The following is a 141411-nucleotide window of genomic DNA, read 5'->3' on the forward strand; positions in this document are numbered from 1 at the left end:
GAACCAGATCAAGAACAAGTTGGGAGCCTAGAGAGTCTATGACACTGGGAGGCAGGAGGGTTCCTGGCCAGGTGGTGCTGTTCACAGAGTGACTTTGCAGCTCTGGCAGGGTTGGGAAAATACCTGAGCCTGGGGGTCTCTCACCTGGGCTCTGGTCAGGGATAATCTGTTGCCGCATGCCTGAAAGCTGAGTCCCTGCAGTTGGAAAGGTAAGTCGGTGCAGCTGAGTTGTCACCACCCGTATCTAAAATACACATTTTAATTTTAATTACTAGGGTAAAAAGAACTTGCTTCTAAAGTCTTCCTGTCCTTTCTGTCCATCCCTTTCTCCCCTTGAAGAGAGCCCGTTAAGGGACAACACCCCTTTCCTTCCAGATAACTGGACAAAGAGTTTCCCTTTCTTTACTTCTGACTATCTGATGAGCTAGTTTTAAGAGACCCCCTCCGGCAAAATCAGTACCTAGTCAGATATAAAATGCTCTGTTATGCCTAAAATCTTTGGAAACATATTTTTTAAAGTTGATGAAATTTCATAAACATGTCTATTGTTATGGACACCACACAAAGTAAATTAGTGTTCCCTTTTCCCAAAAGCAATGAACATTATTATGAACACCCTAAATCTCTGTGACTGATTAATTTAAAATAATGTCTTTGTTTCAGTGAGTTAACTATGTAATAATCTGGAATCATTACTTTATGAAGGCTTAAGAGTACATTTAAAATAGTAAATCAGCTTAGAAATACTGATTAAGAAAATGTAAAACAGAGAAGAGCTGCAGCATGTATCCCATAATATTGAATGTTGGATTCAGCAAGACAGATGACTTGCCCTTACTACAAAGTTTTTGCAAATAAATCTCTGACAAACTTCAGGGCATATCAAAAAACCTGTGACTGACATTTTTTAGTCCCAAGTTTAGTGCTTTTCATTAGGTACCTTCTGCATGTCCAGTCTTCACCCATCTAGTATGCAGTGGAAAACATGCTCCATTTTCTTTAGAAAGAAATTGCTAAAGAGTGTTTTTTTTCAAATGTCATTTGCTTCACTCAGGGTTCAGGGATTTGGCTAGAAGGGGGTGAGCAGGGTGGGGGAGGGAAGAGAGGAGAGAGATGGGGAGAGGGCGGGGCCTGGGCAGAGTGGGGCGGGGCCTGGAGTAGAGCAGGGGTGGAGTACGGGCAGGGCACAGGCAGAAGAGGTGGGTGGGGAGCTAGCTTCCCCATGTGGCAGCTTCATCCACCACCCATGACAGCAGGTAAGAGCGGGTCAGCTCCTGCAGACCCAGCGCACAATGTAGTGTCCTTAGGCAGGGGCCGTATTCACAGAACCGAATGCGCCGGCGCCGCACATCCTACATGAGGGAGAGGGTACAGGGGTCTCCACCACTGTGAGGTGGGCCGAGTGGCTCGGTATCCTTTGCTGCCTCATCCCTCCCCCCCGGGCTCTGAGTCTGGGCTGCTGTCTGGAATAGAGGCACTGGGGGATAGGGGCACTGCTTAGGGCTCCATAAAGCCAAAGGACGGCCCTGGACAGGACAAATGGCGACCTGAGGGACTCAGTCCAGGAGCAGGAGTCAACATGGGTGTGAGGCTCCCCCTCCAGGTCCTCTGCACACTGCAAACACAGGAGGGGAGGCAGGGACCCACCCCCTCATCCTGCCCAGCAGCGAGGGGTTGCGAGGACCAGGGGCAATGGCTGGGGAGCACGGGGTAATGCAGGGCTGGGGGTATTGAGGGGTCACAGGGATACTGGGAGCCAGTGGCACCGTCTAGGCCCTCGCTGACGCAGAGCAGAATCCAGAAGCTCAACAGGAGCTGAAGAGCGTTTTGCTGATCAGAAATTCATATCTTATGTCTGAGGCCTGGGCCGGGAGAAGGCCGGGGCTGGGCTGGGGGGACTCTTAGCCAGCACTGCCCCTTGGAAGCTGGGTAGCACGTCATGCTCTTCCTGGAAGCGTGAGCTAGGATTGTCAACTTTCTAATTGCAGAAAACTGAATACCCTTGCCCTTCCCCCAGCCCCACCCTTTCCCCAAGGACCTACCCCTTCTCCGAGACCCCTCTCCCCACCCCTCCATCCCCACCCTGTCGCTTGCTCTCCCCCACCCTTGCTCACTTGTGTAACTCTTCTGCCCATCTGAGTTGGCAGCAACAAGGGCCGGGTTCAGTATCTAGGGGTTCCGTTTCATTAACGCAATGCAAAACCGGCTTGAGCCCCTACCCAGTGACCTGGGACAATTACATACCACCCCCCGGGCACCTCTAAGAGGCAATACTTCCCCTCTCGCAAGCACGGAGTCTGAGTGTAGCAGAAAATGTTTAATAACATGAGGTAAACGACATCAGCATTACATTGGGAAAACACCACAAACAGGATTCATAGCACAAACCATGAGCAAAAGACCCACCCCCCAAAGTCCCAAAAGTCCAACACCCCAAAAGTCTCTTGAGTCCAGCAACCCCAAAATCACCCAAAAGTCCAACAACCCAAAAGTCTCTGTCCCTGGTCAGTGCAGCCCCAGAGTTCAAAAGTTTATCTGTAGAGTCTTACCTCCCCCGCCAGCCTGGGTGAAAATGGGGGGAAGAAAGGGGCACACGGGGTATTAAGGGGCACCTTACATAGTCCAAGGCCAACTGCCCCGCCTCTCCATGGGGTTCTGCTGCAGTCTTCACCACAAGCCACTCCACTCCACCCCTCCAGCAGTCCTGTGAGCTGCTCCAGCCATCCCGCAAACTGCTCCACTCTGCTCCCCATCACATAGACTGCACCAACTGTCCCACAAACTGCTTAGCAATAAATCTTCAGGCTCCCCCACTAGTTAACACAGCACTCAGTGATCTCAGCTCATAGTGATTTCAGCTTGTAGTAGGGGAGTCCCAGTGCTAGTGTACTATTGACCCAAAATGAATTCAGTATAGCCACCTGTAATTAGACTCATAACAGAATTAAAATTAGCTCTGCTATTTAACAGTGGAGAGAGACAATAGTGCAATTGGTGTTCCAGGCCCTCAAAGGGTGCCCATGCTATCAGGTACAAATACCTATCCCCAGCCTTTCTCCATTCACTAGGCAGTGTAACCCATGCCCCTTGTCTAGCAAGTGCTACTTAGTTACTGGTGAGTCCCTCTGTCATACAACAGTTCCACTGGCCTTGATTCACAGAATCAGGGTAACAACACTTTATTCTTCCTGCCCCAGTAACAGAGAAACTGGGGATCCCACACCAGCCAAAGTAACCACTTTCAGTTGCTGTTGTCCCAGGCTAGGTGGGTGGGTGTGCCTATGCAAACAAGATCAGCCCCTGAAGTTCTTTTCCACCCTCACCATAATTCACCACCAGATGTCAGGGTAGAGCTCATCCTGACTCTGCTTACATTCACTCATTTTCACCTGGCTGGGGCAGGGGGGTTGCAGTGTGGGAGGGGGTGAGGGCTCCAGCTGGAGGTGCGGGCTCTAGGGTAGGTCCGAGGGGGTTGGGGTGCAGGAGCCATGCCGAGCAAGGCACAGAGCCTGCGTGCCCCGCTGGCACTGCAGATAAGTGGACTTTTAGCGGCCTAGTCAACGGTGCTGACCGGAGCCACCAGGGTCCGTTTTTGACCAGGCATTCTGGTTGAAAACCGGACACCTGGCAACCCTAGCAGGAACTCCAGCTGTAGCCTGCTCTGTGGCTTTGCTGCAGTGGTGGACCCAGGAGTCCTAGTACCCACGCCTGTGCTTATAACAAGAAGCCCACACTCCTGTACACGCAGCCAGTGCAGCTGAAATAGTGCTTAGTTGGACAGTTCACCCTTTGAGCAGCAGGGGCCAGCACTGCTCTTCCTGTGCCCAGGGAGCCGGTTCTCCCTGTTACTGTGGGAGCAGCACATGGCCTTGAAGGGGAGGGAGGAGTTAGTGCCACACATGCTCTGCACTACCCTGATTCTAGGCACAGCCTGGTTATTCATTGAGCCTTCCTTACAGTCCCCCTTTGTTCTCAAACACACTAGATATCAGGGGGCTTCTGGATTTTGGTAATTAACAACCTGCCCATGGGCAGTGGGTATCATAGCTCAGGGGAGGCTAAGCCTCCCCAAACAGCCAATCTGCCGCCTTTGAGCACCAACGCCTGCGCTGTGGCCCCACCTGCATTCCGCCAAGGCCCCGCTCTTCCCCCAAGGCCCCCTTTGCTCAACCCCTTCCCATCCTTGCTCCACCCCTTCCCCTATGGCCCCTCCCCCCACCTGCCACTCACTGAGTCACTTCTCTCCTCCGTGGCGGACACGAGGAGCGAGCGGTGACAACGGGCGGGTGGTCCGAACAGGGAGGGAGCCAAGCAGCTCCATACCAGATGAGAGGAGCGAACAGTGAGCGGACAGTGGGGGGGCCAAGTGGGGAAGGGGCCGAGCGAGAGTGGGGTCTGGGGCGGAGCAGCGGTGGGGCCAGGGGAGGAGCGGGGATGCAGTGTGGGTGAGCCTGCAGGCAGAAGGGGCAGGGCCATGCGTGAGAGAGGCAGGACAGGGGGCTAGCCTCCCCAAGGGGAAGCTTCACTCACCACTTATGAATCTGCCCTGGAGTTACAGTCCTAAAATGGAGGCAAGTTAGGGGCAGATCTCGGTTCCCCGTGAAGGGAGGTTCTGTGCATTCCCATCTCACACATGTAGGGGCAGCGGTGGGGGTGGGGACCTAGGAAATTCAGGTGCCCTACAAGAGAGTCACTGCATTAGGCGATGCAGCTCCCGTGTTTACTGGTCAAAGCAATAGGAGAGAGGTGTGGTCTGGTGCTGGGAACACAGGCCTAGGAGCCAGAGCTTCTCCCAGTGACTCCGTCCTTGGACAAATCACTGAACTGTTCTGCCTCAGGTTCCCCCTCTGTCTAGTTAGCAGCAGGGGATTGACTAGTGACCCCTTTGCAGGGCTCAGCTGGGAGGGGTGCTCGCACTCTGAGCATTGTGAGCATTGGGTGGGGGAAGCAGAGAGGGTAGTTGGGAGGGAAGAGGGGTCCCAGATCTGCCCAAGTGCAGCACACTCCAATGAGTATTTCTCCTCTTGCCAGGCACCCATTCAAAGGAATTCTGATTAGTCCTTTATTTCGCTCTGCATGTGAACGGGGACTGCTGCACCAAGGAGAGATCAGACCTGACACAAAGACCTTTGTGTCAAGGCAGGTGGGATGACAGAGAGCACAGGACAAAACAGAAGAGGGTGCGACAGCCAGAGCTTACATCGTTTGACCGAAAGGCCTAGTAATGATTCCTGGCACTTTCCATCTTGAAGCTGGGACTGGATGACAGGGGCTGGATCACTGGATAATTGCCCTGTTCTTGTTGGGATATGTAAGGGTTAAGTAAAGACCTGGGTAACCGCTAGCGTGGTATTAGGGAGTAAGGCACAGGCAGGCACTGTCTCTTCACTTAAGAGATAAAGTGCTAGCCCTCTCCCTTCCTTTCTGCTTGTTAAGGATTGATAAGCGTTGCAGCTGCATAAGGAATGTGGATGTCTAAAGGATACCCTTTGTGTAAAGAAGTGTTATCTCCCCCTCCCTTTCTTTCCCAGCTATATAAACGAGCTTGGGGTCATGACCCTTCCTCCCTCCCCTGTGAAGTGCTGATTAAGGGAACATGTGGCTACAATTACTGCAAGGAAATGTATCTTAAAAGTAAAAATGTCTATATAATATGCTTAATGCTGTAAACAGTAAACAGGGGTGGGTATCATTATATTCAGTATATAGCTATAAATATTCATTATATGAGCGCTCATATTGTCAAATAAGGGTTTTGGGGGTGTTATAGTAAATGTGGGTATTTACATATTAACCTAGATGTAATTAATTAGGGGCTTACTCAACAATTGGGTCGAGGGGAACAAGTACCACAATAAAGAAGCCCATTTATTCAATCCACCTCTGGGTCAGCCTGCTCATTCTCTAACAGTTCTGTTCATTCCCTCTGAAGCATCTGGCACAGGTCATGGTTTGATGGGATAATGTGATTTTAGTCAATTAGTCAATAACGTGCCATCGCTGGTAAATAGTATCAATGGCCAATGAGGGTCTGGCTGGAGAATCTTGCCTACATGCTCGGGGTTCTACTGATCGCCATATTTGAGGTCGGGAAGGAATTTTCCTCCAGGGTAGATTGGCAGAGGCCCTGGAGGTTTTTTCGCCTTCCTCCGCAGCATGGGGCAGGGGTCACTAGCTGGAGGATTCTCTGCAACTTGAAGTCTTTAAATCACAATCTGGGGACTTCAACAGCTGAGTTAAGGGACAGTGGGTGGGTCAGCTTTTGTGGCCTGCAAAATGTGGGAGGTCAGACTAGATGATCATAATGGTCCCTTCTGACCTTAGAATCTATGAGTCTATGAGTCATTGTTGGGAGACAAGATACTGGGCTAGATGGACCATTGGTCTGGCCCACTATGGCCATTCTTATGTTCTTATGACAAGGAACCCTTATGATCACAATCCCAGCAGCCAGTTTTCATGTTATTAGATCATCTATTGGAGAAGCTGAGGTTTTAGGACCCTGCTCGCTCTTCCACAGCATCTTTCATAATATGATCTCAAACCTTTTCATAAATATCAATGCAAACATCACAAGCCCTGGTGAGAGACAGTTTTCATCCAACACTGAACTGGAGCAGCTTTAAGAAGAAATTCGAGTTTAGGACTGGAGATGCAACTGAATGTTGTAGACAAATGAAACTGCAACATGACTTAAGGGTTATTATTGAGGCTTATTACTAGCGTGGAATTTGGCCAGGACATTGAAGTCAACACTGCCTATGGTATGTAATCTCAGTGGGAACACTGAAGAATTATCCTTGAAACTAGATGGGCAGAGAATACTAAAAATATAGTGTCAAATCTCTGGGTTCCAGAATCTGGGAAAATGGAGGATGAAATGAGAGCTAGGAAAATAAGTGCTTGGCTCAAATGGTGGAATGCGATAGGAAGATACCTGTAAGATTAAAAAGGGAAAGTCCATAAACTGGGGATTTGGCCAGTTTTAGTGCACGGCTCTGAGTGTGGAGCAACAAAGAAGAAACATGAGCAAACGTTCCGTTCCACAGCAATGTGAGTGTTGAGACGGAGGAGGGGTGCAGCCGAGAAAGGCCACGGGAGGAATATGTATGATTGAGACATGCTCAAAGTAACACCCATAAATGGAAAGTGCAGGCTCTGATGGTTTGATCAGTCCTGATAACTATGTGGGTAAGAGTCCAAGAGGTCAGAATTGAAGGTAGATATCACTGAGACACAACTCAGCATTCAAAGAGAGACTGGAGATGTAAATAGATAATTAGATAGGATAAGCCTCCAGAAGTCATTCTTTTGACTATGAAAGAGCTAGCAGAAGACTCTATGAACACATACGACAACCTCGCAAAGAAGAAACTAATGAGAACCACTAGCCCCATCAGAAAGAAATTTTCCTTGCCTAAGACATGAAGAATTTTTCAAGGCTGATTAAATTCCCCAGTCCAAAGGAAGTAACAGTGTTGTTTAAGATAGGAAAGCCCTCGGGCCAGCTGCATGAAGCGATGGGTTTCACAGTACAAAGAGAGCCATAGCTAAAAAGAATTTGAATTGCTCTAGTGCACTGTGTGATCTGTGAGATCAGCTCTGGAAAGGGGGAACTATTTTCCTTTGTTATTTTTTAAAAACTCTCTGCCCTATGCTATGGAGAAGGTCAGAGTAGATGTTCATAATGGTCCCTTCTGGCCTTAAAATGTATCGAGGGGTGGGGGAATCAGAATTCTCCCATCTGTCCCCCCCTACACACACATTTTTGTTTTGTTTGGGCATTGTGGGGAAATGCTCATTTCTCTTTATTTTTTACTTTTTCATCCCTTATTCTGCTGGAAATGTGGGGTGGGGAGCTTCAAAAAAGTTTAAGTGAGCAAATTTCACTTTTAAAAATAACAATTTATTTCACTTTCATTTCTCTAAGTGAGAGAAAAAATAAGAAAAAGAGCAGTTTTAACAAGCTCTGTTAATCGAGGAGGAAGCCCAAGGAGGGCAGAAATTGGTTTGAATTTGTACTTTTGGTTTGGGATTGTTGGGGGATTCCAGGGAGGAGCCCTGTGAGTCCCAGCCCTGAAAGTTGGGTGAACCTAGGGAGGCTGTGGGGAGAAGGACTGGAAAAAGGCTGTGGTAGGAAGAAGTCCATGAAGGCAGCGGCAAGGAGTCTGACGGGGCAGACCTTGGCTGCTGGTTATAGGGTCTGTGGGCTGGAACCCAGTTTAATAGGAGGCCCTGGTTTCCTCTACCAGGCACTGGGGAAGTGGCATGGGGCCCAGAGAAGGGAATAAGGCCAACTGAGCACCCTGAGGGAAATGTGCGAAGATCATGGGGCCCAGAATCAAGGCCAAAGAGGTTTTGTGAGGACATTCGACTTTTATTAGTTGGACTTTCTGTTACACTGGAAGGGGTAGGACTAAAAATGGAACCTGGCTGGAGGGCCTAGTCATGAGAATTGAAACCACTGTGGGACCAGAGAGACCGTGACAGGAGGTGCTAGACAGGAAAAAGCTGCTACACCATGCCCTGCCATAAGGGAGTGCTCCAGTAGCAAATCAACTCTTGTACAACCGTAAACAATTGCTTGTTGGAACAGCTAGTGCTAGAACCGAGGAGAGGAGAAGCGGCTCTCGACTTGGTCCTAAGTAACGCACCCAAGTTGGTTCAAGGTGTAACTTTAGCAGAACACTAAGTGGTAGTCAGCAGAGTAGAATTAAGTTGAAGGATGGATTGGTACCAAAAATGCACATGGTGACAAGAACTGTGAAAAGGGCGTGTCAGTAAATGAGGAAGCTAGTCAAAAAAGCCCTGTAATCAAGAGTAAGGAAACTAAAATCTTTAGACTCAGCATTGAAGTTACTTCAGCACAAGTTTTTCTAAATGATATGACCCAGGAATTATTTTGGGAAAGTTCTCTGGCCTGTACTATACAGAGGTCAGACTGGTCCCTTTGGCCTTAGAATCTATGAATCTCTAACATATGAGCCACCAAAGTGATGTTGTGAAAAGGGCTGATATCATTCTGGGGTGTATTAAAAGAAGTGTCCTATGTAACACATGGGACTTGGCACTGGTGAGGCCTCAGCTGGAGAACTGTGTCCAGTTCTGGGCTCCACACTTTAAGAAAGATGTGGACAAATTGGAGAGAGTCCAGAGAAGAGCAACAAAAATAATCAGAGACTTGGGGCATATTTAGCCTTGAGAAAAGAAGACTGAGGGTGGACCCAAAAATAATCTTCAAATATGTGAAGGGCTGTTAGAAAGAGGATGGTGATCAATTGTTCTCCATGTCCCCTGAAGGTAGGACAAGTAGAAATGGGCTTAATCTGCAGCAAGGGAGATTTAGGTGAAATATTAGGACAAACTTTCTAACTATAAGAGCAGTTACGCTCTGCACTAGGGATCAAAGGGGCCTGTGGAATCTACATTCACAATCCAGAGAGTTGGACCAGATGATCTCTTGAGGTCCCTTTCAGCTCAACATTTCCAGGATTCTACGACAATAGGGCTGCATGCATAGCCTTGAGCAGAAAATACAGAGTGCTTCACTGGCAAGGCTCAAGTGTTTTCCAGCAAGATTTGAAGATGGAAGAATTTTAAGAGGATCAGGAGAGGCTTCATCGTGGTTCCAACTTCCCCTGTGTAGCTGTAGGAGAATCCATCAGGAACATTAGTTGAGATTTTGGGGAAAAGAACACAACAAAACCAAACATCTTCCCGATTGTTTCACTTTGATCCATTGTTCCCATTTCAGTAACTGGGATTTCCCAGGCAGGAATTGCTCTCTCACGGATTGCAGCCCGACCATAACAGAGGCAAGTTTGATGCTGGAATACAGTTTTCTGCTGGAGGGGGTGCAGAGTACTTGTGTGGGAATCCTGCTTTCACTTGATGGTGATTATATTTACCTGAAAGACTTTGGGGGGTAGAAATATGATCCATAATGCTGCCGTGTTTACTCATAATTGCTGTTAAACTGCACAAAACCAGCGGCCGGGCAGGTCTGTCGATCGTATCCTAGGGAATGGGGCTAAAATACCGACATAGCTCAATATTTCAGTGCCTCACCCAAGTGCCTGGTCAAGTGTTCGCTTGGCAACTAACAACTGTATACACTGGGCCTCACTGCCTAGTTCTGCCCTATGGCTAACAGGTAGGGTTGTCAACTTCGTAATATTTAAAAACTGGACACTCCAGCAGGAGTGCTGGAACCTCCCCTGCCCCGCCTCTTCCCTCGGAGGCCCTGCCCCTGCCCTGCCTCTTCTCTCAGAGGCCCTACCCCTGCCCTGCCTCTTCCCTCAGAGGCCCTGCCCCTGCCCTGCCCCTCCCACTGAGGCCCTGACCCAGCTCTGCCTCTTCCCCCCAAGACTCCATGCCTATTTGTTCCTCTTCCCTCCTCCCCCTATTGCTCACTGCTATTCTCCTCTCTCCCCAGCTTGGGTTGGGAGGGACTCGCCTGCAGAGCCGGGGCTAGAAGCTGCAGCCACCAGATGCAGGTTCCGGAGGTGGCCCCAGCTGAGTAGGGGCTGGCGCAGGTGATGACCCGGCACCTCCCCGCCTCCTCTGCCAGCAGTAACCAGACTTCATGTGTTCAGTCAGTAGATCTGATCGGACACTGTCAGGTCCCCTTTTTAACCAGACTTTCCAGTTAAAAACTGGGCACCTGGCCACCCTCCTAACGGGGTGATTAATGACTCAGACGTCAAACACCAGGGCTGAACCTAGGCACAAGGGTCACAGCCACACGGCCCTCTCAGAGACACAAACACACAGACCTCTGTCACCTGGCCTGGTCAGGGACTCAAACCCCAGCCACACGACTCACACGGAGACAAACAGCAAACAGACCAACACACAACTCACCAATTCCCTTTACCTCCATGCAGTGGATACACAGCTACGCCCTGCAAAACTCCCCTGCTTGCCTCCCCTGTTCGCCTGCTGAGCTGATCCCTTGTTTAGAGGATATGGTGGGGAGTTGGGTCTTTGGGGGCAGATTTTTCTGGTAATGGAAAGGGAGCCAGGCTTTGGAATTTGGAGACTGGATCCTGGGGGAGAGCCAGTGTCATGAGGACTAGGGTGTGGCAGTGTCTTGTTCAGGGAAAGCAGAGAGAGTCAGGAGCAGGGAGCAACAGGCGTGGGGTATTTACTGGAGAGGGTGGGACTTTCCCTCGTGTAGGTGACTGCTGAGCTGTACCTGGGGCGATGGGATGGATGTGTGCACAGAGTGAATGGGTACGAAACATAGGGGTGTGATGTGTGTACTGAACAGGAGGGTGGAAAATTAATCTAAACACATTTCATATTTCTTTTAACAGCAATGGGGGTTGGACTAGATGGGCTCTTGAGGTCCCTTCCAACCCTGATATTCTATGATTCTATGATTCTACCGCCACCTTGCTCTGTCATGGGCAGTTGCTTCCCAGTGAACTTGACATGCTTTCAGGTCTGAATTCAGTGTGTCTTTATATCCTTTGTACTAGCCACCATGAAGAGTGTGCCTTGCTATAGATGACCATAAAATATGGCCTCGGATATGCTCAATTCGGCCATATGAACAAGGTGCCCAGAGCATAACAGCTGAACATTAACAAGTGTGATTTGAATGCCAGACATCCGACAAATAATAATTTATTTTATAGATAATAAAGGAGCACACAGACCAAGGAAAGATACTTCAGCTGCAAACATGTTTCATCTATAATTGTCCCACATGAATCCCAGACTGGAGTCTCCTCCCACTAAGGGTAAATTGACTCAGGTTAGCCCCCTGGCATAAATAGGGTACCATGTAGATGTTGGGAAGGAGACATGCGTCCGGCTTTAAGGATATTCGAGAGTATGAAAGGATTTCCAGTTATTTCGTATGCTTTTCTCTTATTAACAGCTGATGGAAGAGGCATCCTATTCTCCAATGCGATGAGCCCTTCTGTGTTTGGTGAATTTGTTCTCCTGATCAACACTGCTGCTGCTCTCAAATGTTCTACCAGCAAGTTTCCTTTTTGCACAGTTGATTTTGCCCTCTAAAATAAAAGCACCGGAGCAGGATGTCACAGTTTTTACTGAGCTCCCCCTTCTGCGCACTCACCAGGCTGCTATGCGGGAATCCAAACACTGACTGTTACCGGAAGATTTATATTCAATTATACTATAATGATATTGCCTCAGACACTGCCTTTATGTTAACACCTTTATTCTATAATTATCTAAACCGGTAACCAAGGTTGTGGCCCGCCCTAAAGGAATGGCCAGGGAAAGCCGCAGCTAGCTAGTTTTCCCTTGAAAGGACCCGGATACGGCCCTCGGATCAAGAATAGACAATCAAGCAGTAGAACTTTGAAACCAAAATTAATATTTATTTAGAAGTGAGCAGTTACAGTAAAAGGGTAGAGATAGAAATAATAGGGTTACAGTTGAAAAGGGAATGAAGCGGCGTGGCAAATAAAGATGCAACCCTACAGTAATAGTTTCAATTAACTCTATAACAGAGAACAATATAACCATTCACTCAATACTCTATACCTCATAACAACATAACAATTAAACATTCAATATTAACCACTTAAAGCTAAACATCCAGTAAGCACTGGCCGGGCGGTTACTAAACGGGTAGTGAAAGATCTCACTCAGACTTCAGGCACTCAGCTTTATTTACAATTGCAACCCATACGCTCTAGGATGTTAAGTACAAGGAAATGACATCCACCAAAAGCGTCTTTAAATTCCCTCTGAGACTGTCTCAAAGGTCCTTCTGCTCTGTCATGCTCGTGAGCGTTGTGCAGCGATGGTTGGCTAGCTGCTGTGCTGCGTTGCTGATTGTGGTGTGGTTCTGTTGCCTTCTCCTGAGGTAAAATGGTTCCTCAGGCAGGAGAGACGGAAGATGGCTTGGTAGCTGCTGCGGTGGTTTCCTGCTGGCTGGGTAATGGAAATGGCCATTACCCGGGGCAGCCTCAGACCCTGGGTGGACTGCTACTGCTACTGAGATACCTACTGCGGTAGCTGCTGGGGCAAAAGTGCCCTGGGCTACTCGTAAGAGCCGTAGCTGTGGTGACCGTAGACTTGTATGGTGCTGCTGCTTAGAGGGCTTCTTCTCAGGTGCTAGCGAGCACTGTCTGATGCTACTGTCTGATGCTAGCGATCGTGGGCTACTAGCTGTTCTGCTGCGGTAAGGTCACAGCTGGGTTTGGTTAGTTCTCTTACCCAGCCGGGTTTCGTTGATGCTGTTGCCGTTGCTCCGTAGGTGTCTTCTTTTCCGGGGTCCTGCGGTGTCTGTTTGAAGGTGGCAATTTTGCACCAAAAAAATTTAAAAAACAGACTCCAAAGAGAGACTGCTGAACTTGAATTAATATGCAAATTAGATATAATTAACTTAGGTTTGAACAGAGACTGGGAATGGTTGGGTCATTACACTAATTGAATCCATTTCCCCATGTTAAGTCTCCTCACACCTTCTATGGGTCATCTCGATTATCGCTTCAAAAGTTTTTATTTTTGTTTGTTTGTTTGTTTTCCTCCTGCTGATGATAGATCATCTCAATTGATTGGCCTCTTACAGTTGGTATGCGTACTTCCACCTTTTCATGTTCTCTGTATGTATATATATCTTCTTGCTGTGTGTTCCAGTCTATGCATCCGATGAAGTGGGCTGTAGCCCATGAAAGCTTATGCTCAAATAAATGTGTTAGTCTCTAAGGTGCCACAAGTACTCCTGTTCTTTTTGTGGATACAGACTAACACGGCTGCTACGCTGGAACACTGTAGACAGATTCCCCAAACCGTCAGAACAGGATTTACCTGATTTTAGTGTTTGGCTGAATGCTAAATACAGCCTTCTGCAACGCATCACTGGAAACGTGCGAAGAGTTGTCGTGATGCCTGTTCCCGATGCTGTTTGCTTTACACTGACAGAGCACGGGAGGAGCTCTGGTTACACAAAATGTGTATCCCAATCATGCTAAAGCTTTCGATGATTAGTCCAGAAAGGCACAATTCTGCCCTGTGCACACAGTCAGTGCAGGCCTATCACCGTATAAATACCACTTTAGCAATGCAAACTATGTATTATATCACTTCCGTATTGCGGTAACGTCTAGAGGCCAGGCAGGCCAGGCCCCAGAGAGCTGAGGGCTCTACAGAGTGCGTGACAGCTCTGGGCCCAAGCAGTTTACCCGTTGGAGAGGTCTCACGCTGGCCCTCTGCACAGGAGGGAATTTCACCAAGAAGCGAGTGATGTCTGCCAACGTTCGGCAGTAGCCAGATTTCAAGTGTGACTAGTAAAGAGAGTCTGGAAAACCAGGATTGTTGAGTATTTGTTTCCCCTCTGTTACTTCTACAGCCCAGAGAAGTTATGTGACGGGGGCTGCAGGAAGACAGGACCCGGCGGACATACCAGAATCACACTGGTTACATAAAGCCAAAAGCCGACGATACTGCTCCTCCCAGCTACAAGGGCCGATTTCTGCCCTGGCTCCCAGCCCCCCAAACCCGCTGAAGCTACGTGAGCCTGGAATCTGGCCCTCGGAGAGTAGCAGAGTGCTTCTGAAGCCACCTTGGGCAGGCAGAGGTGCCGTTAGACCTGTGAAAGGCGCATACGCAGTCCGGGTTCCTTGGTGCGGTAAAGAAGCCGTCCCGGCTCACTGGCCCTTCTGTTTTCATAGCAATAAACATGGAGAAGAGGGAAGGTGCAGGGACTATTTTCACTTCATCAGAGGATGCGCACACTCCAGCCTGGGATCTGCAATGTGCTGCCAGCCAGGCCTTTCCCCAACCTCTCCCTGCTCAGCTGCATCTCCTTCCCCCAGCGTCTTCAATCTCCCCTGGCCCAGCTGACAGTCTCTGCTCTCCCCACCTGCTCCTTAGATGGGCTGGGGCGGAGGAACCCTGCACGCTGCTAGCAATGGGCATGCTCCGATTGTGGTCCTCGTGGACTAGCTAGGCTACAAAGGAGGTGCATGAGCATGAATCTTGCAATTTCATACCTTGAGTGATCTGGTATGGACCCCCGACCTGGTCAGTCCCACGGACCACACTGGGCTTGCACCAGGGTGGTCCTAAGGCAGCACAGAATTAGGGTCAAACACCCAGGAGCCAGTGGTGTTTGGAGGAGTCTACCTGGGCCAGGACCCTCCTACATGGCTGGATGAGTCCATCAAAGGCAAGAGATCTGGCCTGAAATTCTGTGCCAGGGCAGGCTGGCTGGGTGGGGTACATGCTCTCAGTATAGACCACAGCTGACCTGGCTACCCCAGAGCGAGCAGGCAGGCAGCCATCTTCTTTTGTCCCTGTCCCCACCCTATTGCAATAAGAACCCCACTTTCCACCTCCATAGGCTGTCCTGCTTGAGTGCTGCAAGTTGGGGCTGGGGATCCTAGCCCCTGGGTGCAGGGCCGGGGCGCAGCTGGAACAAACACAGGAATCGCACACCTCTCTCCCTGATCATTGACCCAGGCCGGTGCTGATGTGAGCAGGGTAAGAATGAGCTGTCTCCACCACAACATCTAGTGACGAACTGGAGGAATAGACTTTAGGAGCTGGCTGTATTTGCATAGACACACCTCCTGTGCCAAAGCAATCCCTTTGGGTTACAATTCACTTGAGTACCGAGTGCTGGGGTCATGAAATAGTGTTATTCATATTGCATAGGTAAAGGGCAGAAGAACCGTGCGTAATCTGCCCTGAATGAGAGGTCACCCTACATTGAATGGCACCCACTAAGCAGAGGATACTGTGTGTCCATTGCTAAATGGAAGTCAGAGGAAGTGGGGGATGAGTTCCTATTTTGTGGGTGCTGTTTCAGAAGCTCCTAGGTAGTATTTAAACCTCTTTCTTTTCCCCAGTGCCTTGTGACGGTGCTGACTAAACTTGATTAAGAGTTCTTGTTTCTTTTCAGTGGTTACAAGGCTTCCTGCTGTCACGGATAAGCAGGTTTAGGACCTAAACCTGGTGTGGGGACAGACTTGCAGTGAAAGACAGAGGAGAGGCTGCAGCGGCTGTGAGGTTCCTCCCTGCCCAGTGAAATCATTTAGAGCTGAAATCACCAAGTAGGAGAATCTCAGAACGCAGCATCGCAGTGGCAAGTGGTGGCAGAGGTAACCATGGCAGTGCTGAGCGGCGGGAGAGGCTTGTTCCCCCGCCCCTTCAAGGTAGAAGGTGAACCCCTCCCCCCAAGGGTGGCTCTAGCTTTTTTGCCGCCCCAAGCATGGCAGCTTGCCTGTGGGAGGTCCCCGGTTCCACAGCTTCGGCGTCCCCACCGCCGAATTGCCGCCGAATCCGTGGGACCGGCGGACCTCCCGCAGGCATGCCGCCAAAGGCTGCCTGACTGCCCTCGCAGGGACCAGCAGGGCACCCCCCGCGGCTTGCCGCCCCCTGCACTCGCTTGGATCACTGGTGCCTGGAGCTGCCCCTGCCTCCCCCAGAATTCTGGGACTTCACTGACTCTGAATTGCCAGTTGTGAGTGGGGGGCAGCAGAGGGAAAGGGGAGCGGTGTCTTAAAGAGACAGTCGTCCATTGGATTTTCACACCGCAAGGTGGGAAACTGAGGCAAAGGACACTGCCCAACTTGCTCTGGGGGTGGGGGTGTACTTATGGTTTACATGCTTTTGACTCTTTGTTGCAGTGGTGTTGCAGGGAATTCCTTCTCCCTTTTAATAACAGTTCTCTCTTGTTCCGCACAGACTCGGTGCTTGTGAGTCTGTGTGTAACTCAAGGGGCAGTATTACCTCTTCAGAGGCCCCCAGGGGCAGTGGTTAGTTACTGGTTGCTGGGTGGGCCTTCAGCCAGTCCTGTTTTGTATTGTAAAGAGAAACCCCTAGATATTGGACCCGGACCCTGTCCCTGCCAGGGCCGGCTCTGGCTTTTTGGCCGCCCCAAGCAAAAAAAAAAAAAGGGGGCGGCCAGAACGGCAAAGCAAAAAACAACAACAAAAAAACCCTGCGGTGCGGCCGGAGCGCGGGTGCAGGGGGACCGGCAGGGGGAGGGGAGGGGAAAGGAGCAGGCGGGAGAAAGAGGGAAGGGGGCGGCCAGGGCTACAGCAGGGGCGCTGCCACGCGGCCCCTCCCACTGCGCCGCCTCCTGCCGCGAGGGCTCCGCTCTGGTCGGCGGGGAGGGAAGGAAGAGGACTGCTCTGCAGGGCGCTCTGGTTCTCCGCGCCGCCGCCCCCTACAGGGCGGCCGGAGCGGAACAACAACAACAACAAAAAGCGGCCGTGCCGCCCTAGGATTGGGCAGAACGCCGCCTCCAACAATCTGCCGCCCCAAGCACCAGCTTGCTCAGCTGGTGCCCGGAGCCGGCCCTGGTCCCTGCCCTCACCCCCTGCAGAAGGGTTACACTTTACAGGCTATTTCTTCTTGTTGCCCCTAGTTATTTCTGGAATGAAGAAAAACGGTGAGCCAGAGGCACTTCTTGGCCCATGTGCTGGGCAGTTTAGCTGGAGTTTTAGTTTTGTTTATCTCAGTCAGCAAAGGTCATGGCTTAGAACCAAAATCACTCCACTTTGTAAACAGATCTGTGCAGGGCGAAGGCATCTCCGGCTTGATTCTACTTACGGGAACTGAAGGCAGGTCAGCTGGTCCCTTGCTAGATGAGTGGCTACACGTGCTGTGTTTGGGCACCTGAGAGCTGTATGTAGCCTACACAGCACTGGCTGTGCTCTGCTTTCTGGGATCTCCGGTCAAATATACGGAAATAACGAAGATAAACTGGGCTCAGTGTCGTGTTGTAACTTAGTTTCAGCTGTTTCCTGCAGGGAGGGAAAGGCCTTGGAAAAATGTTTTTCCCATAGAGTTTTTTCTTTGAAGAAGCCCCAGTGGGATCAGGGAATCAGCTGGACCCTTCAACGTAAGACGTGTGGCTTGGGATTCTGCCTGCCGGGAACAGCGATCTGTTTGGGGAAATCAGGTACAATCCCCTCTCCCCATGCTTGTGTTTGTTGTGAACAGTGCCCTGAGGCTGTCTCCTACGTAACTCCTGGAAGCTGCTTCCCTCCCTGTGATTTTTGGCCTTGGTACAAATGCCATCTGTCCCTGTCCATGCGCAGGGTTTGCAGGCGTCTGGCAGTGGGTTGCTGGGACGCCGTCTGAAATCAAAACCATGTGCAGCGTCCCCGGAGTGGAACGCTTCACCTTCTGCATGATTAATGTACATTCCGGGAAACCCCACTAAAATCTGTCACTTGCTGCATGATTCTAGGCCTAGAGGCTGCCGGCTGAGAAATCCGCGGTCTCTGCTGATGTGTCTGCCCTGTGAGCCCTAGACAGTGTCTCCATGCAAACAGTAGCTCCGTTCCTTTATTTTTAGCCATGTCCTCTGGACTGTGACCGAGCCCTGTCTTGTCCAGCTGGCTCCTGTGAAAAGAAATTAGGGTCACTAAAAATATACCAGATAGTCAACAACTTGTCTTCAGGCTGGGCTTCCTCTGCTGCAGGAATTCTGTCCTCTGAAACCTTGCCGTGCGCACGGGATGTCCTCACTGCGGGAGTGGTGTCAAGACTGACGTGAGACGGTTGGTGGTTATGGGTGATGGCAGTGTAGGTTCATGGGATCATTTGCACCCACAGAAATCGTGGCACCAAGGGGGCAAAGCCAGGCAAACCTACACTTCTCCCAGCCTGGTGTGGGAGAGTAGGAGGACTAAAAAGGGGAAGAAGAGTGTGGAGAACAAGACCGCCACATTGGCTGAGCCTGGCTCCCTGCTCCATCATGATGGGGGGGTGCCGCACCAGCCCCCGGTGGCGCTATGCCCTGAGTGAGGAGCGAGGCCTAGGCCTGCAGGACAGAGCCACCGCTGCAGGGTGAGCATGGGGCAGGCTGGCTCCCCAAACATCCTTGCACCCCCACAGGCCTGTCCTCCACAGCAGGCCGGCATTAGGGTGCTGGTGCCAGGGTGGAGGGTGGTACCCTCCCAGCAGATCAGCATGGCACACCCATTGACTGGGGAGGCTACATCCCCCTGCGGGTAATGTTGAAATCTGCCTGATGTCCACTGATCTACCCATTGGATTTGCCTTCAGCCTCGCAGGTGAGCTGGGAAATGAAGACGTTGAGGTCTGTGGTTCTCTCCTTGGCTTCTCTTTGGGCTCTCGCCTTGCTGGAAACTTCTCAGGTAACTGAATTCCTCCAGCTGAATTCTCTCCGCCATCCCCTCATTCCCGTAACCTGTCTCTGTCCCGGTGGCTCAGGTACGTGGCGTCTCAGAGGGTCACAGCCGGTGGGAGGAGAGAGGAGGGCCCGTCTGTGAGAGCCACCCCGCGACTGTGGCTGTTTGTTCACTGTGTAAGTATTAGTGCCGCTGTGTACAGGTGGGGAATATCCTGTGAGCTGTGGGGGAGTCCGGATGGAGATGAAATTTTGCTTTTAATCAGCCTCCATGCTGTGGCTGCCAGTCAGTAGAACACACCCCTTGGATGGGAAGGCACTCTAAGTACTAGAATGCTTTGCTCCAGACTCCAAAGCACGAGAAAAATCATTTCCCTCGTTTCACACAGGGAAACTGAGGCAGAGAGAGGGGACGTGACTTTCTAAAGGTGGGCTGAACACCCAGCTCTCCTGAGTTCTAGTACAGTTCTCTAGCCAGTGAGCCACGGTGGTGCCTGCAGAGTTATTCGGTAATCCAGTTTGAGTCCAGTGTCACTGAAGAACCGTTCCCTCCATCGGGTAAAATTGTGCCCAGGAGCTATGGGGCGGGAGCATTGTTGGCTGCATGGCCCAGCATGAGAACTACTCTGCCACTGCACGGCAAGATGGCTGAGCTGCCAGTCAGACCCGGCTACCCCCGACCACCCCCTTAGTAACCTGTTTCGTCTCCCTCCAGGTGAGATGCCAGCAGTCTGTGCAGTTGGGAATGGCACCCGACTCTTTCGATGACCAATACACCGGCTGCACTGAGGAAATGGAAACGGATATTGCACCTCGCCTGCTAGAGGAGGAAAAAGCCAGACACCCGCTGCTGGGCTCTATGTGGGGAAACCTATCGGCTGTTTGGGCAATTAAGAAGAAAAGGCTTTCTGTGCCCGAGGGCTTTAGGGATGAACATGGCATAGCCATCCTGGTCTACACTGATTCCTCCAAGCCACTGTACTGGGAGTTGAACAAGGCAGTGAGAGAGGCTGGGGTCTCCCGCGATAACTACATGAGCAATTTCCACTTCAAAGCTCTCCATTACTATCTGACAAGAGCCCTGCAGCTCTTACGGACTGACTGTGGCCACCTGTTCAGACGCCAGCTGTTCCGGGGAGTCCGATCCATCCGCTTTGAGCCCAGCGGGGCAGGTATGTTCCGGTTCGGACAGTTCACCTCTTCCTCGCTGGACATGGCTTTAGCTCGGAGTTACGGCAACGCCACGTTCTTCACCCTGCGCTCCTGCTTCGGCGTCCTCATCGAGTCGTTCTCCGCCATCCCTTCCGAGCGAGAAGTGCTGATCCCCGGGAGCGAAGTGTTCAACGTCTCCAGCTTCTCCCGGGAGGGGAACTGCAGCGTCTTCCTCCTGCACAGCATGAACCGGACCTGCAGCCATTACAACTGCGCCTACCTTGGGGGTGAGTGCCGGCCCGCGTTGGAACGGGAGCAAGCCAGGCTCGGCCACCTCGGAACGGGGACAAGCCAATCGCAGAGGAAGCCGTTAAATGGGTGGCTCAGATGTGACCCACATCTTAGGTTAATCTAATTTATTTCCTAAGGGTGAAATTTGGTCCTGGGCGTTGGGCCGGCACCAAGCCCTCTGCACCGCTTCAGTCCCACATAAGCCCATTATTGCTATTCAGGGCTCATCCATAAAGCCATAGGGCTTACGTGGGAATTAAGTCATGTCCTCGGCCTTTTGCTGGCCCCTTTGCCCAAGGGGCTTCACCCCAGGTGGGCAAGGGTTGCAGACTTGGGCCCCCAATAAGGAAGCCGAGAAGCCTACGGAAGCTTGGAAGGGTAATTTTTTACTTCCTTTTAAATTGTTTTTAAGGGTCCCTACTACAAGCGGTAGGTGTCCTGCCCCCTAGCACCACCCCGGCAGCATTAAACAATCCTTCAGACAGGAGCCCAGCCTGGCCACCAAGACTATCTCCTTCCCTCCCCTTCGTTGTTTGCCCGTTCCGCAGACAAACCCAAGTTATCGGCCTTGATGCAGGAGTGCCTGGGTCACATCCTCTGGCCTGTGCTACATGGGTCAGACTGGTGACCACAACAGTCCCTTCTGGCCTGGGAATCTCTGGCTCATGCCAGGGGCACTGCCTGAAACCTCGCCAAATACCTACTGAACAGCTGCCCCCAGTTTGGGTTTACGATGTCCTCGGAACACAAGGATCTCAATGTTCCCAGGCATGGGCAGCTTGGAGAATCAACAGTGCAGTTTAGCGGCAGCATAATCTTCATGGGCTTAATGTATGGAAAATTTTGCTTCTTTGGTTTTAGCCTTCCCTGCCTCTCTAGCTCCTGCATGTTAATTACGGATTCTCTTTTCTTTCCCTTGCTTGGCATGCAATGAAATGTAGTTTTTAAATTTGCCCTGAGAGTGTCCTAAAACTGGTGGCTGGATTGTAACGCTGATCTCTAACCACGCCAGTCTTTGCATGGCTGGGTCGTTCTCTCGTATGGATTCTTTCGATGCCATGCATAACCATGCATTTCCGCAGGCCAAGTTGTCTTCCTACCAAACAAACTGGAGAGTTAAAGTTGATTTGGGGGGCCTCATTCTGACTTTGTTTACGCTGCTGCAACTCAAGTGAGATCAGTTCCCGAAACTGGTGGTAGTGAGATCAGAATTAGCCTCATGAGTCATAATCTTTTTTTGCTTCTCCTGGTTAGATACAGTCTCCTCGTTGGAGGAGAACTGGGGCATTCTCAGGTTCCTTGTGTTCATCTTAGTGCTAGTTTGGGGGGTTGCACTCTGAGCTTCTCTCCCTATAAATACATAATCAAAAATGAGGCCAAGGCGCTAGGAATAAGGGACCAAACCCCAACTACGGTCAAAGCACAGACACTATACAAGTCGGGATAGTTCTCTGAAGATGTCCACGCAGTGTGCAGAGGCGGTCAAAAAAGCAAATAGGATGTTAGGAATCATTAAAAAGGGGATAGAGAATAAGACTGAGAATATCTTATTGCCCTTATATAAATCGATGGTACGCCCACATCTCGAATACTGCGTATAGATGTGGTCTCCTCATCTCAAAAAAGATATACTGGCACTAGAAAAGGTTCAGAAAAGGGCAACTAAAATGATTAGGGGTTTGGAACGGGTCCCATATGAGGAGAGATTAAAGAGGCTAGGACTCTTCAGCTTGGAAAAGAGGAGACTAAGGGGGGATATGATCGAGGTATATAAAATCATGAGTGATGTGGAGAAAGTGGATAAGGAAAAGTTATTTACTTATTCCCATAATACAAGAACTAGGGGTCATCAAATGAAATTAATAGGCAGCAGGTTTAAAACAAATAAAAGGAAGTTCTTCTTCACGCAGCGCACAGTCAACTTGTGGAACTCCTTACCTGAGGAGGTTGTGAAGGCTAGGACTATAACAGCGTTTAAAAGAGAACTGGATAAATTCATGGTGGTTAAGTCCATTAATGGCTATGAGCCAGGACGGGTAAGGAATGGTGTCCCTAAACTCTGTCTGTCAGAGGATGGAGATGGATGGCAGGAGAGAGATCACTTGATCATTGCCTGTTAGGTTCACTCCCTCTGGGGCACCTGGCATTGGCCACTGTCGGTAGACAGGATACTGGGCTGGATGGACCTTTGGTCTGACCCGGTACGGCCTTTCTTATGTTCTTATGGGACGGGGGTGTGCAAAGCCCACCCAACTGCCCCTGGGCCATGTTGCAGCAGCCTGAGGGTTGCTGTCATTTACCCCAAGGGGCTGACGACACAGCAGAGGAGCAGCAAGACGCAGGTCTGTCCTGGCTGCACCCCCGTTTCCTTGCTACGCCAGCAGCGGGGAGGGGGAGTGACAGAGCAAAGCAGGAGCTCGTATGCTACCAGAGGACCCCCCCTTTTGCCCCTCTCGGGGCTGGATACGCTGGCTTTAGGGCCACCTTCTGCAGTGCACAGCGGCCGCACCGCGCTGGAGAATCTGGTCGAGTCTGAGAGAGCGTCCTCCCTCTAGCCTTTGTTCAGACACGCGTGGCCTGGTTCGGAGTGCTCGCTAGTTGTTGTTCATCTTGCCTACCTGTTAACCCCAGGCACGGCCCAGGGCCCCTGGTGCTAGGCGCTGGACAAACACGGTCCCTGCCCCCAGGAGCTTACGGATGGAAAGAGATGGGCAGGGGAGCCCAAGGAAACAATGAGACAGCGCGGTCAGTGGGATCGGGCGGGGGCGCAGCGCCCCGGCAGCCTAGCAGAGCTGTAGTTCTTTGCAGCCGTCATGGCAAGGGAGAGTTTTAAGGAGGGATTTGAAGCAGGATGATGGGAACATTTTGTGGGTGTTGAGGGGAAGCTCTGTCCAGTCGTGAAGGGAGCAGGGGAGAAAGCAGGAAGGGGCTGGTTTGAAAATGTAACGACGGAGGCTGGGTTCATGGGCTGACCAGAGAGGGGAGCTGACACCTCCATAGCGAATGAGAGATGATGGGTCGGGGGGGGGGGGGGATAGACCATGACAGGCCTTGAAAGCGAAGACAAGCAGCTGATATCTGACGGGATAGAGATTCCACTGAGGAGTCACTCCTGATTCACACAGGTGCAAATGAGAGCAAAGCACATAACCCACTTCAGTTCCCTGACACACTAACAGGACCCTTCCCTGATTCTAATCTTTAAGATCCAGATTCCGGCGACATCTACTGGCAGCCCTGAGCATTGCACCAGAACAATACAGCAAGAGTTAGAATCATAGAAGATCAGGGTTGGAAGGGACCTCAGGAGGTTATCTAGTCCAATCCCCTTCTCAAAGCAGGACCAACCCCAACTAAATCATCCCAGCCAGCCAGGCCTTAAAAACCTCTAAGGATGGAGATTCCACCACCTCCCTAGGTAACCCATTCCAGTGCTTCACCACCCTCCTAGTGAAATAGTTTTTCCGAATATCCAACCTAGACCTCCCCCACTGCAACTTGAGACCATTGCTCCTTGTTTGCCTCACTGTTACACTGTCCCAGCTGAGGCATGGTACTAGCCGGAAAGACAGACCCTTGGCCTTCTTGATTGTTGTGACCCTCTCACTGTCCCTGTGATCAGGGCTGGAAGGGCAATGTAGGGTGTAAAAGCTATTTTACAAGACAGACAAGTAATCCCTCCCTCCCCTTTTTCTGGATCTACTCTGGAGTGCAGGCAGGTTCTTGCCACCTGTCTGTGGTGTGCAGAGAAACTCCTGCTTGTATAGATTTCATGGGAGTTGCTCAGCAGGGCTGTTCTGATACCTTCTCTGAACTTGGGACATGGAATCCCCTAGAGGTCTAGCACCTATTATAGGCCGGCCTCAGGCATAAGCACCACGTTTTTAAATGCATTTGGGTGCTTAAAAATACAGCGAAGCAGCTTGCAGGATTTTCAAATGTGGCTGGCGCCTTTGAAAATCCCACAAGGTGCTTAGCTGCATTTTTAGGCATCTCAATACCTTTAAAAATCTAGACCTAAATGCAAACATATCTCAACTGGGTCTCGCTTGCTGTCATGTGAGTTTGAACCAATTCCAACGAAGATGCAAAGCTGACATTTGTCCATGCCAGCCTTGGAAAATTTCCCCCTAGAGGAGACAGCTGTTTAACGGAAGTCTCTGTTTGTGTTTTAGGAGAGAAGTCTCCAGAATGTGTTGACAACACAGGTAAGAATTCTCCTTTCCACTCTGATCTCTGGTAGTCCCAGGGACGGGCCAGATGCTTTTAGTTTGATACATTACTTGAAACATCTGACAGTGGATCACAAATTAAATATGAGTCAGCAATGTGATGCAGCTGCAAAAAAAGCTAATATCCTTCTGGCATCTATTAACAGGAGTGCCATATGTAAGACAAGGGAGGTAATTGTCCCTCTCAATTGGCAATGGTGAGGCCCCAGCTGGAGAACTGTGTCCAATTCTGGGTGTCACACTTTGGGGAAGATGTAAACAAATTGGAAAGAGTCCAGAGGAGAGCAACAAAAATGATCGAAGGTTTAGAAAACCTGAGCTGGGAGGAAAAGTTAAAAAAACTGGGCGTGTTTAGTTTTCAGAAAGAAGACTGAGGGGGAGCTGAGAACAGTCTTCAGATACATTGAGGGCTGTTATAAAGAGAACGGTGATCCATTGTTCTCCGTGTCCACTGCAGGCAGGACAAGAAGTAATGGGCTTAATCTGCAGCAAGAGAGATTCAGGTTACAGATGAGGAAAAACTTGCTAACTCTCAAGGTAGTTAAGCTCCGCAACAGGCGCCTAAGGGAGGTTGTGGAATCCCCTCACTGGAGGTTTTCAAGACCAGGCTGGACAAACACCTGTCAGGCTGGTTTAGATTTACTTGGCCCCGCCTCTGCACAGGGGACTGGGCTTGATGACCTTGCGAGGTCCCTTCCAGCCTGACATTTCTATGATTTCTTCATACTCGATAAGGTTGGCAGCACCTAGGTAAATAAGCAGCCTGGTTTTTAGAGGTCCTGAGCATCCATTGTGTCACCACTCAGTGTGGATTTAGGTGCTTAATATTCTCCTGGCCTCTGAAAGGTTATTCAATGCACTAGCTCACATGTTTTCTTTCCTTAGTTGCAGGTAGGAGCGTCAGGGTGTCCGGCAACATGAGCCCTGCGTTCGTCGGTGGAATTGTCCTGGTCAACATTGCTGCTCAGAAACTCTTCGCCAATTTCAAACTCATCTTGATTTTGTAAAAAAAAAAAAAAAAAAGTCTCAAAAAAAATAAATGGAGGTGGGGTCCTTTACTGGACGCTGTGCTGTGTACTCCTTGAACATGGTGGGCAGCAGGGCTGCTACTAGCAGGTCAGGCTTCTGTACCAGGTTTGGGCTGGCCCCAGGGGCTCCATTACAGAGATACACGACCGTAGCCCCATTTAGAGACTTTCCTACCCTGCCAGGTGGGCTGGTCTCATGTGGCGCCATCTAGTGGCTGAACAGTATCATCGTTCCATTCTGTGTCCCCCTTTAAGTTTTACATTCCTACCTTTTGTCAGGACTGAGATCCCCACTTTGAACTTTAGGGTACAAATGTAGGGGCCTGCATAAAAACTTCTAAGCTTAATTACCAGCTTAGCTCTGGTTCGGCTGCCACCATTTTCAATGGATTCCCTCCCTGGGAAACCTTGAAAAACCTTCACCAAATCCCTGGTGAAAACAAATCCAACCCCTTGGATTTAAAACAAGGGGAAATTAACCATTCCCCTCCTTCCTCCCACCAACTCCTGGTGAATCAAGATCCAAAACCCCTTTGGATCTAAAACAAGGAAAAAATCAATCAGGTTCTTAAAAAGAAGGTTTTTAATTAAAGAAAAAGGTAAAAATCATCTCTGTAAAATCAGTATGGAAATCAACCTTACAGGGTAATCAAACTTAAAGAGCTCAGAGGACTCCCCTCTAGTCTCAGGTTCAAAGTACAGCAAACAAAGAGAAACACTCTAGTAAAAGGTACATTTACAAGTTGAGAAAACAAAGGAAAACTAACACGCCTTGCCTGGCTATTTACTTACAAGTTTGAAATAGGAGAGACTTGCTTAGAAAGATGTGGAGAACCTGGATTGATGTCTGGTCCCTCTCAGTCCCCGAGAACGAACACTCTCCCAAACAAAGAACACAAACAAAAGCCTTCCCCCCCCCAAGATTTGAAAGTATCTTGTCCCCTTATTGGTCCTTTAGGTCAGATGCCAGCCAGGTTACCTGAGCTTCTTAACCCTTTACAGGGAAAAGGATTTTGGAGTCTCTGGCCAGGAGGGATTTATAGTACTGTACACAGGACAGCTATTACCCTTCCCTTTATAGTTATGACACGCCCCCCAAATCACAGATAGTGTTGGATGTTCGGTTCCACACTGGCTGTGATTTCTTCCTGGAGTTCTAGGAGAAAACAGAGTTAATAAGACACATGTACCTTTAGACATACTACTGATTATATAAAAACTAACAATATGTTTCATTCCAAGAACAATTGTTAACCAGTTAACTCTGGGAAACTTTCCCGGGAAAGTGCATCAGCCACTTTGTTAGAAGCTCCCGAAATGTGTTGTATTTCAAAATCAAAATCTTGGAGAGCTAAACTCCACCGAAGAAGTTTTTTGTTATTTCCCTTGGCGGTATGAAGCCACTGTAGCGCAGCATGGTCTGTTTGTAGTTGGAAACGCCGTCCCCAAACATATGGGCGTAGCTTTTCCAGCGCGTACACAATGGCGTAGCATTCCTTTTCACTGATTGACCAATGGCTTTCCCTCTCAGACAGTTTCTTACTGAGAAACACGACAGGATGGAATTCTTGATCCGGTCCTTCCTGCATTAAAACTGCTCCCACACCTCGCTCGGACGCATCTGTGGTTACTAGGAACGGTTTGTCAAAGTCTGGGGCCCTTAGCACAGGGTCAGACATGAGTGTTGCCTTAAGCTGGTTAAAGGCCTTTTGACACTTATCAGCCCACTGAACTGCATTTGGCTGTTTCTTTCTGGTTAGGTCTGTCAGCGGGGCGGCGATTTGGCTGTAGTGGGGTACAAATCGCCTATAATATCCAGCCAACCCTAAGAAGGATTGGACCTGTTTCTTAGACTTTGGAACCGGCCACTTTTGGATAGCATCCACTTTGGCCTGTAGGGGATTTATAGTTCCTTGACCCACCTGGTGCCCCAGGTAAGTCACTCTGTTTTGGCCTATTTGACACTTTTTAGCCTTAACAGTTAGTCCTGCCTGCTGGATGCGCTCGAAAACTTTTTCCAGGTGCTCCATGTGCTCTGCCCATGAATCAGAAAAAATGGCCACATCATCGAGGTAGGCAACTGCAGATTCTCCCAATCCCGCTAGGAGACCATCTACAAGTCTTTGGAAGGTGGCGGGTGCATTTTGCAACCCGAAAGGAAGTACATTGAATTCATACACCCCTGCCTGGGTGACGAAGGCTGACCTTTCCTTAGCGGGTTCATCTAGTGGTACTTGCCAGTACCCCTTGGTTAAGTCCAAAGTAGAGATGAATTGGGCATGTCCCAATTTCTCCAATAGCTCATCTGTGCGTGGCATTGGATAGTTGTCAGGACGAGTTACAGCATTTAGCTTACGGTAGTCCACGCAAAAGCGTATTTCCCCATCTGGTTTGGGAACTAGAACCACTGGAGATGCCCATGCACTCTTAGAGGGGCGGATTATACCCATCTGTAGCATGTCCTGGATCTCCCTTTGTATAGCCGTTTTGGCATGAGGTGACTCCCGGTAGGGTGGGGTTCTAATAGGGTGAGCATTACCTGTGTCAATGGAGTGGTATGCCCGTTCGGTCCATCCTGGAGTGGCTGAGAAAATTGGTGCAAAGCTTGTGCACAGCTCCTTGATCTGCTGTCGCTGCAGACGTCCAAGGGTCGTGGAGAGGTTCACCTCTTCCACGCCACCATCCTTTTTTCCTTCGTAGTAGACACCTTCAGGCCACTCCGCATCATCTGTTTCCTGGGCTGTAAACTGGCAAACGTTTAATTCTCTGGAATAAAAGGGCTTAAGAGAATTAACATGGTATACCTTAGGCTTTATGTTGGAGGTGGGGGAGGCTATGAGATAGTTAACAGCTCCTAGGCGCTCCTGGACCGTGAATGGTCCTTCCCACGACGCTTCCATTTTATGGGCCTGGAGCGCCTTTAAGACCATGACTTGGTCTCCTACCTTGAAGGACCGTTCTCTGGAATGTTTATCATACCAGGCCTTTTGCTCTTCCTGAGCATCCTTTAGGTTTTCTTTAGCAAGGGCCAAAGAATGTCGGAGGGTGTTTTGTAGGTTGCTTACAAAGTCTAGAATGTTTGTTCCTGGAGAAGGCGTAAACCCCTCCCATTGCTGCTTCACCAACTGTAATGGCCCCTTAACCTCACGGCCATACACAAGTTCAAATGGTGAAAACCCTAAACTGGGATGTGGTACAGCCCTGTAGGCAAAAAGCAACTGCTGCAACACGAGGTCCCAATTATTGGAGTGTTCATTTACAAATTTACGTATCATGGCCCCCAAAGTTCCATTAAACCTCTCCACCAGGCCATTGGTTTCATGGTGGTAAGGGGTGGCAACCAAGTGATTCACCCCATGAGCTTCCCACAGGCTTTCCATGGTTCCTGCCAGGAAGTTAGTTCCCGAATCTGTAAGGATGTCGGAGGGCCAACCTACCCTGGCAAAAATGTCTGTTAATGCCTGGCACACACTTTTAGCCCTGGTGTTGCTTAAGGGTACTGCTTCCGGCCATCGGGTAGCAAAATCCATGAAAGTCAGTACGTACTGCTTTCCTCTGGGTGTCTTCTTTGGGAAAGGACCCAGAATATCCACAGCTACGCGCTGAAATGGGACCTCAATTATGGGTAGTGGCTGGAGAGGGGCTTTAACCTGGTCTTGGGGTTTTCCCACTCGTTGGCACACCTCACAAGACCGGACATAATTAGCAACGTCCTTGCCCATTCCCTCCCAGTGGAAGGACTTCCCCAACCGGTCTTTGGTTCTGTTCACCCCAGAATGGCCACTGGGATGATCATGGGCTAAGCTCAAGAGCTTTACCCGATACTTAGTGGGAACTACCAACTGCCTTTGAGGATGCCAGTCTTCCTGGTGCCCACCCGAAAGAATCTCCTTGTATAAAAGTCCTTGTTCTACAACAAACCAGGATCGGTTAGAAGAGCTGAGAGGCGGTGGGGTGCTCCGCGCCGCCGCCCAAGCTTTCTGAAGGTTGTCATCTGCTTCCTGCTCGGCCTGGAACTGTTCCCTTGATGCTGGAGACATCAGTTCCTCCTTGGACTGTGGACTGGGGCTTGGTCCCTCTGGAAGCGATGCAGGTGCTGGGGCTGTTTCCATTGACTGTGAACCGCTGTCCGCTGGAGCACTATGTGGTAACTCAGGCTCTGGCTGAGCCTCTTGGGTAGGGTTATCTGCTGCTTCTGCCAATTCAGGCTCGCTGGTGCCCTCTGGCGTTGGAGTTGTAGACGGGTTTGCAAGCGCTGGACTCAGGGCTGGCAATGGTTCTGGTGCTGGTTGCGTTGCCAGTTCCGGTTCTGGGACTGGCTTTGGCTGGGTCTCTGGGATTGGATCCACTACGGCTGTTGCAGTCGTTGGCAGGGGATCCAGTTCCACCACCTTTGTCTGGGTCTCCGGTAACACAGACGGGGCCCTGGTGGACGGCTCAGGAACAGGGATGGGGGTGAAAGCTTGCTTAGCCTGGCTGCGGGTGACTATTCCCACCCTCTTGGCTACCTTCACATGGTTGGCCAAGTCTTCTCCCAGCAGCATGGGAATGGGATAATTGTCATAGACTGCAAAAGTCCACATTCCTGACCAGCCCTTGTACTGGACATGCAACGTGGCTGTAGGCAAGGTTACAGATTGTGACACGAAGGGTTGAATTGTCACTGTAGCCTCTGGGTTGATGAGTTTGGGGTCCACTAGGGATTGGTGGATAGTTGACACTTGAGCCCCAGTGTCCCTCCAAGCGGTAACCTTCTTTCCGCCCACTCTCAAGGTTTCCCTTCGCTCCGAGGGTATGAGAGAGGCATCTGGGTTTGGGGATCTTTGGTGTGATTGGGGTGTAATGAACTGTAATCGGTTGGGGTTCTTGGGGCAGTGAGCCTTTATATGTCCCAGTTCATTACATTTAAAACATCGCCCTGCTAAGGTATCACTGGGACGATGTTGGTTGGTGGATACTGCTGTGGTGGGGTGAGAAGGCGTCTGGTGTTTCCCTTGGGATGTGGGTGGGGCCTTGGGTTGTCCCCGGTGGTAAGGTTTTGTTTCGGCTTGCCCCTTCTGATATTCGCTCCAACTGCTACTAGTTTTTTTCTTTTCTGCCACCTCCACCCATTGGGCTCCAATCTCCCCCGCCTCAGTTACAGTTTTGGGCTTCCTATCTAGGATGTACCTTTCTATTTCCTCAGGAACACCCTCTAAAAACTGCTCTATTTTTACTAGGGAAAGTAGATCTTCCAGAGATTGAACATTTGCTCCTGATACCCAGGCATCACAATTTTTGTCAATGTGGTAGGCATGACGGGTAAATGACACATCCGGTTTCCACTTTAGGGCTCTGAACCGCCGACGGGCATGCTCGGGTGTTAGCCCCATTCGGAGTCTGGCCTTGTTTTTAAAAAGTTCATAACTGTTCATGTGTTCCTTAGGCATTTCAGCCGCCACCTCTGCTAAGGGTCCACTGAGCTGCGGCCTCAGCTCTACCATGTACTGGTCTGCAGTGATGCTGTATCCAAGGCAGGCCCTTTCAAAATTTTCTAAGAAGGCCTCAGTATCATCGCCTGCCTTGTAGATGGGGAATTTTCTGGGATGGGAAGTGGTACCGGGAGGGGGGTTGTTAGCATTGGCTGGTGCATCCTGCTTAGCTTTTGCCACTTCCAGTTCATGCTTCCTTTCTTTTTCTCTCTCCTCCATCTCTTTTTCTTTCAGCTCCATAGTTCTCTTGTGAGCCTCCTCTTTGGCTTTTTCCAGCTCCATCTCTCTTTCATGGGCCTCCTTTTTGGCTTTTTCTTCTCTTTCTCTCTGCTCTGTCTCGAGTTTTGCTAATTGAAGCAGTCTCTGATGTTTTCTTTCATTTTCTTCTGCTTCTAGTTTGGCCAGTTCTATTTTGTTAGCTACTTCTTTGGTAGTCATTTTCCTGTTTTCTTGTGCTGGGTAACCCCCTCTGCAGTGGGCTGAAACTGGGAAGCTCTCAGCTCTGGCTGCTGCAGAGTTAACAGTAACTTTCTAACTAGCTACTCCCGAGGATGTAAAAAGAAAAAAAAACAATTCAGCTTGTAAATACCTTTTACCAGTCATTTGCTAATTGAACCCTTCTCTTAACAAAGGACCTGTAAAAAAAAAACTTAACACCTCTGCCTTCAGGCAAGGAGAGATAAGATATGCATCTATCTACTTCCAGCTCGGCTTTCCAAGCAGCTAGAAGGAAAAAAAAATCTCACTGGCTTTTGGGTTTAAAATGATCCCACCGCTATTCACCATGTCAGGACTGAGATCCCCACTTTGAACTTTAGGGTACAAATGTAGGGGCCTGCATAAAAACTTCTAAGCTTAATTACCAGCTTAGCTCTGGTTCGGCTGCCACCATTTTCAATGGATTCCCTCCCTGGGAAACCTTGAAAAACCTTCACCAAATCCCTGGTGAAAACAAATCCAACCCCTTGGATTTAAAACAAGGGGAAATTAACCATTCCCCTCCTTCCTCCCACCAACTCCTGGTGAATCAAGATCCAAAACCCCTTTGGATCTAAAACAAGGAAAAAATCAATCAGGTTCTTAAAAAGAAGGTTTTTAATTAAAGAAAAAGGTAAAAATCATCTCTGTAAAATCAGTATGGAAATCAACCTTACAGGGTAATCAAACTTAAAGAGCTCAGAGGACTCCCCTCTAGTCTCAGGTTCAAAGTACAGCAAACAAAGAGAAACACTCTAGTAAAAGGTACATTTACAAGTTGAGAAAACAAAGGAAAACTAACACGCCTTGCCTGGCTATTTACTTACAAGTTTGAAATAGGAGAGACTTGCTTAGAAAGATGTGGAGAACCTGGATTGATGTCTGGTCCCTCTCAGTCCCCGAGAACGAACACTCTCCCAAACAAAGAACACAAACAAAAGCCTTCCCCCCCCCAAGATTTGAAAGTATCTTGTCCCCTTATTGGTCCTTTAGGTCAGATGCCAGCCAGGTTACCTGAGCTTCTTAACCCTTTACAGGGAAAAGGATTTTGGAGTCTCTGGCCAGGAGGGATTTATAGTACTGTACACAGGACAGCTATTACCCTTCCCTTTATAGTTATGACACCTTTTATAAAATTTACACTGTTAAAGTTCCATAGGTACCCGTCTGTTAAGTGTCTCGGAATTGTGTTGGGTTTTTTATTATATGATCCAAACACATCATGACTAAGTCATTGGGCTGTTCATTAGTTGCAGCAACTGGCTGTGGTCATAGAAGATCAGGATTGGAAGGGACCTCAAGAGGTCATCTAGTCCAACCCCCTGCTCAAAGCAGGACCAGTCCCCAGACAGATATTTACCCCAGTTCCCTAAATGGCCCCCTCAAGGATTGAACGTACAACTCTGGGTTAGCAGGCCAAGACTCAAACCACTGAGCTATCCCTCCCACCCAATCTAAAGATTGGAATCTTTGAGTTCTTTTTCTCTTGCCATCTGAAGGAGAATCCAGGACTGTGCAAAACTTTATGGGTGAAGTTTCCCCCTGTACAGAGGCCCAGAAACCACTCAGGTCCTGCGTGAGCCCTGGGTGTATTTTCTCCCGCAATTATTAATTCTAAAACTGGGGACAAATCTACACCATAAAGCTTCAGGAAGATCTCTACAACTTTGTGATGCTGGGAATGGGTGCACAGTCCCCCTCAAGGATGTGATGCATAACACCCCCTGCTGGATAAATCCATGTGAGATGAAACCAGCAATAAGGAATACACAGGCTCAGATAGGGTGGTCATATGGTTGAGACACTATCCTGGGTTCTGGTTTCAAGAGATGACTAGTTTATCATGGGGACTTCAATCTGGAGGACACTCGCTGGACACCTACTGTGGCCAGTAACAAAACTTCCTTGGAATTTCTAAACATAATAGATAATGATTTCTTAACACAGAAAGTCCTGCACCCAGCACAGAGTAACTCAATACTGGATCTCATTCCGACAAAGAAGAGTTAATTGGTGACCTAAAAATTAGCAGTTGCCTAGGTACCAGTGATTATGATCTGGTTGCATTTACCTTGTGCAAACAGAAAGTGGCACTTACGAGTCATCCGTACATTTGCAATTTTAAAAGGCCAGTTTTCCTAAGTTTAAATCCATTGCTGGCATAACTGACTAAGAACATAAATCCAAAGTGGGAAACATTGATGAAAATTGGACATTGTTCAAAATATCCTAAAAGATACCCCGAAAATCCACAATTACACACACATGAAAAAAAGTTATGCTGGGCAAGAAGCCATCCTGGTTTAAAGGAGCTGTAGAAATGGCAATGAACTATATAGATAAAAAAACAACAAGGAGTCTGGTGGCACCTTAAAGACTAACTGATTTATTTGGGCATGATGTATCTGAAGAAGTGAGGTTTTTACCCACGAAAGCTTATGCCCAAATAAATCTGTTAGTCTTTAAGGTGCCACCAGACTCCTTGTTGTTTTTGTAGATACAGACTAACATGGCTACCCCGTGATATATAGATATAAAGGATAGAAAAAAGGGGAAACAAATGGTAAGTTCAAAAATGTAGGTGACTGATAAGGGAAGCTAAAGAAATCAGTGAACTCTCAATGGCCAAGAGTTAAAGATAATAATGAGGCATTTCTTAAACATATTAGGAACAAAAGGAACCTGAGGACAGGCATATGTCCATTGCTAGACACAGATGGTAAACAAGGTTAAAAATACAGAAATGTTCAGTAGGTATTTCTGATCTGTGTTTGGAATGAAGTAGGTAGATGTATCCATCCCAGATGATGATGTGGCTGGATTAGAACTTTTACCATCTGTAACCAAAAAGGAGGTGTGGCAGCATCTGCTCATATTAAATGCTTTCAAATCAACAGGCCTGGAAAATTTATACCCAAGGCTCATAAAGGAACTGGCTGAGGAGCTCTATGAACCACTAATGTGGCACCTTCTGGCCTTGGAATCTGAGAGTCCCCTTGTTCATCCCCTTCCTTCCTGGGCCATGGGGAGAACAGGATGGCCTGCATTAGCTTCAGCATACTGATAACACTAGCAGCTCTGCATTAAGACAATGACTATAATCAAATCTCATGCTTCAGGGCTTCAGCCAACCACCTGCACGGTCAGGAAGGAATTCCATCTTCCTCCTCCTCACCTCCCATGCCTAATTTGCTAGATGTATTCTGGACAGGATGTGTTTCACTTTCCTCTGAAGCTTCAGGGATTGGCCACAGCTGGAGAAGGGACACTGGACAGGGCAGACCAGTGCCCTAGGGTGGTATAGAGAATCCTTTCTTAAATGTCTGGCTGGTGGGTCTGGCTCATGTACTCAGGGTATAACTGGTCACCAGATTTCCACCAGGTCAGATTGGCGGGGACTGGGGCAGGGGAGTCACTGCAGCCTGGGGTGCTGGTCACCTGCTGGGATCATCTGAGCATCTCTCATCTGATTGGCACTGGTGGCCCCTCAGTCCCTCCTGTTTGCTGCCTGTGGCTACAACAGTTTAGTCTCCGGAGGACTGAAACGCTTTAGTCTAATCCATGTCGGGGTCACTGGGTGAGGGTCTCCGGCCTCAGAGTGGCAGGGCTAATGTTCTGAACGCTCTGACGCAACGTAGGCCTAGCTCTGCCCCAGCCGCCAGGGACGTTCTTGGGCAAGGCCTGCAATGGTTCCCAGCTGTATAATGGGTATAACGTTTCCGTGGCCTGGTTAGATCACGAGCGCGGTGGGCCAGGGACTGTCACTTACTGCATATGCCAGATACAGCTTCTGGCACAAGAGGGCCCTGATCTCAACGGAGGGCCTCCTAGCGCTCCCGTAATACACGTGGCCGCTGTGACAGGGGATGTGACTGGCGTGTGGGATCCCTATTAGCATTAACACCAAGTCACGAGACATTGCTGGTTCGAAAAGAAGCCACTTTGTGGGGGGAGGGATAATTGCTCTCTTCCCCGGCAAAAGGCAGGGCTGCCTCCCCTAATCTCTGGGGCTGCCGCTCATCTGCCAGCTAAGCCACGCAGCTGGGGATCCTTAAGCCCATTAGAGTACATTCGGTTTGTGCAAGGGAATTGCCTAGCAGTATTATCCCAGCCCAGCTAGAGACACAATACGTTAACAAACCTTATTCGTGAAGCCCCTGCCGGGATATAAATAGCCTAGCAGAAGGGGTGGATCAGCTCCAGACCTGGGCTAATGCAGTTGGCGATTGCCTTAAAAAGAAAAAACAGCTGCTTCTCAGCTGTCATGTCCACAGGGCCCCAGAGCGAAGAGCAGCCGCTACGCCACAGGAGCTGGGGGAAACAGAGACGCCCCAATTATTCCCTGCCTGATTCTGGGGCAAGGAGAACCCAGGTAAAAGTTCTCACTTCTTCCAACTCAGCCGGCCAGCCCAGAAGTCTTGTCAATTTCAGCCCCCAGCCCAAAGTGAACTTTTTAACGGCCGGGGTGGGACGGTGTTAAATCAGGGCTTTAATTTTATGACTCCACTTGTCCAAGAAACTTCTAAGTATTTCCTGGGCCAGCTAAGACAGAAATCAACCTGTCAATCGTTCCGACTGCTCCGTACCTGGCAGGGTGTTATTTAGGGTCGCAGGGGAGTGTGACATGATAAGGGTTTTCATCTCTATGGAGAGGTCCTCGGAGCACTCCGCTGCTGCCTCTCTCTCTTTCCACAAGTAGAATATTTGTATTCCAACTTGCTGACTGTTTGTATTGCGGTTGCACAGGGCCCACGCATTTCGCAGCCCAATAAAGTACAGTCGTGCACTAGCTGAGGAAACGTGTCTGTCTTGCATGAAGGTGTTTAATGCAGAGTCTCCAGAGAACGCCCAAACACACTTGTAGAACCGGAGTTTTCTAAACGAAGGGGCTGTACAAGGGGATGTGCGCAGGAGACACAAAGGCATGGGAGTTTTCCTGTATGCAGTGTAGTTGCAGCTATGCTGACCCCGGGTATTAGAAAGACATGCTGAGTGAGGTCATATCTTTTATTGGACCAACTTCTGTTGGCGAGACAAGCTTTCCAGCCGCACAGATCTTCAGGGCTGGGCAGGGTCCTCAGCGTGTCACAGCATAATGCCAGGTGGAAGGGTTGCAGTAGTTAGCACATAGTGGAAGGGCCCATTCAAGTTGAAGTGACCCGTTAACACCTCTGCAGTCACAGGACAAAAAGAGGGGGTGAGTGGGTTACAGATCCTTGTAATAAGCCATAAATCCAGCATCTCTGCTCAGGCCATGAGTTTCCGTGTATAGCAGAGTAATGAATTTAAGCTCCCAGGCTTGTCTTTTGAAAGTGTTGTGCAGGTTTCCTTTGAGGATAAGGACTGAAAGGTCAGCGATAGAGTGATAGAATCACAGAATCGTAGGACTGGAAGGGACCTCGAGAGGTCATCTAGTCCAGTCCCCTGAATTCATGGCAGGACTAAGTATTATCTAGAATAGACCATCCCTGACAGGTGTTTGTCTAACCTGCTCTTAAAAATGTCCAATAACAGAGATTCCACAACCTCCCTAGGCAATTTATTCCAGTGCTAAACCACCCTGACAGTTAGGAACCTAAACTGCCCTTGCTGTAGTTTAAGCCCATTGCTTCTTGTCCTAGCCTCGGATGTTAAGGAGAACAATTTTTCCTCCCTCCTCCTTGTAACCTTTTATGTACTTAAAATCTGTTACCATGTCCCCCCTCAGTCTTCTCGTCTCCAGACTAAACAAACCCAATGTTTTCAATCTTTCCTCCTAGGTCACGTTTTCTAGACCTTGAATCATTTTTGTTGCTCTTCTCTGGCCTGTTGTGGAAAAAGTCACCCACGCATCATTTTGATCAGAGACTCAAGCCTGAGGCCCGTTTATTGCAATACATACCAATGCGTTGGGGGTAGCAGTTAGAAACCACTCCCCCGATTTGGAGTACACTTTGCCTTTTTAAAGCCGAAAACCGCAAACATATTACACATTACACGTCATTGATAGGAATAGGAGAGTTAGGGTCTTTCCGCTCTTCCCGGCACTCTATTGCAATCTTCCCAGAACAGGGTGCAAATTGAGTGGAGGGCTTCTTGGCGGTTTCCGATACTGACATTACTTTGCATCATTTGGGGTGCCTGTTACTCAAATATTCCAGGCAGGGTACAGTGACACAATGGGGTTTTATGCCATTGGGGGGCATAGATACACAAAAAGATAAGAAGAGGTGTAATCAGGGCCGGTGCAAGGAAGTTTTGTGCCCTAGGCGAAACTTCCACCTTGCGCCTCCCTCCAAGCCCTGCGGCAGCTCCCCACCCCCCCGCCCCGCCCTGAGGTGCCCCCCCGCGACAGCTCCCTCCCCCCCGCCCTGAGGCACCCCCTCCGGGGAGCCATGCGGTAGCTCCCCACCCCAGCTCACCTCTACTCCGCCTCCTCCCCCAGCATGCTGCCCCCGCTCTAATTCTCCTCCCCTCCCAGGCTTGTGGCGCCAAACAGCTGATTGGTGCCGCAAGCCTGGGAGGCGGGAGAAGTGGAGCAGCGACGGCGTGCTCGGGGAGGGGGTGTAGCAGAGGTGAGCTGAGGTGGGGAGCCCTGCGGCAGCTCCCCCCCCTGCCCTGCGGCACCCCCGTGACAGCTCCCCACCCCCCCTGGCCCGGGGAGCCGTGCGGCAGCTCCCCACCCCAGCTCACCTCTGCTCCGCCTCCTCCCCAAGCACGCCGCCCCCGCTCTAATTCTCCTCCCCTCCCAGGCTTGCGGCACCAAACAGCTGATTGGTGATGCAAGCCTGGGAGGCGGGAGAAGTGGAGCAGCGACCGCGCGCTCGGGGAGGGGGCGTAGGAATGCTGTAAAAAAAAATTGGGGGCTCCGCTTTTTGGCGCCCCCAAATCTTGGCGCCCCAGGCAACCGCCAAGTTTACCTTAATGGTAGCACGGCCCTGGGCATAATTAATCATTTTAGCTAGTTACTTAATGCTTATTGCTTCACACAAGCGGTTATTATATTTCACCAGTGATAAACACACACACTATTATTGCAGTCGCCGGGACTTTCCATCCTCCCTTTTCCCCGGCCCCCCTCCCTCCTCTGGTCATAACTCTGACTGTCACTGTCAGAGAACACAATACTTAGTTTGGTTCAGGATTGCGGCTTTTAAGGCGAGTTCATGTTGATTTCATGGTCGGTGCAAATGGGGGTCAGACAGGCCCATTTTCCCCACAATCTCCCTCCTCTGATGCCAAGAAGGCAGCACCCAGATCCGTTTTTGCGGGGTGCATAGCGCAATAATTGTTGCTGGACACGGCTGAGAATTGTGAACTGGCCAGCTCGGGAGTGCCGAGGTTGGTGCCGGCCTGTTTAAGGGAGTTGATGCTAGGGGTACTGACACTGAATGGGCTTACAACCTTTGTCCCATCTTTCAGTGCGTACTGAACTTTCTTGAGTCCAGCCTTGTTATTCGGTCAGGCATACCAGGTGGGTTATTTTTTTTTTTAAATGTTTTGGTGAATTACTTAATTTTACAGGCATTCTTTCTACGGCCCTGGCAGGATTTGGTATGCGGGAGCCCAAATTCTTTCGACCGGCCTGTATGCTTGGAAGGAGCACTGCAATTGTTCACACTTTTACGTGTGCCTTTATGGCCACAGATTAGGTGCTACTTTCGAGATGTCTGCAAGGGCAGTGGGCCAGGCCTGTTGTTCGAGATTACTTTGAATGGTCATTAACTAGTTGTTTAGGAAATGTTGAACTTTTGGACATGCCAAGTTCCATGGCAATGCCTTTGCAGCACCGGTGATATTTAATACCATTTCTGTTAGCAACCTTTGGGTTATTGAACTAAGGGCGGAAATGACATGCAATTTACCAACTTCAGCCGGAACCTGAAGTAACTGTGCGTTGGTAATACGATTACAACATGGTACAGGCTAAATTGGAGGCTACTAATTGGCTAAGATTTAGAGAGAAAAAAAATATTACTTTTCCCTTCTCCCCTCCCCACCCTAAGTTCGTTAAGGAGGAGAGGCTGAGGAATATTAAAAGTTTTATCTTCAGGTAATTTTGGCTAGCTTCCGCAAGCTATTCTTCGACATTTCGTAGTCTTAGTTCACTTAGCTGTCCGGCAATGAGGCTGCAAGGGAGGAGTTACCAGCACAATCACCTTGCTTGGTTGGAGGCTTTATTATGTCCCCAGGTGGAGAGGTTGTTTTCTTAGCAAAATCCAGTGGGTTTGTCAGCGGACAAAGGAGAGGTTACCAGCTGTTTACCTTGTCCTTCACTCCTGCTGTCCAGAAGGAGCAACAACGCCAGAAGGAAAGATAGACCAATCATCAGTCGGAGAGCCATTACAGTGAGACGCATGGGCAGGTAATCAATTCTTAGCACTTTGCAGCAGTGTTAATTAACAGGACCTGATAAGGGTCTTTCAGCACGGGGCCAGGGCGTTTTCTCACTGATGGACCTCCATGTAGACACAGTCTTTTGGTTTTAGCGGGTGGCAGGGCTGCTGTATATAAAAAGACCCAACACATTTTGTTAGTACCTGGCAACAATTAAGCATTGTGTATTTATTAAATAAATGTCCATTTGACCTAGGGCCAGTTACATGGTAGTTACATCAGGCGATCCTGTTAGAAATTTATGAGGGCTGAGTTCGGTCTTTTGATTGGGAGTGGTCTTTTGAAAGCATTAAGTTACCTTAAGGATTAAATGCTAAATACCAAAATTAAACAACACTAGTTTATTTTGTTTGGCAAAAGTATTTTTTGGCTTTACGATTTTAAAACAACACCAATTCTAAACTTATAAAACAAAGATTGTACAAACCAGGAGTGGGGGTTTTTTTTAAGCAAATTTGACTAACTTGTTTATAGTCAAATGATTTTACTTAAATAACCTCTTGCCTGGATTATTTACAGACATTCCCAAAGGAATGGCTGCAAAGAAACAAAGAATTTTCTTTTTATAACACCTTCTTTTAACATTTGTACATAGTTTTACTGTTTAGGTTCCTTCAGTAACTACAGAGTTAACTTTTTACTTTCTTTTTTTTTTAACTTCCTCAAACTGTGATTGCCTGCTTGTCTGGGCCCGATTCTTTTTTCTTGCTGGTTCACTTTTTTTTCCCATGGGCACAGGCATTGTTTTACTACCAATTTAGCAAGGAGGGTGGGCTTTTTTGGCTAACCCCCCTTTTATTTATTTAAACTATTAGCTAAATGAAGGAGGTGATTAATTTCTTCCTTGGTCTATTTTGAGAGAGGGTACTATGGCACTTTGGGAAGGGGTTTTGCTGGGTCTGGGTGAATTTCAGCTGGCTGGGCAGACCCAATGTACCCAACCGGGTTGGCACAATCAGCCCACAATAAGGGGGGGGGGGCTAGCCAGCAGTTCCTGTTGCAAAGAGGAAGGGCTGGGGTTGGTCTCCCCCTCTAGAATGTCCTTTTGCAAAACTGCCAGGACCTTATTGTAAGCGGGATCAGGCACATCCAGATACACACCATTTGGGGTACAGCAGATGATACAATTCCGTGGGAGACCAAGTGTGACAGGTTGGATCACAGAAACCCCCCTGGGAGCTGCAACCTGATGTGCAAAGACTACCCCTGCTTCTGTTTTCCCTGCCAGCTCAGGACTCCAGCACCCTGTCTTGCTGAGCCAGACACTCATCTGCTCCAACACAGACCCAGGGTCTGAATCACTTGTCCCAAAGCTGCAGGTTTACCCAAAAACAGCTCCCAGAAGTGTGCTTGTCTTTAGCACTCAGATGCCCAACTCCCAATGGGGTCTAAACCCAAATAAATCCGTTTTACCCTGCATAAAGCTTATGCAGAGTAAACTGATAAATTGTTCGCCCTCTATAACACTGATAGAGAGGTATGCACAGTTGTTTGCTCCCCCAGGTATTAATTACATACTCTGAGTAAATTACTAAATAAAAAGTGATTTTATTAAATACAGACAGTAGGATTTAAGTGGTTCCAAGTAGTAACAGACAGAACAAAGTAAGTCACAAGCAAAATAAAATAAAATGCGCAAATCTATGCCTAATCAAACTGAATACAGATAATCTCACCCTCAGAGATGCTTCAGTAAGTTTTTCTCAGACTGGACACCTTCCAGGCCTGGGCACAATTCTTTCCCCTGGTACAGCTCTTGTTCCAGCTCAGGTGGTAGCTAGGGGATTCTTCATGATGGCTCCTCTCCCTCTCTCTTCTGTTCCACCCCTTTATATATCTTTTGCATAAGGCGGGAACCCTTTGTCCCTCTGGGTTTCCACCCCCCCCCCCCCACTGGAAAAGCACCAGGTTAAAGATGGATTCCAGTTCAGGTGACATGATCACATGTCACTGCAAGACTTCATTACTCACTTGCCAGCACACACATATACAGGGAGATTCACAGGTAAACAGCCATCTGCAGACAATGGGAGTCATCAAGATTCCAAACCATCATTAATGGCCCACACTTTACATAATTACAATAGGCCCTCAGAGTTACATTTTATATTTCTAGTTTTAGATACAAGAGTGGTACATTTATACAAATCAGATGATCATACTCAGTAGATTATAAGCTTTGTAATGATACCTTACAAGAGACCTTTTGCATGAAGCATATTCCAGTTACGTTACATTCACTTATTACCGTATTTTCTCTAAAACTATCCCAGTTACATTATATTGACTTATTATCAAGTTTTTATAAAACCATATAGACTGCACAACGTCACACCAAGGTCCACGCACAGACTCCAAGGTCTCCTGACCCGAAGCGCCAATGCCCGTGAAATGGTGCAAGAGGAGCATTTTCTCAATATAGGGAGGCTGTCTTAGGGGTACGTGTAAGGACTTTTGATACTTAAGGCGCTTAATATTTCTTGCCCTTGGGCCTGTGGGGGCTGGACAGCAGCTCCCTGCCCAGTTCTGTCTGGGGGGAATTGCAGGCTAGGGTTATTTTTAGTATTCTTATTCCAAATTTTTATAAACTTGCAAGTTGAGGGACCATAATTTGCATGTATGTGGCAGGAGTGCCCTTTTGCAGCATGGGGCCCTGTTTGGAATTAGAGGCTCCCATTGTAAACGCCGGATGGACCACCTCCTTCACTTAACTATGTCCCTCTATGATGAGTTGGGTACAACCCGCCTCCTTTCAACAACTACTATATTACAATAAACGAGAAACACATTAGACAGGTTACACATAACATGCAACTAGCACCATAAGCCCAGACCTCCTTTTCGGCGAGGCCTCTTCCAAGCCCAGGTCTCCTTTATTACCAGGCGAGACCGACTTTCCTTACGCTGCAAGGCCAGGCTTCCTTTTTCTTACCAGGCGAGGCCACTTTCCTCAATGCATTCACACCAGCGGGGAGGGTTTATAAGGGCGGTCCTCGCACACCCCTCTTCCGGCAAAGAGCACCGGCCCGTCTTTAAGAGAATGGGGTAGGATACTTTATCGCCTCCGGTACGGCGGGCGATTTCCAGGGACTCCCCTTCTCTCCGAGCAAGGGGAGGGAGCCCACGGCTCCAAGTGGAAAATTAGGGAAGGAACTCGGTCGCAGGCCAACCAAACCAGAGGGGCTAGGAAAGGCACAGTCCCCGCACACCCCTTCCCCAGCAGAGAGCACCGGCCCACCTTCAAGAGAAGGTGATAGGTTACCCTACTGCCTAGGAGTTCATGGGCGGTTTCCCGGGGCCTCTTCGCTCTCTGAGCGAGGAGGGGGCCTAAGGCATCAAGAGGGAAACAAGGGCAGGGCAACCCACAACCCACACACACATGACACACCTAATCCGGGATAACATTACGGCACTCTCCGCCACTGGCCTAATGCCGGTGGGACTTTTTGCCAACCCTCACGGCCACACCAGGGCCCTTCCCTCCGGGGTCTACAGTGGCCGTCCTTCGCCCTTCAGGGGGACCAGTGCCCGAAGTTGAAAACACTTAGTGGACAGACAAAACCCAACACAGACAAGGTACAAAACGGACACACACAAAACGAACAGGCGTCAGGCAAATGAGTTTAGCAACAAAGGTTCGGATTACAGCGCACCCTCACCTAAACCCAGAGCCTACGGGCAGCTTCCCACCGAAGCCGAAATAGAGACAATGGTCTCTTACCTGGTGCCTGTGGTCGGTGTGGAAGTGTTCCGCAGTCCTCCGGTCCGGTGGGACGTCGAGTGATCCCGGACGAGGCCCCAAATTGTTGTGGAAAAAGTCACCCACGCATCATTTTGATCAGAGACTCAAACCTGAGGCCCATTTATTGCAATACATACCAACGTGTTGGGGGTAGCAGTTAGAAACCACTCCCCCGATTTGGAGTACACTTTGCCTTTTTAAAGCCGAAAACCGCAAACATATTACACGTCATTGATAGGAATAGGAGAGTTAGGGTCTTTCTGCTCTTCCTGGCACTCTATTGCAATCTTCCCAGAACAGGGTGCAAATTGAGTGGAGGGCTTCTTGGCAGTTTCCGATACTGTCATTACTTTGCATCATTTGGGGTGCCTGTTACTCAAATGTTCCAGGCAGGGTACAGTGACACAATGGGGTTTTATGCCATTGGGGGGCATAGATACACAAAAAAATAAGAAGAGGCGTAATTAATCATTTTAGCTAGTTACTTAATGCTTATTGCTTTGCACAAGTGGTTATTATATTTCACCAGTCATAAACACACACACTATTATTGCAGTCGCCGGGACTTTCCATCCTCCCTTTTCCTCAGACTCCCTCCCTCCTCTGGTCATAACCCTGACTGTCATTGTCAGAGAACACAATACTTAGTTTGGTTCAGGCTTGCGGCCTGTAAGGCGAGTTCATGTTGATTTAATGGTCGGTGCAAATGGGGATCAGCCAGGCCCATTTTCCTACAGGCCTTTGTGAAGAGTGTTCACCCACAGGTGATAGATCGAGTGTTTTTGTCTTTTATCCTTTTCCTGAGTGAGTTCATTTGAGAGCATAGTGATCGGGGACTGAGCAGAAACAGTGGGTTTATGGTTTATTACAACAATTTGTAACCCACTAACCCCCCCTCTCTTTTTGTCCTGTGACTGCAGGGGCGTTAACGGGCCACTTCACCTTGAATGGGCTCTCACAACACCTGTGAACTCTTTATGCTAAAAAATCCTTCCACCTTGCGTTCAGCTGTGATGCTGGGAGCTCCTTTCCCAGACCTGCGGAAGAGCTCTGTGGCGCTCCAAAGCTGGTCTCTCTCCCCAGCAGAAGTTGGTCCAATAATAGAAATTCCCTCCCTCGCCTTGTCTCTGGGAGTTTTCCTGGAATGCAGCAGCGGTTGTTTGTTTTCTTGTCCTCAGGGGACGCCTACTCTGTGATCCCAGGGAGCGACTGCAGCTCGTGTGGTCGCACCTGAGCAGGGGCGGTGAGTTATATGGGCCACTGGAGCCTCCACCAATGTTTGACGCCGGGTCTCTCCCCGGGCCCTGCCTGCCTCCCCCGGCCCCCGGAGCATCCCTGTCTCAAGTGGGCGGCTGCCCCCTGCAGCTCCGGGCTGCGCTCCGCTCTGCTGGCTTCTGGCATCCACTGCCGCCGCAGGGTCCTAGTGCCCCCCATCACTAGTGCCAGGGCAGGCTGACCCTGCCCCTGCCCTTCCCCCTCGGACCCTTCCCTTTTCCGACAAGACCCTCCATCAGCACAGGGTCCCCCCTCCGCCCGCATTCACCGCTCCTGCCCCACGCTGGGCAAGGGGCAGTCCCATCCCCCACCCCAGTGAGGGGCAGCAGCAGGGGAGGAGGCACACATGTGATGGCAGCCGCACCCCGGCACCCACCACAGGGGAGGCGAGGGGGCTGCCTGGACCTGAGATGGGCCCTAGGAGCACGTGCAGTGACAGTGGTGCGAGGTGAGTGTGCTGCAGGGAGGGAGAGGAGGGCCCCTCCCCCAGAACTCGCTGCTGTCGGTGGGGAGATGTAACAGTGCGCCGACTCACCGGTGTGGCCCCCTGCTGGTCATCCAGGGAATTAGCTCACCAGCCTCCGGAGCGCCCTCTGCAGGCCGGTGTCTCAGCTTGCCGCTGGTCCCGGTGTCCCTCCTGGACCTCCGTGCCCCTTCCCTCGGGGTTCTGCCCCCTGCAGTCTCGCTGGGTCTCCCCTCCCCGGGGAACCCCCAACCCTCTATCCCCACCTCGCCTCAGTCTTTGGCTACTCCCAGTCCCCGTCTAGCCCCCGCTCACTGGGGCGGACTGCAGTGTAATTGCCACTCATCATCAGCAAGGAGGGTTTGGACGTGCTGCCTCCACCTACCCTGGGCTACACCTTTGCAACCCCAGTACCATTCCTGGCCTTTAGCAAGGCCTGCAGCCTGGGGGTTTTCTAGGCCAGAGCTCCCCAGCTCCTCTGGCCTTTCCCCAGCCCTGCTCCAGTCTAGGTACCCTGCTCAGCTCCCAGCAGCCAGGCCCTTCTCTCTCAACCTCTAGAGAGAGACTCTCTTAGCTCCAGCCGAACAGCCCCTTTATAGGGCCAGCTGCGGCCTGATTGGGCGTGGCCCCAGCTGAGGCTACGCCCCCAATCAGCCTAGGTTTTTCTCTCAGCCCCAGCCCTCCCCAAGGCTGCTTTTACCCCTCCGGGCAGGAGCGGGGTGACCACCCCGCTACAGGAGAGAGTTGGGGGGAGTCCTTCTCTCTGGCCCCAGCCCCGGGGCAGCCTGCCTGCTGCACCCCAAAGTTTGAACTCCTCATCCTCAGTCCCACCCCAGAGCCCGCACCCACAGCCAGAGCCCTCACCCGCCCCCCAACCCCACCCCTATGCCCCAGCCCTGAGCCCTTCCAACACTCCAAACCCCTCATCCCCAGCCAGAGCCCTCATCCCCCCACACCCTATCCCTCTGCCCCAGCCGGGAGCCCCCTCCTGCATCGTGAACCCCTCATCCCCGACCCCACCCCACAGCCCTCACCCCACACCCCAACCCTCTTTCTGAACCCCTCCCACACCCCAAACCCCTCATCACAAGCCCCACCCCCGAGCCCTCGCATTTTTACATGATTTTAAAAATATCTATCGGCTTACAAGGCGGGGGTGGGACTTGGACCTGTTCTGGGCACCACCAAAAATTATACAAAGCTGCTGCCCCGGCACCTGGGCTAGTTTGAATCTAGCCAACTCCGAGCAGAGAAGCGGCAGCAGCACGGGCTGGCCAGGGGAGGAATTACCCAGGGTTCTGGATGGGTTTGTACAGCCTGGGCTCACCTGGGACCCAGGGCAGACGTACCTTAGACATTTAGCAGCATCACCGCTGCAGCTAGGTGCCTTATGCTGGAGCGAGCGATGCTCTGTGCTTGTCGAGGCAGGTACAGCCGAGGAGCTGAGCCTCACAGCCGGGGTAGTGCTGTTCTCCCTCCACGTTACCGGTTAGGAAACAGAGGCACAGGGAGCGAGTTATCCAAGGCGACAGAGAAGAGTTTGGCAAAGCTGGGAGGAGAAGCCGAGCCTCCTCGCCGGCAGCCCCGTGCCTGCCCCACCAGCCTGCCCCACACCTCACCCAGCCCCTCTAAGCACTGCGCTGCCGCCTGTGAACACACGGGCCGTGCCCCGGGGGTGGGGTGGGGTGAGTAACTGTCTGCACTGAAGTGTTAAAGACGAAGAGGGACCCAACAGGAAAACACTTGGCCATCCAGTCCAGTCAAGTCAATTGCTGAAACCGAGAACCATCCGCAGCCAGGAGAAGGGGCTCAGACTCCTCGGGGTGGGGGCTGGGGACTCAGTGCCAAGCCCCAAACTTTACCCGTGATGAAGCGTGCAAGTGATGTTGGTACACGCTACGGCCTTTGCCATGGACCCGTCCACGTGGAGCTGGGCAGCGCGATTGCATAGACCTACCTGCACTAGCTCTGCTTCAGCCAGCCTCTAAAAATCGCAGCCTGTTCCCAGCGGCTCAGACAGGCTGCCCCGAGTACAATCCCGCCCGACCCCGGGGTATGTATTCGGGCAGCCAGCCCGAGCTGCTGCCCCTGCCAGCACAGGCGCACGGCTATGTCTAAGGTGTACCCGGGCGCATCTACACCATCTGGGACTCATCTCCCAGCTCCAACGTACCCTGTGCGAGGCTTCGTTCCTTAACGTTTCCCTTTGTGGCTGCCCCCTGGGTGATGTAGCCCTGCTCCCGCGTGGAGTCGGCAGCAACCAGGGCCGGGTTCAGTGTCTAGGGGGTTCCTCTTCACAATACGAAGCAGGACCAGCTCGAGCCCTGCTAAGGAATCTGGGAAAACTAGATGCAACCCTGGGCACCTCTACGAGGCAAGACTTCCCCTCTCGCAAGTTAGTGTGTAACCCACACACCTCCTGGGTGTGGTGTTCTGTCCCATCTAGTGGCACCAAGACCACTTAGAGACAGTTAAATGAGTCTGCTCGACAGCCTTAGCTAACAGCCAGGTGGCTTTTAGCTCATGCGTAGAGGCTCATGCACTAAGCTCCAGAGGTCCCAGGTTCAATCCCACTCACTGACGACCCGGGTCTGTCGATGTTACAAGTGCACTACTAGAGAGAGCTTTTATTAACAGGGAAAGGGAACTGAGCATTAATTTGGGACAACGCCGCACGTGCATTGCATGTGACCGTAAGCAAACACCCACCCCACAGTCCCGTGCCTCAGTTTCCCACCCTTGCGGTGGGAAAGTCCGATGCACAAATGTCCCTTGAACACGCCGCTCCCCTCTCCCTCCGCTGCACCCCGGTCACAGCTGGTTGTCCTGCTTGAAGACCCAGAGGTGCGTTCACATGGCTCCGCCTCCCGCCCCTGAAAAGGGGAGATAGAGCAAAGCCATTCCTGCTCTCACCTCCTCTGCAACTGACTGACGGCTGCTGCTCTTACCTCTGCTGCTGCGTGCTGCTGCCGCCTCTGTTCTCTCTCCCTCCTGGTGCTGCTCGCTGCTCGCTGCCTCTTCAGCGATGCCACATTCCGCGGCTCCTCCACCCAGCCCAGCGCTTCAGGATTTTGCTGGGCAGTGAGGAATGTCTGTGCTACGGCCTCTTAGTCGTCTCTCACTCCAGCACCGTCCCTGTACCAGGCGGACAGCTCGGCCCCTAGATCTGCCCATCAGTGACATCAGCTCCAGGAATCACTGAAGAGTAACAAGGACCCTCCATTGAGTCTAGTCAGCGCTGTCTTTATGTCATAAATATAAAGGGAAGGGTAAGAACCTTTATGTATGCAGTAATATAAAATCCCTCTTGGCCAGGGGTACAGAATCACTTACCTGTAAGGGGTTAATCAGTTCAATTAACCTGGTTGGCACCCGACCAGAAGGACCAATGGGGAAAGAAGATACTTTCAAATCTGCGGGGGGAGGGGGGGCTTTGTTTGCTCTCTTTGTGTGTGTGTGTTCCCTCTTGAGACAGAGAGAGGACCAGGGCAGGAAAAACATCTCCTTAAAAGATCCTGAATGATACATATAAAATTACAGAATTCGTAAGTAATAGCAAGGATATGGGTTAGATTATCTTTTTTTTTAGCTTGTGAATTTTCCCTATGGCAAGAGGGAGGTTTATTCCTGTTTTGTAACTTTAAAATTGAGCCTAGAGGGGGATCCTCTGTGTTTTAAGTCTTTTTATTACCCTGTAAAATTACCTTTTTTTACAGATTTTACAGAGGTGCTTCTTTTATTTTATTTTTTATAATAAAGTTCTTCTTTTAAGAACCTGATTGGTTTTTAGTGTCCTAAAAACCCAAGGGTCTGGTCTATGCTCACCTTGGTTACCTATTATTCTCAAGCCTCCCCAGGAAATGGGGTGAAGGGACTTGGGGGGATATTTTGGGGAAACAGGAACTCCAAGTGGTCCTTCTTCTGAATCTTTGTGTAAATCACTTGGTGGTGGCAGCAATACAGTCCAAGGACAAGGAAGAATTTGTGCCTTGGGGAAGTTTTTAACCTAAGCTGCTAGGAATAAGCTTAGGGGGTCTTTCATGCAGCTCCCCACATCTGTACCCTAGAGTTCAGAGTGGGGAGGGAACCCTGACACTTTAAATGCTGGCGAGGAAAGAATCAGAGGGTATCTAAGACTCTGCAGACAGCTTCCGCCCTGTCAGATAGGAATACTTGTCCCTGCCCCCTTCCTATCCTCGGTGGGATTTCGCACCCCTACCCCTGGCTCAACAAGTGAGGTTCAGTTTAGAGTCACCCTCTCAAGCAGGGCAGGCTAAGCACAGTTCAGCTGCCCTTTACTCATACAGTAAGGACAACAACATGTCATCACCCCTGCCTACACATAATCCCAGCTATAAACTCAAAGTGATGGGGTCTAAATTAGCGGTTACCACTCAAGAAAGAGATCTTGGAGTCATTGTGGATAGTTCTCTGAAAACGTCCACTCAATGTGCAGTGGCAGTCAAAAAAGCAAACAGAATGCTGGGAACCATTAGGAAAGAGATAGATAATACGATAGAACATATCATGTTGCCTCTATATAAATCCATGGTACGCCCACATCTTGAATACTGAGTGCAGATGTGGTCGCCCCATCTCAAAAAAGATATATTAGAATTGGAAAAAGTACAGAAAAGGGCAACAAAAATGATTAGGAGCATGGAACAGCTTCCATATGAGGGGAGATTAAAAAGACTTGGACTGTTCAGGTTGGCAAAGAGATGACTAAGGAGCGATATAATAGAGGTCTATAAAATCATGACTGGTGTGGAGAAAGTGAATCAGGAAGTGTTATTTACTCCTTTTCATAACACAAGAACCAGGGGTCACCAAATGAAATTAATAGGCAGCAGGTTTAAAACAAACATAAGGAAGTATTTCTTCACACAACGAGTATTTCTTCACACACAGGGGATTGGTCCTGCTTTGAGCACTGGGTTGGACTAGATGACCTCCTGGGGTCCCTTCCAACCCTGATATTCTATGATTCTACGAACGCACAGTCAACCTGTGGAACTCCTTGCCAGGGTCTGTTGTGAAGGGCAAAACTATAACGAGGTTCAAAAAAGAATTAGGTAAGTTCCTGGAGGATAGTCCATCAATGGCCATTAGTCAGGATGGGCAGGGATGCAAAACCATGCTCTGAAATGTCCCTAGCCTCTGAGTGCCAGAAGCTGGGGGTGGACGATGGGATGGAGCACGCGATAATTGCCCTGTTCTGTTCATTCACTCTGAAGCACCTGGCACTGGCCACTGTTGAAAAACAGGACCCTGGGCTAGATGGACCATTGGTCTGACCCAGTGTGGCCATTTTTAAGTTGTTATTCAAAGCGAATTGTAATCCAAAACCAACCAAAACAGATCACTTTGGCAAAGCAGGTTGCCTGCTGAACACTTAGGCAGAGTGGGCGTGTCTATGCAAATACGGTCTGCTCCTGAAGTCTTTTCCCCCAGTGCATCACTAGATCACAGAATCATAGAACCACAGGGTCAGAAGGGACCGCCAGGGTCATCTAGTCTAACCCCCTTGAATGGGGATGAAGCCAAACAGAAGCACAGATGTCAGGGGAGAGCTCATTCAGACCTGCTGATTTTAGGAAAAATTGTCAGAGCAGCCACGAGCAAGAGTGAGTGGCCGCACATTGAGGCCACCAAAAATGTTGTGAGAGCCGCTGCGCTAAACGGCTTAGATTGTGGTCTAGGGGAATAGCCACATTGATTCCTGTGTTGCTCAAAGTGGTTCAGCCCTTCCTGAGTATTTCTGCTGTCCTAGAGGACCCCAGTGAATGGTACTGTTCCCTCTCTTGGTTCCAGATTTGCCTCTCTTGTCATGATGGGAGACAGAGAGAGAGAGTAAAAGAACCAAGTGTTGTGGGACCAAAGGCATCCCTGGTCCCAGACTCTTGGCTTCAGGGCTGTTCCCACAGTGATGAATTCTGAGCAGGCTCCTAGCGGAAGATGATGGCTTTATGGTTAAAGCGCCGGGCTAGGATTGGGAAGATCTGCGATCAACTGCAAGCTCAGCCTCACACGTCCCATGGGATCTTCTCACTGAGTCTCTCCGAGCCACAGTTCCCTGTCTGTAAAATACAGATAATTCCACTCTTCTGGCCTTGTGTCTTGAGATTGGAAATTCCCCAGGGCGGGAACTCTCTCTTGCTGTGTGTGTATGTACAGCACCTAGCACATAGAAGCTGAGGTCTTGCATGGGGCCTCAGGGTGAAAAATAAGATTGCTCTAGCATCCCTGTAGAAAGGGCCAGAAAGCTGTAGTCTTCAGGGGGAGACAATGGCCTGGACAGGTGTGCCTCCACCTTCCCACCGCTTCCCAACATCTCCCAGGTGTTTTGTGGCTCTTCCTCTGTCTCTTGCACAGACTGGAGCTTGGTATGAATAAGTCACTTACTGATTCGCCACGGTCTGTACTGGCTGTGGACTGAGTGTATTATTTTTCCAGACGTGGATGGCGAAGATGGAGTGTCTCAGACCAGTCTTTGTCCTGCTGCTGGCTGGGATCTTCATGGAAGGCCCTCAGGTATGTCTAAAACACGCAGCAGTTAAACAGTTAACAATGTCGTCATCATTAGGGTTCAGCAAAAACACTCCATTGAGATGAACAGGGTGTAGGGCTAATTCTATGGGCTAGACCCCCAGCTGCAATAAGTCAGCCTAACTCCATTGACTTCTGTGGCTCATTGACACCTGCTGAGGATCTGACCCTTTATCTTTGCACACCCCGGGAAGCAGGGAAGAGCTGTATCCCCATTGTACAGATGGAGACCTGAGGCCCAGACAGACTAAGGGACTTGACCAAGGTCCCACAGGGAGTCTGTGGCAGAGTAGGTAGCATCCCAGGCTACCACCCTAACCACTGGATCACCCTTCCCCTCATGCTCCCTTGCCCCAACACTTTACCTCCGTCACTTGGCTATTGCTGTCCCTGTAGCCTGGCTAAGACCTGCTCCACCATCTGTTGCCAGCGCCTGTCACCATGTTCTCCTGCTGCCCTCAGGTCCAATGTTTCTCCCTCCGCAAGAGAGACCTCTTCTCCGTCAGAGAGTCAACCCTGGACATGGCCCTCAGCTCCTTCGATGACCAGTACAAGGACTGCGCCAGCATGATGGAGGCCGAGCTGGGGGAGCTGAACCGCACCGAGTTGGCCAACAACAGAAACTACGCCGAGACCTGGCTGGAGGCAGCCTCCAGCTGGAAAGAGATGAAGGACAGGAGCTACATGCCGCGGGACTTCAAGCCCGAGTACGCCATCGCCATCTTGGCCTACACCAGCCAAGGCCCCCTGCACAAGCAGCCCCTTCACCAGGAGTTCAACGCAGCCGTGAGAGAGGCAGGCCGCACCCGGGACTTTTACCTCAACAACTTCAACTTCAAGACCCTGCACTTCCTCCTGACCAGAGCCCTTCACGTCCTGAAGGCCTCCGAGCCCACAAAGTGCCACCAGGTGTACCGCGGAGTCCGGGGCATCCGCTTCAAAACCGAGAGTCGCAAGCCCGTCCGGTTTGGCCACTTCACGTCCACGTCCCTGAAGAACGAGAGCGCCCTGAATTTCGGGCAGGACACGTTCTTCTCCATAAAGACCTGCTACGGGGTCAACATCAAGAACTTCTCCCTCTTCCCTGGCGAGGACGAAGTGCTGATCCCCCCCTTCGAGAAATTCAAGGTCACCAACTTCACCAGGGCTCAGGACAGAACCTTGATCCAGCTCCTGTCCCTGGACAGCTACAGCAACCACAACTGCGAGTATGTGAAAGGTAATGTCCATCCACGGGGATAGCGGCCTCCCGCTCCCTGTGGCCTCTTGGGGATCCTGGTCTGAGCTTCCACCGGCCTGGAGGCCATTAAGAACTGGGGGGGATGGTTTGGCCCAATTATATGCTCCAAACTCACTCAGCCATCAGAGCTGTTTGAAGCTGGGGTTTCAGTCTGTGGAAGGAGAGTCAGAGACAAGGGTCTGCAGGTGGAAACAGGGCCAGATCTCCAGCCGGTGTGAACTGGCAGCAAGGCGGCACCAGCTGAGCCACTGGTCCAGGCCAGCTCCGGTTCTGTGGTCGCGGTTGGGCCTCAAGTGGGACCAGGATGAAGCTGACTCCATTTTGCTTAGCACCAAACTGGAGCAGGAGAGCGAAGGCCGCCCAGGCGATGCCTATGAGTGGGGAGTGCGATCAGAGTCAATCTCCTGACGGGCCCCCTTCCCATATCCCATCCCAGCCATCAGCTGGCACCTGTTGGGAGGAGGTGAGGGCAGCCGCCTCTGAGATAAGCTGGTTATGAGTGGTCAGTCCAATGCAAGACGATGGTCCTATCCCAGAGCCCCCAGGCTCCCGCCTGGAGCGGAGGGCGGGGACGGACAGTCTTGTAGGCAAGGCACTGAACTAGGACTCTGAAGGCTTGAGCTCACATCCCGACCCCGCTGCGGACGCCCTGTACAACCTTGGGCGAGTGAGTTCATCTCTCTGAACAACTCCCCGTCTGTAATAGGGGGATACGAGCAATTCCTTTCTCCCTCTCCTAGGCTATTGAAAGGCTGAGCTTTTTGGGCCAGGGACGGCGTCTGAGCCCCACCCAGCACAATAGGGCCCTGATCTTGGTTGGGGGCTTTTAGGTTCTACCACAATACAAATAAAAGCATGCCTGGTGGATGAGAAATTCACTGACCCCCATGGCCTGATGGTTCCTGAGCCTGTACCTCCCGCAGAACTCCAGGAGAATGGTGCAGTTATGGCCCAGAGCAAGGGATGGAAACGCTTTCTTCTTCCACGTGACCCTCCCTGCATTGTCCCTCCGTGCCACCCCCAGTGAAGTCTCAAAAGAGGCAGCTTAGCGTGGGAGAATTCAATCCAAACAGCTCCCCCAGGGGAAGGAGCCCTGCTGCCCGGCGGATTGGCCACCTGGCCTGGCCTAGAGAAGGAGGTGAAAGTGACATGCTGGGTTGTTTTTGTTTTAATGTTGTTGGTTTCTTTGGCAGAGAAAAGATGCAAGACCCGGAGATGCATTTTCAGCTCCGGTAAGGACATTAATGGCAATCTGATGCTTCTAGAGGGCAGCACAGAGCTTACATTCCCCCTTCTTCCCCCCAGCCCCTTCCCCCACTCTAATTCTTTCTTATTCTCTTTCTTGGCATCTGCAGGAATGAGCAGTTTCTCCTCTGGTGGACAGTGCCTGTACCTCCTCAGTGGAGTTCTTCTGGTGGCAAGCGCTTTGGGAACACCTGACTTCCTTTGACATCCTACTCAGCATGCTCGCTCTCTCCCTGAGCTGTCATTAAAACTCGGTAGAAATTTCTTCGAGGAAAAAGGACATGAAGAAAGAAACCCTGGATCCCATCTGCTGGTGTCTCAGGCCAGAAGAGACCATTGTGATCATCTGCCCTGACCTCCTGCATCTCGCAGGCCCTAGAACTGCCCGGGATTAATTCCTGTTTGAACCAGAGCAGAGCTTTGAGGAAAAACCTCCCATCTTGACTGAAACGGGGCAAGTGATGGAGATACACCTGATCCTTGCTAAATTGTTCAATTACCCTCAGTGTTAAAAATTTCCACTTAGTCTGTAGTCCCAATTTGTCTACCTTCAACGCCCAGCCATCGATTCTTGTTCGACCTTTGCCTGCTAGTTTTAAGAGCCCGCTCTAATCCAGTTTCTGTTCCCCGTTATAAGTGCTGATAGAATGCAATCATGTCACTCCAGAACCGTCTCCTCATTACGAGACTGAGCTCATTGAGTTCCTGGGGCAGCCTTGCATTGGTCCCCCGAGAAAGTTCTGTCTCCTGCATGGAGAAGCTTTACCCCTGCTGTCAAGAGTCCCATTGTGCCACTTATTACTGTTTAATTTATCAATTTGTTCCAAAAACTCCTCTATTGACAGCTCCATCTGGGACAGTTCCTCAGATTTGTCACCTAAAAAGAATGGCTCAGGTTTGGGAATCTCCCTCCCATCCTCAGCTGTGAAGACCAATGCAAAGAATTCATTTAATTTCTCTGCAATGGCCTTATGGTCTTTGAGTGCTCCTTTAGCACCTCGATCGTCCAGTGGCCCCCTGGTTTTTTAGCCTGCTTCTGATTTACCTAAAAAAAATAGCTATTACTTTTTCAGTCTTTGGCTAGCTATTCTTCAAATTCTTTTTTGGCCTTCCTAATTATATTTTTACACTATCTTTGCCAGAGTTTATGCTCCTTTCTATTTTCCTCAACAGGATTTAACTTCCGCTTTTTAAAGGATGTCTTTTTGCCTCTCACTGCTTCTTTTACTTGGTTGTTTAGCCAGGGTGGCACTTTTTTGGTTCTCTCACTATGTTTTTTAATTTGGGGGATACATTTAAGTTGAGCCTCCATTATGGTGTCTTTAAAAAGTTTCCATGCAGCTTGCAGGGATTTCACTTTTGGCGCTGTACCTTTTAATTTCTGTTTAACTAACCTCCTCATTTTTGTATAGTTCCCCTTTGTGAAATTAAATGCTACTGTGTTTGGGCTGCTGTGGTGTTTTCCCCACCACAGGGATGTTAAATTTAAGTATATTATGGTCACTATTACCAAGCGGTCCAGCTAGTCACTTCTTGGACCAGATCCTGTGCTCCACTTAGGACTAAATCAAGAATTGTCTCTTCTCTGGTGGGTTCCAGGACTAGCTGCTCCAAGAAGCCGTCATTTAAGGCGTCAAGAAACTTTATCTCTGCATCCTGTCCTGAGGTGACATGTACCCAGTCAATTTAGGGATAGTTGAAATCCCACATTTTTATTGAGTTTTTTATTTTTATAGGCTCTCCAATCTCCCTGAGCATTTTACAGTCACTATCACCATGCTGGTCAGATGGTTGGTAGGATACCCCCACTGCTCTATTCTTATTATTCAAGCATGGAATTACTATCCATAGAGATTTTATGGCACAGTTTGGTTCATTTAAGATTTTTACTTCATTTGGTTCTATGCTTTCTTTCCCATATAGTGCCACTCCCCCACCAGCACGACCTGTTCTGTCCTTCCAATAGATTTTGTACCCTGGTATTACTGCGTCCCATTGATTATCCTCATTCCACCAAGTTTCTGTGATGCCTATTACACTTCTACCTCGATATAACGCCGTCCTCGGGAGCCAAAAAATCTTACCGCGTTATAGGTGAAACCGCGTTATATCGAACTTGCTTTGATCCACCAGAGTGTGCAGCCCTGCCCCCCCGGAGCACTGCTTTACCGCGTTATATCCGAATTCGGGTTATATCGGGTCATGTTATATCAGGGTAGAGGTGTATATTAATATCAATATATTTAATAGAGGCACTCTAGTTCGCCCATATTATTTAGACGTCCAGGCCTGAGAGAGACACGGGAGACCCAGATCCAAAATCTCTTTTCTACCTGATTTGGAGCAGGGACTTAAACACTGATCTCCTACATCTCACGCGAGTGCCCTGAGCACCAGGCAAATGGCGATTTTGGATGGGGCTCTCAGTCTCTCTGGCTGGAGCTGTTCCACTTTGTGCAAATGAACTTTATCTTTTATTTTGCGTTTTATTTTTGTTTCTTACATAACCGACTCTGATCTCTACTCCTGCTACTTATAATCACTTCAAATCGATCTTTCTGTAGTTAATAAATTTGTTTTATACTTTACCTAAAACAGTGTGCTTTGGTTGATGTGCTTGGGAAAACTCAACCAGGTTACAAAGGTTAGTGTGTGTCCTCTCCCCAACGAGGGAGGGGCGGACTGGGTAACGAACTTACACTGGCCAGCTTCGGATCAGGGCAGGACGGTATAGCTCTGGGGTGCAAGACTGGGGCGCTAGGGGGGAATTGTCTGGAGCCTCCCTATTGTTAGTTCATGAGTGGCTGGGAGAAGCATTCATGTAACTCAGCTGGGTGTGTCCCTGCCTGTGGATGGCTGTGTAAGTGCAGTACCTGCCAGAGGTCTGTGGCTTGACTCAGCATCACAGTGAGAGAGGGACACCCCAGGTTGGTGGGACAGAGGGCTCAGTGGTCCCACAGTCCAGGTTGCACCCTGGTGACCCCATCACAGGAGTTCTGTCCCTGGGCTAGTCCCAGAAAACACAGGGACTCTCAAAAGACCCCCTGGCTGAGCGGGTTGTTCGAAGCCAAGTGGACTGGCTGGCGACGCTTGGAGGAAACAGCCAAGTTCACAGACATCCACCTCTCACTTTTAAAGAACTCTTTCCTCCTTTCTGTGTACAAGGAGCAGGCTCCCTGCTCCTTAACACAGGTTTTTATCGGCTCTTCCCGGCTTCCAGTGGCTCTCGTGTCCTAGCTGCTTGCCCCGCTAGAACCCGGGCAATGCCCCTTCCTTAAGTGGCTAGCAGCTGTAGCTCTGTCGTGGGATGAGAACATGGTGTGATGCTGTATGATTGAATATGACCATTTTTATCATTGTTTATATAAGTGCAACAACTCTTGTACAAAGTATGTCATGTCAATGGGGAAGTTACGATTTGCTAAGTATGATTATCCTGTTTATGTATGTAACCCTTCTGCCCATCTAAGTTGGCAGCAACAAGGGCCGGGTTCTGTATCTAGGGGTTCCGTTTCAATAACGCAATGCAAAACCGGCTCGAGCCCCCACCCAGTGACCTGGGATATTTACATACCACCCCCTGGGTGCCTCTAAGAGGCAATACTTCCCCTCTCGCAAGCACGGAGTCTGAGTGTAACAGAAAATGTTTAATAACATGAGGTAAACGACATCAGCATTAAATTGGAAAAACACCACAAACAGGATTCATATCACAAACCATGAGCGGAAAAAACCCACCCCAGCAAGTTGGGCTCAAGTATCAGGGGGTAGCCGTGTTAGTCTGTATCTACAAAAACAACAAGGAGTCTGGTGGCACCTTAAAGACTAACAGATTTATTTGGGCATAAGCTTTCGTGAGTAAAAACCTCACTTCTTCGGATGCAAGTTGGGCTGTGTCCTTTCCCTTGAGTTCTTGAAACCAGCAACCCAAGGATCATCAGACCCTGTGAAGAGCTGGGCATTATCCCTAGTTTTTTTATTAATCAACTACTTTTTAAAAATACACAAATACATAAATACACAGCCAATTCCTCTCTGACTCAGCGGAGAGCCCAAGAGTTCTCATCTCCTTTGGGAAGGTCCCTTAATTACTGTTTACTACTAAAGCTGGATAAAGAACACAGAAGCGCAGACATTGAAAGAGAGACATTGGCTAGAGTGTCTCTGGTCTCCAGCCAGTTTCCATTCAGTTGCAGCTTCTCCCCTAGAGGCTGAGCGACCCCCCCCCGGGATTGCACACAGCTGTATTATAAACGGTGCACACCCCTGTGTCGGCTCTCGGTGTGGGATGCTGCTGCAGATGCTGGCGTGAGAGAGGTGTGGGAAGCGGCTGCCTGTGGGAGATTCCCAGGGAAGACACGTCTGTCTCAGAATTCACAGGTACCCATCTCTTGCTAAGGAGCTCACCTGCTCGACAAACCCAGTGCAACGTGGGTGTGATGGGATAGAGAATAGGTCTGTGGTCCTTTCTGCTCTGCACAGCCATTAAACATGCCGGGGCCCTTGCCACAGGGGATGTGTTTGCTCCAATAGCACTGGCCAAAATGTCCTTCCTTGCTCTGCCCCTGGCTGATGGGCTCCAGCCCCAAGGTGGCTGTAATTCAGCGGCACAGGGGATCCTTCAGGATGAAAGGTGTTAGTAGATGGACAATACAAGGCCAAATTCTGAGGCTGTGGCCCGAATGTTCTCAGGCCCCACTGAGGCAAAACTCCCCTTGGAGTAAGAACTGAGTGAAGACCTCAGGAGCCAGATGTGTGTGAGTTAATGCACAGGGACTCTCACCTCCTCCTCTTGCATTTCAGGGCTCGGGGGCGGGGGGGGGGCTCTCACCTGACTTTCTGATGGAAAGCATGGAGGTACTAGGGCTCCTCACTGGAATAATTATATTAATTTTTCAACATGGGCAAGACGTCTTTTCACCTGGCTTCATTCAAGAACTCGGCTGAACTGTTATGCCTGAAACTTTCAAAAAACAATTCAGCCAGAAGCAGACACCCAGTGTGGGAAATTTCAGTCCAAACAGTTAAAGTTTGGAAAACTTATATGCAATTGAAAATGAGGTCTCCTAATTGAAGGTATCAGACAGCCTTAACAAACGGTGGAGCCACCAGCACCACCTACATTGGCCAGTCCATTTGTGAATCCCATTCAGCTATGCTCTTTGCTCCAGTAATGTCTGTGGCAAGGAGTTCCACTGGCCAAATATGGATTATGTCAACAATTTTCTTTTCTCAATGTTATATGTTCAGACTTTCAAAGTAATTGAATGTTCCCTTGTTCTTGTGTTATGAGACAGAGTAAATAATATAAATGTCTGACCTACTTTCTTTATCGATAGATTCATTGGGTTTAAGATCATCCTGTCTGACCTCCTGTATAACACAGGCCATTAAATTAACCCAGTTACTCCTGTATATAGCTCCAAAACTTGTGTTTGACTAAGACCTGGTCTACACTAGGATTTTACATTGTAGAATCATAGAGCCACAGGGTGAGAAGGGACCTGCAAGGGTCGGCTAGTCTAACCCCTGCCAAGATGCAGGGTTTGTTGTGTCTAAACCATCCAGGACAGACGGCTCCAGCCCCCTTTGGAAAACCTCCAGTGAAGGAGCTTCCACAACCTGCCTAGGTGACTGTTCCATTGTCCTCCTGTTCTTACCGTTAGGGAGTTTTTCCTGAGATTTAATCCAAATCTGCTCTGCTGTAGTGTGACGTTATGAGTATAATATAATATCTCATTGAAAGGTGACACAGGGCCAGAAAGAGTTAATTGACTCACCGACTGACATGCCCTATGGCCGAAATTTAAAGACTTGTTAGGAAGATATGTAAATGAAAAGAGCTTTGAAATGCAAGCCTGCGTTGTTAGAGATAGAAGGGTAGATAGAACAGGAGTACTTGTGGCACCTTAGAGACTAACAAATTTATTTGAGCATAAGCTTTCGTGGGCTAAAACCCACTTCATCGGATGCATAGAATGGAACACACAGAAAGAAGATATTTATACATACAGAGAACATGAAAAGGTGGAGTAGCCAGACCAACTGTAAGAGGCCAATCAATTGAGATGAGCTATCATCAGCAGGAGAGAGAAAAAAACCTATGAAGTGATAATCGAGATGACCCATAGAAGGTGTGAGGATATTTTAACATGGGGAAATAGATTCAATTAGTGTAATGACCCAACCATTCCCAGTCTCTGTTCAAACCTAAGTTAATTGTATCTAATTTGCATATTAATTCAAGTTCAGCAGTCTCTCTTTGGAGTCTGTTTTTGAAGTTTTTTTGTTGCAAAATTGCCACCATCAAGTCTGTCACTGAGTGGTTAGAGAGGCTGAAGTGTTCTCCCACTGATTTTTGAATGTTATGATTCCTGATGTCAGATTTGTGTCCATTTATTCTTTTGCGCAGAGACTGTCTGGTTTGGCCAATGTATATGGCAGAGGGGCATTGCTGGCACATGATGGCATATATCACATTGGTAGATGTGCAGGTGAACGAGCCCTGATGGTATGGCTGATGTGATTAGATCCTATGATGGTGTCCCTTGAATAAATATGTGGACAGAGTTGGCATCGGGCTTTCTTGCAAGGATAGGTTCCTGGGTTAGTGTTTATGTTGTATGGTGTGCGGTTGCTGGTGAGTATTTGCTTCAGGTTGGGGGGATGTCTGTAAGCAAGGATAGGTCTGTCTCCTAAGATCTGTGAGAGTGAGGGATCATCTTTCAGGATAGGTTGTAGAAGGGTAGATGTTTGCTCAGCTCTTGTGATGTAAGGAAACAAGTCTTGTCTATTACTATGGCTTTGGTTCAAAGATTAAAAAAAAGGAATGTTAATATTTAGGAAGACACTTGAGTGAAATGGTATTATTGTCTATCTGTCTCTTTGAAGGTTGTGGTAACCCGTATCTAAACTATTTAACGGATAAATTACCCTGTTTGGGAGAAGGAAAGTTAAGTCTATTGTTTTCTCAGGCCAAAAGGCTGCTGGAAATGTATAAAAACGCTGGGACAAGATCCTTCTTCATCTCAGATCTGCTTGGGGTTTCAAGAAGGGGAAACCCTAAGCCATAAGAATTGAGATCCCCAGTCACTAACTGGAGTCACCCTGAATATGGACATTGGACTATAACCTGTGAACTATTTCTAAAAGGACTTTTGGCAAATACAAACTCATCTCTGCTATGTATCCGAACCTCCAGAATTCAATTCAAGTTTGTATGTATATTGATCTTTTAATGAACACTCTCTCTCTTTTCTTTTTTAATAAATTTTAGTTTAGTTAACAAGAATTGACTACAAGCATGTATTTTGGGTAAGATCTAAGTTATAATTGGACCTGAGTGTGTGGCTGACCCTTTGGGATTGGAAGAACCTTTTGTTTTATATGATGAAATAAGATTTTCAGAATTTTTCATCATATGTTTGACATGTGTATCTGGATGGAGGCCTGAGGCTGGGTACTTTAAGGGAACTGCATTGTTTGGACTTCTGAGTAACCAGTGAGGTAATACAGAGGCTGTTTTGGGCTGGCTTGGTAAATTTAAATACTGGAATATCCACCAGTGTTTGGGTTTTGTCTGCCCCATTTTGTTTGCAGTTCACCCTAATTGAGTGATCTCAGCTGGCTCCCATGGGCAGCATCGGTACATGTAGTTTGAACCCATTGCCTTTTGCCCTGCCCTCTGTCTCAAGAGAGAACAAATTGTCTCCATCTTTTTTATGGCAGCCTTTCAAATACTCGAAGTCCGCTATCATGTCCCTCCTTAATCTCCTCTTTTCCAAACTAAACCTACCCAGTTCCTTCAGCCTTTGCTCATACGGTTTGCATTCCATCCCTTGGATCATCTTTGTCGCTCACCTCTGAATCCTTTCCAGTTTCTCTACATCCTTTCCACACAGCGGTGAAGAAAGCACACAGCACTCCAACTGAGACCTAACCAGCGCTGAGTAGAGTGGTACTATCACCTACCACGACTTGCGTGCTATGCCTCTGTTAATGCAACCCAAAATTGCATTTGCTTTTTTTGCAACAGCCAAATAATCCACACCCCTGAGAGCTGTCACTATATCAACCTAACCCCGGTGTAAACAGCATGAGGTTGATTGAACAATTCTTCCATCAACTCGCTACCACCTCTCGGGGAGGTGAATTACCTACGCTGACAGGAGCATCCCTGTCATCCATATAAGTACAAAAACAACAAGGAGTCTGGTGGCACCTTAAAGACTAAATAAATCTGTTAGTCTTTAAGGTGCCACCAGACTCCTTGTTGTTTTTGTAGATACAGACTAACACGGCTACCCCCTGATACTTGACATCCATATAAGTAGTGTTTATACTTAAGCGCTTTGCAGCGCTGCTGTAGTGTTTTAAGTGTAGACAAGCCCTCAAGCAGATCTTCCACAAGAGCATCCAGTCTGGATCTACAGACATGGGGAGTTGGTGAATCCACCACTTCCCTTTGCAGTTTGTCCCAACGCTTAATCACCCTGAGTGCTAAACATTTGGCCCTTATTTCCGATTGGAATTTGTCTGGCTTCAGCTTCCAGCCATTGGGTCTTCCTCTGCCTTTCTAAACTAGAGAACAGAGCCCATTAGTACCCACGGTTTTCTCCCCATGGAAGTCTCTGCTTGATTGTCTTTTTGATGAGATAAATAGATGAAGCTCTTTAAATCTCTCTCTCTGTCAGGCATTTTCTCCAGTTTCCAATCATTTTTGTGTTTTTTTGCTGCACGCTCTCCAGTTTTTCAACATCCTTTTTGAAATGTGGAACCCAGAACTTGGAGCAGTCGGTTTCATCAATGCCATGTGCAGAGGTAAAATCCTTCCCATGCTCCAACTCAGCATTCCCCTGATTATGCATCCAAGGATCGCATTAGCCCTTTTGGCCACAGCATCGCACTGGGACCTTATGATTAATTCGTTCTCCACAATGACCCCTAAATCCTTTTCACAATCCCTGCATTCCATAATACAGTGCCCTAGCCTGGGGGTCGGGCCTGCATTCCCTGTTCTGACAGGATCACTTTGCATTTGACTGTATTAAAACATTTTGTTTGCATGGGCCCAGCTCAACAAATGCTCCAGATCAATCGGTATGCCTGCCCTGGCCACCTCATTGTAACCACTCTGCCAAGCTTTGGGTCGTCCGCAAATTTTACCTGCAGTGATTTTCTATTTGCTTCCAGATCATTGATGAAAAAATTGAATAGCATTTGGCTTAGAACTGAACCCTACAGAACCCCACTAGAAACACCCCCATTCACTGACAATGGCCCATTGACAACTGCTTTCTGAGATTGGTCAGTTAGCCAGCTTTTAGTCCATTTAACATATGCTCCACTGATATTGTATAGTGTTCGTTTTTTAACTGAATGCTTTCCCCTGTTAAATCAAATGCCTCAGAGAAATCAAAGTCTATTGCATCTGTTTGGTTCCCTTGATCAACCAAAGGTGTACTCTCATGAAAGAATGAAATCGGATTTATTTGACAAGACCTGTTTTCCATAAACCATGGACTGGCATTAATTTTACTCCTAGACTTTTTTTTTAACTTATCCCGTATCAGCTTTTCCTTGTTTCCTAATCTTGCAATATTTTTTTTAAACTTTCCCTTTATTTTTTAATAGTTTACATATAACGCAGAACTGTCCTGTATTTGCCTTTGGTGGTGGTGGTTTCTGCTCCTGCCTGATTGCCTACTTCTGGTTCCGAATGAGATGTGTAGTTGATCCGTCAGTTCGTAACTCTGGGGTTTGTAACTCTGAGGTTCTGCTGTAGATGCTGTTTAACATCCTCCTTGACTGCTAATGGACTGGAAAGTGTTCCATCACCAAGTGTGATATAAGTACCTCGTACTGCTTCTTTCCAAATGCAGAACAAAAATATTTCTTGAACACATCTCATAGACTCATAGACTTTAAGGTCAGAAGGGACCATTATGACCATCTAGTCTGACCTTCTGCACAACACAGGCCACAGAATCTCACCCACCCACTCCTGTAACAAACCCCTAACCTATGTCTGAGTTATTGAAGTCCTCAAATCGTGGTTTAAAGACCTCAAGGTGCAGCAAATCCTCCAGCAAGTGACCCAGGCCCCACGCTGCAGAGGAAGGTAAAAAACCTCCAGGGCCTCTGCCAATCTGCCCTGGAGGAAAATTCCTTCCCGACCCCAAATATGGTGATCAGTTAAACCCTGAGCATGTGGGCAAGAGTCACCAGCCAGCACCCAGGAAAGAATTCTCTGTAGTAACTCAGATTCCACCCCATCTAACATCCCATCACAGACCATTTGGCATATTTACCTGCTAATAACCAAAGATCAATTAATTGCCAAAATTAGGCTATCCCATCATACCATCCCCTCCATAAACTTATCAAGCTTAGTTTTGAAGCCAGATATGTCTTTTGGCCCCACTACTCCCCTTGGAAGGCTGTTCCAGAACTTCACTTCTCTAATGGTTAGAAACCTTCATCTAATTTCAAGTCTAAACTTCCGGATGGCCAGTTTATATCCATTTGTTCTTGTGTCCACATTGGTACTAAGGTTAAATAATTCCTCTCCCTCCCTGACATTTATCCCTCTGATATATTTATAAAGAGCAATCATATCTCCCCTCAGCCTTCTTTCGGTTAGGCTAAACAAGCCAAGCTCTTTGAGTCTTCTTTCATAAGACAGGTTTTCCATTCCTCAGATCATCCTAGTAGCCCTTCTCTATACCTGTTCCAGTTTAAATTCATCCTTCTTAAACATGGGAGACCAGAACTGCACACAATATTCCAGATGAGGTCTCACCAGTGCCTTGTATAACGGTACTAACACCTCCTTATCTCTACTGGAAATACCTCGCCTGATGTATCCCAAGACCGCCTTAGCTTTTTTAATGGCCATATCACATTGGGGGCTCATAGTCATCCTGTGATCAACCCATACTCCGAGGTCCTTCTCCGCCTCTGTTACTTCCAACTGATGTGTCCCCAATTTATAACCAAAATTCTTGTTATTAATCCCTAAATGCATGACCTTGCACTATTCACTATTAAATTTCATCCTATTACTATTACTCCAGTTTACAAGGTCATCCAGATCTTCCTGTATAATATCCCGGTCCTTCTCTGTATTGGCAATACCTCCCAGCTTTGTTTCATCCACAAATTTTATTAGCACATTCCCACTTTTTGTGCCAAGGTCAGTAATAAAAAGATTAAATAAGATTGGTCCCAAAATCGATCCCTGACGAACTCCACTTGTAACCTCCTTCCAGCCTGACAGTTCATCTTTCAGTATGACCCATTGTAGTCTCCCCTTTAACCAGTTCCTTATCCACCTTTCAATTTTCATATTGATCCCCATCTTTTCCAATTTAGCTAATAATTCCCCATGTGGAACCGTCTCAAATGCCTTACTGAAATCGAGGTAAATTAGATCCACTGCATTTCCTTTGTCTAAAAAATCTGTTACCTTCTCAAAGAAGGAGATCAGGTTGGTTTGGCACGATCTACCTTTTGTAAAACAATGTTGTATTTTGTCCCAATTACCATTGACCTCAATGTCCTTAACTACTTTCACCTTCAAAATTTTTTCCAAGACCTTGCATACTACAGATGTCAAACAAACAGGCCTATAGTTACATCTACCTTTTCTGCAACATTAACAAGTTTCCTTTCTCCCTCTAGGAATTGGCCTGTACCTTTTCTAGGATTTCTTTTCTTCTTAATATACTTAATAACCTCCTTTTTGTTCTCCTTAGCCCTGCAAAGCATGAATTTCCCCCTGATGTCTGTAACATCCCGTATCAATTTTCATAACTTCCAATTTGTATTGCTTGCTATATATTTTCCCTTTTTCCCATTTGTTATATGTTGCTTTCCCCCCCTTAATTGCTGCCTTCACTTTGCTACTGAACTGGGTTTTTAACCAAAGTTCTCCACTTTCTTGATTGTGGAATTATGGCTTCTTAGCTCTGTAATAAACTCTTCTTAAAGAACTCCAAAGTTTCATTCCCATTTTTCTGTCTAAATTTTCTCCCAATCAGTTTTGCTGATAATTTGCCTCAGCTTTGGGGAATTAGCCCTTTTGAAGGGTATCTGTAGATAGATATTATTGGTTGGGATCTGTTCTCTGTTTGTCCATTTGAATGTAATCGGTTCCATACTTTTATTTTGTTCTCCTCTATCCTATGCTGCCTTATTTGTCTCTTCTCTAAACTAAACAGTCCCAGACTTTTCAGTCTGTCTGCATACACCAGCCTCCATGCTGCAGCGGGCACTCAAGGATCATTCTGGGTGTTTCATTGAAATCAGTGCAGGTGGCCCAGAAAAGTGCATGATGCATGAATCTTTAGGAACACCGGCCTTTACAGAAAACTGAAAGTGGGGACTTTCTTTCCAGACAAGAAGATCCCCACAGGGGATGTTGAAATGCCCATAGTGACCCTGGAAGACCTGGCATACCCCTCAATGGCAGGGCTCATGAGGCCATAGAAGTGAAACCTGGATAGCAGTAAGGAGCATTTCAACAATAGGCTGAGTAGGAGCAGGATGACCATGGAAAGTGCATTTGGCAGATTAAAAGCACACTGGTGATGCCTTTTTGATAGGTTAGATCTCAATGAAGAAAATATTCCCATGGTTGTAGCCATGTGTTCCACCTTGTATAATATTTGTGAAGGTGTCAGGGTTCCTTCCCCACTCTGAACTCTGGGGTACAGATGTGGGGACCCGCATGAAAGGCCCCCTAAATTTATTTTTACCAGCTTAGGTTAAAAACTTTCCCAAGGCACAAATTCCACCTTGAACAGTATGCTGCCACCACCAAGTGATTTAAACAAACATTCAGGGAGGGCCACTTGGAACCCAACCTTCCCCAAATATCCCCTCAAGCCCCTACACCCCCTTTCCTGGGGAGGCTTGAGACTAATATCCTCACCAATTGCTACAGGTGAACACACATCCAAACCCTTGGATCTTAAGAACAATGAAAAATCAATCAGGTTCTTAAAAGAAGAATTTTAATTAAAGAAAAGGTAAAAGAATCACCTCTGTAAAATCAGGCTGGTAAGTACTTAACAGAATAACAAGAGACTCAAGAACACAGAGGATTTCCCCTCTAGACAAAACCTTAAAGTTACAAAAACAGGAATAAACCTCTCTCTTAGCACAGGGGAAAATTCACAAGCTAAAACAAAAGGTAATCTAACGCATTTCTTTTCTGTTATTACTTACTATTTCTGCAAGACTACATGCTTAGTTCAGGTATATTTTCCCCTGCCCTGTTTCCTGGCTGGATCCGACAGACACATACCAAAAACTTTCCCCCTTGTCCCCTTCTTGCTCCTTTTGGTCAGGTGCCCCCAGGTTGATCTAAGCTTCTTAACCCTTTACAGGTAAAAAAGGGATTTTATGCTATCCTTAGCTGTATGTTTATGACAGAAGCTATGGGCGAAAAGTTTGCTCAGGGGTGCACTGCTCAGACAGAACACATGGCTGCTGATTTTGAGCACCCAGATACCAAGGCTATTAGAGGACACCCTGGGGGGCAAAATGAGGAAGGCTTTGTGGCAACACTTTGAAAATGAGAACGAGTAATGTTTATTGCTATGCATGGGATTATAATGCATAATGAAGTCCAGCTTTGGTATGTCAGGAAGCAGTTGTGATTGTTCAGGCCCAGGGTTCAATGTAAAGAAATGATGAAATGGCTTGCTGTTTGCTGATGCCACCTGCTATCATAACTTCAACAGAAACAAATGAAGAGTGCTTATTATCCAAATAACTTTCCTTTTATTGCCAAAAAACCCACAACACCATGCACACACACACAGCTGAGCATAAGTCCAGCTTTAATTTGAAAAGGTGTCTGTGGAGGTGGAGTGAGACTTCCCAGAAATTGGAAAGGAATGTGTGGGTGGAGTTTGGGGAGGACATGGCAAAGAGTTCTGAATGTGCTGAAGGGGAGGGCGGGCACCCATCTGCTAAGTCTGAAGCATCAGGAGGGACTGCAGCATGTTGTTCTGCCACTCCAAAACTTTTATCAGCCTCTCCATTGCATCCCTAGTCTATGCCTCATTTTCTTTTCTTTTCTGCTTGTCGCTTTCCCTCTACTGCCTTCATTCTATCTTGTCTGCATCAGAGTACTGCAGCACCCCAGAAAATATCTTCCTTGCACCGTCTTGAGCGCTTTCTTATCTGACAGAGATACTCGGCTGGAGTGGAGGGGGTGCCTCCTTTCAAGGACGTATCTGGAGAAGCACAAGTAACAATAAAGAGAAGCATTATTGTTAAGTACACATACAGCATTGAAACACTATATTAAAATACACTGCTGGTAACACACCAGTCACTTTCCCACTGATCCTTCACAAGCACACATGCCGGGGAACACTGCAAGCATGGTCAGTGTTCCCGGGGTGGAGGACGTTGGGCGTGGGAGAAAAGGGATGGGCCAATTACAGTTATAAAATCAAGCACGGTGTCTACACTGGCACTTTGGCAACAAAAATTTTGCGTAAAAACCTTCCAACACTCGTCAAGGCGGCTTTATTATGTCACTGAAACTGAGGAGTTCCATCATCGAAAGTGGCTTTGTAGTGTTTACACCTCTACTATTTCATCACCAAATGCTGCCTTTTGATGAAAAAACTTGGCAGTGTAGACAAGGCCTAGAGAACAATAAGGGATAACCAGTATACACCCATGTTTTCTGCTGGTGCCTGTTAAGGTTTCCCACACCACGATGTGTAGGAATTATTGATGAAGGGAACACCATAAAATACGGAATTGGCATTAGGAGGGTCAGTTGTTCATAATTCATTTATCTGAATAATGAAAATGTCATTTTTCAGTGTGTGAAGAGCGACCAATCTGCTTCATCCATGAGACCATCCTCCAGTTGTGCATGTAGTGTCTCATATTAACATTGTCTCTCCATCCAGGTATTTGTCCTGCGACCATTGCCCTAGACCCTGGGAACATACAGGAAGTCAGGGGAACGTACGGTTCATGCAGGAAACACCATTCTTCCTCAGCGTTGGACACCTTCTCCCCTTCACCATGTCAGATTCCAACTCAACCGACTTCACCAACCCCACCACCTTCATCCTGCTGGGCATTCCTGGCCTGGAGGCAGCCCATATCTGGATCTCCATCCCCTTCTGCACCATGTACGCCATAGCCATCTTGGGGAACTTCACCATCCTGTTCATCGTGAAGACGGAGCCGAGCCTCCACGGGCCCATGTACTATTTCCTCTGCATGCTGGCCGTCACCGACCTGGTCCTGTCTACATCCATCGTGCCCAAAATGCTGAGCATCTTCTGGTTCTATTCCAGGGAGATCAATTTCAGTGCCTGCCTCACCCAGATGTACTTCATTCTCAGTTTCTTTTTGATACAGTCTGGGATTCTCGGGGCCATGGCTTTTGATCGCTATGTGGCCATCTGCGATCCCCTGAGACATTCCACCATCCTGACAAACACTGTGGTTGCCAAAATTTTTCTGGCCGTGGTGCTGCGCGGCGTCATGCTCATACTGCCCTATCCTTTCCTGGCGAGGAGGTGGCCATATTGCAGAACCAACATCATTCCAAACACGTACTGTGAGCATATAGCTGTGGTGAAGCTGGCCTGCACCGACATCAGCCTCAGTAGTTACTACAGCCTCTCTGTGGCATTCTTTGTGATCGGTATGGATGTGTTTTTTATCACCGTGTCCTATACCCAGATCCTCAGGGCCATCTTCAGCCTCCCAACGAAGGAAGCCCGGCTGAAGACTTTTGGGACCTGCGGCTCCCACCTCTGTGTTATCTTAGCCTTTTACATCCCACATCTCTTTGCTGCCCTCACGCAACGGTTTGGGCACAATGTGGCCCTGCATTTGCGCGTTCTCATGGCGAACATGTACCTCCTGGTGCCCCCCATGCTAAACCCCATCATCTATGGGGTGAGGACCCAACAGATCTGGGACAGGCTGCTCCAGCTCTTTGCTAATAAAGTGACCTAAAGTTTTCTCCTGGTTCTCTAGCTCTCAGATCGAGCTCCATGCAGAGCTGGCTGGTGACATGGTGCTGGGCTCTCTTCCCTGAATCACTGACTGGCCAGTCAAAGAGACATTAAACCCTTTCCTGACCTTAGTGTGCTGTGTCAGCATGACAAACTGGGGAATCTGCCTATGTACAACTCATAAGGTTGCCACCTTTCTAATTGCTGGTAAATGGAAGCCTGAGGCCCCCCCCTCTGCTCTGCCTCTTCCCCTCAAGGCCCCGCCCCTCACTCGCTCCTCTCCTCCCCACCCCCGTCACTCTCTGGATCATCCCTCTGACACTCTGCACTCCAAAGCACCCCATATTTACCATGGTGATGTAATTATGGTATGTTCTGTACAAAATAGGCCCTGTGAGGTATCATTCTAAAAGTCTTGATCTGCTAAACATTGATATCCCCTTGGGTTGTATGCACTCTCATTGTATGTGAAGCTATGAAATCCTGCTATGTGTGAGTTACTAAAGGGTGATGTGAGGCTGGAAACACCCAAAACCAGCCTTTCAGGTACGTCAAAGGAGTAGCCAGACAGTGTGAATTGCTGTCGTCAACACCCATCCAGGGAACAATCCACTAGCACAGGAACTCTGCATAAGAAAACCTCCTTGGAGGGAGTACGGAGACGATGGAGAATGTTTGGCCAATGAGGGAAGACCCCCCACGTCACATGCACAGACTTTCCAGCAAGCCGAAAGAAACTATAAAAGATGGGGAGTGACATCATCACTTGTCTTCACTCCCCCACAACTCAGCACCTGCAAGAAGCTCAGGAAGACCAAGGACTTTGAACGGGGGAGGGGAACCCAGGCTGCAAAGCAGATGCAGCCTGTGCCTCAAGAATCTGTAAGACTGCTTGTATCATCAGTCAGGGTGAGATATTGCTGATTCAAATCCTATCTAGCGTGTACAACTCATAGACTGCAAGTTTGTTCGATTTCCTAGGTAACCTGCTTTGATCAGTTTATTATCTCTTATAGTCACTTAACAGCTATCAGTCTGTTGTTAATAAACCTGATTTATGTTTTATCTTAACAAGTGTGTTTTTGAGTGAAGTGTTTGGGAATCTTAGCTCTGTTAACAAAGGGTGGTGAATATCTTCCCTCCATCGAGGGGGAAGCAGACTATTTAAAGAGTTTACGCTGTACAGATCACTGTGCAGTGCAAGATGGTCTAATTCTGGATTTTTGATTCAGTAAGGGTGCAAGGCTGGCGAGCTAGGAAATTGGCTGTTGCCTCAATTGTTGGTTCATGAGTGGCTTAGTTAAAGCACTCAGGTAACTTAGTTGAGTGTGTGGCGCCACGTGCTGTTGTGTTGGGTGATAACAGGGCCTGGAGGGGCTGGCTGTGTGTCACCAGCAGAGCAGGGGGAGAGGCCAACCCAGCTTAATGGTTTGGGGGCACAGCGGTTCCAACAGCTTCCAGGCTTCACCCCGGGGGTACATCCCATCACAATCTCCACCTCTCACCCAGCCCCCCATGCTGGGCTCCCTCTGCTCTGGGGCTGGGATGGGAGCCGCTGCAGCCTGACAAGTAGCCTGCCTGTGGGTAGGAGGGAGCCCCGGTTAATGTCCCAACGCCTCCCTCCACCCTGAAGTAACCGGACATCACTATACATAGATATATGAAGAGAATGTTTAAGTCAGTTTCATGGTAGAGATGGTGAGCTTTAAAGTTGCAAAGAGTTCTTTCAAAATTAATCCTTAGGTTGCAGGCCAATGTCCAATATCAGGGTGATCCAGAATGGAACTGGAGACCTCAGTCTTGTGACTTGAGCTTCCCCTGATGAAGCTTAAGCACATTTGAGATGACAGGATCAGGACCCAAGTATTCTTTTATAGACCACTGGCAGGCTATTATAATGATGAATCCTTGCTTTGAAGTAGAATTACCTATTTCCTACATATATCCAGGTAACTCTTCCATTCATCAGAATAAGGTTATCACCACTTAAGCAGTTCATAGGTAGTTTACTACAAATGTCAAAGAGAAGTAGAGACAATGATGTTTTCACACCCAAGTTTAATTTAAATGTTAATATTTTCTTTTGATCTTTGACTCAATAGATATACCAATAGACAGGAATCATCTGTTTACAAGGCTAACATCTAACACAATATAAGTAAACACATACAATTAGCATTACCTCTAATTCTCTAAGAATACAGGTTTGCATTTCAAAGCTCTAGTCCATTTACCATGGCTATGTTGCTATTTATAGGGAATGGCCCTAATTACCATTTATATACTTCTCTAATACGTCTTTAAAGTTTGGATTTGGGTGAACTAGCTTGCTAGTTGCATAACCCTTTCTGACCCTGTGTCACACCTATTAACTCACGTTTGATTGTATGAACCACCTGTATCCTTTTGTCTTTGGGCTTTTACTGGACTCTTCGCTCAGGTTCCTTGTGCTCACAGACAGGAGGATAGGGCAAAGACATGTATGTATAAATAGCCCTTACAAGATCTCGCCCAGACAGAAGAAAGGAGTAACTGCATTCTAGCTAAAACCAGTGTTCTCCAGCTTCTCTACTGAGAGGTAGGCTTGGAAGGAATGGAAGCTACCCAGAAGAGGGAACAGAGAGAGGAGTGGTTGATCCAGTAATGTGTGTGAGGCTGAGGTCTGACAAACAAAGTGCAGGTGACACTCGCTGATCAATGAAACTGAGAGGGACGTTTTCAGGGTGTCACATATTGTGCGTGGGTTGGGTAGCGGGGAACACACTTTCATTTTCCTTTGCTCTGTACCTCGGCTTGGTTTTCTTCGGTGGTACAGACGGGAATGTAGTCTTTTTCAGGACATGGATAAATGTCTTAGGCCTGGTCTACACTACGAGTTTAGGTTGACTTTAGCAGCGTTAAATCAAATTAAGCCTGGATACGTCCACACGACGAAGCCCTTTTTTTCGACTTAAAGGGCCCTTTAAACCAGTTTCTTTACTCCACTGCCGACGAGGGGATTAGCGCTGAAATCGGCCTTTCCGGGTCGGATTTGGGGTAGTGTGGACGGAATTCGACGGTATTGGAAGCTATCCCACAGTGCTTCATTGTGACCGCTCTGGACAGCACTCTCAATTCAGATGCACTGACCAGGTAGACAGGAAAAGCCCCACGAACTTTTGAATTTCATTTACTGTTTGCCCAGCGTGGAGAGCACAGGTGACCACGCAGAGCTCATCAGCACAGGTAACCATGATGGAGTCCCAGGATCGCAAAAGAGCTCCAGCATGGACCGAACGGGAGGTACAGGATCTGCTCGCCATATGGGGAGACAAATCAGTGCTAGCTGAACTCAGTAGCAGTAAACGAAATGGCAAAATATTAGAAAAAGTCTCAAAGGCCATGAAGGACAGAGGCCATAACAGGGACGCATAGCAGTGCCGCGTGAAAATTAAGGAGCTAAGGCAAGCCTACCGCAAAGCCAGAGAGGCAAACGGAAGGTCCGGGGCAGAGCCGCAGACATGCTGCTTCTACGTGGAGCTGCATGCGATCCTAGGGGGTGCAGACACCACTACCCCAACCGTGTGCTATGACTCCATCAATGGAGAAGCACGCAACAGGGAAGCGGGTTTGGGGTACGAGGAAGATGATGATGAAGAAAATTAAGATAGCTCACAGCAAGGAAGTGGAGAAACCGGTTTCCCCAACAGCCAGGATATGTTTATCACCGTGGACCTGTAACCAATAACCCCCAAACTTACCCAAGGCATGCTCCCAGACCCTGAGGGCACACAAGGGACCTCTGGTGAGTGTACCTTTGTAAATATTACACATGGTTCAAAAGCAAGCGTGTTTAATGATTAATGATTAATTTGCCCTGCCAATCGCGGCCAGTACAGCTACTGGAAAAGTCTGTTAACGTGTATGGGGATGGAACGGAAATCCTCCAGGGACATCTCCAGAAAGCTCTCCTTCATGTACTCCCAAAGTCTTTGCAAAAGGTTTCTGGGGAGGGCTGCCTTATCCCGTCCGCCATGGTAGGACACTTTACCACGCCAGGCCAGTAGCACATAGTCTGGAATCATTGCATAACAAAGCATGGCAGCGTATGGTCCCAGTGTTTGTTGGCATGCAGACAACATCCATTCCTTATCTCTCTGTTATCCTCAGGAGAGTGATATCATTCACGGTCATCACCTGTTTGAAATGGTGTGATTTTATTAAGGGGACATTCAGAGGTGCCCGTTCCTGCTCGGCTGAACAGAAATATTCCCCGCTGTTAGCCACGCGGTGGGAGGGGTGAGGGGTGAAGTGATCATCCCAGAGAATTGGGTGTGTGGGGGGGAGAGGGTTTGTTGGGTTTGTGCTGCATGTTAACCCGGAAACTGCAGCCCCTCCTTTTACATTGCAAACCCATTTTAAATGGCCAACCCAACGGGTGTTGGGTATGAGAAATGAGGGCGCTGCTGTTTGAAACAATTCCCACATGTTAAGAAGATTAAAAAAGCCAAAAGACTGTGGCTTACCATGGCTGCCTGCAAGCCGAATTCTGTTGCCTGGCACTGCGTGAGTGATCTCTCACACCAAACCGGCAGGCCCTCAATATAAGACGGAAAATGTGACCTTGTAAGAAAAGCACATGTGCTGTGTAATGTGAACAGCAAAATTTAATGTGAAAGAGTGTACCCATTGTTCTCTAAAATGTGTCTTTTTTAACCATCTATCCCTTCTCCTCCACCAGCTGCAAATGTTTCTCCTTCACAGAGGCTAGTGAAGATTAGAAGGAGAAAACGGCGGACTCGGGATGATATGTTCTCGGAGCTCCAGATGTCCTCCCACGCTGACAGAGCTCAGCAGAATGCGTGGAGACAGTCAATGTAAGAGTGCAAAAAAGCACAATATGAATGAGAGAAGAGGTGGCAGGCTGAATTGCGGGCTGAAAAGAGCAAGTGGAGGGCTGAAGAGGATAGGTGGCATCAGCTTGCTGACAGAAGGCAAGAGTCGATGCTCCGGCTGCTGGAGCATCAAACTGATATGCTCCAGCGTATGGTTGAGCTGCAGGAAAGGCAGCAGGAGCAGAGACCGCCGCTACAGGCCCTGTGTAACCAACAGCCCTCCTACCCAAGTTCCATAGCCTTCTCACCCAAACGCCCAAGAACGCGGTGGGGGGCCCTCCGGCCACCCAGCCACTCCACCCCAGATGATTGCCCAAACATCAGAAGGCTGGCCTTCAATAAGTGTTAAAGTTTTAAAGTTTTAAACTGCAGTGTGTCCTTGTCCTTCCTCCTCCCCCACCCTTCCCGGGCTACCTTGGCAGTTATCCCCCTAGTTGTGTGATGAATTAATAAAGAATGCAGGAATGTGAAGTAACAATTACTTTATTGCCTCTGCAAGTGGTGCTTGAAGGGGGGGAGGGGAGGGTGGTTAGCTTACAGGGAAGTAGAGTGAACCGGGGAGGGGGGGTTCATCAAGGAGAAACAAACAAAAGTTTCACACCGTAGCCTGGCCAGTCACAAAACTGTTTTTCAAAGCTTCTCTGATGCGCACCGCGCCCTGCTGTACTCTTCTAACCGCCCTGGTGTCTGGCTGCGCGTAATCAGCGGCCAGGCAATTTGCCTCAATCTCCCACCCCGCCATAAATGTCTCCCCCTTACTCTCACAGATATTGTGGAGCGCACAGCAAGCAGCAATAACAATTGGAATATTGATTTTGCTGAGGTCTATCCGAGACAGTAAACTACGCCAGCGCACTTTTAAACGTCCAAATGCACATTCTACCACCATTCTGCACTTGCTCAGCCTATAGTTGAACAGGTCCTGACTACTGTCCAGGGTGTCAGTGTATGGCTTCATGAGCCATGGCATTAAGGGGTAGGCTGGGTCCCCAAGGATAACTATAGGCATTTCAACATCCCCAACGGTTATTTTCTGGTCTGGGAAGAAAGTCCCTTCTTCCAGCTTTTGAAACAGACCAGAGTTCCTGAAGATGCGAGCATCATGTACCTTTCCCGGCCATCCCACATTGATGTTAGTGAAACGTCCCTTGTGATCCACCAGGGCTTGCAGCAGCATTGAAAAGTACCCTTTTTGGTTTATGTACTCGGTGGCTTGGTGCTCCAGTGACAAGATAGGGATATGGGTTCCATCTATCACCCCACCACAGTTAGGGAATCCCATTGCAGCAAAGCCATCCACTATGACCTGCACATTTCCCAGAGTCACTACCCTTGATATCAGCAGGTCTTTGATTGCATTGGCTACTTGGATCACAGCAGCACCCACAGTAGATTTGCCCACTCCAAATTGATTCCTGACTGACCGGTAGCTGTCTGGCATTGCAAGCTTCCACAGGGCTATTGCTACTCGCTTCTCAACTGTGAGGGCTGCTCTCATCCTGGTATTCTGGCGCTTCAGGGCAGGGAAAAGCAAGTCAAAGTTCCATGAAAGTGCCCTTACGCATGCGAAAGTTTCACAGCCACTGGGAATCCTCCCACACCTGCAACACGATGCGGTCCCACCAGTCTGTGCTTGTTTCCCGGGCCCAGAATCGGTGTTCCACGGCATGAACCTGCCCCAGTAACACCATGATTTGCACATTGCTGGGGCCTGTACTTTGTGAGAGGTCTATGCCCATGTCAATTTCTTCATCACTCTCGTTGCTGCGCTGCAATCGCCTCCTTGCCTGGTTTTGCTTTGGCATGTCCTGGCTCTGCATATACTCCAGGACAATGCGCGTGGTGTTCATAGTGCTCATAATTGCCGCGGTGATCTGAGCGGGCTCCATGATCCCAGTGCTATGGTGCCTGGGCTGAAAAAAGGCGCGAAACTATTGTCTGACGGAGGGATGGAGGGAGGGGACGAGTGACAACATGGCTTACAGCAAATTTAAATCAACAAAGGTGGCTGTGCATCAGGGAGAAACACAAACAACTGTCACACAGAATAACCTCCCAAAAGATTGAACTCAGAACCCTGGGTTTAGCAGGCCGTTGATTTCACGGAGGGAGGGGAAAGCAAATGAATACAGAACAAATCTGGTCCATCTATCTTTTACATCTTAGGCTGGCAGCAGACAGTGCAGCATGACTGATAGCCATCAGCATCTTCTGGGTGCTTGGCAGAAGATGCTGCATTACGATTGCTAGCCATCATCGTCAAGATGGTGCAATAGGACTGCCGGCAGGACTGAGTCTCCAGGAGACAAAACATATCTGCCCAGGTGCCTCTGACCGAACTCACTGAGGAGTACAACGATGATGGATACCAATCGTAATATAACATCTACTGCCAAAAGGCAAGGAGCTGCTGCTGTATAGCAATGCAGTCCCACGTCTGCCAGCACCCAGATAGCCGATATGGCTACCAGTCATACTGCACCGTCTACTGCCAAAAGGCAATTAGCTGCTGTTGTGTAGCAATGCAGTACCACGTCTGCCGGAACCCAGATGACATATGGTGACGGTGAGGTGAGGTGAGCTGAGCTGAGCGGGCTCCATGCTTGCCATGGTATGTGGTCTGCATAGGTAACCCAGGAAAAAAGGCATGAAACAATTGTCTGCCGTTGCTCTCATGGAGGGGAGGGGCCTGACGACATGTACCCAGAATCCCCTGCGACACTGTTTTTGCCTCATCAGGCATTGGGATCTCAACCCAGAATTCCAATGGACGGCGGAGACCGCGGGAACTGTGGGATAGCTACCCACAGTGCAACACTCCGGAAGTCGACGCTAGCCTCTGTACTGTGAACGCGGTCCGCCGACTTAATGCACTTAGAGCATTTTATGTGGGGACGCACACAATCAACTGTGTAAAAACTATTTCTATAAAACCGGCTTCTATAAATTCGACCTAATTTCGTACTGTAGACATACCCGTATATAAAAACACAAAATTAGATCTTAGAGAGCTCTAGTTTGATAGATATATTGCTGTGATATATTGTACCCCAAAGCAACACTCTTACACCCCCATATTCACCACTGTTATATAGTTGCCACAAATCTTGTAGAAACTATGTCATGTGAGGTGTCACTGTAAAAGCTATGGTTTGCTGAACTTGATTATCCTATTTGAATGCATGTCTCATTTTTGTGTCTGAATTTATGAATATTTACTATGTACCTGTATTTTAATTGTGTTTGCTCCTGTGGTAACTCCCACAAGGTAATTTACATCCAGTCTAGCCAGCACTTTGTGAATGGAGTATTCATGTTGATGGCCCATCAATGAGCACAATGGGGAACTTCTCCGGGGAAGCTCAGCTCAGACACAGCATCTAGTTTGTCAATGAAATTCCTGGGCTTTATCCCCATTTATGCTATGACCCCTTCACACTGCTCTGGCAGTATATTGGGGACTTTAAGTGGGAGTAAATTACACCTGCACCCACTTCAAAGCATTGTACCACCACCAAAATGGTGTAAAGGGGGTTTAGTGTAAAGGAAAATTAAACCCCTTTTGGTTTTTTTGCCCTGTTTTGTATGTCATTTGATCATTAAGACAAAGAGATAGAGGTGGCCAAGATCAGTGTCAGAATGCAATGTATACTTAAAGACACATTTCAGAGTGGTAGCCATGTTAGTCTGTATCAGCAAAAACAACGAGGAGTCCTTGTGGCACCTTAGAGACTACATTTATTTGGGCATAAGCTTTCATGGTCTAAAACCCACTTCATCAGATGCATGGAGTGGAAAATACATTAGGCAAGTATATATACACAGTACATGAAAAGATGGGAGTTGCCTTACCAAGTGGGGGGTCAGTGCTAACGTGACAATTCAATTAAAGTGGTATGCCAACATTTTTATGGCTGACTTAGAACAACGCTTCCTCAGCTCTCGTCCCTTAACGCCCCTACTCTACTTGCACTACATGGATGACATCTTCATCATCCTGACCCATGGAAAAGAAGCCCTTGAGGAATTCCACCAGGATTTCAACAATTTCCACCACACCATCAACCTCAGCCTGGACCAGTCCACACAAGAGATCCACTTCCTGGACACTACAGTGCAAATAAGCGATGGTCACAAACACCACCCAATACCGGAAACCTACTGACCGCTATACTTACCTACATGCCTCCAGCTTTCATCCAGACCACATCACACGATCTGTTGTCTACAGCCAAGCTCTAAGATACAACCGCATTTGTGCCAATCCCTCAGACAGAGGCAAACACCTACAGAAACTCTATCAAGCATTCTTAAAAGTACAATACCTACCTGCTGAAGTGAAGAAACAGATTGACAGAACCAGAAGGGTACCCAGAAGTCACCTACTACAGGACAGGCCCAACAAAGAAAGTAACAGAACGCCACTAGCCGTCACCTTCAGCCCCCAACTAAAACCTCTCCAGCGCATCAACAAGGATCTGCAACCTATCCTGAAGGATGATCCCTCACTCTCACAGACCTTGGGAGACAATCCAGTCCTCGCTTACAGACAGCCCCCCAACCTGAAGCAAATACTCACCAGCAACTACACACCACACAACAAAAAACACGAACCCAGGAACCTATCCCTGCAACAAACCCTGTTGCCAACTTTGTCCACATAGCTATTCAAGGGACACCATCATAGGACCTAACCACATCAGCCACACCATCAGGGGCTCGTTCACCTGCACATCAACCGAGGTGATATATGCCATCATGTGCCAGCAATGCCCCTCTGCCATGTACATTGGCCAAACCGTAGAGTCTCTACACAAAAGAATAAATGGACACAAATCAGATGTCAAGAATTAGAACATTCAAAAACCAGTCGGAGAGCACTTCAATCTCCCTGGACACTCAATAACAGACGTAAAAGTGGCAATTCTTCAACAAAAAAACTTCAAAAACAGACTCCAATGAAAAATTGCAGAACTGGAATTAATTTGCAAACTGGACACCATCAAATTAGGCCTGAACAAAGACTGGGAGTGGATGGGTCACTACAAAAACTAATTTCCTCCTACTGTTACTTACACCTTCTTGTCAACTGTTTGAAAAGGGCCACCCTGATTACCACTACAAAAGTGATTTTTCCTCCCTTGGTATCCTACTGTTGAGAATAGCCCACTTCCACTTTAATTGAATTGTCTTGTTAGAACTGACCCCCCACTTGGTAAGGCAACTCCCATCCTTTCATGTTCTGTGTATATATTCTGCCTACTGTATTTTCCACTCCATGCATCTGATGAAGTGGGTTTTAGCCCATGAAAGCTCATGCCCAAATAAATTTGTTAGTCTCTAAGGTGCCACAAGTACTCCTCGTTGTTTTTTTTAAAGACCCATGTATACTTAAAGACACAGCAGCTCATTTTTACAAAAGCAAGAAATATGTTTCAAATGCGAGAAGTACAGTTTGTTACACGGATTTAATTGCTGATAGGAAGATGGAACAAGCAAGCTGGATTTCTAGTAACACCATGAAAGCACCAAAGAAATAGTTACATTTCCACAGGTAAGTGAGGCACTCGGAGCCCTTTATCCGAGAGATTCCTCATGGGAAGTTAGGGAGCACTGAAACGCTTCTTCAAAAGCATCCAGAAAAGGCTCAGTGATTTCATCAACTGTGACATGTCTCTGGAGTTCCTCGCTCAGGGAGGTGACACCCGTCCCTTCGAGTCCACAAGGAACAATGTGATCAAACCACGTAAGATCTGTGCAGCAGTTCAGCGCCAGCCCATGAGAGGTTATATGCCTTCCACAATGGACACCTGAAAAGCAAAACATACATGTCACCTCGTTCAGTGCTATGTACCACACATCACCCCTCCCCCAAATTTGTTTGTTAAAGTGCAAGAGATATGAAAGGGTTATAAACAAAATAATAGTATTTCTAGTGTCTAAAACTTAACTCTAGCAAGATACATCTTTGCCTAATCTAGCTTCTTATTCACATCAAGGGGTCAGCGTTCTCCAGCTGGATTAGCAGGAGAACCCATCTTTCATAGGTCAAAGAACGTACCATTTTGCTTCTCTCACTTGGTAGATCCCCCAAAAGTCTTTCAAGCAGATCTTTATATCCCCAAAGTTTTTGTCTTCAAATTCAGAAAGCCCTCCTGGAGGCTCAGCTTCCCATATCCACTAGGGAGCAGACACCACATTACTTTTGCAGTCTCCTGTGGTTTACAATGCAAATGATCTTCCTGCAATCTCCCAAGCAAGTGAACAGCCCATTGTTCCAGTCCCTGGTCACACCTGGCTCTGTTTGCAATTGAGACAGAGGTTTTTGCCCTTCTCCTTTGTCTGTTTACAGTCTCCAAAACACAGTATTAGAGCATCCATAATTTCACACACAATGTTATTACATACATTTCCCAGTGATATCAACAACCAATGTGTTATTAATGTTCAAATGATAGATTACAAGACAACTTTTAAATGAATATCATGGCAACAGTGTGAGGTGCATTGAGCTGGTCTGCCCAGCTGAGATTTACTGTTAAATACCAGAGAGCCCTTTGCTATCTGGCACTGGGATGCTCTTACAGTCACAAGTATATTCTGTAAAATTAATTAGGTTTTAGTATTGCAACTTAAACCATAGCACGAATGCATATTTTACCAATACAAGTGTGCCATTCCCACAAAAGCCTGCTAAAACCAATAATGCTGGTGCACCAAAAAGGAATTATCCAATGTGTATTACACAGAAAGAAAAGCAGCCAAGAATTTTCCAAAATGAATTCTACATTTGTTAGGGTCTTGTTCAATAGCTAGGCGATTACTAGAATATTTTTTAATTTACCAGTTATGAGCCAAAAATTAGTAAATCCCAAAACTTTCAATAGATGTTTATCATAGCCCTAGGGGGGTATGGGGCCCAGGACATAGAAACTCTGGGCCTATCTGCCAGGGTGTGCTCCCACCTGGATCCACCCAAGGCCCCACCCCACCTCTTCCCCACCAGTTCTGCCCCCTCCCCCTCGCACATTGCACCCTCGCTCCTCCCCCCAGCACCTCCAGACACTGCAAAACAATTGATTAGCAGTAGGTGCTGGGAGTCAGGGAGGGGAAGGCGCTGATCGGCGGGGCGGACAGGAAGCACTGGGGAGAGGAGGAGGTTGGTGGGGGGGCTCCTCCTCACCCCCACCCCTGCTCTCCTGCCCCCCGCCTCCTCCTCACAAAGCATGGGGCCCCTCAAAGTGCAGGGCCCAGGGCGGTAGCCCCAATTTGCCATACCCTAGGGACGGCTCTGACTGGAAGGGACCTCAAGAGCTTATCTAATCCAGCCCCTTGCACTGAGGCAGGGCCAAGTAAACCGTTCTACACCATCCCTGACAGGTGTTTGTCCAAGCTGTTCTTTAAAACCTCCAATGATGAGGATTCCACAGCCTCCCTTCATAACCTATTCCAGTGCTTAACTACCCTTATAATTACACCATTTTTCCTAATAGCTAATCTAAACCTCCCTTATCGCAGATTAAGCCTTAGTTCTTGTTCTGCCTTCAGTGGACATGAACAATCAATCACTGTCCTCTTTATAACATATTGAAAACGTATCAAGTCCCCCCTCAGCCTTCTTTTCTTGAGACTAAACATGCCCAGGTGGGTTTTTTTGTTTGTTTGTTTTTCAAACTTTCCTCATATGTCAGGTTTTCTAAACCTTTTACCATCTCTTCTGGGCTCTCTCTACTTTGTCCACATCTTTCTTGATGTCTGGCGCCCCAAACTGGACACAGTACGCCAGCTGAGACCTCACCAATGCCTAACAGAGGGGGACCATTACCTCCCATAGCTTACATACAACACTCCTGTTACTACACTCCTGAATTATATTAACCTTTTTTGCAACTGCATCATCATTGTTGGCTCATGTTCAGTTTCTGATCCACTATAGGTCTCAGATCCTTTTCTGCAGTACTACTACCTTGACAGTTATTCCCCATTTTGTAGTTGTGTATTTGATTTTTCCTTCCTATGTATAGTGCTTTGTGCTTGTCTTTATTGAATTTCATCTTGTTGATTTCAGACCAATTCTCTTAATTTGTCAAGGTCATTTTGAAGTCTGATCCTGTCCTTCAAAGTGCAGCTCCTCAGAGCTTAGTGTCATTTGCAACTGTTATAACCATAATCTCCGCTCCATTATTCAAGTCATTAATGAAAACACTGACCCATTACCAGACCCAGGACAGACCCCCAGGGGAGCCCACTAGGTAAGTCCTATTAATAAACTACTCTGAATAGGATTCTTCAAAGAGTTATGTGCCCACCTTACAGTAATTTCATCTAGATCACATTTCCCAGATTGCTTATGAGAATGTCATGTAGGAATGTATCAAAAGCCTATTAAAACCAAGATATATCACATCTACTGCTTTCTCTCATCCACTCGACCAGCGTACTGTGGTTTAAAAATGGAAAGATTTGTTCTATTAATGAGTCATCTACATCAATTTATCCAAAGGCAATTAAAGCTATGATTTTATGGTCAACATTACACATACCTTGAAGGTAAAAACCATTACACCATTGTACGCACAGCTGGCAACATTTTAACTCTAAGGACTTGTCTACACTTAAACTGCTACAGTGGCCCAGCTGCAGCTGTGCCGCTGTGGTGTGTCGGCATAGACACTATGCCAATGGGAGAGGTTCTCCAGTTGGTGGAGGTGGATTACTTATGCCAAGAGGTAGTAGCTAGGTCAACAGAAGAATTCTTCCATCAAATTAACTCGGTCTACATCGAGGGATAGGCCAGTGTAGCTATGTCTCTTAAGGGTGTGGATTTTTCACACCCCTGAGAGATGTAGCTATGCCCATGTAAGTTCCCACTGTTGACTAGCCCTGAATCTTTTTCAGGGATCTCTGACTGCTATAAAATTGTGGCCTGGGATTGGAACTTTTCAAAATCTGGTTAGCCATGTTTAATTCCTTGTGCTCAATGTTGGCACCAGGGGGCACTACTACCCCTGAAATGGATCTTTAATGGCTCCCATTGGAGCAGATTACTGTCATACCAATGAAAAAGGTCCACAAGAATAATCTTGCATGCGCAGCAGTTTATTGAGAAGGAATTACACAAGCGGTAAAGGGTTACATTATGCACATAACTCCTATGTTAAACATTAAGAACTATACGTTAAGAGCTATACATTCCTCTTAGCGAGCCTCTCTTTCACAAACAGGCCCTGCACTAGCCTCACGCAATCCCTGCTTCGCAAACAGAGAAGGTGGTCACCAATTCTATGGACGGCTTCTTCTCTCCAGGTCTGGTCTCCTCAGCCCTCTGGTCTGTCTTGGATTCCCTGGAGGCAAGGCCTTGGCTGCCTGGAAAACCCTCTGGTCACAATCCTACTCAAGCCCATGGAGCAGAGTTTTGGCTACTCTGTCTAGCAGTTTCTTCAAGCGTCAATTAAGGAATCCCCAACAGTAATTTAATTGGCTTGATTTTTATACTTTTTCCTCAAAGGATTCACATGTCTTAAAAGCATGCTCAACGGGAATGTGGTTATTAATTTTTACCTAATACTTTAGGAGGAGACTGCAGACTGGTGCCAACTGAACATTACCCCACATTCACTCCCTGATGAATCATTCACTTTAGCCCCCTGCGTGATGTCTTTCTACAGGGTCAAGATGCCCCAGTCAGCCCGTGCTCGACTCAAGATGTTTTACACGTGTTGTTTGCTTTCAAGCGGACATATTTGCTGACGCAAAGATCAGTATTCATCATACACGCAGCATGGAGCCAGTCAGTTTCACTTCTGGCATCTGCCTGATGCTAAGGAAAGGATTCTTCTCCCAGAATCCTCTTTCACAGTTTAGTCATGTCAAGCCATGTTGTCACCGTTCATTCAGTACGGTCACACCAGTATGGCACCATCTCAACACTCAATACTGTACTGTACACGATATTCAAAAAATATACATACAAATGTATTTTGTAAGAGCAGAGTCTTACATTATTAATCCCTCACCACAGCTTGTGTTATTATAGCTTCACTGAGAAGTGGAGTGAGACCACCAGGTTTTTGTTGTTTTTTTAAAGAGATGTGTATTAAATAAATTCTACTGTGCTCAGTTTTTCAGGTGTGCAGTGGCTCACTTCTAAAGGTTCAGTTCTTAGATCCATAAGACAAACAGGAACCAGCAATCAGCATACTCATTGAAAATTAAGATTTGTGTGGCATGGATTTAACACCGCAGCAGGAGACAGGTCTTTGCAGAATCAAGCCTAACAATGGAACTCTCATATCAAAACAAATTAATAAGCCATCTAGTCTGTTATCAGGGACAACAGCCAATACTCAGTGCTTCAGATGAAAGCCTTCCAGCACCATAATGCATCTAATTATGTAATACCATTGGATACTCTGGCTCATTGACCCCAGCTGGTGGTGAGCTTGTGCCATGAAGTATTATAGCCTTTATTTTTTTAGGCTAGGCAGAGTAAGTGTAAATGCTATCCCTATTTATATAGATGCCTAATCCTTTTTAGGATTTACAACACTATATTCTACAGCAGTGTACTCCTTCAGGTTAGTTACACATTGCATTAAAAATATGTTTGCCCATTTAAATTTTTTGCCTTTTTCATATTGAATTCCCCCCTCAGAACCTGTCAAATCACCACAAAGAGTTTCTTATGTTGTCCTTCTACATTAGGACCAGATTAATTCTCTCTGGGATTTATCGGAAAAGAGAAACCATTGAAGTGTTCGCTTCGCCACATAAAGCAATGCATTCAGTAATTTATCTGCCAATCAATGCATTTATTGCCAGTCATCATCATCCCCCTTAATATCTTCTTATAGGCTGCATTATGTGCTAAACAGATTACAACAGAACATAGTGTTTACTCCCATCTGTGATTCCAGGATCTTCATATGCCATATTCCTCTCCCCATATATTTTTCAAATGACTGCTCTCACCCTTCTCCCTTGTTGCATGAGAGCTCAGCTCATCACCACCTGAGCAGTCGGACAACCTCATCAAAGGAGCATCAGTTACTGGGCAAGGAAGAAGGAGAACTGGAATGAGATGTCACGAGACCAGATCTGACACTTATTGGCAAAAAACAAGAGAGATGAGGAGGATAAACACATTACCAAGGGCAAAGCCAACTAATGCCAAATTAATGTGTCCGCAGAGGGAACAAAGACACCCACACAGAGTGGTCATGTTTGTTTGTTTTTTAAATGTCTCAAGACAGCAGTATCCAGTGGTGACTAAAATACACTTTTTAAAGGAACAGCAAAGTGCACCTTAGTGGGATAATCTGCAAAGGGTGGGGGAATGTAACTCCCATCGGAGAGCTATCGGCCAATGATGGGATAACCAGTGATCTGAGAACACGGCATGATGCCCTTTGGCGCAATCCAGTCACTCCAAAAGGCAGACATGCTGCCTCTAGCGCATAATAAGTCTCCCCCCCGCGGGCGGGTCACACTCGGGTCTAATTCCGGGGGGCTGGGTTCAGTGCGGGGCTGGGGGGGGGAGAATCTGTGGCTTTTGATTTACAGGGGGTCAGACGAGAGGATCTGGTGCTGCCTTCTGGCATGAAGCCCCCCTCCCCCGCCAGCCACGCACGCACCTCCGGCAGCCCCCCACCCCCAGCCACGCGCGCGGCCCCCTGGCAGCCCCCCCCAGCCACGCGCGCGGCCCCCTGGCAGCCCCCCCCAGCCACGCGCGCGGCCCCCTGGCAGCCCCCCCCCAGCCACGCGCGCGGCCCCCTGGCAGCCCCCCCCCCCAGCCACGCGCGCGGCCCCCTGGCAGCCCCCCCCCCAGCCACGCGCGCACCCCCGGCTCAGACCCGGCTCAGCCCCGGCCGCTCCCGGGCAGGGCACACGCACGCAGACCCCCCGCCCATCGGGTCCCCACCTTGTCCCAGCTGAGCCATTGCCCCACCGCCCTGTCACCTCAGAGTAACGGTCCCTCCGCGGCGCACCCCGCGAGCCGAGCACTAGCAACACCACCAGCCGCAGCCCCGCCCCTTCGCTGGCCCCGCCCCCAACAGCAGCCGCAGCCGCGTTCCAGGCCACGCCCACCCAGACCCAGCGGCACCATCCCGGCACGTGCGCTCCTGGCCCCGCGCCCCGCCCGCCTCCGACTCCGGCCGGCGCTGCTGCGTGCCCGTCCCTGTACTGCCCCTCTCGCGGTGCCCCACGGGAAACGTAGTTCTCCCTCCCTTCGCGGGTCGAACTGTGGGAGGAGACTCGGGAGAGTAAGGGACTCCAGTTCCCGGCAGTCCCTGCTCTCTCTCGCGGAGTTGGACGCCGCCAGTGTTTAGGCGGCTCGGGCTGACCCACTGTGGGTGCCCACCAAGTGTTCCCCTCTTGGTCAGAGACCATCTCACGCAGCCATGGCCCACTCCGGCCCCCAGTGACGCCAATGGCAAACCCCACCTTGATGGCAGCAGGATGGGGACTAGTGAATCATAGAATCTCAGGAGTGGAAGGGACCTCAGGAGCCAGCTAGTCCAACCCCTGCTCAGAGCAGGACCAATCCCAACTAAATCAAGTGCACACACCAGCAATGATGTGCAGCCACCTCTGGGGCAGGGAGCAGCTGCTGAGCACTAGCCAAGCGTTTAGGACAGGAAGTGCAGGTCACAGAGCAGCTGAGTGGGCTCAGCGCTTGGCAGGCAGGATTCCAAGAGCCCGTCCCACTTAAGAAGGAAAGCAGAAGGGTTTGCCATAAGTAAAGCATAGCTGTTCTTCTCACAAGCATGCCTGCCCAGCAGGTGCCCTGAGCCTGGGTATCGAGGTGTGTGCCTGGGGGGGATATAATACAGGTCTATGAAATCACAAATGATGTTGAGAAAGTGAATAGGAAACTTATTTACCACTTGACATAACACAAGAACCAGGGGTTACCCAATGAAGTTAATAGGCAGCAGGTTTAAAACTAACAGAAGGAAGTACTTCATACAATGCACAGTCCAAACGTGGAACTCATCAGGGGAGGTTGTGAAAGCCAAAAGAATAGTGAATCAGGTTCAAAAAAGAATTAGATACATTTCTGGAGAATAGAGCCTTCAATGGCTATTAGCCAAAATAGTCAGGGATGTAACCCCACGCTGTGGGTGTTCCTAAACCTTCAACTGTCAGAAGCTGGGACTGGACAATGGGTTGGCTCACTTGATAAATTGCCCTGGTCTGTTCATTACTTTTGGACCATCCGGCACCAGCAACTGTTGGAAGACAGGATACAGGACCATGGGTGTGACCCAGTAGGTCATTCTTATGTCCGGAAAAGCCACATCTATGAGCAAAGAAAATCTATCTATTAATGGAGATTCTCTATGTCTTAGTAAGGAGGAGAGGATGGAAGATGATAAAAGACAGGTAGGATCTGATGAGAAACAGTCAATTAAAAAAGAGTCCCATTCAATGACATCATGTAATGGCAGACAGCTAAAAAATGACAGTTTTTTTTAAAGTCCTTATATACAAATGCTAGAAGTCTAAATAATAAGATGGGTGAACTAGAGTGCCTCGTGCATGAGGTTAGTGATATAACAGGCATCACAGAAACTTGGTGGAATAAGGATAATCAATGGGACACAGTAATGCCAGGATACAAAATATATCAGAAGGACATCACCAGTTTTTCTAGTCACAAGGGAAGATAAAGTACAGTGCTTTTGTGGGGTTGTTAGACAGCTAAATACTGTTACAAAAAACATACACCGCCAATCCTACAGATTGATGATGTTCTGGACCAATTTGGGGGTGCTCAGGAATCCATTACTCTGGATTTGCCCAGTGGATATTGCCAGGTTCTCTTACGGACGTTCTGCATAAAGATAACCTTCACTATTGGGCTGCGTCATTATAGTTCAGTTCAGCTTTTTGGGATGACCCAGGGGCCTGCTGCCTCTCAGAGATTAATGACTTAAGCAGATATTTCTTCTACTTGGATGGTATCATTGTGTACACCATCCAGCTGGATGGAGCATCCGCAATGTCTATGAGCAGCATAGGAGTGTCGACAGTTAGAACCAATGAGGCCACCATCTTCAGGGGAAGTTCTGAGTGGCAGTTGGGCCCAGAGTTTTGCAGGTATTTATGTGCCTAACTCCCTGACTGAGTAAAGGTCAGAGTAAAGGTTAATCCATACTGGTTAACCACCTGCTCATAGGGAAAAGCAGGAATTTATGCCCCATTTTAGACAAAACCTTAACCTTAACTGGAGTCGCCACCAGGCACCTCCATAATACTTGATGTCGCTTATATGGTTAACTAGGGTTACCATACGTCCTCTTTTTCCCGGACATGTCCGGCTTTTCAGCACTCAAACCCCCGTCCGGGGGGAATTGCCAAAAAGCCGAACATGTCCGGGAAAATGGCGGCTCTGCTCCTCCCCTGACTCTTCGGCTCTGTTTAAGAGCCGGGCATGGGGGCTGCCCGAGCGGTACCGGCTTCGGGCAGCCCCCATGTAAGAGCCGGGCTGCCCGAGCGCTACCGGCTTCGGGCAGCCCCCATGCCTCCGGACCCTGCGCCGCCGGAGTCCGGGAGGGGAAGTGACGCTTGGGCAGCCCTTTCCCCGTGGCTGGGAGTGGGAGGGAGGAGGGGGCGGAGTTAGGGCGGGGAAGGGGCGGAGTCGGGGCAGGGCGGGGTGGGGAAATGGGCGGGGCCAGGGCCCGTGGAGGGTCCTCTTTTTTTATTTAATAGATATGGTAACCCTAGGTTAACAACCCTTGGTCCTTCCTTTATTACCCGCCCGTGTTCATGGCAACAATGACATAGGTGCTGCAGGGTGACCTCACAATGCTGTGATTTGAACACTGGCAGTTGGCCCTCAGTGTCAGTTGCTTTTACTTGGACAGAAGGAGAGGCTGGGTATTGTGCTGGCTAAAGTCGATTTCAGATCCAAGATCGAATCTATTACTGAGGGGAAAAAAGTAAGTGGGCTTTCTTACTCCCCATGGCTGTCCTACCTCTGACCAACAGAGACCCACTTTGCTTAAATTCTGTTTGAAAAGGGTCACCAAATTAAATTCGTTTTTTTTTTTGGCCCAGAACCTCAAAGGTATTTAGGCACTTAACTCCCACTGAAATCCATGGGAGTTAGGAGCCTAACTCCCTGACTGAGTAAAGGTCAGAGTAAAGGTTAATCCATACTGGTTAACCACCTGCTCATAGGGAAAAGCAGGAATTTATGCCCCATTTTAGACAAAACCTTAACCTTAACTGGAGTCGCCACCAGGCACCTCCATAATACTTTATGTCACATATGTGGTTAACAACCCTTGGTCCTTCGTTTATTACCCACCCGTGTTCATGGCAACAATGACATAAGTGCTGCAGTGTGACCTCACAATGCTGTGATTTGAACACTGGCAGTTGGCCCTCAGTGTCAGTTGCTTTTACTTGGACAGAAGCAGAGGCTGGGTATTGTGCTGGCTAAAGTCGATTTCAGATCCAAGATCTAATCTATTACTGAGGGGAAAAAAGTAAGTGGGCTTTCTTACTCCCCATGGCTGTCCTACCTCTGACCAACAGAGACCCACTTTGCTTAACTTCTGTTTGAAAAGGGTCACCAAATTAAATTGGTTTTTTTTGGCCCAGAACCTCAAAGGTATTTAGGCACTTAACTCCCACTGAAATCCATGGGAGTTAGGAGTCTAAATACCTTTGAGAATCTGGGCCTTTGTTCCATTTTATGTCTCTCGCTCTGGCATGAAAAGTGCCATCCTAACAGAATCCAGGAGGGAATCCAGCTGTCTGATCAGGGGCTACTTGTGCCCTACCTCTCTCTTACACTCAATTCTTTAGTTCAGCTGTAAAAATTGTGGCAGATAGGGAATAACTCCAGAGTTGATAAGGCTGCATGTTAAGGTTATATTTCATTAACCCAGCAGGGACTTCGGGAGCTGACTGAGATCCCTAGAAAGACTTGTCCCCTCTGGGAGTCTCTTCCGCTGATCCCTCTCTGGGACCCTGTTCTAGGATCTCACACAGGGCCCTTGTCCCTGAAGTGGAGAATGAAAGGAAGTGGGTTCTGTTCCAGGCCTCCACTCATCTGTAGACGAGCTCCATACGCACAGACCCCAGAGGACACAATTAGGGGAGTCGCCCACTAACTTCAATGAGCTTGGATCAGGCCCAGATATAGGCCCAATAAAAAGATGGCTCCTGATGTCCCTGCAGCAGAGTGTGGAAAGGAGAGGCTCTTTGCTGTGGCATTATTTCCTCCAGGTGCAGAATGGACAGTAGGGGATTTCCACTTCAGTTGCTGGAGATTTAGGGAAGCTGATCCCCATTCTGTGGCCTCACCCTCACAGCTGGCATGAGAGGCAGCAATTGGGCTCGAGACATGGCCCTTAAAATCTGCCTTCAAGTTGATTCTCCATAATTCTCCATCTTGGATGAAGAATAACATTTCCTTTCCCCACTATGGCAGATCGTTTTGGTTTTGCGCTGCCCATTTCAATGTTTAAAATATTCCAGGATTAGGAAGGAATGAGGAGATACAGATACATGCTCTTTAATGCTTTTGGGGGTGCAATTCTCCCCCGGGCTGAGGGTCAGCAAAAAGTCATGTACCTCTTACATCCCACTAAAATCCAGAGCCTTGGAGAGTGCAATGAAATTTTGCAATGAATGTGAAGAGCTGTAATTTTTCCTGCTGTCTCCAGTGGAGCACAAGCAGCGGCGGCTCCAGGCACCAGCGCTCCAAGCACGTACCTGGGGCGGCAAGCCGCGGGGGGTGCCCTGCTGGTCGCTGCGAGGGCGGCAGTCAGGCTGCCTTCAGCGGCGCGCCTGTGGGAGGTCCGCCGGTCCCGTGGATTCGGCGGTAATTCGGCCGCGGGTACACCGAATCTGCGGGACCGGCGGACCTCCCGCAGGCGCACCGCCGAAGGCAGCCTGCCTGCCGTGCTTGGGGCGGCAAAAAAGCTAGAGCCACCCCTGAGCGCAAACATGTAGATTAAAATTTAAATCTTTGCCAGAGGATTTAAGTAATATTGGAGCACAATGTGATATTTTGAATACAGCTAAACTTTGTGTTGCCCACTAGACTAAGAAGTATATTGTGAGATTGATTGATGACCATCAAGCCTGTAATCTTAGCTTTGTGAACTTCTTTCTCCATCTTTCTTCATAGCTCAAGTATTGGAGGAAACCAATGATTGTGAAATTAGTTAAGAGTCCCAACTTCTAAAGCAAGTAAACTTCGGGCTTACAATGTGTTGGGTTTTATGGGCCACATCTTCAGCTGCTATAAATCGACAGCTCCATTGACTTGAATGAAGTATTCTGATTTCCAGCAGCTGCGGATCTGACTCAACAAATGTATTATTCAAATGAAACGCGTATGCGATGGGCAGTGTTCAATGTGGGTTTTTTTAGAAGCACCATAACTGAATTTTGGGTTGGCAAATATTGTGATACATGTATATTTGTTTGGATTTGTAGGTGCTTTATAATTCCACTCTTGGTGCCGTCATTGTGTCAGGTTAGTTTTGTCGTCTCTTTTCTCTTTACAAACATTAACTAAGTAACCTTCCTCATCCCTGGGAGGTACAGAAGGGTTAGTATCATCCCTTTTTGGTACATGGGGAAACTGAGGCACGGGGCGGGGACGTGAGTTGCCCAGCATCACACAGTGAGTGAGTGGCAAAGCCAGGATGAGAAATCTATTTCTGGTTTCCAGTCCCATACTCAAACCATTAGACCACACTGCTTATCCTTTGCATAGTTTTGAGTATATTTATTGACTTTATTAAAACAACAAAGTTCCAAAAGGAACCCCCAAACCTTTGCTAATATACAATTTGAGTCGAGGATTTATTTCTGTATTTAAAAGAACTAGATTCATTACAGCTGAGCATTTGCATGCTAAAAAGGAAGGCAATTCTCAACTGAGGTTCTGGCACCAACCTTTAATCTGGCCCCAGCTACTTCTCATTTTGTAGAATCACAGAACTGTGGGGCTGGACGGCTCCTCAAGAAATCATCAAGTCCAGTCCCCTACGCTGAGGCAGGACCAAGCAGGGTGTGATTCCCTGCTTGAGGAGACATCCCTGCGCTAGCTGTCATCAAGCTAGCGTGTTAAATAGCAGCGTGGCTGCGACAGTTCAGGCAGTGGCTTGGGCTAGCCGCCGGAGTACGTACTCATAGGGTCCGGGTGGGGTTGTACTCGGGGTGGCTAGCCCCTCTCATCGCTGTCCATGCTATCCTTGCTACAGTGCTATTTTAGCAAGCCAGTGCGAATATGTGTATGCGAGCTGGGTATCACACCCCCAGCTGCAAGTGTAGAGATACACTTGGTGGGGGGACTGGCAGGGGGTGCAGGGTCCCAGGCCCAGATTCTCAGAGGTATTTAAGCTCCTAACTGCCATTGATTTCCATGGACGTTAGGAAACTCCATACCTTTGAGGATCTGGGCCCCAGTTCTCGGGCTCTGCTGTCTGTGGCTCACATTTTTAGCCGGAGGACGACGCACACATTCTCACTAGCTTCAGGCTGGAAATTGTCCCGCAGACAATAAGATCGACTGAAACAAAACTGGCCCCCCTTCCTGACTTGTTGCAGAATGGACGTGCACAGCTCGCCAAGGGAGGAGAAGGAGGAGGACGCGGCTGCTGAGGGCACGTCCACCTTGGGAAGAGAGGAACATTCCAGTGGGAGTCAGCGTGAGCCGGAGCTGGCTCGAGAAGATACTCAAGATGGCCCAGCCGAGGTCGTTCCTAAGCAGAGTGGGCCCATCCTAAGGTGTCTAAAGCGAATCTGCCAAAAAGCGAAGAGAGGCCAGACGCGATATCCCCGAACCGTCACTACAGGTAAAAGGAAAGGCTAAGGATGCGCTAAGGGGTGGGAATGAAGGGAGGCAAACTCAGTCTCAACCCCCATGTGTTCAAAGATTTGCAGTGATCCCAAAGGCTCTTGGGTTTGTGTTCCACTTAGGGGAAACTGAAGACATGGCACAGAGAGTGGGGGGGGGGGAAACATGGAAAAAGTGGAGGAGGGGAGAACAAATAGATGTGTCCGCATGGCTTTGCTAGTGGGTGGACGGCGCTCTTCCATGGCTGAGTCTGCATGCAGCTCGAGGGCAGCCCTCTGTTCTGCACGAGGGGCAGAGATCACTGCTGGAGCTTGGCAAATAAATAATGAGCTAGCAGTAATGAGTCCCAGTACTAATCATCCCGGAATCTCCCAGAGACTGGAATGACAGGAGACAGTGTTCCTGAATCAGGACCAGTTTGGTAAATGCTGGATCTCCGTGAGGTCCTTCCATCCCCAGTGTGAACACAATACTTACAAGCCCTGATACAAATACTAGACCCGGGTGACGGTCAGACCCCTGTATTTCTAAGGCTCTCCAGCACTGGTGGAGGTGATGATGCCCCCAGAGCCTGTATTTCTCTGGGAATCTCTGGCTGCTGGAAGAGGAAGGGCAGTTTCTATTTCTCTCCACCACACACTGCTCTCCCTTCTCTTTCTTACCCTTGTAGTGAAGTCATTGCTTGGAGCAGGCAGAACAATACAACACCAGGGATGACTGACTAGCCCAATACCTGGGTTGGAATGGGAGTCAGCATCACAGTTTCCTTCACTTCTCCCCTGCTCAAGCAGATATAGATGTCTAGCCCTATTCAAAACAAGCGGTGAGAATCAAACCAATCAAGCCAACAAACAAAAGATAACCCTACCCAGAGCAGAGATATCTTACCCCAAAAAGGGAGATGTGCCAGTGACGCCAAGCTTTCCATAGGAACTTCGCTATTGCTCATTGATTTTAGCTGGAAGGAGCCCAGATACCACGGTGATGGGCAGCAGTATACAACCCCAAGACAGACAGACCGTGTCCTTTCTTTGGTTTAAATGAACTGTCTTTTGGGCACCAATCAGTCCATGAATGACACCTCAGGGCACGTTCGTTCCCCTTTAACCAGCAATGGTAGTAATTTCTTTCTTTCTGTCATTCCTTCTTTCTTATTAGTCCCAGATATCTCGTGCATGGAGACTATTTGGGAGGCGGATGAAAGTGGACGTGAGCAGCATGGCTGTGCTATGGAGGGAGCCATGCTCTTGCTGGAATCATGGAGAAACACTGTTGACTACTTCAATAGTAACAAAGAGGTATAAACCTTCTCCATCTAATCTGTAAACTAGTGTCCCCTCACGCTGTCTGTCCCACCTGACCCAGCCTGGGACATCCCAGAAGGTTTATCACATAGGGTCTGACTTCTCTTCAAACCCTTTGCCTACAGCACTCAACCTTTCTTCTTTCACTTACTCCAGACAATCCAGCCTCTGGATGCTTTTCTCCTATTATCCATATTAGGTGCCTTCTCCAGATACACCCCACAAACTCTTTGGTGATCTCATGCCCCGTTTGTCGGTGGTATCCTTGATTTGCAGGGATTTCCCACCACTCTGTGCTAGTTTCAGTAGATTCTTGCCCGGCTACTCCCCTGCCTCACACTATCCGTTGGACTCAAGGACGAGACATTTCCACCCAAGGTCTCCCCTGACGACTGCTCCTCTCTCAGGGCTGGTCTACACTGGGGGGGGGATTGATCTAAGATACGCAACTGCAGCTACAAGAATAGCTACGAGAATAGCGTAGCTGAAGTCGACATATCTTAGATCGATTTACCTCGGGTCCTCACAGCGCGGGATCGACGGCCGTGGCTCCCCCGTCGACTCCGCTTCCGCCTCTCGCTCTGGTGGAGTTCCGGAGTCGACAGGGAGCGCGTTCGGAGATCGATTTATCGCGTCTAGACGAGACATGATAAATCGATCCTCGATAGATCGATTACTACCCGCCGATCCGGCAGGTAGTGAAGACGTACCCTTAGACCTTCACTGACAAAACAAATGGGTCCAGCTTTGTCGCTTATACACATGGTGTCAAGGCTGAATCCCTACTCTGGCACTTCGAGTGCAGAAGGTGGAGGGTGGCAAGGATTTAAAAAATCAATACTTGCCACTCCAGGCATGTATTACACTCCCAAGGTTACAGCTTTTCTCTGACCTTGTCTTGGTAAACGTTGCCACCACCCAAATGCAAAAAAACCCCTTGGACCCAGGAAGGAGCACTTGGGAATTCTTCCCTGTGGGGTATCCTCAAGCCCTTTCAAATCCCGCCCCTTCCCCCCCACCCCCTGGGGAAGAGCTGAGAAAGAAAACTAAGGAAATCTGCTGTTGCCACCAGCTAATTAAACAACATGCACAAACCTCTTAGGACACCAAAAATCCAATTCTGTTCTTAAAAAAGGTAAATTTTGTTAAAAACAAAAAGGAAGAAAGTACATCTGGCTTTTTGCTAGATCTTAAAAGAAAACAATTACAAAAATTAAGCATCAAGGTAGCTCTCTTGAGGTTCAGCTTCAAGGTTACAAGCAAAACAAAAGTATCTGGGGTTAGCACAGAGGAGATCCACACGCCAAAATAAAGAAATAAACCTGATCGCGTCTAGTTAAACATTCCCTGTCCAATGATTTTTCTCGGTATGGAAGATGAATTTTCATACCTGGTTCCAGCCTTACACAGAATTGCTGCTCCGTGTCCCGTCTCCAGAGAACAGACACAGACAAAGAGAAGTTTTTTCCCCATTTTAAAAAGTTTTAGCCCTCCCATTGGATCTTTTGGTCAGGTGCCCACTCCTTTTCCTTTAGCTGGGGAACTTTGTTAACCCTTTACAGGTAAAGCAAGCAGAGAACAGCCACCAAGAGGGACTTTATAGCTAACTGGCTGGCTGGGTGTTCATAAAAGGGAGCCCCCCCACTTCATTTATTACACATGGTCACGCTACATCTGGCTACTTGTCCTACAGAAAACAGGCCCTGTGTGGAGTCCTCCACATGGAGTCCCATTGCTGTTCTGCTTGTTCTCCTTGATCCAACCCTTCTCTGAACAAGTAGCTCACACAGTCAGGTCCTACACAAGCCAACATTCTGTCTGATCCTGACTATTCATTGCTCTGCAACATTGTTAATTTATCTACCAGGTGTTCCGTGCCGAGGGGTTTTGAATGAAGGTAGAATATTCTACCCGATGATGTTCTCTATCTAAATCCCTTTCACCCTGATATATATTTTTTCTCATTTTGGTTTAGGATTTCATTATGAAACAATGTTTCTTAAGACTCTTCTTTGTTCTCAGCAAGAGCATCGACTGGCATAACATGCCTGACTGTTTTATTCACAACTTTGCATCAGACACTGCAGGAGCCATAGTGGTGAGTAAATAATATACACAGGGTCCGTGTTGTTGGTTGGAAAAGATTGATGAACTGTGGAGAATACATAGCTGCTAAACCCACGCTAGGGTCCATGGAATCTGGAGAGTTGTAAAGAACTTTGTTGTATACACTGAAGCAATTATTTCAGTGTGTAAAATTGAGGTCAGTGCTGATTGCCTGGAAATATTAGTGTGAATGGACAGAGAGAGGATGCTAGTTGGTGGGAAGTAGGAGATGAGTGGACAGAGATGGATGAGGAAATGAGTGAGCGAATTTGTGGCTGGGTAGAAACGGATGAGATCCCTTTGGACAACACCACTGGCTGAGTAGCTTCATGATCTGGGAGCTCTTCTATCAGAAAGGAAGATCCTGGGTTTTGGCTGGGCTCCTTGTTACTTTTGGAATATCTGATGTTCTTTTAGCTGGGGATTTATTGGAGACTCCGGAGAAGCCTGTGGCTAATTTAGCCTTTTTTGAGGCCTCCAGAGTTAGCTGTGATGCCAGGGCTTTGTATAACCTCCTCAATGAATGTGTGAGGGAGTAGGACTGATGCTGGGAGCACTTGTGTCTCATTTACTATGTTTGCCCCTTTGTGACTTACAGGAGATGATTAAGAAAGAACCCCGGGACTCTCTCTCCAGCACCATACGGCTCCAGGCCATGGCCATCATTATCGAGCTGAGGTAACGTGACTTCTCATTTAACTGCCCAGCCTTCACACCTGGCTTCTCACTCCATGCTCGGTGGGACCAGAGTTGCCAATAGCAGTCCCTCACTTCGTGCCTTTTTCTCTTTAGATGCTGAGGACTCTTTGGGGAGGAGCTGGGGGACTATTGCATGGCTGACTGATGATTTTCTACCCAGTAACATTGTAATCCTCTTTACTCCACATGTGATTCAAAGCCAAGAGTCTCTGCAGACATTTTGAGATGATTTTCTTTCTGGAGGTGTCAGCTGAGTCATTTCCTTCAATCTCTTCTGTAGCGTTTCTGAGCCGGATTTACTATTCGGATCACCAGTCCCTGCTCTCCCGTGCTTTTCCTGTATTCTGTTAATCTTTGCCAGTGTCTTACTCTTCTACATTGTTACTGTTCACATGATCTTGTTCTCTTGTATAGTCCAGATGTCTCTTAGTCTCACGCTCCTTCAGCATAACCCTCAGTTCATGTCCTCACCATCTGATGCCTCTGTTACGCTTCAGCACCTCAAAGTCCAATCCAGGCTTCTTCCTTTTACCAGCAAAAAGCATGTGGTGAAGGCCATGGGCTCCCACCAGAGAAGGGTCTTGCTGAGAACACTCCTCAAGAGCGTGTTTTCCCTGCCACTTCTAACGACATTGCAGGAGCAAGGAGTAATCAGGGGTACAAGCGCCCAGGACACAAAGGTAACTCAAGAATGGCTTCCTGTTACTTACTTTGGGCCCATATTGGTGATATGTGACTACACTCTCAGCGAAATTTCTCATGGAACGCCATTGTGGAGTTTCAGTTGGGGACTTTAGCCCCGGTGACGTGGCCCTGATCATTCGTCCCATGCATACAGCAAGTAGCTGCCACATTCCCAATTATGAAAATGATCCATCCGTTTTCAATTTACTAGGGAACTACTGGGGATCCCAATCTGGGTGGTGAAGCTAGAATGAGGCATGTGGAAGGAGGAAAACGTACTTAGTGCTTGCCCCAGAAATGGGGCTGGCTATTGTTTGATCACTGACCAGGTATTTCTGGTGTGTGGCACCTCCCACAGCTAGGTCCTCTTGCATGAAGGGGCTGAATAAAGTTGGGGTCCTGCGGCACTCGATACAGCCACATTTGCAGCCTGAACTTTACTTTAGTCCCTACTTTTGACCTGCAATTATTTGCAGTTACACCTTAGCTCACGTGGGCACCTGAAATACCTGATTTCACACCTAAATCCAGTATTTTGGCATCAAAGTGATCAACTTGACGGGTGAAAAGACCAGTAGGAGCAAAGCTGCACCTGCAAATTGTGGGTGTAAATATGGTGGCAAATCTTTAAACATCTGACCCGTACTGTCAGAGTTGCTAAAGCTTTCAGTGCCTGCGCTTTTTAATTCTGAAAAGCGATTAATGGCCCTAAAGTTGAGGGGAGAGAAATTACAGACACTGGACCAAATTCACTACCAAAGTCAATAGAATTTAGAACACTTAATTTGCCTCACATCCCGCATGCTCACATATGCTCTCTCTAACCAAATCATTGGAGTGAATAGTATCTAAGACCCAGAGGAGTAAAGGGCAAAGACACAGGGCCGGCGCAACCCATTAGGCGGTCGCCTAGGGCGCTACAATTTGGGGGGTGGCGAACACAGCGGTATTTCGGTGGCGGGACCTTCAGCCGCCTCTGTGGGGGGCGGCATTTCGGGGCAGGACCTTCCGCCGCCTAGGGCAGCAGAAAAGCTCGCGGCGCTCCTGCAAAGACAAGGTGATATATTTATTAAAGTGATATTTATTTCTAATGTTAAAAATCTCATTTCATTGTAGGACTTTCTTTTGCTATAACATTTTCCTTACTCTCTGATAAGGGCTTTGCTGCATGTTATCTTCCCAAGGGAGGCATTGATGAATTCATTACATCAGATTTGGGGGATGATTTGGAAGATCAATTATAAGAAAAGGGTCATTTATACTGCAGATGTCTTTCTGTTCTCAGTTTCCTTTGGTTTATAATGGAAATGAGGCAGGGATATAACGATGCATCTGGCTTTCTGGGTGATTGTCAAGAGCACAGCTTTGAATCACGGCAGGCCAATATCAGTTGAAACATGAGGCTAGTTTTCTCGAGATTCCTGAAGGATTCACTGCCCAGAACAAATCTAAATACGGTTTCTCTTGCGCTCAGGGCACCCACATTATTGAATAAGTGAAGTAGCTAATTATTTAGCAACTATTGTGCACAAGAAGTACAGGCCAGACCCTTTGCTGGTATGAATCCGTGTAGCTTCACGCCCGCTGACGGAGCTATGTCAATATGCACTCATTGAGGATCTGGCCTTATTTTTATAGACCTTGTCTTAGGACAAGGTCTGAACTATAAATTCTATTGGCTTATGACTTGGAAGCCAGAAAGGACCATTAGATCATCTAACCCAGGGGTGGCCAACCTGAGCCTGAGAAGGAGCCAGAATTTACCAATGGACATTGCTGAAGATCCACAGTATTATGTCAGCAGCCCCCCATCAGCTCCCCCCCCCCCACTCCCAGCGCCTCCCGCCCTCTGGCAGCCCCGCTGATCAGCGCCTCCCCCTCCCTCTCCGCATGTCCCCATCAGCTGTTTGGTGGCGTGCAGGAGGCTCTGGAGGGGAGGAGAGATGGCACGGCAGGCTCAGGGGATGAGGCGGGAAGGGGTGAAGTGGGGGCAGAGCCTGTGGCAGAGCCAGGGGTTGAGCAGTGGGCACCAGTAGCGTAGCTAGGGTGGAAGCGGGGCAGCGGCCGCTCCCCCACCGAGCACAAGTGGCGCCTTTTTCATTTTACTCACCCGGGAGCAGAAAAAAAAAGGCGCCACCTGCTGCGGCGCTTTTACTGACGGGGCGGCGCTCCGGGTCTTGGCGGTACTTCGGCGGCGGGATCTTCACTAGCTCCGGGTGTCTTCGGCGGCACTGAAGCTTCATCGCCGAAATGACGCCGAAGACCCGCAGAGCGAGTGAAGGTCCCGCTGCCGAGGTGCCGCCGAAGACCCGGAGCGCCGCCCTGTCAGTAAAAGGGCCGCTGCCGGTGGCGCTTTTTTTTTTCCCACTGCCCCTGTTCCCTCCACCTGGCTACGCCCCTGATGAGCACCCCCGGGCACATTGGAACGTTGGCGCCTGTAGCTCCAGTCCCGGAGTCGGTGCCTATACAAGGAGCCGCATATTAACTTCTGAAGAGCCGCATATGGGTCCTGAGCCACAGGTTGGCCACCCCTGATCTAGCCTGATTTCTTGTATAATACAGGCCAAAGAATTTCACCCTGTCATTCTTGCCTCAAGCCCATAAGATAAATTATTTGTATAATCCACAGCTCTGTGGCGCTGAGCATAACGGTTCCCCCTCCTTTCAGGACCTCTTCTTTGGAACATTGCAGACCCTCAACGAGATGCTCCAGAGTCTGATTTTAGAAAATCCAGTTCTGGCCGAGCTAGAGAGCATCTTGCAGGTAAACAGGATCTGGAGATGCCGGTTGGAGGATGGTAAGGTAGGGAAGAGGAACAGGAAAATCTTGTTAAGAGCTTGTGAGGGAAAGGAGAGTTAAGGAAAGAACGGAGTGCCCCATCTCCACAGGGTTCTCCTATTAGGGCATATGTGACAAGGTTCATGTAGCACGGGGGAGTCTTCTATTTCCATCTGTGAGGTCTGACAATCTCCTCCATTGTTACCCTCAGTTTCTTTCCTGTCTCCTGGTGGCCCTTACATCACAGTGTCCTTTCCAAATGAGGATGTTATTCCCTTTACTGCCCATCATTGCCACTCCTGATGCAATTGGAGGGGTCGCTGCCAGGACTCTAGTCCCCCGTGAGGGCTGGCACCTGGCCTCCACAGAACTCCCAGCTCCAGCTGTCCCACAGTGAGAACCAATGGATGCAATGGGAACCAAGACTGCCGCTAACTACAGAGCATGAGGGCTGGCCCAAAGTCTGCAATCATGAAAGAATAGAAGTTTTCCTCCAGCTGCTCTTATTTTGCTGAATGAAATGCTGGATTGTGTGGCTTGTCCAGAGAAGACTTGGCCCTTCCCTTCCTTTCATAGGACCCAATCCTGAATCCATTAAAGGCTCGATCCAATGCTCATTGAATCAAACGGGGACCTTTCCGTTGACTTCAATGGGCATTGGATCGGTCCTTAGATCAATGTCAAAACTTTCATTGACTTCAGCGGGTGTGTGACTGGGCCCTCAGAGAGAAATGCACTTTGCTTTCGTTCGAAGAGAAGAATTCCATGTGTATTTTGAGTCTGCACAAAGCAGACGCAGCCTGTATCTGTAAGGGTACATCTACACTACAGGGGGGAGTCGATTTAAGATACGCAAATTCAGCTACGTGAATAGCGTAGCTGAATTCGACGTATCGCAGCCGACTTACCCCGTTGTGAGGACGGCGGCAAAATCGACTTCTGCGGCTTTCTGTCGGCGGCGCTTACTACCACCTCCGCTGGTGGAGTAAGAGCGCCGATTCGGGGATCGATTGTCGCGTCCCGACGGGACGCGATAAATCGATCCCCGAGAGGTCGATTTCTACCCGCCGATTCAGGCGGGTAGTATAGACCTAGCCTAAGAGTGAGATTATTCAGCCAGAATAAAGATTATCCTTTGGGGATCACTTGTATACACCCTTTCCCCCTGTTATTTTTAACCTCTCTTGTTTTTCCTGCAGCTCATGGACTCCTGGATGCAGTCCAGGAAAGATTGCTTGCGGGAGAGGGCTGTATGGAGCAGCATACTGCTCCTAGACTTCGTGGCCACAGAAGTCAAACTGGATGTGAGTAACTCTTGACTTCTAGTGACCTGATTGCAAACTAGACCTACAGGGCACTCTCCCACGCCAGAGAAACTTCCTGCTTAGAAGTATGTTGATGGGCCCCACAATGCAATGCTCCCTAATAGGCGAAGGAAAAACCGATCTCCTTGCTCGTCCATCATCCAGACTGAGATGGGTTGGCGTCTGATACAATTGGAAAATAAATCCAGTGCCCTGGAGGAATAGGCCACCTCTTTCCAATGCAGGAAAGGCAGCTAACAAGGGGCACAGGAAGAACAGGTTTTTCTATGGTTGGATCTAATGAATTTCAGAGAAAAGAGATTTCAAAATCCTAGAGACTGAAGACATTTCATCCCCAGCTGGTTCCCTGTTTGCCTCCATTCCTCATCCTAGTACCATGGGATACTTTCCTCTTGTGGAGCTGCAGGAGGAGGCCTCTCCATTCCAGCCCACCTCAGCCGTTACAGATCATTACGATCCTGATCTTGCTCCCACTGACGTCTGTGGCAAAACTCCAGTGGACGTCTGTGGTGCGGGATCGAGCCCTATATTCTTCTTCTGGCTCCCAAGCCTCTTCTGAAGAGGGAGAGCTGAGGATCACGCCCCATTATAGAAAGGGACTGTGTGGATATAGACTCCTTGCCTAGGAGACACAGCCCGCTTTACCTGCAGTGGTAATGGATTCCTCCTCTCCTCTTTTGTACAATTAGGAAGCGTCTCCATTCACCAGGCTCGGACACCTGGTTGCAGTGCTGGGGATCCGCTGTGGGGATCCCGTCAAGGCGATCGGCTCAAAGGCAGCAGAGGCTGTTGGTTACCTCGTCTCTATTGCGTGGCGCCAAAAGAGTAAGAGAAGCACTGATGAGCCACTGAATCCCCCTCCTGGGAGCTAAATGCTAGAGACTTTCCTCCGGCAAAGCTCCCGTTCAGGATAGTGCCTGAGGAAGAAGTAGAGCATCTGGCTCGGTATTTGTTCCTTTGAACAGAGTGCTGTTTTTTTTGTGGCTCTAGAAACAAGCGTCTGATAGTCATCCCGTAATTCTAGCCCTGACTTTCAAAGAAAGGAAAGGGGAGGGGGGGAATACAGAGAAAGCAACACACGTTACCGCAAACTGAGACTGGTAGAGCTCATTCCGTCAGTGGGAATGGGAAGGGTCAGTGGGACATGATGATAGGGGATTAAACGCCATCAGACCAATTAGTTCAGTTCGAGATGCCTGTACCCCGAACGCCCCAGAACTTTGATGGCTGTTGGAAATCTGGATCCAAATCTGGGGCTCAATTCATGACTGTGTTAATCCACTTCTATGCCACTGAAGTGTTTTGGCTAGATTCCAGTCACCACTTGATAGAGCCACTTTACTCTGGGGGTCAAGGCCCTGATCCAGCACAACATTTACGCACATCTGTAACTTTCATCAGGCGAGTAGTCCCACGAAAGTCCCTGGGATTATTCATCTGCCTAGAATAATGTACGTGCTTAAATGCTTTCCTGGATCAGGGCCAAACAAAGGGCTTTGTCCAGTAAAGAGGGATGAGAGCAGAAGCCAGGAAGCAGAATGGAAAGTTAAGAGTGTTATTAACATGTATTTCAGTTGCACAGTTGGACAGAAACAATGTGGAATGGACTGAAGAGAGGAACAAGGAATTTCTGGCTGCTTGGAGCCCCACTGTGGTTTGCAACAGCCCCTCCAGGATTGCAGAGGTAATCACATCCTGGCACTAATGACCATTCTACATTGGTGTCAGTACAATACGGTATCGCACAGCTCCAAACTACTTCCTGTCCCTGGATCGCCCATCTCTATTGTGTATGGCTTACCCAAGAATTACAGCTCCTGCCCTCACTCATGGCTAGAAATGACATGCTCAGAAAGAAACAAGATGGGTGAGGTCCAATTTTTTTATTGGATCAACTTCTGTGGGTGAAAGAGACAAACTTGGAGCCATACAGAGCTCTTCTTCAGACAGAGACAGCCGAGCTCTGTGTAGCTCAAAAGCTGGTCTCTCTCACTACCAGAAGTTGGTTCAATAAAAGATAGAACCTCACCCACCTTGTGTCTCTAATATCCTGGGACCGACACGGCTACAACAGTGAAGACAACAAATGCTCATAAAGAGTGATCTACTCTCTAGCAAGTGGTTCTCAACCTTTCCAGACTATTGTACCTCTCTCAGGAGACACTGATTACAGTCCCAGGTGGCGGGGTTCGGGCTTCAGCTTGAGCCCCGGGCGGTGGTAAGGTGGCCGGGTGCCCGGTTTTCGACCAGAAATTCCGGTTGAAAAGGGGATCTGATAGTGTCCGGTCAGATCTACTGATGGACACCCAAAGTCCAGTTACTGCGGGTGAGGGAGGTGGGGAGGTGCCAGGTTATCACCCGCACCAGCCCCTACTCAACCGGGGCTGCCACCTACCCACATCATGCGGCTGCAGCTCCCAGCAGGCAAATTGCTCCTGACCTGGGCGGGGAAGAGGGGAAGAGCAGTGAGCAACAGTGGAAGGGGAGAAGAGGACCAAATGGGGGGCAGGGCCTCGGGGGGAAGAGGCAGGGCAGAAGGGGTCCAGCACTCCTGCATGAGTGTCCGGTTTTTAAATATTACAAAGTTGGCAAACCTAGGCACTGGGCTTGGCTTGGGTTTCAGCTTCTGCATGTATCTTAGATTTGCGGGGGCCCTGCTTGCCACCCCCAATGGCGACCCTAAACTTGTGACCCCCCTAAACCCATCCCATGACCCCCCTGGGGGTTGCCACCCCCAGATTGAGAAACACTGATATAGTAGATAGAGCAGTATAAACCAGTCATTGTCTGTATGAAATGTTAGTTTGCACTAACTTTGCTTTTTATGTAGCCTGTTGTAAAACGAAGCAAATATCTAGATGAGTTGATGTACCCCCTGTATCCCCAGGGACGGCAAGTTATATGGGCCCATGGTGCCCGGGCTTGAGAAAATTCAGGGCCCAGGGGACCCAGCTCCACCAATGTTCGGGGCCGGGTCTCTCTCCCAGCCCCGCCTGCCGCCCCCACGCACCTCCCCCGGCCCCGGCTGCCACCCCCGCGCGCCTCCCCCAAGAGCCCCCTGCAGCTCCGCACTGTGCTCCCTCGCCTGCCGCCCCCACGCACCTCCCCCGGCCCGGCTGCCACCCCCGCGCGCCTCCCCCAAGCGCCCCCTGCAGCTCCGCCCTGTGCTCCCTCACCTGCCGCCCCCACGCACCTCCCCCGGCCCCGGCTGCCACCCCCGCGCGCCTCCCCCAAGCGCCCCCTGCAGCTCCGCACTGTGCTCCCTCGCCTGCCGCCCCCACGCACCTCCCCCGGCCCCGGCTGCCACCCCCGCGCGCCTCCCCCAAGCGCCCCCTGCAGCTCCGCACTGTGCTCCCTCCCCTGCCGCCCCCACGCACCTCCCCCGGCCCCGGCTGCCACCCCCGCGCGCCTCCCCCAAGAGCCCCCTGCAGCTCCGCACTGTGCTCCCTCGCCTGCCGCCCCCACGCACCTCCCCCGGCCCCGGCTGCCACCCCCGCGCGCCTCCCCCAAGCGCCCCCTGCAGCTCCGCACTGTGCTCCCTCGCCAGCCGCCCCCACGCACCTCCCCCGGCCCCGGCTGCCACCCCCGCGCGCCTCCTCCAAGCGCCCCCTGCAGCTCCGCACTGTGCTCCCTCGCCTGCCGCCCCCACGCACCTCCCCCGGCCCCGGCTGCCACCCCCGCGCGCCTCCCCCAAGCGCCCCCTGCAGCTCCGCACTGTGCTCCCTCGCCAGCCGCCCCCACGCGCCTCCCCCGGCCCCGGCTGCCACCCCCGCGCGCCTCCCCCAAGCGCCCCCTGCAGCTCCGCACTGTGCTCCCTCGGCTGCCGCCCCCACGCACCTCCCCCGGCCCCGGCTGCCACCCCCGCGCGCCTCCCCCAAGCGCCCCCTGCAGCTCCGCATTGTGCTCCCTCGCCTGGCGCCCCCACGCACCTCCCCCGGCCCCGGCTGCCACCCCCGCGCGCCTCCCGCAAGAGCCCCCTGCAGCTCCGCACTGTGCTCCCTCGCCTGCCGCCCCCACGCACCTCCCCCGGCTGCCACCCCCGCGCGCCTCCCCCAAGCGCCCCCTGCAGCTCCGCACTGTGCTCCCTCGCCTGCCGCCCCCATGCACCTCCCCCGACCCCGACTGCCACCCCCGCACGCCTCCCCCAAGCGCCCCCTGCAGCTCCGCACTGTGCTCCCTCGCCAGCCGCCCCCACGCACCTCCCCCGGCCCCGGCTGCCACCCCCGCGCGCCTCCCCCAAGCGCCCCCTGCAGCTCCGCACTGTGCTCCCTCCCCTGCCGCCCCCACGCACCTCCCCCGACCCCGGCTGCCACCCCCGCGCGCCTCCCCCAAGCGCCCCCTGCAGCTCCGCACTGTGCTCCCTCGCCAGCCGCCCCCACGCACCTCCCCCGGCCCCGGCTGCCACCCCCGCGCGCCTCCCCCTAGCGCCCCCTGCAGCTCCGCACTGTGCTCCCTCGCCTGCCGCCCCCACGCACCTCCCCCGGCCCCGGCTGCCACCCCCGCGCGCCTCCCCCAAGCGCCCCCTGCAGCTCCGCACTGTGCTCCCTCGCCTGCCGCCCCCACGCACCTCCCCCGGCCCCGGCTGCCACCCCCGCGCGCCTCCCCCAAGCGCCCCCTGCAGCTCCGCACTGTGCTCCCTCGCCTGCCGCCCCCACGCACCTCCCCCGGCCCCGGCTGCCACCCCCGCGCGCCTCCCCCAAGCGCCCCCTGCAGCTCCGCACTGTGCTCCCTCGCCAGCCGCTGCCGCAGCCGGCTACAAGGAAGCGGCGCCGGGGGCAGGCTGAGGTGGCTGCTGCACCTGCGGAGGGAGGAGGGGAGGAGCGCATGGCAGCCCTCCCCCCCGCCCCCCGGCAGGAGACTCCGAGTCGACTCGGGGGAGGGGAGGGGGAGGCTTATCCTGGCTGGACCTCCTGAGCAGCAGCCTGGGGGGGCTTGGATGAGTGTCGTGTTGGGGGTCGGTGAGGAGGCCCCCCCTTCCTCTCCCCCAGAGCTCGCTGCCGCCAGCAGGGAGAGGGCTGGGGGGAGTCCTCCTCTCTGGCCTCCTGCCCCAGCCCAGGGTCAGCCTGCCTGCTGCACCCCAAACCCCCTCCTGCACCCAGACTCCCTCCCAGAGCCTGCACTGAAACTTCCTCCCAGAGCCTGCACCCCAAACCCCCTCCCGCACCCAGACTCCCTCCCAGAGCCCGTACTCAAACTTCCTCCCAGAGCCTGCACCCCAAACCCCCTCCCGCACCCAGACTCCCTCCCAGAGCCTGCACTGAAACTTCCTCCCAGAGCCTGCACCCCAAACCCCCTCCCGCACCCAGACTCCCTCCCAGAGCCTTAGGCAGGTGTAGGGGGAGGCGGGACTTGGACCCATTCTGGGCAATGCCAAAAATTATACAAACCTGCCGCCCCTGTGTGTACCCCCAGGGGTATGTGTATCCCTGATTGAGAACCACTGCTCTAGCAGATGGGTTCCCAACCTGGGGGGCACAGCCACCCTGCCCTTTCCTTATTGCCAAATGGGACAGGGTCTTGGCTAGTTTGGAAGGGGATTCTGGGAGGGTCCTAGTATAGGAAAGGGAGTGTCCATATGGGGAAGGTTGAACGCCTACTGCTCTAGTACTTTGGGTTGTTAGAAGCTGTCACAACGAGGTCTATACTATATAGGCTTGATCCAAAACCTATTGAAGCCAATGGAAGTCTTTCCATTGATTTCAATGGTCTTTGGGTCAGGCTGCAAGCCAGGAAGTAGGGTGATGGTGGCGTAATCAGGACTTGGGTGCTGTATTTCTGCTGGGATGTGTTGTAGGAGGGTATCACATACAGTCACAGTCAAAGACCGAGTACTGTAACAGTCATTACTAATATTACTACATGGATCCCGCAACTGCTGATCTTTTAATGGTGACCCTTGCACCTCGGATGCCTGAGAAGTAGGTGTCTGACACCACTAAATGCACATCCTGACGTGCACGGCAGCACTCCTAGGTTGGCCACTGTAATGGTTTAACTAGTCCTCTTGCCTCACTGTGAGTGATCTGGTTTCGCAGCAGAAGCCTCATCAGCCACTGGGGCCCTGTAATAGAAAGGAGTAAAACAGAGCCCCTGAGAAGCTGGAGAGGACCTGCAACCCCCAGACAGGGCTTTCTCTGGGCTCCAGTAGTTATCAGCCCCCCGTGGAATCAGGCCGAGGCCTTTTGTAAATTACACTTTTCCCTGTATGCTTCAGCTCTTTGGAGTCTATTTCAACCCAAGAGAGAGGACAGATTTCATTCTGACTGTTATGGATGGCCTGACGAATCACTGCAACAATAACTGCCAGCCAACTGCAGAGGGATTGCTGTCTGCCATGGTGAACAGCGGTGGGACTAAGGTGGAGAAGGTATGGGGCGCTGCTGCTGAGATGGACGGAAACTAGAATTCCCAGTGCTGGGAACAGTCATACGTTCAGAGAGTGTAAGGCCAGAAGGAACCATCAGATCTTCTAGTCTGATTCCTGTATATTGGAAAACATAATCCCAACTATACATACAAACGGAGGGGGTCTAAATCAGCTGTTACCACTCAAGGGTGGAGTCATCGTGGACAATTCTCTGAAAACATCCCCTCAGTGTGCAATGGCAGTCAAAAAGGCTACCAGAATGTTAGGAAGCATTAGGAAAGGGATAGATAATAAGACAGAAAATATCATATTGCTTCCGTATAAATCCATGGGATACCCACACCTATAAATTCATGAATGGTGTGGAGAAAGTAAATAGGGAAGTTTTATTTATCCTTTCACACACACACAGACACACAGACACACACACACACACACAAACCTGGCTTAATACAAACCTAAGGAAATATTTCTTCACACAACACAACTCGTAATTCATTGCCAGGGGATGTCGTGAAGGCCAAAAGTATAACCAGGTTCAAAAAAGAATTAGAGAAGTTCCTGGAGGACAGGTCCATCAATGGCTATTAGCCAAGGTGGTCAGGGGTGCAACACCTTGCACAGGGTGTCCCTACGCCTTCTGATTGAAACTGGGACTGGGTGACAGGGGATGGATCACTCGATAAATTGCCCTGTTCTGTTCATTTCTTCTGAAGTATCTGGCACCAGCAGAAGACAGGATACTGGGCTAGATGGACAATTGGTCTGACCCAGTATGGCCATTCTTATGTTACCCCTGTATTGTGCCTAGATAAGACTCATCTCCTTTGAGCCATTGATATGTGGTCTTTGCGACAATGCACCTTGTAAGGCTCTGAAATGAGCCCTGCCAATAATATAGGAAATTGTGACTTTTAGGTAAAACCTAGAGGCTAACTCTGATTCTCCAGGGATGCTGAGGTTCCCTCTTGCCCCAGCTGCAGGATGGGATGAGAGTCTTGTCCGGTCTCATCTGGTTCCCTCTCTCTCAGGCAGCAGACCTTGTGGCTGGGGTTTGCAGCCGGTTGGATTCAGTCCAGCAGCCCAGCTCCAGGACCCTGATGAAGAAGTTAGTGGCCCTGCTGGCTGGCGAGGCGGAGCATCTGGACACAGTGATCTCATGCCTTCTGGACTACTCCTTCCCTACAGACAGGTACGAAATGCCTCCACTCTTCAGGCCTTGCGTGATCCTTCGAGGCCCTATATGAGAACCTCTCCACTGAGCACATTGTTTGGTCTTACTAAGGCAAAGTATAAAGCACTGACTGTTGAGGACTGAATCTCCCCCCTCTACATGGGGGAGGGGGGCACAAAAAAAAAAGTGGGGGCGGCCAAAATTTTTTTTGCTTGGGGCGGCAAAAATCCTAGAGCCAGCCCTGCATATCAGAGGACTCCACTGAAACCCTCCCTCACACAGTTGTTGGCCGAGCGCTGCGGAGATCTGAGCCACGCTGCTGCATGCCCACTCCCTTTTTTTTTTAAAGGGAATTTAATGCTGGTGAAAGGTGCCCCATTGACACCCTTGGACAATGAAGACCTCAGCTGCAGCCCAGGAAGTGACGATGAAGCTTCCTCCACACTGCCCCTAACAACACTCTGAGCTCATAGCTGGAGGGGCTGCCGACTAGGCAAGAAAGGCTCATTCAGCCTCCATGTCCCGTTCAATCCCTGAACCTACCAACAAGGGCCAAGTCTGGTGGTTGACTCTGTAATGTGGACAGCGTGCACTGGGCACTGGTCCGAGACCCTTAGTTCATTTCATATAGGACATCTGCTGCCAGAGAAGCTGTATTAGCCATTAGCCATCAGCCTCTCGGTATTAGCCATCAGCCAGTAACAGGTCGTGACCAATTGAGGCCAGATTCACACTGGCAGCCTTGAGCTGAAATGCTTCATATCCTGTGCCAGTGATTCTCAATCTGAGGTCCATGGAGTCCTTGTTCCTGCTCCACATTGAATTGCACAAGCTCTGGGGACTGGACTGCTGGGCAGGGCGTTGGCTCCACAGGAGGATTTCTCTTACAAAGAGGTTACATTGGTGAAGAGGTTTAATAGCTTTTCTCCTAAGCCATCCAGTCCCTCATGTTGCCGTATTTCTGAATTTCTAGCAATTCGGCCGAGCTGTGGCAGTTCCTGTCTGCTGACCCGGCCCTCGGAGGACAGGTGATGGAGAACCTGGTTGTGAAGCTGCAGAGTCACCACAGCTCTGAGCACCAAGCCTCTCACATGTCTGCTGCCGTAAGTCACTGTTCGAACATCCGTAGCCCCATACAGTTAAATCTATCCTATGTCTCGGTCACAGGGCACACTCACCGCCAACGCGCCTCCTCATGCCAGGACATGATGTTGCAGGGCTTATTCCACACTGGTGTCCCCTTGTCCAGCCTCCTGGTTCTGCAACACTCCGCAGGTTCCATGGTCTGGCCCTCTGGCCACGTCACCTCTTCCAGGGTTAACAGAAAAGTCCAATATGGGAAAACCCAACATGTAGTGGCCTCTGTGCCAGGCCCTCAGCCCCCATCTGAGCCTCATCATTCTTGGTCTCTTAGTCCTGAGGTCGGTACTTTGCCTCTTGCTGGGGAACCCAGACCTGACCTCTGCTCTGGGTTCCAGCCCACGGACCCCATGATAGGCTGCTAAGGACTGTTCCTTCAATCCCTCACCACTTCCCTGAGCTGTTCCTCCCTTTTTCCTGCTTGTTAGCAACTCCCATGGGTCTGCAGCTTCTGCTTTTCCCACCCTGGATTTGTGGCTCCTTGTGACTTCTTCCCACCCAACTTCTGAGGAGCTTCCTCAAAGCTGTTCCCAGCCTCCCTGGCAGCAGCTGGGCTGTTTCAAACAGTCCTTCTGGTTTCCCTCCATAAGACAGGATTCCCCACCCCCTAGCCTTCCTCCTGGAGGTGGCATTTACTTCAGGCAGTCCCTCCACCTCTCCTGCAGGCAGGACTCCCCCAGTCTCCTCCTTTATGCTGGGTTGTAAGTTAGCCAACTGTGGGGTCTTAGCCAGATTCTCCTGGTGGCCCTTTTTCCCCAGTCAGTCCTCAGGCTCAGAGGGTTCAGGCATAGGTGCTGGAACTGGGGGAACGGGGGTGCTGTAGCACCCCCTGGTTTGAAGCAGTTTCCATCATATACAGGGTTTACAGTTTGGTTCAATGGCTCTCGGCACCCCCACTACACAACGTGTTCCAGCACCCCTGGGTTCAGCCTTCTCCTGCTGGTGTTTTCTCTGCTAGGAAGTCCTGAGAACTGACACAGGAGGGAGTAGGATTTCCAAGTAAGCTTGTGTCTGTCTTGTTCCCTCTTCAGGCCACATGCGCCCTCTATGAGATGATCTCGGTGAGCAAGTCCAGAGATGCCACAACCCGCCTCTATCCTCAGCTGCTAATGGCTCTTCTTGTCGAAATCCATTTCAGCCTGGGACAGAGCATAGCAGGGGATAAAGTCTCTGGAAGGGAAAGCAGCCGGCAGAGCCTCCACACCAGGTACTGCGCCTACTGGAAAGTCAACGGTCTAATTACATGGACAGTCATAGAGAAGTCATAGTTCTCTTCTCCAGCTCTCATGTGGCCCCTGAAGGTTTTCCATAACTCTCTAATTCTGAGGGAGTTAGCAGGCAGGGCTTAGGTTGCAAGGGTGTCTCTCAGTGGTAAATGACATACCGACCGACCAATGCACTGCAGAGGAAGTAGAAAGACTATCCCAGCAGCTATGGGGAGAAATTAGTGGGAGCCAATTTGCCAGTGTGTCAAAGGAATGTGGGTCCGACACTAAAGGGCTGAAGTTTTCCTGTTCTGTGGCATTGACATACCCTAGTGCTGATATGCAATTGTCTGTAGGATTTGCTCAGAACCCTTTCTCTTTCTTCATATTATTAAATTGTATTACTATAGTGCCTAGGAACCCCAGTCACGAACCTGTGCCTTTCTAAGCTCTATTTAAACCATTGGTGTGTCTTTCCACACACAAGTGAATCCGTCACTCCCTGACAGACCTACCATGAGGGGGCTCCTGGCACTCAGTCACACTGGTGTGTTGTTTGAATCTAGCTCTGCAGTGGAGGCTATAAAGATGCTGTTTCTCTGTGTTGGCTGCCGTTCCGAGCTGACTGTTATGGAGAAGGAGCAAGGCTGGATCCTCCTACAAAGCCCCCAAGATCACCTCCGTGGGGTGAGCCTGCTGGCCAGGTAATACACAAGCGTTTTCCATGCAGTCAGTCCTGCTAGTGGGGGCAATTCCAGAATGAAACAGTCCTCACTTCTGGGCTGCCATGTGGCCCCAAGCTGACCCCTCACCCCCTTGTTGCAGAATGTGCTTCTTCCCTTACTAACAAAGGTATTTCTGCTTTGTGTCACAGAGCCGTGGTGCACTGTGCTTGCCCTGAGACCACAAGGATGCTGCTGGACCTAGTGATCCCGCTCCTCGACAGAGGTGATAAGAAACACAGGCTGACCATGATGGCCTTCTTTGTAGAAGTAAGTTTCATTAGCTGATGAGAGCAATTGGGTCTTGTGTCCTAGATTAGTGAGCAACTCCTTAAATCAAGCCTTTGAGACTCATTATTGCGCTACATAAACGATGAGCTTTATTGGTCATGTCCACATTGCCAGGTGTCCATGCAGCACTGACTAGGCTCCCCCAGTCCTGTCCCAGCACGCTCAGTGTAAAATCTGAGATGGATCCTTTAGGGGATCATTGGTTGCTCCAAAGTTGTAATCAGGAGCCTGATGGGAATATCCAAGAAACTAAGGTTCTGTAGAACAGCATGAGCCTCGACTCTCCCGAAGGGCAGCTGGGTCTCCTGTCGGCATCAGCCTTTCTGCAGCTCCATGAAAGGTTCCTCCCTGCGAAGTCACTAAGGAAAAGCAAAGAGGGGCATTGAGAGTGGGTATGGAGGAGAGAGGATCATGGTAAAAGCTCCCCCAGATGCAGGATCATTAGCTCTGAATGTGGTGAGCAATCTTTAACCTTCTCTATTGGATGGGTTAGTTAGAGGCACATCACCAGGAATGAGGTGGCTCTATAGTCCATCGCTAGGTTGTCCTCCCCATTTCCACGGTTTCTGTCTGGCTAGTTCCTATTGACAGTTTTCAGGGATTGTCTCCTCATCTAACTCATTAAGGGATGGGGTTTACGTCTCTCCTCACCAGGAGTCCAATCCTGGGCCCATTGAGATCAATGGCAAAACTTCCACTGACTTCAGTGGGGTCAGGATTTCAACTCAGGGGTTTGATTTCTCAGTCCCAGCTTTCGCGTTATCTCAGAGCGGCTTCTTCTGCTTCACAGGGTCACCACGAGGGGTTCGGCTGCTCTTGGCAAACCCCCAGATGCACAAGAGTCCGCCATACAAATGGTCACTGAACATTTTGTTGCCCTACATGTTCTCGTGGAGGGTAGAGCAGCTCTGCTAACGCCTATGGCGGAGTCTAGTGCTAACGGCCAGTCAAAGCCCCAGGAAGTCAGTGGGAGGACTGGGTGTCACACACAAAGTGGGGCTGATGTATAGCAATGGACGGTACAACATGGAGGTTATGATGCCTCTCCACAGAACCGACACACAAAGTTCTCCGGTAAGCACCTGTTGCTGATTCGCTCTGTGTTGTTTTCAGCTTCTGCGTTGCAAAGAGGCCAAGAAGCTCCCACATCCAGACACTTTGGACCGTCTCGAGGAGTGGACAAAACACCCCAGCCCAGTTTTCCGTTCACTTGGTCTAAGAGGAATCGGCATCCTGGCAACCCAACCAGGGAAGGTGAGAGCCCAGGCTTGGTTAACTGGAAAACGAACGGGGTGGCTGTGACCCAGTGGACTGAGTTCTGGGCAGGCAGTGAGGCACAGTGTTCTGAGCCCACCTCTGCTGCTGACTTGCTGACCCTCTCGGTGCCTCCATTTCCCCAGCAGGAACGGGGATCACAACGGCCCCTCAATGCAGATCTTTCCTCAGAGTATTTTAGATGGGATTTTACTGCTTGGATTTCAGGTGGACGTTATCATTCTCCTAGGGCTATCACACGTCCGGGTTTCCCCGCACATGTCCGGCTTTTCACTCTTTAAATAGCCGTCCGGGGGGGATTTCTAAAAATCTAAAAATGCGGCTGACAGGGCGGCCGAGCGCCGCTCGCATTGGGGCCTCGGCAGCCAAAGCCCCTTCCCAGCTCCCCGCATCCCCTGTAGCCTTAGCACGCCGCCCGGCAGCGCTGGGGGGCGGGGCTGTGCGCCTGTGAGGTAACGCGGGGGCGGGGCTGGCAGCGACGGCAAGAGCCCCTCCCCCGCTTCCCCCCTCCCCCACAGCCTCAGCACACCGCTCGGCAGCACTCGGGCGGGGTGCTCCTTGGGGCGTGGAGCCAGATACCTGCTCTAAGCCGAGTGGCATGGTAAGGGGGCTGGGGAGTTGGAGAAGGGGGGCAGTCAGGGGACAGGGAGCGGGTGGGGGTTGGATGGGTTGGGAGTTCGGGGAGGGCTGTCAGGGGGGCAGGGGTGTGGACAGGGGTTGGGACAGTCAGGGACAGGGAGCAGGGGGCATTAGATGGGTTGGGGGTTCTGGGGGGGCTGTCAGGGGGGGAAGTGGGAGGGAGAGACTAGGGGGCATGGCTACCCCCCCCCCCCCCCCCAATGGAGTGTCCTCTCTTTGAAAGTTCAGATATGGTAACCCTAATTCTCCCCCATGCAAATTACCCCAGCAGCATTCCTGTTCCTTCTTGGAGAGACCATTCCTGGTGCTGTCACCAAGGAAGACCTTGATTGGTCTAAAGACCTTAGCGAGCACACAGGGCCCTGTCTCATAGCCCCCTCCAGTGGCAAGACCCAACATTGCAGCACTGCCTCAGTTTTCCCCTCCTCGGCTTGACTTCACAAATACCTCGTTCAATAACACCCTTATTCAGGCTCATTTATTAAGACAAACAAGCCTTTGAAGGCCAAAGATAAAACCCTCAGAATCAAACCTGACAATGTCCAACAGACTAAAAATCAGAAACAGAATCTTCTGCCATTACCACATCTCCTCTTCTGAGCTCACTCAACAAAGGTTCCACCCTGTCCTTAGTAAACATAAGAAAACTTAACTTTGGCCCCCTTCCTGGGCACCCCTTCTGCGAGCTCTTTGCCCCCAGGCTCTGCGGAGTTCTTTGTTCTCTTGGGGGAGGACTGCTTCCCAAGGCTTCCTCCCTGGAGACCCTTTTCCCCCATCAGATTCCCCCTGCCTTCCCTCCCAGGGTACTCTAGGAGCCACTACCCCCTGCTCCTGCTTCCCCTTCCTTCCTGACAGCCCAAAATAGTTCTCTCCTCCTCCGCTGCATCTGATTAATGCATGGGGCTGGCTGGCCCCAAAGTCTCCGGCCCTGAGAGAGGCAGAGCACTCTCTTAAAGAGTGTTTGTGACCCTGCCCCCAAATGATATTTCAATGCCTTGCACTATCAGGTCCAAGTTTCTCAAACTTTGCAGAGGGTTCAGCTCTCACCTAGGACTCCCCATGGGCCAGGTTTGATTTTTTCCCCAAGTTTCACCATTTGGGGGATTGTCTGCATGGGAAAAGAAGGTGGCTAGAAGTTTTCGTTTGTTTGTTTGTAAGTGGAAAAACTGTCCTACAGCTCAGAGACGCAATCTCCCCAGGAAAAAATCACAATTGACTGGGGAGATAGCATGGAACATTTCCATCCAAAAAGGGAATGTTTTTAGGAGCGTATCAAAAGGAGCAACTAGAATGGAACTAGAATGGAAACTGTGTACCAGCCTTAACTATGGAGATTGCTACCAGCATCTGCTATAATAATAATGAATAGCACGTAGAAAAGAGAGAAAAGCCCCGAAGAAACCACAGCTTTGCCCACCCTACACTAGAACGACCCAGGACAGGGTTAGGATTCACTGATTGCCTCGTCAGGCATCCCCATCGATTCTAAAGCACCACGCCTCCAACTGTGGAGACGGAGCTTCTCTCTGACTTGGTGCCACGGGGTAGAATAAACACAGCCCTGGCACTGTGGCTTGTACTCACTGGAGTGCTGGGAGATCTGATGAGCCCCCGCATGTGTGTGTGTGTGTAGGTGGAACAAGTCAAGGCCCTGCTGCCTGCCATCCTTTGGAGCTCGGATGAGATGGATGATGGGAATATTCTGGAGGCCATCTCAGCTGTTCAGAACCTTCTGCAGAGCCTGGATGGGAGTGAGCGCACCAGCGTGGCCAGGAAGCTAATCCCCTTACTCGATGCTGTAAGTCAGGGGCTCTTGACCTGCCCATCCCCAGCCAGGCAGTGTTGTGACTCTGGAGTCGTAGTGGTGGCATATCTGACCTGATCAGTTCCGAGCCATTGCCTGGGCCTCAGGCACTGGTGACACCTTGGTCTCTCGTGTTCTCTGTGTGTGGCATGCAACCGTTTGGTCTCCTGAGGACTGATATGCTTTAATCTAACTCAAGTTAACATGCTCAATGTAGTGGTCATGGGGTGAAATGTAATGTCCTGTGCTTTGGAGTCTAGATGAATGAATGGCCCTTAAATGCTATGAAACTATGAAAGTGTTGAACCCATTAAAGAAACCCTCCAAAGAGCCCTTCACTGTGGATGGAGTCAGCACTTACAGGAGGCCTCCAGGGAACTTTAGAAACCACTGTCCTAACCTGTGTTGTCTGCCCCTCCACCCAAACCTTTCTGCAAATGGGTGCCCTCTTGGTGGGCAGACCATGGAGTTATTAGTCAGACTGGCCCCTATCTGTGGTTTGCATTGTGCCGAGCTCACCCTGTAAGGAGAGTGTGAAGCTCCCTCGGTGAGATCCCCTCATGGTTGTGTGTCCATCACAGGTGAGACCCCAGGTGCGCTCTGCTGCCATCATGCTCTTTACGAAGTTGCTTAACACAGTGACGAGGAGGCAGAAGCCCCTGCTGCAGGAGGAAGTGACCCGCAGCCTGGTCCCACTGCTCCTTCACTTACAGGACGAGGACCCTGACGTGGGCAAGGTGAGTCCCGCTGCCATGTGCTCCCTGGTGCAGCAGGCCCTGACTGCTCCAGCTCTCCTGCTAGGTCTGTCTCCAGAGCCGCCTCCCAAAAGTGAAAAATCTCAGCCCTCCCCGCTTACCCAAGCAAGTTCCCTGGCCTTCAATGGACACACAAGTGGAGATGTTTTATTTCAGAAGGTTGAAAAAGCTACTAGGGGGGAAGCTGTTCTAGACTTGATTTTAACAAATAGGGAGGAACTCGTTGAGAATTTGAAAGTAGAAGGCAGCCTGGGTGAAAGTGATCATGAAATCATAGAGTTTGCAATTCTAAGGAAGGGTAGAAGGGAGAACAGCAAAATAGAGACAATGGATTTCAGGAAGGCAGATTTTGGGAAGCTCAGAGAGCTGATAGGTAAGATCCCATGGGAATCAAGACTGAGGGGAAAAACAACTGAGGAGAGTTGGCAGTTTTTCAAAGGGACACTAGTAAGGGCCGAAAAGCAAGCTATTCCGCTGGTTAGGAAAGATAGAAAATGTGGCAAAAGACCACCTTGGCTTAATCACGAGATCTTGCATGATCTAAAAAATAAAAAGGAGTCATATAAAAAATGGAAACTAGGACAGATTACAAAGGATGAATATAGGCAAACAACACAGGAATGCAGGGGCAAGATTAGAAAGGCAAAGGCACAAAATGAGCTCAAACTAGCTACGGGAATAAAGGGAAACAAGAAGACTTTTTATCAATACATTAGAAGCAAGAGGAAGACCAAAGACAGGGTAGGCCCACTGCTTAGTGAAGAGGGAGAAACAGTAAGAGGAAACTTGGAAATGGCAGAGATGCTTAATGACTTCTTTGTTTCGGTCTTCACCGAGAAGTCTGAAGGAATGCCTAACATAGTGAATGCTAATGGGAAGGGGGTAGGTTTAGCAGATAAAATAAAAAAAGAATAAGTTAAAAATCACTTAGAAAAGTTAGATGCCTGCAAGTCACCAGGGCCTGATGAAATGCATCCTAGAATATTCAAGGAGCTAATAGAGGAGGTATCTGAGCCTCTAGCTATTATCTTTGGAAAATCATGGGAGACGGGAGAGATTCCAGAAGACTGGAAAAGGGCAAATATAGTGCCCATCTATAAAAAGGGAAATAAAAACAACCCAGGAAACTACAGATCAGTTAGTTTAACTTCTGTGCCAGGGAAGATAATGGAGCAAGTAATTAAGGAAATCATCTCCAAACACTTGGAAGGTGGTAAGGTGATAGGGAACAGCCAGCATGGATTTGTGAAGAACAAATCATGTCAAACCAATCTGATAGCTTTCTTTGATAGGATAACGAGCCTTGTGGATAAGGGTGAAGCTGTGGATGTGGTATACCTAGACTTTAGTAAGGCATTTGATATGGTCTCGCATGATATTCTTATCGATAAACTAGGCAAATACAATTTAGATGGGGCTACTATAAGGTGGGTGCATAACTGGCTGGATAACTGTACTCAGAGTTGTTATTAATGGTTCCCAATCCTGCTGGAAAGGCATAACGAGTGGGGTACCGCAGGGGTATGTTTTGGGACCGGCGCTGTTCAATATCTTCATCAACGACTTAGATGTTGGCATAGAAAGTATGCTTATTAAGTTTGCGGATGTACCAAACTGGGAGGGATTGCAACTGCTTTGGAGGACAGGGTCATAATTCAAAATGATCTGGACAAATTGGAGAAATGGTCTGAGTTAAACAGGATGAAGTTTAACAAAGACAAATGCAAAGTGCTCCACTTAGGAAGGAAAAATCAGTTTCACACATACAGAATGGGAAGAGACTGTCTAGGAAGGAGTACGGCAGAAAGGGATCTAGGGGTTATAGTGGACCACAAGCTAAATACTAGTCAACAGTGTGATGCTGTTGCAAAAAAAGCAAACATGATTCTGGGATGTATTAACAGGTGTGTTGTGAGCAAGACACGAGAAGTCATTCTGCCGCTCTACTCTGCTCTGGTTAGGCCTCAGCTGGAGTATTGTGTCCAGTTCTGGGCACCGCATTTTAAAAAAGATATAGAGAAATTGGAAAGGGTCCAGAGAAGAGCAACAAGAATGATTAAAGGTCTTGAGAACATGACCTATGAAGGAAGGCTGAAAGAATTGGGTTTGTTTAGTTTGGAAAAGAGAAGACTGAGAGGGGACATGATAGCAGTTTTCAGGTATTTAAAAGGGTGTCATAAGGAGGAGGGAGAAAACTTGTTCACCTTAGCCTCTAAGGATAGAACCAGAAGCAATGGGTTTAAACTGCAGCAAGGGAGGTCTAGGTTGGACATTAGGAAAAAGTTCCTAACTGTCAGGGTGGTTAAACACTGGAATAAATTGCCTAGGGAGGTTGTGGAATCTCCATCTCTGGAGATATTTAAGAGTAGGTTAGATATATGTCTATCAGGGATGGTCTAGACAGTATTTGGTCCTGCCATGCGGGCAGGGGACTGGACTCGATGACCTCTCGAGGTCCGTTCCAGTCCTAGAATCTATGAATCCATGAATCTATGAATCTATGTTTTATGGCTCCCAGCAGCCACTTCCTAAGTCACTGAACTGCAGCCACCATGAAGATCAAACTCCAGGAGCCTCCACTAATAGGAACAAAGAGACACCAAGGGTCAGCAGGATACCATGTGACCCCCACATTCCTTTCCCTCATTGATCATTTCAGCTGGCTTTTCACTACAGAGTGACCACAGATTCCAGCTCTTCTCATGATGCAAACTCTCCTTGTCCCATCTTGTGTTGCAGAGGTGTCAGAAAGCCTTGGCTGGGTGTTTTCAGCTCCTGGGATGGTCTTGTCCTAAGCAGATTAACAGCAAGAAGGCTTGGCACACCCATCCCCAGGTGGTGGACAAGATCTGCCAGCACTCTGTAAGTGAACAATCGGCTTCTCGTGAGTGCTGCTTCTAGACGTGGGACCAGAAACCTGTTCCCTCACTCACTGCTCTGATTGCATGTCTAGTACTAGCATACTGCACTCTGGCTTCCTCTTAGAAGCACCCAGCTCCCCCACTCCTCCCAGTGCCTGTCAGATCTGAACAGCCAGACCTGGCCAGGAGTTCAGTACGGAGGTGAAAGCTCAGAACATAAAGAATCAGTTGATGGCAAAAATGCCTTCCGAATCCTGCAGGAAACTGGATGTCCCCATTTTTCACCTTACCCCAGCCCATTGGCCACTTCTGCACCGTATTTCCTATGCTCTGCACCCTCTCTAATGTCCTCCCCAGATGAAGCCCATACAACCGGGCTTCAGTGTTCTCTAGTGCCAGGCTCCAGCCCTGCAGTGCCAGCAGCTCAGACACCAGCAATGTGTCTGGTGACACTTTGAAATGGTCATTTAATGACTGCCTGGCATGTAGATGGTCGCCCCCAGGATACACGGAGATGGGAGCTGCATTCTTCCCACCCCTCCAAGCCAAGCAGATGAAATCTCTCTTCTCCTCACCCTGCGGCCCCAGCAACAAGAAGCTTCTTTGGTTTCTATTCCTAGGTGCTGAAGCTCAAGAACATATCTGACATCTTGCTCCAATGTCTGGATCACCTCCAAAGCCCCCAGGTTCCAATACGACGGGCAGCAGCCATCTTTATCGGTAACCACTACTTTTCTTAAGCAACTTCTATCTGAGAGGTTGTCCCGTGTTCTGCTTGGAGGGCACTAGCAGCAAGAATTAACCCCCTGGGATCCTAGTGTCTAGATTTCCTGCCCTTGAGGCAGTTGGGCTGGGGATTATATCAAAAGGCCTGGAGCAAATTACAGCCCTACCCTCCAGCTCCACCCACTGGAATCCCTGTGGGACTGCAGCAATACCGTAGCCATTGGCAATCAGGCTCTCTGTATCTTCCAAGACATGAGCCTCTTTGTCTTGGAGCTTGTGGACTTGTCTGATTATCCCAGGGACCACTTGAAAGCTGTTTTGCTTGTTGGAAAGACTGACATTTTTTAAAAGGTAGCCCCAGGGGAGGTGAAAACTCCTGCAAGATTCATTTCCATTGTACGTTCCAGGTTGCACTGTTCGAAGCTCAGAGCCCGCCATGGTCAGGCAAGAGAAGGAGCTGATACTTCAGTGTAAGTAGTTGCCACATGGCTGTGTTTGCATGTGGAAGGAGAGCTCATGCTCCTTGTAGAATATCAGGGTTGGAAGGGACCTCAGGAGATCATCTAATCCAACCCCCTGCTCAAAGCAGCACCAATCCCCAGATAGTGTTTGTTTGTTTTTTAAACCCCAGTTCCCTAAATGGCCCCCTCAAGGATTGAACTCACAACCCTGGGTTTAGCAGGTCAATGCTCAAACCACTGAGCTATCCCTCCCACTTGTGAACCAGTCTAGGAAAAAGTGCAACTCCCCCGCCATGCTGCTGCATTGAGTTCAGTTTAGACGTGGCCAGAGGTAGCTGTTGAGAGAGCCTGGACATCAGTCCCAGCTTTGTTTTCTCTGATGTCAGGCGTCACTTCCATCTCCAGGTGTCAGAAGGTTTTACAAGGAGAAAGTAAATGCCAGGCAGGGTGAGAGGCCCTGGCATGTGTCAGGGAGATGGTGCTAAGGAGGTGGATGCCCCAGAATGCAGTGGAAGATGGTGCTGCCAAGGGCAGATGTCACTGAGGACTTAAGGGGTTATCAGATGGCGATGACACTGATAGCCCTGGTGGGTCCAGAGCATCTGGGAGGAGTTAGTTGCTGTGGAAGATCAGGGGCGGCTCCAGGCACCAGCGCAGCAAGTGCGTACCTGGGACGGCAAGCCACGGGGGGCGGCGTGCCGGTCGCCGTGAGGGCGGCAGTCAGGCAGCCTTCGGCTGCATGCCTGCAGGAGGACCGCCGGTCCCGCAGCTTCGGCGGCAATTCGGCGGCAGGTACGCTGAAGGCGCGGGACCGGCAGATCACCCACAGAAACGCCACTGAATCCACGTGACCAGCAGACCGCCCGCAGGCATGCCACCAAAGGCCGCCTGACTGCCGTGCTTGGGGTGGCAAAAAACATAGAGCCGCCCCTGTGGACGATACAGAGGCCCATGGTGCAGGTGCTAGGGCATGCTAATACGATATGTGTTTTGACCTGAGCTTCCTCTCTCTGTCTCAGCTCTCAGTGGCCTGCAGCAAGATCCGGATTCCTCTGTCCGTGTCAGTGTCTCACGGGCCATTCAGCAAGTTCGGGATGGTGGCAGAAACCAGTCACGTCAGACCCTAGGAGCTAGATTCAGGACCCTGCTCTGCTGCTTGACTGGCCAGGAGGAGAGGGAAAATGCTCCTGACAGAGATCTCTTGGGTGGCCCGGACCCTTCCCAAAGCCACCGATGGGACTCAGGAGGGCCCTGAGTTCCCACAGAGAAGTTGGTGACTGGAGGAGGTCAGCTGAGCCACCACTCCAGCCCCGAAGCCAGTGCCTGCATGATCCTGTGGTAATTACCTGCATCGTTCCCCATGAGATGTAGGCAGCTGGGGATGAGTTTAAGTGACCCCAGTACTCAGCAGAATGACGGCTACTGGCTCCAGCTAAACAAAAAGGTGACAAGACTGTTAGTGTAAAACCAAGGGCATTTGCTTTCACGTCTCTGTCTTCCTTCCATAATGGGATGAGTTGCAAGATAGCTGGTTCATTACATCAGCCACGGCATTAATGACCTTTTCCCTTTCTTCTGATTAGCCTCCGATCTCTGATACAGTCTTTGTGACCTTGTAGGAAGAGATGGAATCTGGATGATGGGGATGGATCACTTGATAAATTGCCCTGTTCTGTTCATTCCTTCTGAAGCATCTGGCACTGGCCACTGTCAGAAGATGGAATGCTGGGCTAGATGGACCACTGGTCTGATCCAATATGGCTGTTCGTATGATCCAGGTCTCTAGTTCCCCTTGGACAGTGAAATAAAACCCTTCATCTCTCCATCCATTGACATTATATAATCTCACTTTTCTTTAGACACTTGGGCCAGCACTTTCAAACATGGATGTCAAAAGTTAGGTACCTAAATCCATACTTCTTCAACGCTTAGCCAAACGGTCGTCCACAGCAATTGTTCACCATTGATCCGTTCCTGTGCTTGACGGGCCGAGAGCCCAACGTCGGAATAGACTTGAGGCACCCATGTAATAGGGGGCCTGCCTTTCGGCTGCCTGCACCCCTTGATTGGTGGAATTGTCTCTCGGATGTTACGAGCCACTCAAAGAACGGCGTTCACCGGAACGTCTTGTGGCATACTCGCGACATGTCTGAAAAGCATAAGATGCCATCTGCGGACAATGGCCCCAGTAGTCTGTAGACTGGAGCGACCATAAACATCTGCTTTACAAATGAAGTCGTTCCACTCTATGCCCAATATACAACGTTGGCATTTTATGTGGAAAGCCTCCAGCTTTGCCCACTCTGAGTGGCGCAGTCCCAATGTTTCGCAACCGTACAGCAGTACAGAGAGGATACAGCTCGATTAGATCCTGAACTTGGTTGTCGTGCCGAGGTGATGTTGATTCCGTATTCATTGTAAACGACCCATGGCAGAGGCTGCAATGCCACACTCAGGCACCTAAATAAATGGCCTGATCTTTCTCAAATGCTGAATACCAAGAACTTCCCACTCGAATCTGCCGAAGCCGTGGCTGTTCAGCTCCTCTGAAAATCAATCCACTCGTTTAGATGCCTGAATATGAATGTTAGTGCCAGACTTTGGACAGTGACATAGGAAGACATTGGCCCGAGCGTTTGCATGGACTCTCATCCTACAATCCAGCCCCTTAACAGATACATCCCAGCTTCTGACTGTGAGCCATTCAGCTACAATGGGGAGGCCTAGATGCTGTAAGTGAATTAACATGTAATGATAGATAGACAGATAGATAGATAGTAGAAGCTATTCTTTCTACCATCTGCCGTACGGATTTGCTCTGTAGAGCTTGCTGTCCCTGTTACTCATGGGTATTTATGTTCCAGAGCCCCACATGAGAGAGGGAAGGATTTCAGGCCCAAGGCCCAAGTGGGGCAGGAAGAAGCACATGCTCACCCTCAGTTGCCTTTTTTGCTCAGGTAAGTTTTGTTGACTTGTTGAACTGAGATTGCAAAGCGTTGCTCAGTCCCATATTCTCACAACTGGCAGTGCCCCATATATATGTCTGGGGCACCTTGCAACCTCATTTCTCTCACGTCTCTGTCTTCCTTCCATAACAGGATGAGTTGCAAGACAGCTGGTTCATTACATCAGCCATGGCATTATTGACCTTTTCCCTTTCTACTGATTAGCCTCCGATCTCTGATACATTCTTTGTGACCTTGTAGGAAGAGATGGACTCTGTGCATTAGCCCTCTCATGCTATGGAGCCACGAGAAGCTTTGACAGCAGAAGTAGATGCAGTGTGGACTAATCTACGAGGTACTAACAGGTTCATGCCATATAGCAGGCCTGCACAACATACGGCCCGCGGTGGCGTGCCTGCCCGCCAACAGGAGCCAGCAATGCGGGCGGCTGAGTACAGCCCAATCAGAGCTGCGGTGGCGGGGCTTTCAGGCGCCCCCTCCGACCCAATGCCGGTGCCGGCGCAAGGATATTTTTGCACCCTCGTGTGCCACCGCCCCCCCTGCCCCAAGCAGGACACAGGCATGGAGCCCTCGCGCCCTGCCGCCCCCCGCCCACCCCAAGCGGGACACGGGCACGGAGCCCTCGCGCGCTGCCGGCCACCCCCCCCCGCCCCAAGCGGGACACGGGGATGGAGCCCTCGCGTGCCTCCACCCGCCCCCGCCCCAAGTGGGACACGGGGATGGAGCCCTTGCGCGCCGCCACGCCTCCACCCGCCCCCGCCTCAAGCGGGACACGGGGATGGAGCCCTCGCGCGCCGCCGCGCCTCCACCCGCCCCCGCCCCAAGCGGGACACGGGGATGGAGCCCTCGCGCGACGCCGCGCCTCCACCCCCCGCCCCGCCCCAAGCGGGACACGGGGATGGAGCCCTCGCGCGCCGCCGCGCCTCCACCAGTCCCCGCCCCAAGCGGGACACGGGGATGGAGCCCTCGCGCGCCGCCGCGCCTCCACCCGCCCCCGCCCCAAGCGGGACACGGGGATGGAGCCCTCGCGCGACACCGCGCCTCCACCCGCCCCCGTCCCAAGCTGGACACGGGGATGAATCCCTCGCGCGATGCCACGCCTCCACCCGCCCCCGCCCCAAGCGGTTCACGGGGATGGAGCCCTCGCGCGCCGCCGCGCCTCCACCCGCCCCCGCCCCAAGCAGGACACGGGGATGGAGCCCTCGCGCGACGCCGCGCCTCCACCCGCCCCCGCCCCAAGCAGGACACGGGGATGGAGCCCTCGCGCGACGCCGCGCCTCCACCCGCCCCCGCCCCAAGCGGGACACGGGGATGGAGCCCTCGCGCGCCGCCGCGCCTCCACCCGCCCCCGCCCCAAGCGGGACACGGGGATGGAGCCCTCGCGCGCCGCCGCGCCTCCACCCCCGCCGCCCGAAGAGGGACACGGGGATGAAGCCCTCGCGCGCCGCCACGCCTTCAAACCCCCCCACACCGCCCCAAGCGGGACACGGGGATGGAGCCCTCGCACGCCGCCACGCCTTCAAACCCCCCCACACCGCCCCAAGCGGGACACGGGGATGGAGCCCTCGTGCACCGCCGTGCCTCCACCCGCCCCCCCGGCCCCAAGCAGGACACGGAGCCCGCGCGCGCCGCCTTCCCTCCCCACTGCCCCAAGCGGGACACGGGCACGGAGCCCTCGCCCCCACCCAGCAGGACACAGGGCTCTGCCACCGCCCCCGTCCTGAGCGCTTTTTGGCCCACCCCCTCCCGGGACTCCTGCCCCATCCAACCCCCCGCGTTCCTTGATGTCCCCCCCGGGACCCCTCCCCATCCACCCCCTTCCCTGTCCCCTGACTGCCCTCCGCCGCCCCATCCAACTCCTCTCCTGATTCCCCATCCAACCACCCCTTCTCCCTGTCCCCTGACCACCCTTGGAACCCCTGCCCCTGACTGCCTCCCACCGCCCCATCCAACCCCTGTCCTTCCTGACTGCCCCCCGGATCCCTTGCCCACATTCAATCCCCCTGTTCCCTGCCATCTGACCGCCCCGACCTCTATCCAGCCCCCCACCACCCTCCTGAACTCCCCTGCCCTCTATCCAACATCCCCTCTCTGCTCCCTTACCGCGCTGCCTGGAGGTGGCTGGCGGCGCTACAGCCGCGCCGCTCGGCTGGAGCCGGGCCACGCTGCCACCGCGCAGTGCCTGGAACACCGGGTCAGTCTGAGCTTGCAGCCCCCCTGCTTCCCGCCAATCAGCTGTTCGCGCAGGAACCCCGGGAGGGTTGAGAAGCAAGCGGCAGCTTCGCGCTCAGGCCCAGGGAGGCAGAGCGGAGGTGAGCCGGGGCGGGGAGCGGTTCCCCTGCGCGCCCCTCCCCCCGGGTTACCTGCTGTGGCGCGGGCGGCTCCCCCCACCCCAGCTCACGTCCGCTCCGTCTCCGCTTCCCTGGGCTTGAGCACGAAGCCGCCACTTGCTTCTCTGCCCTCCCAGGCTTCCCGCGTGAACAGCTGATTCGCGGGAAGCAGGGTGGGGAGGGGGAGAAGCGGGGCGGAGTGTTCAGAGGCGGAGGCGGAACGGAGGTGAGCTGGGGCCGGGGAGCGGGGCGGAGAGCTGGAGCACCCATGGGGTCGGCTCCTAAGGCACCACTTTTGGATAATGTGCTCAGGGGGAGCAGCCGCTCCCTCTGCTCCCCCCCAGCTACGGTCCTGGGCACTTCAACTTACCGGTTGTTAAATTTAGAAGCCCTTTTAGAACCGGTCCCGCGCAGGACAACTGGTTCTAAAAGGGCTTCTAAATTTAACAACCGGTTCCCGCGAACCGGCTCCCGCTCACCACTGGAGACTCCCCTTGCCGCTCTCCCCCTAGGAGCCGGAGACTTCCCAGAAGGGCTGGTGAGTGCGGCCAGGGAAGGGGGAAGGGTGTGTTGCAGTGAGTGTCTGGGAGGTGTGCGGGGGGTGCTGGGCTGTGAGGGTGTGGAGGGCGCTGGGCAGTGGGGGAGGTTTGTGTGTTTTGGGGTGCTAGGCAGTGGGGGCCTGTTGGGGGGTGCTGGGCAGTGAGGGAGATCTGTGTGTGTCAGGGCACTGGGGGTCTGTGTGGGGCACAGGAAGCGTACAGGGAGTGGAAGGGGGAGGGGGGATCAGCAAAGAAACCCACCTTATTGAGGTCAGAGCATGTAGAGATGGAGTGAGAAAAGCCAAAAGCCGAGTAGAGTTGGACCTTGTGTGGGGAATTAAAACCAATAGTAAGAGCTTTTATAGCCATATAAATAGGAAGAAAATGGGGCTTAATACACATCAGCACCCCACATCACATCAGCACATCTTAATAGACATCAGCACCCCACTCGCTAATTTCCCAATACACACAGATTTCTCCTCCTTTCCTCCCTCCCTCCCAGTGCCCTTCCCCACAGCCCCCCCACCACAACTAAACAATGCCCCACACAGACCCCCAGTGCCCTGACACACACAGATCTTTGAGTGGGAGTTCCATTGGAGGAGAAGGTACCTGAATTTGCGTCTGTCTTTGTATTGCTTGTATGTGTAGAGGCCTGTAGGGGCAGCGTGCTGGGCGGGCAGCTGAGACCTGATTAGGGGGTGGAGCTTGGCTGAGGGGAGGGCCTATAAAAGCGGCCACCCAGCCAGGCAGCGGCAACAGCTGCGAGCAGCAGCACAGGAGGCAGTGAACAGGGCTGCTAACGGGAGTTTGAGTGGGAGTTCCATTGGAGGAGGTGGAAGGGGAGGCAGGAGGGCGTGGTGCCCTTTGTGCTGTATTTCCCCAGGTGCAGAGGGCACAGCCGAGCAGGCGGGCCCAGGCAACAGCAGCCATGAGCCAAGCCGCAGGTGACACAATGCAGATGATTGCATGCGGCAGCTGCGGTATGTACATGGTCCTAGCAGCGGTACCTGAACAGAGGTATGTGTGCATGAAATGCCGCCTAATAGAACTGCTGGAAGAAAAGATCCGAGGCTTGGAGATGCAGGTAGATACCCTGATAGAGTTTAGAAGGGGGTTCGAGCACCTGATGGAGCAAAGGCAAGTGGGGGCTGAAGGGGAATGCTCAGGGGTACAGGTGGTAGCAGGGGCTAAGACCTGTGAGGGGGGAATGCCGGGGGGAGAACAAGGGCAGTGGAAGCATGTGATTGTGAGAAGCAGGCAAAGGAAAAGGAGGGCCAGTGAAGGAGAAATAGAGCTCAGGAACAGGTTTGGGTGTTTGGAGAATGAGGAAGGGGTGCAGCAGGTGGTAACTGAAGGGGGCAGGGTGAGGAAAAAGAGACGAGCAGCTAGTCCCATAGAAAGAGGGGAGGAGTTGATGGAGACAGCACCAATTCTGGGCCCCGGGAGGATACAGGATGATGTAAGGCGGACTATAAGGGAAAATAGGAATGGACAGGGGTTGCAACTCGAGGGAACAGGGGATAGATTAGTAGATCGCACTGCCACCAGGCAAAAGCAGGTGTACGTGATTGGGGACTCCTTACTGAGGAGGTTGGACAGGCCTGTAACCAGGGCGGACCCAGAGAACAGAAGGGTGTGCAGTCTCCCGGGCGCTAAGATACGGGATGTGGACTTGCGGCTGAAAAGGATCCTAAAAGGAGCAGGTAAGAACCCCTTGATCATCCTTCACGTAGGAACAAATGACACGGCTAGGTTCTCGCTAGAAAGAATCAAGGGAGATTATGCCAGGCTGGGGAAGACGCTTAAGGAATTCGAGGCTCAGATCATCTTCAGTGGGATTCTGCCTGTTCCTAGAGAAGGGCAGTAAAGGGGTGAAAGGATTGTGATGATAAATAGTTGGCTAAGGGAGTGGTGCTATAAAGAGGGCTTTTGGATGTATGGCCACTGGGAGGCTTTCGGGGACTGAAAACTGTTCTCATGGGATGGACTTCACCTGAGTAGGGAAGGAAATAGACTTCTGGGAGGGAGGCTGGCTCATCTCATCAAAAGAGCTTTAAACTAGGAATTTGGGGGAGACGGTTGGGAGATGTCCAGTTAATCTCCACACCAGGTTATAACATTGAGAGGGAGGACAATGAGATAAGAACAGATACAGCCGGGGGAAGAGATTGGACATAAGGAGGGGGGTGGTGGATACCAGACTAATGGGTCATACTAGCAGTACGGTGTCCATATCAAATGGGAGAATGAATGCGAGAGAGGCCAAAAGGCATAAATTTAGATGTTTATACACCAATGCGAGAAGCCTAGGTAACAAAATGGAGGAATTGGAGCTCCTGGTCCGAGAAATGAAACCGGATATTGTGGGAATAATTGAAACGTGGTGGAACAGTAGTCATGACTGGAGTACAGGTCTGGAAGGGTATGTGCTGTTTAGGAAAGACCGGATCAAAGGTAAAGGTGGGGGAGTAGCATTGTATGTCAATAATGAGGTAAACTGTAAAGAAATAATAAGCGATGGAATGAATAAGACGGAGTCTGTGTGGGCATTACTCACATTGGGTAAAAGAACTACTAGAGCCTCCCCTGGGATAGTGCTTGGGGTGTGCTATAGACCGCCGGGATCTAGCCTGGATATGGACAGAGAACTCATTAACGTTTTTAGGGAAGTAAATACCAATAGGAACTGTGTAATCATGGGAGACTTTAACTTCCCAGATATAGATTGGGGAAGAAATGCTAGTAACAATAATAGGGCTCAGATTTTCCTAGACGTAATAGCTGATGAATTCCTTCATCAAGTAGTTGCTGAACCGACGAGGGGGGATGCCATTTTAGATTTGGTGCTGGTGAATAGTGAGGACCTCGTTGAGGAAATGGTTGTAGAGGACAACCTTGGCTCAAGTGATCATGAGCTAATTCCATTTAAACTAAATGGAAAGATTAACAAAATTAAATCGGAGACTAAGGTTTACGATTTCAAAAGGGCTAACTTTAATACATTAAGGAGACTGGTTAGGGAAGTGGATTGGACTAACATATTTAGGGATCTAAAGGCGGAAGGCGCCTGGGATTATTTCAAGTTGAAGTTGCAGGAGCTGTCAGAGGCGTGTATCCCAAGAAAGGGAAAACGGTTCCTAGGCAGGAGATTTAGACCGAGCTGGATGAGCAAGCATCTCAGAGGGGTCATTAAGAAAAAACAGGAAGCGTACAGGGAGTGGAAGAGGGGGGGGGATCAGCAAAGAAACCTACCTTATTGAGGTCAGAGCATGTAGAGATGGAGTGAGAAAAGCCAAAAGCCGAGTAGAGTTGGACCTTGTGAGGGGAATTAAAACCAATAGTAAGAGCTTTTATAGCCATATAAATAGGAAGAAAACAAAGAAAGAAGAAGTGGGACCGCTTAAGACTGTAGATGGAGTGGAGATTAAGGATAATCTAGGCATGGCACAATATCTAAATGAATATTTTGCATCGGTATTTAATGAGGCTAATGAAAGGCTGAGGAATAGTAGAAGCGAGACGTATGGGAATAAAGGAGTGGGGATTGACATTACCGTATCCGAGGTAGAAGCCAAACTCGAACAGCTTAATGGGACTAAATCGGGCGGACTGGATGATCTTCATCCAAGAATATTAAAAGAACTGGCGCGGGAAATTTCAAGCCCGTTAGCAATAATTTTTAATGAATCCATAAACTCGTTTGAGTGGAGAATAGCTAATGTGGTTCCTATTTTCAAGAAGGGGAAAAAAAGTGACCCGGGTAACTACAGGCCTGTTAGTCTAACATTTGTAATATGCAAGGTCTTGGAAAAAATTTTGAAGGAGAAAGTAGTTAAGGACCTTGAGGTCAATGCCAGTTGGGACAAATTACAACACAAAAGATAGATCATGCCAAACCAACCTGATCTCCTTCTTTGAGAAAGTAACAGATTTTTTAGATAAAGGAAATGCGGTGGATCTAATATACCTCGATTTCAGTAAAGCGTTTGATACGGTACCGCATGAGGAATTATTGGTTAAATTGGAAAAGATGGGGATCGAAATGAAAATCCATAGGTGGATACGGAACTGGTTAAAGGGGAGACTGCAGCGGGTCGTACTAAAAGGTGAACTGTCAGGTTGGAGGGAGGTTACCAGTGGAGTTCCTCAAGGTTCGGTTTTGGGTCCAATTTTATTTAATCTATTCATTACTGACCTCGGAACCAAATGTAGGAGTGGGCTGATAAAGTTTGCAGATGACACAAAGTTGGGAGGTATTGCCAATTCGGAGAAGGATCGGGATATCCTGCAGGGAGATTTGGATGACCTTGTAAACTGGAGTAATAGTAATAAGATGAAATTTAATAGTGAGAAGTGTAAGGTTATGCATTTAGGGATAACTAACAAGAATTTTAGTTATAAACTGGGGACGCATCAGTTGGATGTAATGGAAGAGGAGAAGGACCTCGGAGTCCTGGTTGATCGCAGGATGACTATGAGTCGGCAATGTGACGTGGCCGTGAAAAAAGCGAATGCGGTCTTGGGATGCATTAGGCGAGGTATTTCTAGTAGGGATAAGGAGGTGCTGCTTCCGTTGTACAAGGCACTGGTGAGACCTCATTTGGAGTACTGTGTGCAGTTCTGGTCTCCCATGTTTAAAAAGGATGAAATCAAACTGGAACAGGTACAGAGAAGGGCCACTGGATGATCCGAGGAATGGAAAATCTGCCGTATGAAAGGAGACTCGAGGAGCTCGGTTTGTTTACCTTAACCAAAAGAAGGCTGAGGGGGGATATGATTGCTCTCTTTAAATATATCAGAGGGATAAATACCAGGGAGGGAGAGGAATTATTTCAGCTCAGTACTGATGTGGACAATAGAACGAATGGATATAAACTGGCCGTCGGGAAGTTTAGGCTTGAAATTAGACGAAGGTTTCTAACCATCAGAGGGGTGAAGTTTTGGAACAGCTTTCCAAGGGAAACAGAGGGGGCGAAAGACCTCTCTGGCTTTAAGATTAAGCTTGATAAGTTTATGGAGGGGATGGTTTGATGGTATACAGTGATTTTAGTCAATAGGTCAATAACAATGGTCAATGATGGGATATTAAAAGTTACTACAGAGAACTTTTCCAGGCGGTCTGGCTAGAGAATCTTGCCCGCATGCTCGGGGTTCAGCTGATCGCCATATTTGGGGTCGGGAAGGAATTTTCCTCCAGGGTAGATTGGCAGAGGCCCTGGAGGTTTTTCGCCTTCCTCCGCAGCATGGGGCAGGGGTCGCTTGCTGGAGGATTCTCAGCGACTTGAAGTCTTTAAATAATGATTTGGGGAGTTCAACAGCTAAGTCAAGGGAGAGAATTCTTCCAGGAGTGGGTGGGTCAGGTTTTGTGGCCCGCATCATGCGGGAGGTCAGACTAGATGATCATAATGGTCCCTTCTGACCTTAGAGTCTATGAGTCTATGAGATCTCCCTCACTGCCCAGCACCCCCCAACTGGCCCCACTGCCTAGCACCCCACAACACACAAACCTCCCCCACTGCCCAGCGCCCTCACACCCTCACAGCCCAGCACCCCCCGCACACCTCCCAGTCACTCACTCTACCACACCCTTCCCCCTTCCCTGGCCGCACTCACCAGCCCTGCTGGGAGGTCTCTGGCTCCTAGGGTGAGAGCAGCAAGGGGAGTCTCCAGTGGTGAGCGGGAGCCGGTTCGCGGGAACCGGTTGTTAAATTTAGAAGCCCTTTTAGAACCAGTTGTCCTGCGCGGGACCGGTTCTAAAAGGGCTTCTAAATTTAACAACCGGTAAGTTGAAGTGCCCAGGACCGTAGCTGGGGGGGAGCAGAGGGAGCGGCTGCTCCCCCTGAGCACATTATCCAAAAGTGGCGCCTTAAGAGCCGACCCCATGGGTGCTCCAGCTCTCCGCCCCGCTCCCCGGCCCCAGCTCACCTCCGCTCCGCCTCCGCCTCTGAACACTCTGCCCCGCTTCTCCCCCTCCCCACCCTGCTTCCCGCGAATCAGCTGTTTGCGCGGGAAGCCTGGGAGGGCAGAGAAGCAAGCGGCGGCTTCGTGCTCAAGCCCAGGGAGGTGGAGGCGGAGACGGAGCGGAGGTGAGCTGGGGTGGGAGGAGCCATCCGCGCCACAGCAGGTAACCCGGGGGGAGGGGCGCGCAGGGGAACCGCTCCCCGCCGCAGCTCACCTCCGCTCCGCCTCCCTGGGCCTGAGCGCGAAACCGCCGCTTGCTTCTCAGCCCTCCCAGCCTTCCTGCGTGAACAGCTGACTGGCAGGAAGCGGGGGGGCTGCAAGCTCAGACTGACCCGGTGCTCCAGGCACTGCGCGGTGGCAGCGTGGCCCGGCTCCAGCCGAGCGGCGCAGCTGTAGTGCCGCCAGCCACCTCCAGGCAGCGTGGTAAGGGAGCAGGGAGGGGGTGCTGGATAGAGGGCAGGGGAGTTCAGGGGTGTGGTGGGGGGCTGGATAGGGGTCGGGGCAGTCAGATGGCAGGGAACAGGGGGATTGAATGGGGGCAAGGGTCCCGGGGGGCAGTCAGGAAAGAGCAGGGGTTGGATGGGGTGGTGGGAGGCAGTCAGGGGCAGGGGTTCCAAGGGTGGTCAGGGGACAGGGAGAAGGGGTGGTTGGATGGGGAATCAGGAGAGGAGTTGGATGGGGCGGCGGAGGGCAGTCAGGGGACAGGGAAGGGGGTGGATGGGGCAGGGGTCCCGGGAGGGGCATCAAGGAACGCGGGGGGTTGGATGGGGCAGGAGTCCCGGGGGCGGGAGGTGGGCCAAAAAGTGCTCAGGACGGGGGCGGTGGCTGAGCCCTGTGTCCCGCTGGGGGGGGGAGGCGGGCAAGGGATCCGTGCCCGTGTCCCGCTTGGGGCAGTGGGGAGGGGCAGCGGCGCGCGCGGGCTCCGTGTCCCACTTGGGGCCGGGGGGGGAGGGGGAGCGTGGAGGCGCGGCGCCGCGCGCGGACTCCGTGTCCCGCTTGGGGCGGGGGGCGTGGAGGCGCGGCGGCGCGCGAGGGCTCCATCCCCGTGTCCCGCATTGCTGGCTCCTATCGGCGGGCAGGCACGCCACCAGGAGCTGCCCCAGGAAGCGCCGCCACGCCTGCCTCGGGACTTTGTGTGCGTGGGGTTTAGAATCCCCCCGCAGGCCGCACAGTGAGCCCACACGGGCCGCATGTGGCCCACGGGCCGTATGTTGTGCAGGCCTGGTCTTGTGGCATACTCTCCACATGTCTGAAAAGCATAAGACGCCATCTGCGGACAATGGCCCCAGTAGTCTGTAGACCGGAGCGACCATAAACATCTGCTTTACAAATGAAGTCGTTCCACTCTATGCCCAATATACAACGTTGGCATTTTATGTGGAAAGCCTCCAGCTTTGCCCACTCTGAGTGGCGCAGTCCCAATGTTTCGCAACCGTACAGCAGTACAGAGAGGATACAGCTCGATTAGATCCTGAACTTGGTTGTCGTGCCGAGATGATGTTGATTTCGTATTCATTGTAAACGACCCATGGCAGAGGCTGCAATGCCACACTCAGGCACCTAAATAAATGGCCTGACCTTTCTCAAATGCTGAATACCAAGAACTCCTCACTCGAATCTGCCGAAGCCGTGGCTGTTCAGCTCCTCTGAAAATCAATCCACTCGTTGAGATGCCTGAATATGAATGTTAGTGCCAGACTTTGGACAGTGACCTAGGAAGACATTGGCCTGAGCCTATGCATGGACTCTCATCCTACAATCCAGCCCCTCAAACAGATACATCCCAGCTTCTGACTGTGAGCCATTCAGCTACAATGGGGAGGCCTAGATGCTGTAAGTGAATTAACATGTAATGATAGATAGACAGATAGATAGATAGTAGAAGCTATTCTTTCTACCATCTGCCATATGGATTTGCTCTGTAGAGCTTGCTGTCCCTGTTACTCATGGGTATTTATGTTCCAGAGCCCCACATGAGAGAGGGAAGGATTTCAGGCCCAAGGCCCAAGTGGGGCAGGAAGAAGCACACGCTCACCTCAGTTGCCTTCTTTGCTGAGGTAAGTTTTGTTGACTTGTTGAACTGAGATTGCAGAGCGTTGCTCAGTCCCATATTCTCACAACTGGCAGTGCCCCATATGTATGTCTGGGGCACCTTGCATCCTCATTTCTTGACCTGTAAGTGGGGTGGCCTGGGGTTTATGTAAAAGGCAGGGATTGTGTTGAAACCATAATCATCCAGATACTTCTGAGGAAATCCCTCTGGAACAGTGGAAGTAGCATAGCATTCGGCCATCAGTCCCTCGGTAATTTGCCAGATTGTGACTACGTTTGATTTCCCGTGAGATGTCTTGAAAACTGCTCTCTTTGTTGAGAGGCTGAACCTCTGAAAGTTCGCCCTGGAGAATGTAAGCATTGACAGGAGAGCCGTTGTGTTGATTCCCTAGGGCGCACTGTCCAGCACGCCGGCAGACAGACCCAGATCAGGAGGCCTGGACTTGGTACGTGAACGTAAGTAATATCCTTAGGTTAGTGCAGTGAGGAAGCAGAGGTCCCAGGGTGTGGGTCAAGGAGATGGCAATGGGGACGCAGAGGCCCTGTCATGGCACCAATGGGGTCTAATTTGTACTGTGTGCTTTGGTCATCCACTGTGTGATGATCCTCTTCTGTAATGGGCGCCATCGGCCTGTTGTAATGGCTCCAACACGACCCTCCTCCCAGCCTCAGGAGAGGGAGGTGTTCCCAAGGGAGAGGGGGCATGGCTGCGGCATCCCCGAGGCTTCTCTGCTTTATGCTGGGGGCTGGCCCAGTGGCCAGATGGCCTCCAAGTTGGTGGGGGTGGCGCACAAAAGCGGCTTTCAGGCACATTCCCACGCAGCTGCCAGGATCTGCACTGAGCCTAGGATCTGCAGAACCAGATCACAGGCTGGGCCTCAAGGCTGGCAGGTTGGCAGATGCTGCACTGAGCAGCAGAGTTACTCTGTATCCTGAGTCAGGAAGCTTTTCTGCTGTTTCGCTGATCAGAGGAGCCTGGTAGTTAAATGAGGCAGGAAGATACACCTGGTTAATGCAAAGACACAGATGGAGCCCTGGAAGCCCGTATTTCCTGGTGTTTAGTCAAAGAAGATCAGGCCTGGGCAATATGACTTGACAGTCCTCAGCAAGGACTCATCAGAGAGACCCTCAGATGGAAAGAGGGAGGAGGTGGGGGATATTGGGTACAAACTCCCCAGATCCAGTTTCTTAGTCCGGGATCTGAGTGAGGGTGAGACCAGCCCGTCAATCAAAGGAAATAGTGGACAGTGAGATGGTTATAGGCTAAGCCTAGTGATGCAGGAATGAGTCCAACCCCTCTTTGTTCAAGGTGGCCTGATCCAAACAAAGCTCACGGAAGTCAGTCTCTCTGTTGTCTTTAATGGACTTTGGCCCAGGCCCATGGAGAAGGGAATGTGTTCTTTGAGCCCTACAAAGGACAGAGCAGAGACCATTTCCATCATTAATAGTGTGATGATTGAGCTGGAATAAAGCTAATCCAGGGTTCCCCTTTCTCTGCTGTTGCTAAACTTCTTTTTTCCTTGTTGAGCCCCCAACACACGAACTGCTGGGCACCGCCAAAGTCCACAAAGAGGAGAAAAGAGGGAGGAGCAGCATCCGCCTGCTAAAATTCATGGCTGAGGACGGACCAAGTAACCTTTGACCCTGGCTAGCTCATTATGCGTTCCACAGGGGACCCTTATTACATAACAGTACAGTGATTGGCCAGCCCCAGGCTGGCAGGATAAACCCAGAGCACAGCAACCTCTGTCCTCATGACTGAAATGGGCTAGTGCCACTAGACTGGGCCATGCCTCCTTCACCTCTATTACGCAGCAGTAGGGGTGTGAATCACAGCAAGGAGATCAAAGCTCTGTAGAGCTAGAGACAAGCTCTCTCCTCGCCACCTTTCATATGGCAATTCTCACCCCTTCCCCATCCCCACCCTCCCCCCCACACACACATTTACAGAGGAGACTCTAGACAAAATACAGCAAAGGGCAAAATAACTGGTCCCTGGACTGTAGGAGGAGAGTTATGGGCACGGAGTGAGGGAGCTGATGGCAAGGGGAAGGCTCCGGGCGCGTGTGGTCCCGGTGATCAGCGAGCCTACGGGAGTTATTCACATTCTCAGGAGGCCGGGACAATTGCTTAAAACTAAGACAGGAAAGCTGGAGGCAAGACCACGTTAACCATGAAAGCAGCCTGTCGGTTTGCCTGGGACGGGGACAGTCCAGCTCGCAGCGTAGTTCTCCTACAGTCGCTCTGGACTGACTCTGGCTCTTGTCCCCACTGAGTCTCCCACCCCAGCCACCATGCGCACATGAGCCCAGGGCGATTCTCAGGAGACCCCTATTTTCTGAACAACGGCTTCAGGAAGGACCTGGCTGGCTGGGAAAGCGCAGAGCACTACAGAGCCGGCTGGGCCCTTCATGTTTTTCAGCCTGTCGGCATATTGGATTCAGACTAATTCTCAGGCTGAACTCTATTTAGAACAGGTACCTTTGTTCCTTCCTGTGCTAACGTCACTCCGCTTTGGGGGAGAATAAGGACAAAGGCCTATTAGAGATCTGTAGAAAGCCCATCTGGGAGACAGATTCATCCACAGCTGCTACTGTGAGATTCTGACAGCTTCCTCTGAACCACCGGGTGCTGGCTGCTCTCAGAGATGGGGTCCTGGACTGGCTGGAACTCAAGTTTTGATTCAGTCTGCTAATGCCTATAGCTAGTCCTTCACTAGTCAGTACCAGACGCCAAGAACCAGCTCCTCGGATGGTGCAAATTGGCTTAGCGCTATGGACGGCAATGGAGCTCTGCAAATTCCCACCAGCTGAGGGTCTCTAGCCCTGCAGCATCAGTGACTCAGGACACTGGAGGGTGTTGGCCGAGGCTCTGAAATGATCATGGCAGTGAGAGATGGGCTCAGACTGGAAACCCCAAACCCAGCACTGGTGGACTTGGGGACGCTGAGATCTGGATCCGGAGCCAGAGCTGAACGATGTGGCTTGGGGCAGTCGCTGATTACAATAACCCCTGGTGTGTAGCTGGGCTGTGTGCACTGCACGCTGGGCTCCCAACTGCAGGATTTGACTAGTAGCCTTTTAAAAAAAAAGGTTTTGAGGTGCAGAAGGACAAGGAAAAATGTGACACCCTGTCCCAGACCCTGAGCTATTTCTGTGGTACAGGGGTCCCTTTACGAACACAGCAGCCATCTCCATACAGCAGCTAACAAAAGAAAAGCTTCCATGATCCTTAAATCCTGACCCTGTCCCTCTTCCATCCTGCACTGTCCTTTATTACACAAAGGCCTTGTCTACACTTACGTCAGCACGTAGGGTGCGTGTAGCTCCACGTGAAAGGCTGTGGTAGGGAGGGCAGCCAGGCTCAGCTCGAGGAGCTGCCGGTGCCATTCCGCACTGCCTCCCCCCACCAGAGCCTTTCCCCACTGGAATCTTTCACTGCCGTGGGGAAAGGCTCTGGCAGCGGGGAAGGGGCAGGACTCTACCCTACTAAATATAGCAGCGTAGACACGGGAGGCCCTGCATGGGCATGTAGGGTGCATAGCCATAGGGTTCAAGCGTCCCTTTACTTGCCTTAGCCAGGCCTCACCATCTACACTGCTGTTACACCCGTGCTAGCAGGGTCGAAATAGCCCCAAGTGTAGACCTACCCAAAGCAACCACCTCTGTTCCTGGAGTCCTAATTGACTGCGCTTGAAGCGGCTTGGGGATTGCAAAGGAAGGCAGGGTCCAAGTTAACACCCTAGCCAGCAGCAGCCCCTCTGGTGGGAATTTGTCCTGGGCTCACTGCAAGGAAACAGTTCCCCCTTAGTTAGGACTTTGTATTGTTCTTCCAAAAAAGTAAGGCAGAAACTAGTCATGTAAGCCACTCCCCACAGGGTGGCGCTGATGCTTTGCCTCCCCTACGTTTTTCTCCTCTTAGGTCCCTTTGCAGCGGGTCAGATTATGTCCCGTCTCTGTGCCCATTGATGCAGTCTGAGTAGCAGGAGCCCTTCAGCCCCACGGTGACATGGGCTGTTATGTGTTTGAATGATTAATCCTTCCTCTTCCTATTCCAGGCCAGAAGGGCTGAGGTGCTGTTTCCCGAGGAGCTGTTCCAGGACTAGCGAGGTAAGCACAGACACGGGCCGTGCACTACAGCTCTAGGTACACCCAGGAGCGCCGCCAGCGTTTTTGCCGCCCTAGGTGGCGGAAGGTCCCGCCCCCGAAATGTCGCCCCTGACAGGCGGCAGAAGGTCCCGCCCCCGAAATACCGACGACAACGGGGGCAGCCGAAGATCCGGCCGCCGCGGTCGCCGCCCCCCAAATGTTAGTGCCCAAGGCAACCGCCTAGGTTGCCTAATGGGTTGTACCGGCCCTGGGTACACCCCTGTAACCCTAGAGGGGCAGGAAACGTGGTCCTTTCAGGTGGAAAGGATGGTCGTTTTAATATGAGTGTAGAGTGTTTAGATGCAAGCTGGATGGATAGAAACAGAGAGTTTGGAAGATCAATATGTAGCTGAAGATCATTGTTTTTACTGTGTTTTCCCCATCTCATAGGAGCCTTTCCAAGCGTCACAGAAGGACGGGCCACAGTTAACATGGCATCGAGTTGTTTGTTGCATAATAAAGCTGCTGCTGATTTCCAAGTGTGTGCGGCCAACTTTGCTCACTGTGCACTAGGCCGCGTGTAGCCATGTGACTGAGATGTCGGCCATCTCTTTTCTGGGCACTGCACCTTTAATAGTAGAGGAATCTTGCTGGCTGCCAGCATCCTGGCTAGGGTTGCCAGGTGTCCGGTTTTCGACCGGAACACCCGCTCGAAAAGGGACCCTCGCGGCTCCGGTCAGCACTGCTGACTGGGCTGTCAAAAGTCCGGTTGACGTGCGGCTGGCAGGCTCCCTACCTGGCTCCATGTGTC

The 141411-nt window shown here is 50.1% G+C and overlaps 4 protein-coding genes and 2 long non-coding RNA genes across 39 annotated transcripts; 4 read left to right on the forward strand and 2 right to left on the reverse strand.

Moving 5' to 3' along the window:
- The first annotated feature begins 17511 nt into the window (after positions 1–17511).
- On the forward strand, positions 17512–25831 carry LOC101944535 (ecto-ADP-ribosyltransferase 5-like). 21 transcript variants are annotated; one of them, XM_065581866.1, is made up of 7 exons: positions 18481–18500; positions 19009–19100; positions 19177–19270; positions 19483–19651; positions 19809–20532; positions 24712–24744; positions 25654–25831. In XM_065581866.1, exons 5-7 carry the CDS (start codon positions 19839–19841, stop codon positions 25773–25775), a joined length of 849 nt encoding a protein of 282 aa, XP_065437938.1. In that variant the 5' UTR covers positions 18481–18500; positions 19009–19100; positions 19177–19270; positions 19483–19651; positions 19809–19838; the 3' UTR covers positions 25776–25831. The 21 variants fall into 21 exon arrangements, with proteins under 21 accessions (XP_065437935.1, XP_065437931.1, XP_065437927.1 ...); XM_042847509.2 differs by lacking the exons at positions 18481–18500; positions 19483–19651 and adding an exon at positions 17523–17896; XM_065581864.1 differs by lacking the exons at positions 18481–18500; positions 19177–19270 and adding an exon at positions 17523–17896.
- Positions 25832–35957: 10126 nt separating this feature from the next.
- ART1 (ADP-ribosyltransferase 1) lies at positions 35958–57229 on the forward strand. 12 transcript variants are annotated; one of them, XM_065581871.1, is made up of 8 exons: positions 35958–36116; positions 45041–45105; positions 48728–48869; positions 50512–50675; positions 52057–52134; positions 52612–53368; positions 54583–54621; positions 54745–57229. In XM_065581871.1, exons 5-8 carry the CDS (start codon positions 52063–52065, stop codon positions 54837–54839), a joined length of 963 nt encoding a protein of 320 aa, XP_065437943.1. In that variant the 5' UTR covers positions 35958–36116; positions 45041–45105; positions 48728–48869; positions 50512–50675; positions 52057–52062; the 3' UTR covers positions 54840–57229. The 12 variants fall into 12 exon arrangements, with proteins under 12 accessions (XP_065437943.1, XP_065437942.1, XP_005313722.1 ...); XM_065581873.1 differs by lacking the exon at positions 48728–48869 and adding an exon at positions 40014–40088 and having other exon boundaries at positions 35963–36116; XM_065581870.1 differs by lacking the exon at positions 48728–48869.
- Positions 38613–42692, reverse strand: LOC135980971 (uncharacterized). Its single transcript, XR_010597939.1, has 2 exons — positions 41797–42692; positions 38613–40227 (listed from the first exon to the last, which is right to left on the reverse strand). It is a non-coding gene; the product is annotated as an uncharacterized LOC135980971 (long non-coding RNA).
- Positions 57230–62900: 5671 nt separating the features above from the next.
- Positions 62901–74916, forward strand: LOC122173279 (olfactory receptor 52R1-like). The gene has a single exon (XM_065581878.1). It carries the CDS (start codon positions 69641–69643, stop codon positions 70637–70639), a length of 999 nt encoding a protein of 332 aa, XP_065437950.1. The 5' UTR covers positions 62901–69640; the 3' UTR covers positions 70640–74916.
- Positions 74917–75723: 807 nt separating this feature from the next.
- LOC135980972 (uncharacterized) lies at positions 75724–87550 on the reverse strand. 3 transcript variants are annotated; one of them, XM_065581877.1, is made up of 3 exons: positions 87471–87543; positions 86484–86561; positions 75724–81322 (listed from the first exon to the last, which is right to left on the reverse strand). In XM_065581877.1, the coding sequence occupies exon 3, from the start codon at positions 77212–77214 to the stop codon at positions 76108–76110; it is 1107 nt and encodes a 368-aa protein (XP_065437949.1). In that variant the 5' UTR covers positions 77215–81322; positions 86484–86561; positions 87471–87543; the 3' UTR covers positions 75724–76107. The 3 variants fall into 3 exon arrangements, with proteins under 3 accessions (XP_065437949.1, XP_065437948.1, XP_065437947.1); XM_065581876.1 differs by lacking the exon at positions 86484–86561 and having other exon boundaries at positions 87471–87550; XM_065581875.1 differs by lacking the exon at positions 86484–86561 and having other exon boundaries at positions 87433–87549.
- Positions 87551–136432: 48882 nt separating this feature from the next.
- LOC135984138 (uncharacterized) lies at positions 136433–140622 on the forward strand. The gene is made up of 3 exons (XR_010602049.1): positions 136433–136517; positions 136905–136968; positions 140570–140622. It is a non-coding gene; the product is annotated as an uncharacterized LOC135984138 (long non-coding RNA).
- Positions 140623–141411: the final 789 nt, after the last annotated feature.

Source organism: Chrysemys picta, chromosome 1 (genome assembly GCF_011386835.1).
Source record: "Chrysemys picta bellii isolate R12L10 chromosome 1, ASM1138683v2, whole genome shotgun sequence".
Taxonomy (NCBI): domain Eukaryota; kingdom Metazoa; phylum Chordata; order Testudines; family Emydidae; genus Chrysemys; species Chrysemys picta.

Excerpts from the sequence above, each read along its gene's own strand:
- LOC122173279 (XM_065581878.1), top strand. The coding sequence starts at position 69,641 with ATGCAGGAAACACCATTCTTCCTCAGCGTTGGACACCTTCTCCCCTTC.
- LOC135980972 (XM_065581876.1), bottom strand. The coding sequence starts at position 77,214 with ATGTGCAAATCATGGTGTTACTGGGGCAGGTTCATGCCGTGGAACACC.
- LOC101944535 (XM_065581855.1), top strand. The coding sequence starts at position 19,029 with ATGAAGACGTTGAGGTCTGTGGTTCTCTCCTTGGCTTCTCTTTGGGCT. Across the intron at positions 19,101-19,808 it reads CCTTGCTGGAAACTTCTCAG|GTGAGATGCCAGCAGTCTGT; the intron begins GTAACTGAATTC and ends GTCTCCCTCCAG. Across the intron at positions 20,651-23,742 it reads AGATGTGACCCACATCTTAG|ATCCAGATTCCGGCGACATC; the intron begins GTTAATCTAATT and ends CTAATCTTTAAG.
- ART1 (XM_005313663.4), top strand. The coding sequence starts at position 36,009 with ATGTCCACAGGGCCCCAGAGCGAAGAGCAGCCGCTACGCCACAGGAGC. Across the intron at positions 36,117-52,056 it reads CTGGGGCAAGGAGAACCCAG|ACGTGGATGGCGAAGATGGA; the intron begins GTAAAAGTTCTC and ends TTATTTTTCCAG. Across the intron at positions 52,135-52,611 it reads TCTTCATGGAAGGCCCTCAG|GTCCAATGTTTCTCCCTCCG; the intron begins GTATGTCTAAAA and ends TGCTGCCCTCAG.